The sequence below is a fragment of the Lepidochelys kempii genome, chromosome 5 (assembly GCF_965140285.1).
Source record: "Lepidochelys kempii isolate rLepKem1 chromosome 5, rLepKem1.hap1, whole genome shotgun sequence".
NCBI lineage: Eukaryota > Metazoa > Chordata > Testudines > Cheloniidae > Lepidochelys > Lepidochelys kempii.
The window spans coordinates 102,163,002-102,284,897 of NC_136384.1; the positions used below are offsets into that span (position 1 = coordinate 102,163,002).

General features: G+C 42.9%; 2 protein-coding genes across 6 annotated transcripts; one reads left to right on the forward strand and one right to left on the reverse strand.

Moving 5' to 3' along the window:
- The first annotated feature begins 62,352 nt into the window (after window positions 1-62,352).
- On the forward strand, window positions 62,353-68,619 carry KCNV2 (potassium voltage-gated channel modifier subfamily V member 2). Its single transcript, XM_073346253.2, has 2 exons — window positions 62,353-64,123; window positions 68,180-68,619. Exons 1-2 carry the CDS (start codon window positions 62,573-62,575, stop codon window positions 68,462-68,464), a joined length of 1,836 nt encoding a protein of 611 aa, XP_073202354.2. The 5' UTR covers window positions 62,353-62,572; the 3' UTR covers window positions 68,465-68,619.
- A 12,241-nt stretch (window positions 68,620-80,860) lies between these two features.
- Window positions 80,861-120,712, reverse strand: PUM3 (pumilio RNA binding family member 3). Of its 5 annotated transcripts, none has more exons than XM_073345230.1 (18): window positions 120,578-120,711; window positions 119,013-119,104; window positions 116,377-116,559; window positions 112,425-112,560; window positions 111,762-111,837; window positions 110,681-110,774; window positions 110,341-110,407; window positions 108,834-109,008; window positions 106,992-107,095; window positions 106,235-106,313; window positions 103,333-103,431; window positions 101,704-101,757; window positions 96,974-97,054; window positions 92,308-92,450; window positions 90,879-91,101; window positions 88,905-88,992; window positions 86,523-86,613; window positions 80,861-81,128 (listed from the first exon to the last, which is right to left on the reverse strand). In XM_073345230.1, exons 2-18 carry the CDS (start codon window positions 119,092-119,094, stop codon window positions 80,999-81,001), a joined length of 1,905 nt encoding a protein of 634 aa, XP_073201331.1. In that variant the 5' UTR covers window positions 119,095-119,104; window positions 120,578-120,711; the 3' UTR covers window positions 80,861-80,998. The 5 variants fall into 5 exon arrangements, with proteins under 5 accessions (XP_073201331.1, XP_073201332.1, XP_073201333.1 ...); XM_073345231.2 differs by lacking the exon at window positions 120,578-120,711 and adding an exon at window positions 120,247-120,554; XM_073345232.2 differs by lacking the exon at window positions 120,578-120,711 and adding an exon at window positions 120,000-120,183.
- Window positions 120,713-121,896: the final 1,184 nt, after the last annotated feature.

Consider the following 121,896-nt stretch of genomic DNA (forward strand, 5'->3'; position numbering starts at 1 on the left):
CTGGGCTCCCACCCTCTTCATGAGTGCGCAATACAGTGCCAGCAGTTCCGCATCCTTCCATCTCAGTTGACACAAAGTGACCTGGAGCTAGATGGGAAGGGGAGGTCCTGTATGTTATTTACAGCTTTAAAATGTGCATAGTGAAACTTGTAATGCAGAATAAATCTGGTTTCCATAAAATCTATTAAAATCTGAGGAGAGGCCGCCACAGAATTGTTAACTCATTTCTCACCAAGCTTTTGCATTGTAACATAGAGATTCCTCTCAGTATTGAGTGTTATTTTATGAGCTGCAATACTTTTGGAGGAAAGAAATATTAAGGATGGAGTGGCAGTCTGGATTTTCTCAGTTTAAACCTGTCATTTAAGATTATTTTGGGTTTCTAGACTCGAAAATGGGAAGGAGCAATAGATTGCTCTGATGGTTAAAGGAGGGTGGGTCCTGTGATTTGTGTTCTATGCCTGATTCTGCCACAGAACTTCCATGTAATCTTAGGCAAATCACTTAACTTTGCCATGCCTCAGTTTCCACATCTGTAAATTGAAGATAATTGAGCATTGTAAGCATTAATTAGAGTTTGTAAAGCACTTTGAGCTCTTCAGGTGGAATATACGATCCTTAGATATATAGATAACTGTATAGATACATGTGGATATATGATCTGTTCTCCTTATATAGTACAGTATAGTATAGTGTGTTTGCATATGCATGTGCCTGTATACACACTGTGCAGTACTATATATATAGTATTAACAAATGACGTTTTGCTCTCATTGAATGGTCTCAGGGGAAAGGGTTAAATGAGTTCTTTTAGCATTTAGCTCTGCTCCTCCCCAGCAGTAGTGTATTTGATGTGCACCATCTGGACATTTTCTTCTCTATTAATCATACATGTTTAAACTATGTGCTTTCTGGAAAGCTGTATGGCAAAAAACAAAACTCTGTACTTTGTAGTTACATTATAACTTCTAAAATTACTTTTTTTGCCTCTTGGCTCCTCAGAAATGGCATTTCACCACTCTGAGACAAACTAAGTGGTGAACTGGAGAAAACTGAAATTTACAAGAATTCTGGTGAATGAGGACTTCTGGTGCCCAATGCTCTCTGGTAATCTAAAAACATCTGTACAAAAAGTTGCATATATTTCCTTAAACATAATTATGCTTCTGTGGTTCTACCTCAATACTTTATAGCTTACAAATAGCTACAGTCTACTGCTTTATTACCTCATACTATAGCAGTTTATTTTTAAGAGAATCTTTTGATTACAGAAAAACAAAATCTTCTTGTATGGAATATGTTACTGGGTTTGTGTCTGAAAGAAATATTTTTGCATATGTAATTTTTAATCTGCCTTCTACTTTTAAACTCAAATGAAAATCTTTTCCCAATGAGTGAATATTAGTATTCTCTGTATATTTAAAGTGCCATAAAAAGCATAGGATTATGCTTTTTAAATTAGTTTTTAATCATCATTTTCAAAGTGTAGGACCTGTGTAGAGTGGCCAGTCATTAATTAAAATGGGGAAGTCTCTTGATTCTGGCTGCTGACTTTAGGCTTCTAGCCTTGTAAATAAAACTTCAGGACCAAAGTTCTTAAGTATGTGCTTAAGTCCACTGCTATTCAGTAAACTACTTTAGCACATGCTTAAGTCCCATTGACTTGGGTGCTTTGCTGAATCAGGGCCATTGTCAATAGTTTCAAGGAATGAGTTGTTAAATATGTTCAGGATAAGTAGGAGGCTCAAAAATAACACAGACTTTCCTTGTGTTGTCTGAAAGTCACTCATACATACCCACTTGATTTATTATAGATTGACCTCTTACAGCTTCAGAGCAGTTCCCAAGAATGGCATAAAACAGTAAAGCTGCTGATCTCTGGGTATTCATATTCTATTCTGCGGGGCTATCTGAGAGAGGAAAATTTAAAACAGCAAAGCAATACAGCCCTTGGAAAACATTAACAATCCTTCCAAAATATAAAGATGCACATAGTATTCCTGGGGTCATGACTCTAACTGATCACCTTGCAAAAACATCTTGTCCTTAAGGAATAGAGATGGAGAGTCCAAGTCTGGCAACAGAGAGAAGGAATTTTGCAAAAGTGTAGGGGATGATGGAAAAAGGAAATGTGTGATGGGCTAATCAGCTCATTCGCCAGCTAGTGAAATCAAATGATTATGGTTTGCATTACTGAACCATTTTTCTTATTAACAAAGGGCATTGGCACTGAAGCTGGATGAACTGTACCCACCTCACCATCTGTTGCTATATTAAAAGTGGCAAGTAGAATAAAATCTGCTGTCAGAAAACTGATTGATGGTACAGTATTTAAAAACCAGCAGCAATTTGCTAGACCCTTGCTAATGCTGCACTATTGAATACTGTACATGCCTGGCTTCCTGATTCAAGTAAGCTGTAACTTTCACTTTGCCAGTCAGGGGCCAAATCTAGCATTAAGTTACTCAGACAATTAGAGTTCCATTAAGGTGAAGCAGGATTTGGGCACTAATTGTTAATCTTTAAGACAAGCACAATGGAATGGTTTCCTTTTAAATTTGTTTGCTCTTGTGTTTGCATTGCCTTCATGGCTCTTTCATATTTAATTTCCTGAATGTCACTTCACCTCTCAACAGGCCTCTTAGATCATTAACAACAGTGAACATTCTGGGATAATTAATGATTTATGAAACAGAAGGCAACCTCCTATTGGAGGTTAGGTCAAGCATGAATTGCTTAAAATAGCCCAAAATTGCTGAAACTAGTAAACAACCATGGACTTTCTCGTTGTTTTGATAATATTTTTGGTTAAATCATATTCTGGAAATGGAAGGTTTACAATTAGCTGCCCCTTTGCAGACAATGAGCCAGGTCCTGGCTTATGTCTATCCCCTTTGCTCTGCTCCAGTTGTGCAAAAGAGATATAAATCTACTCTCACAGGGCAGCTGAGAAGTCCCACAGAATTGGAGGCATATGTAGAGGATTGTGTGGCTAGGGATAGCATTTGGCCAAAGCACGGCTGTACTTTGGCAATCCCTGGCCAACATAATGGCCCTTTGGGGCATCACCAGTTTAGATAGAGCTGCTCTGATTTATGCTGAAGGATGAACTGGCCCCAGGAATCAGTGGAGCACAAAGGTCATGTTTGCTTTGTCCCTTTCCCCACAGTTGAGTCACATGCCAAGCACAGCCTGGCTAGACCCAAGGATCAAAGCCACTATGTTCATTCTCTCTGTACTGGGGCTGCGCATTCTCATTCTCATCAGGAATCCAGATAACTCAGTGGGTTTTGTTTGGTTGTTTTTAAATATGGAGACCCCCTTTTGCAGCCAAAATACAGAACTGGGGACCTGATTCTCCACTGTTTTGCATTTTGAGCAGTCATTTAATAAAGAGAGTGGAAAATGTGGGTAAAACACTACCAAACCAGAATTCACCTGTTGCATTTGCTTTGTACAGGAGTAAGTGACAATAAATGGTGCACAAGGCAAGATGGAATCAGGTCCAAAAAGGGGGAAGTGTATCCTAACAGGGTGTATAAAGACCTGAGGGTGCCTGATATACAATGTCACAATTGCTCCAAAGCCATCCATATTCCAATCTAGTAAGTAAATAATTATTTCAAGGGGAAATATTTTTTGAAAAACTAATACTGAAAATTACTGCAAAGCATAGCCTCCAATAATTGAGAGAAATAAAGAGGCACATTTCTAGTTTTCTCGTGTATACAATCTTTGCAGAATTGTGCCTAGACAGAACAGAGTGAGGAGCACCTCCTGTAGGGGCGGTCAGAAAATGGTATTTTCAAGGTATATTTGGGGGGGAGGAAGCAATATAAAAAAATTTCCTGCACATTTTCATGAAAAAACCCACATTTTTCATTTTTTAAAAAGGAGCAATCTGAATATTTGTTGCTGTTCAAAAACTGAAATATTTTTTGGTTTTTAGTAAAAATTTTGTGTCTTTGTTTTGAACAAACAAACACTTACTGAAAACATACATTTTTGGTTTTTGAAACATTGAAAAATTTTAGGGTTTTTTTAAATGAAAAATGTTAGGTTTGGGTTTTTCTTGGAAAACCTGGAAAATGTTGAAGTAAGCAAAATTTTTCCAGGAAAAATTTCATATGGTAGAAAAAAGGACTTTTTTGTTTAAAAAAGTTTCAATGGATAATTTTTTATCAGACCTACCTAGGAAAAATCTAAAGGGGCTGGGGAGGTCACAGCACATGGTCTGCCTGAAAAACATTTAATTAATAATTTCAAAATATTCAATTTTCAGTCATCTTAGAAGGCACATTTTAAAATGTAGATACCAAACTACACAAGTATGTGTGTGTTGCTTTGATTTTTATGTAGCCTACCAAATTCACGGCCATGAAAAACGTGTCACAGACTGTGAAATCTGGTCTCCCACTGTGAAATCTGGTCTTTTGTGTGCTTTTACTCTATACTATACAGATTTCACAGGGGAGACCAGCGTTTCTCCAACTGGAGGTCCTGACCCAAGAGAGAGTTGCACAGGGGGTCCCAAGGTTATTTTAGGAGGGTTGTGGTATTGTCACCCTCACTTCTGCACTGCCTTCAGAGCTGGGCAGACGGAGAGCAGCGACTGTTGGCCAGGTGCCCAGCTCTGAAGGCAGTGCCCTGCCAGCAGCAGCACAGAAGTAAGGGTGGCAAAACTATACCATGCCCTCCTTACTTCTACGCTGCTACTGATGGCAGTTCTGCCTTCAGAGCGGGGCTCCCAGCCAGCAGCCGCTGCTCTCCAGCTGCCCAGCTCTGAAGGCAACACCAGCAGCAACGCAGAAGTAAGGGTAGCAGTACTGCATTCCCCGCCCCACAATAACCTTATAACTCCTTTTTGGGTCAGGCTCCCTTCAATTACAACACTGTGAAATTTGATTTAAATAGCTGAAATCTTGAAAATTAACATTTTTAAAATCCTATGACCATGAAATTGGCCAAAATGGACCGAGAATTTGGTAGGGCCCTAAGCATAAGTAAGGTCACAATTCAAAACCCTAAAATGCACACATTTGCCATGATAAAAAGGCAGGAGTCTCATGTCTTATCTCTCCCAACACCTAATAGCAACTTAATCTGTCCCCATTTCAAGCTCCCATCCCACTTTTGAGAAGAGAACTAACCTGAACTCACTCCTGACTGGAGTCAATGGAGAGAGACAAAAAATAAAAACCACTAGCCACATGGTATCATTTTTTAAAGTAATGGAATACAGGGAAATTCACATTCCCCATGGCTTCATGACTGAGCTAGGTACTTAATTGTGATGTTTAAAGACCAGTATCCATATTTCCAGCACTGCTACCACCTCAGAGAAAAATCAGCTTCAAAATTCATGGATAGACAGATGTATTTTTGACAAAAGTCTTGCAAAATTGTTAGGAAAATGTCTCAGCCCAGAGACAAAACCTACTCACCACATATGGCCAAGATAACAAAAAAACTACTTCCCTCACTCATCCTCAAAAAATTACTTGCCTTGCACGAATAGGTGGGTAGAATGTCACACACTTGACTTGATTCTGAGAGAAAAATAGTAAGAAACTGTACATCTGGGTATGGCATTCCAAGTTGCAATCCAGACCAGTGAGGGGCTGTGTCACCCCTGCCCTGCAACACTGAATGCCTCGCAGTGCTTTGCTGTTGTAGCTCCCACATCCTGCCAGCATCCAGGTCACACCCTGAGTATCTGTGTATGGCCACAGTTCTGGTTCAGCAACTCTGATGCCAGCACTCCATCAGCAAACACCAGCTACACGCTGGCTCCCACCAGCCTTGATTATTACTTTCAGGGTGACTCCAAAATGCCCCCAGTCCTGAATCCCCCCACCCCCAAATGTGTGTTCTGTACTGTCCAGCCCTTTCCTGGACAGGTCAGATATTTTTAGGTCCATTGTCCTTGTAAGGCAACAATATATAACAGCTTGCCACCTTAAATGTAGTTCCTACACAGTTCACAACACTGGATTAATTTTGATCTAAGAACAACAAAAGTGTATTTAACTACAAAGAGAGAGATTTTAAGTGAGTACAAGTATTAAGGTATTAAAATCAGAAATGGTTACAAGAAAAATTAAGATAAAACGCTTCCTAGTACTAAACGTAACAAACTAGACTTGGTTTAAAGTGAAGTTCTTACCATAGGTTCCCAGTATCATTGCTGACCAAGTTTCAGGCCAGAATCTGCACCCAAAGTCCATAGGCTGTTTCCTTTGTCATCTTAGGTGATAAAAAAGAGATGGTCAGGGAGCGATAACTTGGGGTGTTTTTGCCCCTTATTTTTATAGTTCAGTTACCCTTTGAAATGCATTTTCCTGAGAGTGACTCCTAGATAAAGTTCTTCCCGGCTGAGAGCAAGGATACATGTAGTCTGAGAGGAACAAGGTGGTATGCTGTTGCTTTTCACCTGTGTTTGCTGAAATGTCTTTGTCTTCTTTCTTCGCTCCCTCTCACTGTCTGAGGACTCTTTTATAGCTTATATGCAAAATGAGGTAAACACACTTTCCTTTGTTTAAGACAGGCTTGCTTGACCAGTTCCACCTAAGTGGAGCTATGTGAGTTTGAGCATGTGCCTTTAACGTCATGCATGGGAGATTTCATAAATTTACACACAGTCTTATTACATGCATTTCACCATGATTCTATTGACCTATGAGTCATTAATTTTCAAATGATGCCTCACAAGGCATATTCTGTAGAAAGATTATTACAATAGTATGTAGGGTGTAAATACAGAGGTGCATTCCTTCACAATGGGGCATATGTGTTTGTTACAACATATATGAGACTAAGTCAATCATATATCTCTTTGGGGCAGGAACTGTCATTTCTTGTATGTTTGTATAGTGTTTGGAACAATGGGGACACAACTTTGTTGAAGCTTCTAGGTGCTATCTCAATATGCCTGCTTAACAACAACAGGAACAATCATTGTATAATAATAAATTAAGTCCAAGGGGACACATTTTACATAGGTTGAATCTCCAGGACACACAGAATTGCTTGAGTCGTGCCCTTGCTAATTAAGTGAATTATTAAAAATGTGAGAGACAAGGTGGGTGAGGTAATATCTTTGTGTAAGCTTGAAAGCTTGTCTCTCTCACCAACAGAAGTTGGTCCAATAAAAGATATTATCTCACCCACCTTGTCTCTAAAACATCCTGGGACCAACACTGCTACAACATCACCTTACACTTATTAAAATGTGTCAGTTAAATTCTCAAAAAAAAAGTTTGGCATTTTGTTTAATTATGAGGTATTGAGTTGAATGTTCTGTGTGGGATACAATGCAACTTTGTACAACAGGGAACTTTTTATGATACAGTAAAGGTCTGGAGCACGTACTTACTGTGTAACAATTTAATCTGCTTGATTTGATAGGTTTTGTAACAATGCAGTGAGAATAGGAGACTATTGAAGCTTTAAAGTCATGCTCTGTGAGATTGAATATGCCTCCGATAGGAGGGAAATTTCCATCTGCCTTTAAGAAAAAAAGGTGTGGTCTGGTTTAATGAGTTTCACAATCTATTAGTAGCATACTGTGTTTCATTGACATTCTGCTGCATAGGGGATCCTGTGCTTGAGTTTCTGGTAATAAAATCCTCTTATAAAGAATTCAGAACAGTCAAATGGTGCCATTGCAAAATTCAACCTTCCTTTGAATTATTAGTATGACAGGGTATATCTTCAAGTCTTTAAATATCTGCCGAAAGTTATCCACCTTTATCACATTTTTTTAAAGATAAACTGACCCCACTAGAAGAAACTTTTTGTGTTCATATGCTCCTTCTGGCATAGCTGACGTGGAGGAGTGTTGGCTGAAAAAAGTAGGAAACAAACCAAACCTGCCATCTTCATTTCAGCTCCACAGAATATGCAACACACACACACGAATACACGCACACACACACAGACCCTCAAATTTTGTGAAATAAAAAAGCATAATGGTAAAAAAACACCTTATTTTTTATCTGGCTAAATGGTATTATAAACAACTAGTGGAGAAAAATAATAAAAATAATAACAACTTACTAGCAGTAACCTAGAAGCTGTCACACTTGCAAAGTAGTATTAAGGCTTTTATCTTCCGCAGGCTGCAGCCACGAGAGTTTGAAATGACGATGCACGTACACTTTGAAGATGAAAATACTGTTCCTTGTATTCAGCCATTAGAGGGCAACAAAATAACACACAATAAAGTAACCCTTGGCGTTCATCCAAAAGAGGACAGTGCTATTCACAGAAAAAGGAAAGTCCAAAAACTAGTTCCATGATGATTGTATCCTTTCTGGTTTTCCTCCACCTTTTGCCTAGGAAATACCTAGAAAATTAAATGCAAAATACTATGTTAATGCAATGCTAAGACTAGAGGATCAGGCACTCAAAAAATCAGGACATATGAACATAAAAACAGTCATACTGATTCAGACCAGTGGTCCATCTAGCCCAAAATTCTGTCTTCTGACAATGGCCAGTACCAGGTGCATCAGAAGGAATGAACAGAACAGGCATCCCCTCTTGTCCACTCTCAGTTTCTAGCAATCAGCAGCTAGGGACACTTAGAGCATGGGGTTACATCACTGATCATCCTGGCTAATAGCCATTGATGGACCTATCTTCCATTACATTATCTAGTTATTTTTTGAACCCTGATGTAGTTTTGGCCTTCACAACGTCCGCTGGCAATGAGTTCCAGAGGTTGACTGTCAGTTCCGTGAAGAAGCACTTCCTTTTGTTTGTTTTAAACCTGCTGCCTATTAATTGCATTGGGTGACCCCTGGTTCTTGTATTATGTGAAGGAGTAAACAACTCTTCCTTAGTCACTTTCTCCACACCAGTCACGATTTTATAGACCTCTATCATCTCCCCTCTTGGTCATCTCTTTTCCAATCTGAAAAGTCCCAGTCTTATTAATCTCTCCTCATCACAAATGTTAATGCTACTTCCAAAATGTTAATGTCTCTCCTTTGTACATCCTGTATATGTCATAGTATATAGTAATAACAAATATTTACATTTAACAAAGAAATGGGGAATAAAAAATAAATGCAATGTGACTGATGTTAATGTTACTAGAGTTAATGTTACTAGAGTAACCATACTTGTGTTTTTCTTGATCTTGGAACCTTTATATTGCACCTTTACACGGCATTAACGTCCTTGTTGTCACTTACGAGAAACAGAAAGGCAGGGAAAAGAAAATCTGGAAGTAATCGCCTTGCACAGTTTACAAGCTCCATTACCTTTGCTACCAAACTCCTAAATTCTTTGATCTTTGCCTATTCCACTTGTGCACCTTACAGACTTACATGCAGTGCTTCTAAGTTCCTTTCTCCACAAATGTCCACCTTGCACAATTTTCAAGTTCACTGGTTTGGCCCACAGAGCTGGTAAGTTCTCTGAAACAAGCGTGCACCTGACCAACTATGCACAAATGCTCAGTGTATCTGTGCTTTAAAGCCAACAGTTTCAAACTAGGCTGCCTACAGTTAAGCTCCATATTTGGACACTGAAATTCAGGTGGCCTGATTTTCAAAAGTGGTGACCACCTGCCACATCCATTGACTTCAACTGAATTTGTGGTTGCACTACATTTCTGAAAGTCACTTTTATTTAGAAGTTAACTATGGGAGCCAAGTTGACAAACTCTGGCTCTGGTGCCCACTTGGTGGAAATATTCTACTGCACATGATTCATTTTTCAGATATTACCCGATGACCCAGGCAAGTTTCAAATGTCAGCTTCTTCGTCCTTTTTAAATAGAATTTTACTTATGGTATTTGTTTCACCCTTCCTAAACTCATATATGGCAGAAGAGGTTTTGCTCAAATTGTTTAGAAATAGTCACCTTCTGGCAGCCACCAAAACCGGAAAATCTCAACCCAAAAAGGTGAATGTTTTGAAATATTTTCACAATAACGTAAGGTGAGGGGCTGTAATGGAATCTCTTTTGCAACCTTAGTTAGAGTCTAACATGTGCTACCAAGTGCTTCTATTTACTAGATGGAAAGAAACACAACAATAATATATTTTCATATAATTTTAGTTAAACTATGGAACTCGTTACCATGGAATGTCACTGAGGCCAAAAACTTAGCAGGATTCAAGGAAGGATTGGAAGTTTATATGAACAACAAGGTTCTCCAAAGTTATAATAGTTGATGCTAAATAAAGTTTTGGAAAGGACATAAAATCTCACCCAACAAGTTGCTAACTATTAGGAGTTTGGATGAGACTTTCATGGGGGACAGATTATCTCTTATCATACTGTTGGGTTTCATGCACCTTCCTCATCATCATCTGTTGCTGGCCCCTGACAGAGGTAAAATAGTGGACTAGATGGACTATGGGTGTAATCCATGGCTGTTCCTATGTTGTCCTCTTATGGTTTTGAAAGACGGACTGCAATATTTCAATTGTTTTGATGTAACAAATGGAGGTTGTATAGCAGGTTTGGAGAACTCTAGCCCAACCCTGGAACACATAGGGATTCTTGTAATGAATAAGAAATTGAAAAGTATCTCAAGAATTGATGAGCTGGAAAATACTGGTGTACAGTCTACGAAACATCTGAGACTGATTAATATTTTTGAATGAGTGATACAGGAAGATATTATTTGCTTCCCTGGCTGCTTGGATTAGATCCTGTGATAATGAGTGGCACCACATTGTTTTTTACGTGAAGCCTGCCAAAAATGAAAACTTCTACAACACCAATGCCACTGACAGCCTCGTGACCTGTGAATTACTGTCTACTACACAGGCGCCGACTTTCCAAAGTGCCAGGGGGTGCTCGACCCCCAACTCTGCCCCAGGCCCCGCCCCCACTCCACCCCTTCTCCAAGGCCCCACCAATGCCCTGCCTCTTCCCACCCCACCTCTTTCTGTCCAGTTCCACCCCTTTCCCCCGAGCACATTGTGTCCTCGCTCCTCCCTCCCAGCCTCCTGCATGCCACGGAACGGCTATTAGTGGCAGGCGGGAGGCGCTGGGAGGAAGGGAGAGGCACTGATCTGTGGGGCATGCTGGCAGGCGGGAGGCACTGGGGAGGTGGGGGAAAGTAATGCGGGGCTGCTGGTGGATACTCAGCACCCACCATTTTTTTCCTGTTGGGTGCTCCAGCTCTGGCACCTATGGTCTACTAGAAATAAGAAATTGTCACCTATCAGGGATAAGCCAGGTTACAGATACCAGACTTCATCACATTTTCTTGGTCTCAATGAAGTCTTGGTTAGGTACAGAACGATATTTTCAGAAAATTTGTACTCTTAATTTGAATGCTTGTCTCTCTTGTAAGCAATGAGGCTTGGGTTTAATTGGGCTGAGTGGTCATTTTTAAGTATAGGGAGATTCCAGAAGAGGAAGAGATTGTTGGAATGGAGGGTGCTAATTTTATTTTGGTTTATCTTCACATGGAATTAAACCATAGAACTTATCTTGAGCTTTCAATTTAAGATTTTAAGATTTCATATCATGATTGTATTGTGCAACTGAATGTCTTTGTGATTACAATCTTGCAAATAGCACTGAAACCACCACAAGGATACTTATTTTTCCCTGATAATGGTATTCTGTTTGCTTTCCCGACTAGACTGTGACTTGAACTACATGCCTGCAGAAGGAGGTAAGAATTTGCCTTATGCCTTTGTGTGAGTTACCAAGATCTTGGCTCTGGGAAGGCAGAAGAAGGCAGGTGTCACATGCCTGTTTACTCCCTATATGGAGCAGGGGAGAAGGGAGGACCCAGGGAATAGGTAAAGCCTTGGCTCAATCCTCTACTCACTGGCCACCAGCAGTGTACCCTGCAACAAATTTCTACCACACCAGGAGCAAGGAGAAATACTGTAAGGGTAGAAATTGTGACTTAGGGGTGTATTTCTGAGTCACTGTGCCTCCTGGTGCCACAACCACAAGCTCAAGATTGTGTCTAATCTTTAAAGGCTCAAACTCACCCATACTAATTAGATATGCTGACTGCACTGAGCAACTATCTATCATGCCAGATTGTTAGGTTTTTGGCTTAAACTTCCTTTGGAGGGGTGTTCTTGCCAGACTGTGTTCCAACAAGCATTTTTTACCCCATGGACTCTGTACCTCCTAAGGAATATTTTGCCCTATTAATATAATTTGGATATACTCAAATAAATAGTGTGTTATCTCTCTGACTGAAATAAACATTTCTTTTGGTTTTTATGCTTCAGTATGAATCCCTCACATCTGGTTTCAATACCAAAAGGACCTCACTAATATCTCAGGAGGATGTTAAACAGCAGCTAGTAAAGTTAGTCATTTTTAAATCAGCAGGCCCAAATAACTTGCATCCAAGAGTTTTAAAAGACCTGGCTTGTAAGCTTGCTGGACCATTAAAATTGATTTTCAATAAATTTTGGAACAGTGGGGAATTCTAGAAGACTAGATGAAAGCTAATGTTCTGCCATTCTTTAAAAGGGTAAATTGGATGGCCCGGGATAATTACAGGCCTGTCAGTCTGACATCAATCCCAGGCAACATAATGAAGCAGCTGATAGTGGACTCAATTAATAAACATTTAAAGGAGGGTAAAATAATTTATGCAAATAAATATGGGTTTATGTAAAATAGATCCCTTCAAACTAACTTTTTTGATGAGATTATACGTTTGGTTGACAAAGGAAAAAGTGTTGATGTAATATACTTAGACTTCTGTAAGGCATTTGACTTGGTACTGCATGATATTTCGATTAAAAAAATAGAAAGACATAAAATGAACATGGCACACATTAAATGGATTAAAAGCCGGTTAACTGATAGGTCTCGAAATGTAATTGTAAACCGGGAATCATCATTGAATCGGTGTGTTTCTAGTCGGGTCCCACAGAGATCAGTTCTTGGCCCCTACGCTATTTAAAATTTTTATTATTGACCTGGAAGTAAACATAAAATCATCACTGATAAAGTTTGCAGATGATACAATAATTGGGGGAGTGGTAAATAATACCAGGTCACCGATACAGAGCAATCTAGTTCACTTGGTAGCTAGATGCAAACAAACAATATGTGCTTTAATATGTAAATGTATGCATCTAGGAACAAAGAATGTAAGCCATACTTACAGGATGAGGGAATCTGTCCTGGGAAGCAGTGACTCTGAAAAAGATTTCGGGGTTATGGTGGATAATCAGCTGAACATGACATCCCAGTGTGATGCTGTGGCCAAAAGGGCTAATTCGGTTCTAGGGGATGCATACAAAGGAGAATGTTGAGAAGCAATAGGGAGGTTATTTTACCTCTATATTTGGCACTGGTGCAACAACTGCTGGAATGCTGGGTCCACGTCTGGTGTTCACAGTTTAAGAAGGATGTTGATAAATTGGAGAGGGTTCAGAGAGGAGCCATGAGAACGACGAAAGGATTAGAAAACACACCTTATGGTGATAGACTCAAGAAGCTCAATCTGTTTAGATTAAGAAAGAGAAGGTTAACGGGTGACTTGACTAGTTTATAAGTATCTACATGGGGAACACATATTTAATAATGGGCTCTTCAAGCAGCCAAATGTATAACATGATCCAATGGCTGAAAGCTGAAGCTAGATAAATTCCAACTGGAAATAAGGTGTAAATTTTTAACTGTGAGAGAAATTAACCAGTGGAACAATTTACCAAGGGTCATGGTGGATTCTTCATCAGTGACAATTTTTAAATCAAGATTGGATGTTTTTCTAAAAGATCTGCCCTTGGAATTGTTTTGGGAAGTTTTAGGACCTGTGTTATACAGGAAGTCAGACTAGATGATCACAATGGTCCCTTCTGGCTTTAGAATCTATACTTTCTACTGTATTTTATTTATAGACTATGCTTTCAAGGCAGTAAGTGATTGTTTTATCTACACAGAGTAGGAATATTGCCTCCCACATTTGTAGATTTTATCTAATTGCTAGTTCTGCAATGGCACAATTCTCTTGAGAGTGTGTTTTGATCATACTCCCTGAGACAGGATTATGTAACTTGACTCTGGTTTTACTTGCTTTCAAGATTCATTTCTAGTCTTGTTACGATTGATAACTAAGATTATGTTGTATTCCACCAAGCTGATTGTAAGACTAGCAACTCCAGGCAAAATCCTGCTCTAATACATCAAAATGAGTGAGAAGAGCATAGTAGTAATGGCTACGCACACCTTTAGTTAAACCAACACAATTCTGCACATGGACAAGCCCTTCACCAGGCTCTGCTTTACTCTCAGACATGTACTTCACTCTGTTCCTCCAAGGGTTTGATAAACTCCCTGCACCTGTTACACCTTCAGTGATGAGATTCAATTTTGAAGGAAAATTTTATTTGTTCTTTGAATTCTGACCTGTCTTGGAAGCTTCCTGCAGGCCAACTGCTCCTTGTTCCCAGCCACATGACAGCTTCCCAACACAACACCACATACTTCTCTCAGCTCTGCAAGGGCCTCCTGCAGGTCCCCTCATCCTATCTGTAATGGGGCAGCTTTCATCTCTTGCAGTATAGAATGTAGCTGGCTATTTACCAGAATTTCCCCCCACCGCCCCATTTCCTCACTGCATGTCCATTTCCTGCACTACACTAAAAGTCACATGGGCAAAACAGACAGAGCCGGCAACAGGAAAGGAGTAGAGGGAATGCTTTGACTTGTATGAGAACTTCCTCACATGACTGCAGCCCAACCTCTCCAGGGCCAGGATTCTTCCTCCACCAATAGTAACCCTTTCTTTTCATCGTCAGGCTGGGACAGATTTTCATTGGTAATGTTGAAGTGGAAGTCTCATACACATTACTGGTCCCACAAGCTATCCATTCTTCCAGTGTAATTATTTCCAAATTATGAATACTGCTGGCTGTGTAAAATGATCAGAGAAGCGATTAACAAATCATCACACAAACATTCTTATAAAGACATGCAAGCAAGGGGGAAGGGAGATACTGGCTGTGTTAGAGCTAGCTTCAGCAGTGTGACTTTTTAATAACACGCATCCCCCATGACTAACTTAACACAGCTGGAGGAATTTCAGATGAATTTGTAACATCCACCAAAGCCTTTTTCGTAAGTTGGCCAGGAGAGTAACGGAGGCAAAACATAACTTTGGGTGCCAGCAGGGAAGGAGCCTCAGAATTCTGGGCTGGTCCAAGAGCAAATTTCTCTGCATACTGAATGGCCTCCGTTCCCTTGAAGGATTAGTATATGAACAATGCCCAGATATTACAGGGTGATGAGGGCCAAAATAAATGCTATTGATCCACTCCCGAGTCTGAGATGAAACACTGGGCCATACCCTCAGCTACAGAAGAGCAGATCTCAGCACAGCTGAGGGGGTGGATGATCCAAAGACGCCTTTTGCATTTTGCAGCTGTAGGGCAACTCTCCACTGGGCATGAATTAGAGCAGACTTTGCACATGCTGCTAGCAGGTGCTAGGACTAGCCTGGGGTTCACCTGCGACCATCACCATCCCCTTAGCCATGCCCCATGCCAACAGCTGAGGGGGATGGGAAGGTTTAAGAGCTACTGTAGTGTCTTCACAGCACCCAGAGACACCCTTTCAGAGGAAATCCTCCTGGAGCTGGCTAAGCCAGGTTTAAGGCTGTTCCACACACCACTGCTAAGGCAAATCAGGCAAGGATCTGGCCCCCCTGGAGCGACTGTGAGAGTGCAGAGTGCATGATTTAACATCCTGCTTTGTCTTTCGATTAGAACAAAGGGATATTGCAGGCAATGCATATGCAAGTGATATGTTGGTGGCCATGTGGCATTGTCCTGCCTGGCAGGTAATCTAGTGGAGAAAAAATGTAGCAAATGTGATAAATTACTGGGGGCTGGGCCCCGGGCAATTTTAAAAATATTTATTTCTTTATGAAAATGATTGTGCCTGGTGAAATTACTAGGAATACTGAACCTCTGATTACCCTCTGGTTTTTAAATTCACTTTTGTCTATAAGTTCTGAGTTATTTTGCAGACTTTTATTGTTATTAATTATCTCTGTAATGAGCACATAATGTCCCTCCATTGTCATCTCCTGTCAGGAAACACTTTTCTCTCTCAGGCAACCCCTTCTCCATATTCTCTCATTTTTAGCTTGACTGATATAAGAGTTGCTTTCAGGGAATCCAATCTTTAATTAAGCAACTCATTATCAGACACTGTCTATAGGCTATACTTATAATTTAGGGAGATTGTATTCAACTTTTTTTTTAAAGTGGATTTAGTGCGGGTGAAAGTTGATGACCTGGTAACCCCAAAAACAGAAGTCCTTTATATACCCACATGCCCTTATGCTTCATCCCGTTAGCAATACGGTTGTTTCGTCTCCATGACCATTCAGCCTTTGTCAACTCTACTGACAGTGCCAACTAGTGCCTTTTTAAATATAGAGACCAGCTCTCTAGAACACAGACTGAGGCACCAACTAATTTCATATAGATCACCAAACAGCCAGCAAATAGTAATGACTTTGTTCATCACCTGGCAGAAGGTACTGAATTCCTCTTAACTATTCAGTTTCCTATAGGTTTTAATCCTACAGAGATCCACAAGTGGAAGTTGCCCCCAAATTTATTGATTCATCTCTGGTTAGAGAAATATTAATTTTAAGAAAACTCTGTACAGTACCTATCCCTGTGGGCCCTGATCCAGAATGAGTAATAATTATAATGCTTTTGCAGCCCTTCAAATATTGTTTTACGCATGCATCAGCTGCAAAGTCTTTTAAGATGTTAATACTGATAACTTTACTCCAAAGAATATGAAAATATAGATGGAAATGAGCTAAAATGCTAAATAGACTTGCAAAATTCACAGACATGCATATTATGGTGTGAGGGGCTGTGCCTTTAATGGAACGACAGAGAGTCTGAACAAGGCACTGTGAAGTCATTGTTATGCTGAGCCAGTTGGAACCGGACCTAAAATAAAGAGATCTCTTGCAAGCGCCTTAGCCACTGAGTGATCACTGAACACCACAAACATACTTTCCCAGAGGTAGCCCACATGACCCACCTCCAGAAGGTTATAATAGTACCTTTAATTCAGCATGAGACAAATACAATGACAGGTGTGAACATTGTTTATCCTCAGATAATCCTGCAACCTAGTCTTACAGGTCTACAGTTAACCATCAATCAGTTTAAAGGCCATAGTCTGTGGCTGCCAAGGAAAATAAACAAATATTTATACTGCCCTGGTATTTCTTTATTTTATAAGGTGCTCTGCCAGATACAGTATACTTGTATAACTATTAATGTCAATAGCTAATCACTGTAGTGGTCAAAAAATCTACTTGATTTTCATGTAGAGTTATATATTAAAAACTTTATTATTGTATATTTTATAAACTTATAACAATGAATACAAAGCTGTGCACCATGAAAAGTCTGTTCATTCCCAGAAAGTTCAGAGACACATGTTGCAAAGTCCATATACAGTATATGATGCTGTCACTTTAAAATTAGGAATGGGAGTACCATTCTGGTGGTTTTGTGACATCTTGGGTGTGGATGTTATTTGGTTCAGTGACATTGCATTATCTTGTGTGATGGGCTGCAGTACAGTTAGAAGAATGTGCTCAAGAGAATAATCGTATCTGAAAGGAGTCCATGTTTTCAAGCAGGTCAGTAGCCAGCCAAACAAGGGTGTGTGCTTGCATTGTGGGGTGGGGGATGCATTTGTGCATGGACATGCAAGTGTAGAGTCTGGAACTATATAGGGAATAAAGCTTTTGCTCCCTAATATACTCCCCAAATATACATCCCACTATGAGGTATCAGGAGGAGAGAAGAATCTGTTTCCTTTGGATTCTGGCTAGTGGAGGAGAAGCTGATGGTAGAGTTTCCCTTTTCACCTGGAGTGGATGGAGAACGAGAAGTGAAAGCTCTCTTTCCTTCTCTGCCCCTCTAGTGTTCTCTCATCAGACACAAGTTAAGTAGGTCCACATTGGGCCTCAAAAGGGAGACCTCAAAGGAAAAATGTACATTCCTGAAAGAAAGTGCTGATGGCAGTTCAGTGGGGTGCCATCCCCGTGTTATGGGTCAGCATTCATCCAGTATACCACATACAGTGAGAAGAAGCGCTGCGTGTAGCTGAAAAACTCCTGTGGTTGAACTCCTGTTCATTAAAGATCCTGTGAAACTTTTCACATGAGTAGGAATATCTGTCTCAGCCAATTCAGGGTCAGTAATTACAATCAACCTAAATAAATCCCATTGTTTCTTTAATCGGTTCTGGTGTTCTTCTTCACATCCTGGCATTGAAAGCGTTGCTGGATCCCATGAGGTGGCCACATGCTACTGTTTAGGGAATGTTTATAGTTTATAATTCTATGAAGCAATAAACAATAACTATGTATATATGACAGGCTGCTAATGTTATACCCATATTAGTGGGGAATTTACATACAAGTATGGCATAGTTATTATTAATTGTTATTAATATTGTGATATAGTTCAAAGGCTCTAATAAAAATCAAGGCTTCATTGTACTAAATGATACAGAGATATAGCAAGGTGTGGTCCATGTCCTGAAGGATTTTCAGACTGCTGAGTTTATATATATAATAGACTGAATATCTGGACAAGACAGACAAACAGCTTACCTGGGAAATGCCAAATGTATACGTCTTGTTAGTGGTGATGATTGATACAATTAGATGTAGATAGAAAAAGGCATAACTCGCCAATCAGAACATGGTTTTGGATGGTCTTTCCCCAATCTCATTTTACATTAAAGATTTTTAAACAGCCTATATTGAGGATTTTTTATTTCTGAACAGTGTCAATAATTATATTTCAGGTTTCCGTGACTGCATATTCTCCCAATCCTGCTAAGAGACTATCTACAACTTTTTGGAATGTGGCAAGTGCATTTCACAGCCTGAAACGGAGCACATTAAATTCATACAGCCCTACATGGGTGATGAAGGCTGACCTTTCCTTGGTGGATTCATCTAGCGGTACTTGCCAGTACCCCTTGGTTAAGTCTAAGGTAGAGATGAACTGGGCACACCCCAGTTTCTCCAATAGTTCATCTGTGTGTGGCATTGGATAGCTGTCTGGCCGAGTACAGCATTTAGCTTACAGTAGTCCATGCGAAAGCGTATCTTCCCATCTGGTTTGGGAACTAGAACCACTGAAGATGCCCAGGCACTGTCAGAGGGGTGGATTATACCCACCTGTAGCATATCCTGGATCTCCCGTTCTATTGCAGTTTTAGCTTGAGGAGACACCCGGTAAGGTTGGACTCTAATTGGGTGAGCATTACCTGTGTCAATGGAGTGGTATGCCCATTCGGTCCATTCTGGGGTGGCTGAGAACATCGGCGCGAAGCTAGTGCACAGCTCCTTGATCTGCTGGCACTGCATATGTCCGAGGGTCATTGAGAGGTTCACCTCTTTCACACCACCATTACTTTTTCCTTCATAGTAGACACCTTCAGGCTACCTTTGAGTATGTTTTTTCAATCAATTGTGCACCCATTTTATAATAATTTAATCTAGGCTAGGGGTCGGCAACCTTTTAGAAGTGGTGTGCCGAGTCTTCATTTATTCACTTTAATTTAAGGTTTTGCGTGCCAATAATACATTTTAACGTTTTTTAGAAGGTCTCGCTCTATAATCTATATATTTGTAACTAAACTATTGTCGTATGTAAACAAGGTTTTCAAAATGTTTAAGAAGGTTCATTTAAAATTAAATTAAAATGCAGAGCTTATGCCGCCGGCCCGCTCAGCCCATTGCCGGCCTGGGGTTCCGTTCACCTAGGCTGGCAGCGGGCTGAGTGGGGCCTGCAGCTGGCAAGGGGCCTGCAGCCAAAACCCCAGACCAGCAGTGGGCTGAGAGGGGCCGGTGGCCGGGACCCCAGACTGGCAGTAGGCTGAGTGGCTCAGCCCGCTGCCACTCAGCCTGCTGTCAGTCTGGGGCTCCGTCCGCCGGCTCCTGCCAGCCAGGGTTCCGGCTGCCAGCCCCGCTCAGCCCACTGCTGGTCTGGGGTCCCGGCCCTGTCCACACAGAGAAGGTACCTACCTTCTCCCTGGTTCTAGCCATTCTCTTCCTCTCTCTGCACTGAGCTGAGGGTGGGAGTGCACTGAGAACAGGGCTGGGGGTGAAGGAGCAGGCTGGGGGTCAGGGTGTAGGGTTTGGCCAGGAGCTAGAATGAGGGAGGGGGCTCAAGGTTGGGGCAGGAGGTTTGAGTGTGGAGCGCTTACCTGGGCAGCTCCCATTTGGTGCAAGGGGTGCAGTTGGGAATGTGGGGGGGGGGTGTGCAGGAGCTCCCATTTGGTGCTTAGGGTGGGAGTGGGGATGTGGTGGGGGCAAGAGTCAGGGAATGGGGTGTGCGGGGGGCTGGGTATGTGTGTGGGGTGCAGGAGTCAGGGCAGGCAGCTGGGGGTGTGTGAGGAGGGTTCAGGGGTCAGGGCAGAGGGCTTGTGTGGGGGGGGGTGCAGGGGTCAGGGCAGAGGGCTGGGGGTGTGGGCTGGGGTTGTGGGGGTGCTCCCAGCCCCCTGGCCTGAGCGGCTCACAGCAGGGGGCTGGAGGGGATATACCCTGATTCCACCCCCTTCCCCGAGGCCCCCAGATCAGAGAGTGCCCTGCAGCTCAATTTTTACCTCTCCCGCTCGCTCGTAGCAAGGGCTGTCAGCTGATCGGCGGCAGGGAGGGAGAGAAGGAGGGGCAGGAACCCAGCACGCTGGGGGAAGAGGCGGGGGGAGGCAGGGAGGGAGAGAAGGAGGGGCAGGAACCCAGCATGCTGGGGGAAGAGGCGGGGGGAGGGGGAAGCTTGCCTGCCCTGCAAGGAGAGAGCGGTGGGTGGGGGGCAGAAAAGAGCAGGCCGGGCCAGGCAGGATTTTTAGTGGCACGCTGCTCTCTGCCCGGGTCCAACAGACAGCAGGGTGCCATTAAAAATTGGCTCACGTGCCGTGTTTGGCACGCGTGCCATAGGTTGCCGACCCCTGATCTAGACCATATTTCTCATTTGCTTATGAGACTGTCGTCTGGGATTGTGTCAAAAGCCTTACTGAAATCAAGATATATCATGTCTACTACTTCCGCCCTATATACTAGACCAATAACCCTGTCAAAGAAGGAAATTAGGTTGGTCTGGCATGATTTGTTCTTGACAAATCCATGCTAGGCTATTCCTTATCATCCTATTGTCCTCTCGGTACTTGCAGATTTATTATTTAATAATTTATTCCAGTATCTTTCCAGGTAATGAAGTTAGGTTGACTAATTTATAACTCCCCAGGTCCTCTTTTCCCCCTTTTTAAAGACAAGTACTGTGTTTGCTCTTCTCCAGTTCTCTGGGACCTCACCTATCCTCCATGAGTTCTTGAAGATAATCAATAATGTTTCCAAGATTGCTTCAGCTAGTGCCTTAAGTATCCTGAATTTCCATCAGGCCCTGCTGACTTGAATATATCTAACTTATCTAATTATTCTTTAACCTGTTCTTTCCCTATTTTGGCTTGTGTTCCTTCCTCCTTGTTAATATTAATTATGTTAAGCATTCAGCCACAATTAATTCTTTTAAGGAAGACTGAAGCAAAATAGGCATTAAACAGCTTAGCCTTCTTCATGTCGTCAGTTATTTGCTCTCCTTTCCTGCAAAGTAAAGGACCTACATTTTCCTTCATCTTTTGCTTGCTCCTAATGTATTTGAAGAATGTCTTCTTATTGCCTTTTATGTCCCTTGCTAGGTATAACTCATTTTGTGCCTTAACCTTTCTGATTTTGTTCCTGCACGCATGTGCTATTCATTTGTACTCCTCCTTAACAATTCATCCATGTTTCCACTTTTTGTAGGATTCCTTTTTGATTTTCAGATTATTAAAGAGCTCCTGATGGAGCCATATTGGCCTCTAACTATTTGTCCTATCTTTCCTTCTCAGTGGGATAGTTTTCAGTTGTGCCTTCCATATTGTCTCCTTGAGAAAATGCCAGCTCTCCTGAACTCCTTTATCCTTTAGATTTTCCTCCCATGGGACCTTACCTATCAGCAGTAGAGTGCTGTGACAGTTTTAGTAAGGCATGCCTTAAGTGGTCCAAAATGGCATCCTCTATGTGGCATGACCTTTCACATATGGTGCGCACAGCTGGTAAGGCACACAGGATATGCAGTGCATTCTTTGCATACATAGCCAGATGCCACTGCCTATTAGTTCTCTGAGTTTGTTAAAGTCTGCTTTTTTAAAGGCCATTTTCCTTATTCTGCTTCCCCTTAGAATCAGGAAATCTATCATTTCATGATCACTTTCACTCAAATTGCCTTCCACCTTCAGATTTTGCAACCAACTCCTCCCTGTTCATCAGAATCAAAGCTAAAATGGCTGTCCCCCTGGTTACTTCCACTATTTTCTGAAACAAAGTGTTGTATCCAATACATTCCAAGAACATCCAACAGATGACTGGATAGTTAAAGTCCCACATTACTACCAAGCTTTGTGTTTTAGATATTTCTGTTATTTGTTCTAGAAATGCCTCATCCACCTCCTCTCCCTGGTTTGGCTCTCTGTAGTAGACCCTCACTATGACATTACTGCTATTTCCCTCCTCCCTGTCCACTCTTAAATAGCTGATTACGTGCTCTCAGCCACCTGGAAGCAGTCATGACTCACTGAGGGAGAAGCAATCGATTTACATAGTTTGTATGAGTTTCTGTAGCAGTGTGGGGGTCTAAATTGACTGGATCATAGCCTCAGTTGGTGTAAACCAGTGCAACTCCATTAGAGTTAATCAGCTATGCTGATCTACTCCAGCTGGGGAAGCTGGCTAGGTGGGTATAGTGGAGTTTGGATAACATTAATTAGATCAGTGATTCTAATTCCATTGTACATTGTATGCTTACCACACGACAGGACTTACAGATAACAGACTTGCACTGTTTGCAGTAGTTTAGCCATTTTGTAAAGAAAAAGGTGTCCAGGTGTGCAGTGGTCTTTCATTTCTGAAGCTCTAGGTTTAAAGTTTGATACAGGAACTGAACTGAGTTTAGCAATCTCCCTTTTTGAACCTTCACTGCATCCCCAGGAGAACTGAGGTACCTGCATATCTGAGAGCCTTCTATAGCACTAATTAAATACAAGTATGATTTTGTTTCATAGAGCCTAAGGTAGTTGAGGCTAAAAGGTCCGTGGGGTTATCCAGCCTGACCCGTTACAGTCTGTTGGAATAATCATGCTTTTCCATCTTTTTTATGACCTTCATTATTTGTCTTGACAGTGCCCAGAACAGACCCACCTCCCTTCTCAGTTCTGCAAATGATTTGGAAACATTTTTCTGAAAAATTACTAACTTTGCAGAGTGTCATCCAGATAACTGCAGTTAGACAATGGGATGACTGCTGAGAAAATTATTCTTTTCCTTCTTATTTTCTGAATCCTCTCTGCATGAAAATAACCAAAATCAGACTGATGTTCACATTAGCAATCTGAACCTTTGCACAGAGTGATACTGTTCGCACCACTGACTCCCAATCGTATCAGATACAGCAAATCCAGTGCAATTCTGATCACGCCTTCCTGTGATATAATACACATCTTGCATCTTTGTACTTGTAATAGGATAACATACTCAAAACTTCAATATTTTTCCAGGTGAGAAGGTTTAAAGGATCGAACTCTCCCACTCCTGCCCTCCCATGCATTACCCATGATTGTTTAAGCCTAATTCTGAGGCTGGATTTGCCCCTTTAGGCATAATCCTAAACCAATAAGGTGTCCTGGGTGTTACTGAGGGCATAATTTGACCTGCAGAACCTTTATTACAGGTGATGATGTGCAAGAGGGGGAGAAACTGGTGATGATATGCAAGGGGGAGAAAACTGGTATTGCAGAGGACTAGACTAGATGACCTCCCTTCCAGTTCTATGATTCTACGATTCTATGAAAAGCAGCTTGGCTTTCAGATCCGAGGATGAGTTTGCAAGGCTGACAGTTTAGAAAACACCTTTTTACTGAGCAGCTTTGCTCTAATAATCACTGAGTGAAAACAAATATGGAGGCCATGATGCTTTCTTTACAGTCGAACCACAGGTTTGGTGTGTGGATCCAAAGGTCACACTCATATCCCACTTTTATAATGAGCTGAAACAAAGCCATGAATCTGAATGCCCCTTAACACTGAGGAGGTTTAAAGCCAGACTGAGATCTGTATCTTGCAGCTGAGGCTGATGCCTTTTAAAAAAATTAAATAATGGCAAGAATGGCAAATGTTTGATGAGTAAATGACAAAAATTAAATACTCAAACCCATTGATCACGTACTTTTACCCACTTTCTTTCCTTCCCATTTGTTTTGAATGTGGGAAGTAATTAAGTAGTAAGAACAGGAATATAAATGGCTTGTAAAAATGCAAGCCTGATCACTACAGTATGTTAATTGCTAGTTCTTTCCTTGGATATTTTCCTCCTATGAACAAACTAAAATTGAACTTAGAACTATGGGAAGTTTTTATTTGGATTAGCCCACACACACACTTCATGTACTTCTCTGGAACACATCTCCACACTTCATTTCATCTCATGAGCTCCAGCATGCTTAGAACTCTTTCCTTCACGTGGTATAACACGCTCCCTCCTTTCCACCTTCCAGTCCCTTCTTAAAACACACTTCTTCCTAAAAGCCAGCAAACTCTTGTCCTTAGGCCAGAGAAGTGTTAGCACAACACTGAACAAATCTGAGCAAATATCACAGCACAGCTAACAAGTCTTGTGCTAACTCTACCATTCTCTCACTTTGGTCCCTCTTGTGCCCCATCCACTATCCTTTGTCTATTCGTTGTCACTTGAGGTTGCAAGCTTTTCTTTCCTTTTCTTTTCTCAGTGCCTATCCAGAGCTCTGGGTACTTTTCAGGCCAGGGAGCTTGTTGTCACACTTCTCTATTAAGCACCGTAAGCCAGATTTTCAAAAGTATCTAGGCACCCAAAGATGCCTAAGGAGGCACCTAAGGAACTTTCAAAAGTGCATTAGCAAGTTAGGTGCCTCACACCCATTGAAATCAATGGCTCTTAAGTGCCTAACCTCCTTAGGTGCTTTTCAAAATCCCACTAGATGCCTCTCTGCGGCTTTAAGTGCCTAAACACTTTTGAAAATCTGATCCCTTCCTAGCAAACAATTTTCCCTATACAAATTCACTAATTAATTTGGATTACGAACCCCCTTACTTTCTGTGTGGAATTCATCCCCTGAGCAGAGAGCCGGCACAAGTCCTATGCACCAGTCAAACTCCATTTAAACCCTACTCTGAGGCTATAAGTAGAACTTTACGTGGTTCATAGGCCTTGTGGTGCTCTCTAAGGAGGCCTGAATTTCACTCTCTGTGAATAATCTCACTGAGACGCATGTGCTGTTATTTTTGAAGTTTCTACAGATGAATGCTTACGGTATCTTCAGTGATTGACTTTATGCTACATGTCTTAGTTAAATAAAATAGTATTTTTAAAGCCTGAAATACAGGGGGGACTGTGATGCTGGCAGGCCAGATGCCAGCTCTTACCCAGGCTGCAGACATTAGCTAAGAACTGACACCCTCATAGCGGGAGACCAGACCAGGTTCCCTATATGTTAGTTTTGTTCAAAACAGGTATTTGTCTTATAAGAATGTATATAGTGTTTAGGCGCTTTGAAATGTTTGTAAGTTGCTGCATGCATTAATCACATGTGTAATGTCTGTATTCCATGCTATAAGGAAATATGTAAGTTTTGCCTTATAACTTTGAAAATATTTGCCCTGACCTTGTGAGCTCAGGCACGAGAATCATTCCTTCCTTTCTCCTTCCCACTTTCCCACCACCCATCCAGAAGGACTATCAAAATCAGATGAGCCATCAAGAATCATTGCAATACAAAGGCTGGTTAATTGCCCTGTGATGTGGTGTTTGTCCCACACAAGTGCAGAAAGTGTTAACCTCAGCAGGGGGCAGTGAAGCTGAGACCTCTGAGCAGCCCAGAGAGACTGCATGAGGTGCAGCCAATAGGAGAGTGGCTGCAACAACCATCCAATCAGGGCCCAGCAGGCTTACATAAAAGGACCTGCAGGGAAGCACTAAGGCCAGTTGCTGCTGGGAGCCCAAGGGGTGAGGACTGTGTCCTTGGTAGGCTGAAAGAAAGCTAGCACCATGGACAGGTCAATTGCTGGCAGGGAGGGGGAGCAAGAGAGAGCTCCTATTGGGCTGCAGCGATTGAGCAGCTGAGTGCCCTGAGGCAAGGGCAAAGAAGGTGCTGGGGACATAAGGAAGTGGCCCAGGAAATCACAACAGCAGTGAGAGGAACTAGACACACAGGAGGCTGCTATCCATAGGGTTCCTGGGCTGGGCCCAGCCTCACTTGCCACTGGGAAAGTGGTATGATTATTGGACTGAGACACTAACCCCTGGAAGGCCGGAACACAGATGGTGATGCAGCCAGAGGGTTGAGTCATGAAGAGGATGCTGCGGTACCTGAGGCTGCGAGAGGGGCTGCAGGCAGACAACAGGGACAGGGCAATGGCGTGGAAACCATGGATGGAAGGGTGTTGGCCTCAAGCTAATCCCCAGCGTAACCAAGAGGAGTCACCGGACCAGCAGTGAGTGACACACCCCGTGACATTGTGGTGGAGAACGCAGGCATACGATCACCCCTGACACAAGGGGGACAGTGAAAAACACTGGAGATGAGTGCCCCAATAGCACTCCAACAGGCGGTAGCAAGACTTAGAGGGACTGTGGAAAAAACTACAAAAGGCAGGGAAAGAGACCATGGAGCTGCAATACGGGGAAGTATGTTTTGCTGAGGGCTCATAAACCTTCCCAGGCTGGACTCCAGAGTTGGTGCCCCTGTGGAAAGAGGCTGACAAGCAGCAAGGGTGGCTCCAGGCCCTGCTGCTGCAGGCACTCAAAATCCAACAGAGACAGTGGGAGTCACAGGAGTACCTACAGGCCTATTTGGCACAGCTAACTGAGCAGCAGCTGTATATATTCAAGCTCCCACAGGAAGAGGCCACTAGAAGCAGCAGAGAGCAAGAGGGCCTGCAAGGTACCAGGGCCAGGAGGCTGTCAGCCGGAATAGGACTGTTACACCTGTGGGCAACAGCAACCCTTGAGGAGGGAGTGCCCCAACCAGGATGGGGGACAGAAGCCTCACCCAGAGAATGGGAAGAAGAGAGAGCCCAAGAGAGTCCAACCTGTGAAGAGAACAGGGAAGGGATGATTATGTTGGGCCCATAGGCAACAGGGGCATCTGCAGAGAGAATGCCAATGCATGAGTTATGGTGTCAAGGCTAGCCCAGGGGAAGGGGCTGAGCAAGAGAAGGACAATGGGAGGCCCATGGCCAAGACAAAGCAAAGAGTTTGCTTTTGGTGCCTTGGGGAGGGCCATATAAAAAGGCATTGCCCCCTTAGAAGAAGGCAAGATAAAAAAGGGGAAGACGGACCCTAATGAAAGAGAAAACAAGGAAAGTGTGTCTGCCCTGTTTTCTGACAGTCTGCCCTGGGGCAGGTACTCAGTCATGAGCCACTCTAGATAGTGTGACAGGGACCATTTCCGAAGGATCCAGGACTGTCTTTTGTTTTCCAGTTTCTCCAGCAGTTCTTCTTCTCTTGCCATTCCAGCAACATCTCTTCTGTACTTTGGTGAACGAGGTGTTAAGTAGTTAGGTTATGTGCTGCAACAGGGAGACAGAACCATATGGTGTCTCATAACAGAATGCTCCTTTGAGAATATTTCATCTTGGATGTTGATTCTATAGAACCTGCTGTAATTGACATGGCACTCTGACTTTGCAAGACACTGTGATTCATTTTTCTGGACTGTTGAGTGGCTTAAGTTCTACATATATGCAGATGTTATATTTAACCATACACATGTTTTTGTGCATCTTGGGAGCAATTGATGCAGTTGGTGAAAGGTGCCATAACTGTGGTAAATTGTGCACATAGGACAAGGTACAGAACAAAACAGCAAGTTAAGGAACTGGTACAAAGTGGTGGGTTGGATTTTAGTGAAGCGTAAAGAGGTTTTTTAACTTGTAAAATCATACTATGAATGCTACTGGCTGAAATGTGCATCTTTGAAGCACACCGACTGTGTAAGACAAAGGGGGCGTCATTCCGGTCTCCTTTTCATATAGTACTGCTTTTGTCTTTAGATGATAAATTTTGGTTATTTGAGCTCTTGATTTTGAAGAATGGCGCGCAGGTGTAGTCAATCGGTTGTGCATTTGAGACAATATTATGCCTCGTACTTTTTGAGCTATGACATTTCCAGTATTTCACTGGGAATTCGAATACACAGCTATCTCATATGTAGCCGTATTTATACTCACTACTTAGCACATTGCTCACAGACAGGGAAAATGTGAGGTCTCTCTCCTTAAACATCTCACAATATTCATTCAGGCAAGAAGTGAGACTATTCCTGGTCTCCTCAACACACTAAATATTACACTCATCCCACTGTGCACAGCGTATAACTCCAGGTTGATTAATTACCTAAAGTACTTCAGCTCTCAGAAACACAGTAATCCATTAATATAATTTAACTTTACAGCCAACACTGCAAATTAAAATACAGAAACAAATCCATTTTTTTCAGTTCATTAGATAGGGCATAATCTATCCTGTGAGCAGGCCTGATAGCTGGAACTTCCCTTCAGGGTGTTACTTGTGAAAACTGACAAGTGTAACATTTCCATCCAGCACAGTGCTGAGTTTCCATCAGCAAATCCCAAACCTGTACACACTTCCAAATTGCTTAGAGGAAGATTCCCTTTTCTGTGGATCTCATTAGGAACCCTTTCCCCCATAAAACATATCTGGGCTATGACATTACAGGCTCTCCACTGAGAATCCTCAGAAAGCCCTCAGGCATGGCTTGTCGGCAGGAGGCCAGGTACAATTAGATTAAAAATAAAAATTCCAGTGTTTTGCCAGCTAGATGGATGTGCTGTGCTGGTGCTCACTAGAGTGTAGGGAGAAAGGGGAACTCTTTGCTGAACTGACACTTTATGCCATAGAAAGCCACTATCTATCTTTTTCTGCACCCAGTCACCCTGGTATCTTGTCCCAACAAAAACCTCTCTTTATGTATTGTCTACATATATAGGGCCATCTTTCACCTCCAGGGCCAGATCATGCTTGCATTGCCCATCCAAATACAGTAGTCCCGATGGCTTCAACTGGGCTACCTCTCTGACTTAAATGAGCAGGATTTGGCCCATAATAATGATACACAAAGAATCAAATCCTGAGGGTCTTTCCTTTTATTTTTTTCCCTCAGGCAAAATCCCATGGGAGTTTTGCCCAAGTGAAAATAAAGTAATCTAGTTTGTAATTATTTATCTTCCCTGTTATGCAAACTAGCCTCAATTCTGATTTTTAAAAAAGGAATGTAAATATATTGGTCCACAGTGTCAACTGATGTAAACTGTTGTACCTCCACTGAAGTCCATGCTATTTTTGTAACATATAATAGCATAATGGTTCTCACTAGTTTAAATGAGAGGAGACTCAAGCCTGGAAAGTACTAAGTACTGTTGTTGCGATGAGGGAGACGTGTTAGAAAAGAATACGTATCTTCAATTATGCTTTTATAAATTAGACTGCAGTCAAGTAAACAGTATACATTTTAAGCTTCTGCAGTTACCAATAAACTATCACATCTCTCAAGGAATCATTACCATTTAGTCTGTAAGTGTTCATGCCTTCGTGGGATGGATATTTATTTGCTCTTACTGCACTTTCTGAAAAGGTAGCTGTGAAAAAAGGAAATGGAAGTAAATTGCTCTGGCAATGTCAGTTTAACTTAGGAATTTATTTAAGATCAAAACTTAGCTTTTACAAAAGCATAGTTTTAAAAAAATCTAAGGTCAATAGAATCGTTTCTTTTAATTAAATTCCAATAATTATGATTTATTTGAAATAAACAAATGTTTGTCTGTAGTGTTGGTGTGATGGAATTGGAGCTGTTCTGTGACAATTTCTGAATACTTTTGTTGGCCTGTTATTGGTGTCTTTACTATAAGAACATATTGGTTTAGTTCAATATGAGCCTGTCCAGAAAAACAGGCAGGGGAAAAAGAATGGTTCAAGATAAGTCACCTCTCAGCAAACGTGTAAGGGTTGTTAGTTCTGGCATTGTCTCCTATTAGCTTTGGCTGGAGACAGAAAAAAAATATCAGTCTACAAAACTGGTTTAGACCAGGAACAGAAAAGGCCAAAAACCACAGAAGAACAAAGAACGATAGCCACTTTTAAATTGGAACATCCTCAAGAGAGCCTTTCAGGGAGAACCAGAAGGAGATTCAGGAAACTGTTAGGGATGTCTGGAGAAGCAAGTCCTGCCCAGGGCACCATCAAAGGATGGTAAGGCTTTAGGTAAGACAGATGTGTGTGAATGGTTTGTTCTTTAAAGATTTTTTTTTCTAATTACTTTGTTCCTGCTGATAAAATATAAAGCTGGTTTTTATTTTTTTAAGTAGGCAGTCTGATCACTGGATACCACTGGCCACAGGCTCCCTAAGGGAAAAGCCACAGAAGCCTGCACTCAGACCTGCAGGGTAAGTACAACTGATGCACAGGGTACTGTAGCCCAGGGCCCAGTCTAAGGGTATGTCTACACTACGAAATTAGGTCGAATTTATAGAAGTCGGTTTTTTAGAAATTGTTTTTATATAGTTGATTGTGTGTGTCCCCACACAAAATGCTCTAAGTGCATTAAATGCATTAACTCGGCGGAGTGCTTCCACAGTACCGAGGCTAGCGTTGACTTCCGGAGTGTTGCACTGTGGGTAGCTATCCCACAGTTCTCGCAGTCTCCGCTGCCCATTGGAATTCTGGGTTGAGATCCCAATGCCTGATGGGGCAAAAAACATTGTCACGGGTGGTTCTGGGTACATGTCGTCAGGCCCTCCCTCTGTGAAAGCAAGGGCAGACAATTGTTTCACGCCTTTTTTCCTGAGTTACCTGTGCAGATGCCATACCACCGCAAGCATAGAGCCCGCTCAGCTCACTGTCACCATATGTCTCCTGGGTGCTGGCAGATGCGGTACTGCATTGCTACACAGCAGCAGCAACCCATTGCCTTGTGGCGGCAGACGGTGCAATAGGCCTGAAAACCATCGTCATTGTGTCCAAGGTGCTCCTGGCCGCCTCGGTAAGGTCGGTCAGGAGCGCCTGGGCAGACATGAGCGCAGGTACTAAATTAGGAGTGACTCAACCAGGTTATTCTCTTTAGTCCTGCAGGCAGTCCTATTGCACCATCTTTTGGTGAGCAGGCAGGAGATGAGGATGGCTAGCAGTCCTATTGCACCATCTGCTGCCAGCCAAAGATCTAAAAGATAGATGGAATGGATCAAAACAAGAAATAGACCAGATTTGTTTTGTATTCATTTGCTCCCCTCTCCCTCCGTGAAATCAACGGCTGACAATTGTTTTGGCGTGGTCTGTCAGGGGCATCTTGAAAACTTTAATGGAGATTCAATCCTGTCTGAAATACCAGAGGAAGGGATAGCTTAGGGGGTTGAGCATTGGCCTGCTAAACCCAGGGTTTTGAGTTCAATCCTTGAGAGAGCCATTCTGTGTGACAGTTGTTTTTGTTTCTCCTTGATGTAAAGCCACCCCGTTTGTTAATTTTAATTCCCTGTAAGCCAACCCTGTAAGCCATGTTGTCAGTTGCCCCTCCCTCTGTCAGGGCAACAGCAGACAATCCTTCCGCACCTTTTTTCTGTGCAGACACCATACCACGGCAAGCATGGAGCCTGCTCAGATCACTTTGGCAATTAGGAGCACATTAAACACATTGCACATTATCCAGCAGTATATAGAATCATAGAATATCAGGGTTGGAAGGGACCTCAGGAGGTCATCTAGTCCAACCCCCTGCTCAAAGCAGGACCAATCCCCAATTAAATCATCCCAGCCAGCCCTTTGTCAAGCCTGACCTTAAAAACTTCTAAGGAAGGAGATTCTACCACCTCCCTAGGTAACGCATTCCAGTGTTTCACCACCCTCCTAGTGAAAGTTTTTCCTAACATCCAACCTAAACCTCCCCCACTGAAACTTGAGACCATTACTCCTTGTCCTGTCCTCTTCTACCACTGAGAATAGTCTAGAACCATCCTCTCTGGAACCACCTCTCAGTTAGTTGAAAGCAGCTATCAAATCCCCCCTCATTCTTCTCTTCTGCAGACTAAACAATCCCAGTTCCCTCAGCTTCTCCTCATAAGTCATGTGTTCCAGACCCCTAATCATTTTTGTTACCCTTCGCTGGACTCTCTCCAATTTATCCACATCCTTCTTGTAGTGTGGGGCCCAAAACTGGACACAGTACTCCAGATGAGGCCTCACCAATCTTGAATAGAGAGGGACGATCATGTCCCTCGATCTGCTTGCTATGCCCCTACTTATACATCCCAAAATGCCATTGGCCTTCTTGGCAACAAGGGCACACTGCTGACTCATATCCAGCTTCTCATCTACTGTCACCCCTAGGTCCTTTTCCGCAGAACTGCTGCCTAGCCATATGCAGCACCAGAACCTGGCAAAGCGAAACCAGACAAGTAGGCAATGTCAGCGTGGTGACGAGAGTGATGAGGACATGGACACAGACTTCTCTCCAAGCACAGGCCCTGGCAATGTGGGCATCATGGTGCTAATTGGGCAGGTTCATGTGGTGGAACACCAATTTTGGGCCCAGGAAACAAGCCCAGACTGGTGGGACCGCATAGTGTTGCAGGTCTGGGATGATTCCCAGGGCTGCAAAACTTTTGCATGCATAAGGGCACTTTCATGGAACTTTGTGACTTGCTTTCCCCTGCCCTGAAGCGCAAGAATACCAAGATGAGAGCAGCCCTCACAGTTGAGAAGCAAGTGACAATAGCCCTGTGGAAGCTTGTAACACCAGACAGCTACCGGTCAGTCGGGAATCAATTTGGAGTGGGCCAATGCAATCAAAGATCTGCTGATATCAAGGGTAGTGACCCTGGGAAATGTGCAGGTCCTAGTAGATGGCTTTGCTGCAATGGGATTCCCTAACTGTGGTGGGGCCATAGACGGAACCCATATCCCTATCTTGGCACCAGAGCATCAAGCCGGCAAGTACATAAACCACAAGGGGTACTTTTCAATAGTGCTGCAAGCACTGGTGGATCACAAGGGACGTTTCACCAACATCAATGTGGGATGGCCGGGAAAGGTATGATGCTCGCATCTTCAGGAACTCTGGTCTGTTTCAAAAGCTGCAGGAAGGGACTTTATTCCCAGACCAGAAAATAACCGTTGGGGATGTTGAAATGCCTATATGTATCCTTGGGGACCCAGCCTACCCCTTAATGCTATGGCTCATGAAGCCGTACACAGGCAGCCTGGACAGTAGTCAGGAGCTGTTCAACTACAGGCTGAGCAAGTGCAGAATGGTGGTAGAATGTGCATTTGGACATCTAAAAGCACGCTGGTGCAGTTTACTGACTCAGTTAGACCTCAGTGAAACCAATATTCCCACTGTTATTACTGCTTGCTGTGCGCTCCACAGTATCTGTGAGAGTAAGGGGGAGACGTTTATGACAGGGTGGGAGATTGAGGCAAATTGCCTGGCCGCTGGTTACGCGCAGCCAGACACCAGGGCAGTTAGAAGAGCACAGGACAGTGTGGTGCACATCAGAGAAGCTTTGAAAACCAGTTTCATGACTGGACAGGCTACAGTGTGAAAGTTCTGTTTGTTTCTCCTTGATGAAACCCCCCGCCCCTTGGTTCACTCTACTTCCCTGTAAGCTAACCACCCTCCCCTCCTCCCTTCGATCACCGCTTGCAGAGGCAATAAAGTCATTGTTGCTTCACATTCATGCATTCTTTGTTAATTCATCACACAAATAAGGGGATAACTGCCAAGGTAGCCCAGGAGGGGTAGTGGAGGAGGGAAGAACAAGGCCATATGGCACTTTAAAAGTTTAAAACTTATTGAATGCCAACCTTCTGTTTTTTGGGCAGTCCTCTGGGGTGGAGTGGCTGGGTGGCCGGAGGCCGCCCCACCAGGTTCTTGGGCGTCTGGGTGAGGAGGCTATGGAACTTGGGGAGGAGGGTGGTTGGTTATACAGGGGCTGTAGTGGCAGTCTGTGCTCCAGCTGCCTTTTCTGCAGCTCAACCATATGCTGGAGCATATTAGTTTGATCCTCCAGCAGCCTCAGCATTGAATCCTGTCTCCTCTCATCATGCTGCTGCCACCTTTCAGCTTCAGACCTCTCTTCAACCTGCCACCTCTTCTCCTGGTCATTTTGTGCTTTCCTGCACTCTGACATTGCCTGCCTCCGCACATTCGTCTGTGCTCTGTCAGTGTGGGCAGATAGCATGAGCTCAGAGAACATTTCATCGCTAGTGCATTTTTTTCGCCTTCTAATCTTCACTAGCCTCTGGGAAGGAGAAGATGTTGTGATCTTTGAAACACATGCAACTGATGGAGGAAAAAAAAAGAGACAGTGGTATTTAAAGACACATTTTCTAGAACAATGGGTACACTCTTTCACGGTAAACTTTGCAGTTAACATTACATACATAGCACATGTGCTTTCATTCCAAGGTCGCATTTTGCCTCCCCACACCGTGTGGCTAGCCCCTCCCCATGGCTAACAGCGGGGAACATTTCTGTTCAGCCACAGACAAACAGCCCAGCAGGAACGGGTACCTCTGAATGTCTCCATAAGAAAAGCACCCTAGTGACCATGAATGATATCCCTCTCCTGAGGATAATACAAAGAGATAAAGAACAGATGTTGTTTGAATGCCAGCAAACATACACTGCAATGCTTTGCTCTACAATGATTCCCCAGTACGTGCTACTGGCCTGGAGTGGTAAAGTGTCCTATCATGGTGGACGGAATAAGGCTGCCATCCCCAGAAACCTTTTGCAAAGGCTTTGGGAGTACAGCCAGGAGAGCCGCGAATGCCAGGGCAAATTAATCATTAAACATGCTTGCTTTTAAACCATGTATACTATTTTAAAAGGTACACTCACCAAAGGTCCCTCCTCCACCTGCCGGGTCCGGGAGGCAGCCTTGGGTGGGTTTGGGGGGTACTGGCTCCAGGTCCAGTATGAGAAACAGTTCCTGGCTGTCAGGAAAACTGGTTTCTCCACTTTCTTGCTGTGAGCTATCTACCTCGTCATCATCATCTTCCTCATCCCCAAAACCTGGTTCCGTGTTGCCTCCATCTCCATTGAAGGAGTCAAACAACACGGTTGGGGTAGTGGTGGCTGAACCCCCTAAGATGGCATGCAGCTCATCATAGAAGCGGCATGTTTGGGGGTCTGACCTGGAGCGGCCATTTGCCTCTCTGATTTTCTGGTAGGCTTGCCTCAGCTCCTTAAGTTTCACGCGGCACTGCTTCGGGTCCCTGTTATGGCCTCTGTCCTTCATGCCCTGGGAGATTTTGACAAATTTTAAGGTCAGGCTTGACAAAGCCCTGGCTGGGATGATTTAATTGGGGATGGGTCCTGCTTTTGAGCAGGGGGTTGGACTAGACGACCTACTGAGGTCCCTTCCAACCCTGATATTCTATGATTCTATTAAATGTTTTGGCATTTCGAAAACTGGAACGGAGTTCTAATAGCACGGATTCCTCTCTCCATACAGCGATCAGATCCCGTACCTCCCGTTCGGTCCATGCTGGAGCTCTTTTGCGATTCTGGGACTCCATCATGCTCACCTCTGCTGATGAGCTCTGCATGGTCACCTCTGCTGATGAGCTCTGCACTTACCTGCAGCTTGCCATGCTGGCCAAACAGAAAATTGAAATTCAAAAGTTCGCAGGCCTTTTCCTGTCTACCTGGCCAGTGCATCTGAGTTGAGAGCGCTGTCCAGAGAGGTCACAGTGGAGCACTCTGGGATAGCTCCCGGAGGCCAATACTGTCTAATTGCGTCCACAGTACCCCAAATTCGACCTGGCAAAGCTGATTTCAGCACTAATCCCCTTGTTGGGGGTGGAGTAAGGAAATCAATTTTAAGAGCCCTTTAAGTCGAAAAAAAGGGCTTCGTTGTGTGGACGGGTGCAGGGTTAAATCGATTTAAAGCTGCTAAATTCGACCTCAACTCCTAGTGTAGACCAGGGCTAAGAGTGAGAACATTGTGAAATTCCATGCCGCGAGAGGTAAAAGCACAGGACCTGACATCTGAAGGAGTGCACTCAGAGGGACCAGAAAGGGGACAGAGGTGCACACTTTGCAACATAGACATTGCAGAACTTTGCTACAGCTGGGCAGTCTGAAAATTATACTGACTAGGGACAAAAGTGAAAATGACTGATCTATTTTCGTGGTGCAAGTTGAAAGAATGGAGAAAGTTTAAAAAAAAAAAAAAACAACAGCAACCCAGCATTAGTAGTGAAAGGAAAATTCTGCAGTTTGAAAACAAGTCTTACAATGAAAACCATGTATGGACTCTGGCCCCTGCACTGAGAATCATGTGAGCTCAGATGTTAATTGAGAGCTGTTCATTAGTGACCTTTTACTGTATAAAACTCAGAAGGATAGGTTGAATAAGCCTATGTATGTTTAAAAGGTTCCCAGATTTTGGTCATAAAGAACATGCAGAGGATACCAGAGATAAATTCTCTATTTCTGGGAATGGGATAGTAGAAATTTGGATCAGATTGTTATAGTATATCATTGTTTCTTGAATTGTTCCCTTCTCTTTAAAACCCACCTCTGCTGCGTTTGTCTACAAAACACTCAATGTTTAGGCAGCTGGTGAGCTCTGACTGCTGCTTATCTCAGTGATCACAATTATTTCATTGTCACCTTCTGCTTCGCCCATCTGTTTGTCATATCTACCTGTCTCAAACATAGATAATATCTTTTGGGCTGGAGCCTAATTATATTATTTTATACTATCCCGCAGCCTCCTTTGACACAGATGGATTTCAATTCTTCTTCCCGTTGCTCCATATTCAACAATTCTTTAATTCTTCAAAGTCTGCTTTCCTGTAACCTAATACTCCTGTATTTTGTAAACATATTTCTGACTATACTGAATACAAGGAGTTCACAGTCACTGGTTCCAAGTTTCCCTATTCTTCGTAACCTGTTGGTCTCTATCAGGAAGGAAGTGGATCATTGAAGGTTTCTTTTATGGCTTTGCTCTCTACTTTTGGGATTATAAAGTTGCCTTTTGCAACTGAAGCTCCATGAGATGAAACTTAAAGAAGAGAATGACCTGGAGTCTCTGGCTCCCATTCAGTGCTCTAAGAGGAGAATAACCATGTCTGTCCAGCACCCCTGATCGACCTCACTGAGGTCTGCCAGGAGCACCCAGGAGACGTACAATGGCTATCGGTCCTACTGCACCATCTGCTGTGAAGGCAAGGAGCTGCTGCTGTGTAGTAATGCAGTACCGCGTCTGCCAGCAGCACCCAGGAGATGTACGGTGATGGTGAGCTGAGCAGGCTCCATGCATGCCATGGTATGGCGTCTGCAAGGGTAACCCAGGAAAAAATGTGTGAAACGCTTGTCTGCCATTTCTTTCAGGGAGAGAGGGAGGGAGGGAGGCCTGACGACATGTATCCAAAACCACCGCGACAATGTTTTTGCCCCATCTGGCATTAGGAGCTTAACCCGGTATTCCAATGGGCAGCGGAGACTGCGGGAACTGTAGGATAGCTACCCACAGTGCACTGCTCTGTAAGTCGATGCTAGCCATGGTAGTGAGGACGCACTCCGCTGACTTAATGCTCTTAGTGTGGACATACGCAATCGACTGTATAAAATTGGTTTCTAAAAATCGACTTCTATAAAAGCGACCTAATTTCGTAGTGTAGACATACCCAGTAAAAGTTTTGTTGTTCAGGGGTGTGAAAAAAACACCACCCCCCATGCCCCCAAATGACAAAAGTTTTACCAACGAAAAGCACCAGTGTGAACAGCGCTTTGTCAGTGGGAGAGCTCTCTCCCGCCAATAAAGAATGGCTACACTGCACAACTTCTAGCAGCACAGATGTAACGGCACAGCTGTGTCGCTAAAAGGTGCGTAGTGTAGACCTAGCCTTCAGCCTGGTCTATGCTGGGGTGGGGGGGATCGATCTAAGATACGCAACTTCAGCTACGAGAATAGCGTAGCTGAAGTTGACGTATCTTAGATCGACTTAAAAATCACTTACTTTGCATCCTCGTGGTGCAGGATCGACGGCCGCCACTCCCCCGTCGACTCCACTTCCACCTCTCACTGTGGTGGAGGTCTGGAGTCGATGGCAGAGCGATCGGGGATCGATTTATCACGTCTACACTAGACGCAATAAATTGATCCCCGATAGATTGACCACTACCCGCCGATCCAGCGGGTAGTGTAGACATGGCCTATGCATCACCTCTAATTTTCCAGCAGTACAGGTTTGCATTTCAAAGTTCTAGCCTATCTAACATGGAGTGGCTCTAATTACCATCTACATACTTTTCTGACATGTCTCTAAAAGTTGAATCTGAGTCAATTAGCCTGCAAGCTGCTGAACCCTTTCTGGCCATGTGTCACAGACTGGTAAGGTCTTCAAGGCAGGGAATGTTTATAAATATGTTCTGTAAAGTGCTGAATATACCATGATCTCTACAAATAAATAATAATTATATTTTTTCTTCCCTTTCTATCTCCTGATGCAGATTGCATGGTGACATTCTAGTTAGGAGAATAATTTCACTGTTTCAGTTATGCCTAATTGATTATACAGTCCTCCTTATCATTTATTAGCACTGTTAGTATGCCTGGCTTGTTTTCCCCCAGATCCCTCTTATATTTGTGAATAATTTGCACATGTTGGTACCTTACTGCTGCTGTTATTCTTCATTTGCTGTTTCAGAACAACTCCATCCTCTGTTTCATTTTCTGTGTGGGCAGTACATGCCAGATCATTTGAGTTAAGCAAAAGATTTCCCCCTCCTCCCTTCCTACCTAGTTTTAAGACCACCTAATATGCCCTACCAGTTTTGAACCCTGAAGGATAGCACCCCATCTGCTTAAGTGGAGACTGTCTAGTCCTAGCAATCATGTCCCATCACAAAATGCATTCCAGTGCTGTGTGAATCCATAACCCTCATCTTTGCACCATCTGAACATCCGTCAGTTGCTCTCTAGTGTCAGTTTTCTCTTCTCTTCACTCTGTACTTGGCACCAGAAGGTTCTCTGAGAAGATCATCTGGGCTTGTCTTGTCTTTACTTCTCTCCCAGGCTCCTGAAGTAATTCTTGATTATATTGATGTATATTAAATCAACTTTCTCTGATACCATTTATTCCCCCTAGAACTACAAGCAGTGGCAGATTTCCAGCATGTTTAGGGTATCTGGAACCCTGATTTTGACATCCTTTATCCCAGTGTCCAGGAAGCAACATATCCTGTGCCAATATTGTATCTAGCAGCTTTGTATTCTACTAAGAATTCTCACATGACCCTCGTTTTGCAGACAGCTGGTATACTTTCTTGATTTTATTCTGATTTCAACATATTTGAATAAAATATTTAAAAGAAGCCAAAGGCAAGGAAATGCATAATGAAGGATGAAAACTCCATGTTAATTCTTATCCTCCCTGTTGCTATTTGCCTGGCTCCTGATATTTAACACTGTGTGTTTAAGTTGATGCAGTTCCTCGGTCAGGTGAAAAGAAGGAATACTTGCCTTTAAGGCACCAGGCCAGCTCCTCACCAGGTATAAATTGTCTCAGCTCTTTTGAAGCAAATGAGTCTCTGACAATTTGCACCCGCTGAGGATCTAGCCCACCTACTTTTGAAGAGCATAAACACCACAGCGGAGGGGTGATAAATCCCCCTGCATATCCCAGTGGGGGAAGTCCTGGCAGTATGGCTACAGTATGAACCCTGCCTAGGGAGCAGAGGAAGTGGAGCAAACTCCACCTCAGTGGTGGTAGAATTCAGAGGAAACTCCTGTAGGGGACATTCAAAAAGTTCTCCTCCCCCTCAGCGCTTCTGCCTGAAAATCAGTGATCTAGCCCATAATTACTCTCTGAAGTACCAGCAGCATGTTCCTACAGAATACTTGGTAACTACTGTCTGCCAAGTAAATCTGAGAATAACTACCTGGCCATGTGGAGGTTTGAGATAGCCTGGCAACTCTGGTATGATATAAAGCATCATGCAATTAACCAGTCATTAAGTCTTCATCAGAAATTAGCATTCAGTGTTAATAAATCAGGCTTCGGGTCTGTTTCCAAAAAAGTGGTGACTACTGTATTTTCTAAAAGGAATCATTTTCAGTATGATTTTTCTAAATGGTATTTTATGATGGTGGTAATGAGGTTAAATAGGCAGTTGGCTTTCCCTCCTCTTCCAGTGACCTTCTGTAGATCACGCAGCTGCAGCTCGGTCTGCCTTTCTTTCCTGCTGACTATCCTGAGGGTGCTGCAGCTTTTTCCAAATGACACAGAAAATGGAAGTTTAACAGAGGGTATATTAATGCTTCTCCTTTCCTTCAGAGACAGCACAGGCAAAAGGTCTTTTCTGTCTCTCACTCTCAAAACAATGTAAGGAAACAATTTCTGAGAGCAGTAGAGGGAACAGAAGTTGAACTCTTGGATAATTACAATACCTTGAGAATGCAGAGGAGTACAGAATTAGAAATTGAACTTTCAGCCGAGAAACAATGGTCTAGACTGTAAATCAAACAAGCAGTACATAGTGCTCAGTGGGTGTGGGAGACTATCGGACAATGCAAATAACCTTTTAAAACCACTCACCTATAAACTCATGAAATGCATGATGAGAGTTCAGGCTATTAAAGTGACTGACAAATGGCACATGGTTATGGTATGGATAACAATTCTGAGAATGTGAGGGAGACAGAGAACCACACACACAAACTATGACAGGAGTCCAGTTTGCAAAACCCTTTTCTGCCCATACAGACTGATGTATGCCTCAGTATACAGCTCTATCACCTGAAGTGCTTTGCTGTGCCATTCTATTTGCTCTCAGAAAATCCTCCCTGCAATTTAAAATCAGAGCTTATTACTGACTGAAGCATCTTCATCAGGAGTGAAATCTCTTCTTCCGCAGCACAAATTCTTTAATACCATTCATTTTCTCTGAAAAGTCCCCTGAGTAGCTTGTTTATTTTTAAACAGCTTTTTTTGTGTAAAGAAGTGCAAATAATTTTGCAGCCAAATATTTCAATTTGTATGCTAAAACTGAACAGAGTGAACCTCACACTGACAGCATATTAAATTCTCATAATGAATCTGAGCGATAAGTCCTTTAGTGTGCTGTATATAGAGTATATTTCATTCTATAGACGGACAAGCCACAGTTGAAATAGGCTCAGATCATTGGTTATACCTGAAGGGGCAAACCTTGGTTGCCACTGCACATACGCATATGCAAGGTAGAGCACGTGGAGTGAGAGATTCAAGACCGCATAAGACAAGAGCACTTATGTGCAGAATAGGTAGCCAATTACCAACTCTGGAAACAAGTGGCATAAAAGCAGTTATGTTGCAGCTGATGTGTGACCCGTAGAATGGCACAAAGTGGTGTTGTTTGTGCAAATGAATAATCCACATGCATGAAAAAAACCAGCTGCACAAACCCCCCATGTGAGCCTAGAAAACCCACATAAGTCTGCAGCACCAGAGTGCTCCATCTCTGAAGTGGAGTCAAAGGAGTCCACAAATGGGCTGAGGTGAAAGCAAACATATCCATGACATCCTTCATAATAAGGAAGCTAGGTTCTGCTTCCAGTGGGACTGAGGCAGGATCCCTGGGATGCGTGTCTTGCAGTTACAAGGGTTCTGGACACAAGAAAATTCAACAGCAAAGCAGCAGACCATGGGGCAGAACACAAGGGTGAATGATGCCAACTAATTGCTAGGTGAAGTGCCTCACTCAGCAGGAAAATCAAGGACTCAGGACTGGGAAGAAAAAGAGTCCATCCCTACCAGCTGAGAGGAAGGGCTTATCTAGGGGCATGACTAGGATGGAAGTGTCTGTCAAGGTAGGCAAGACTTGGAGGAAAAGTCTGTCAGCAGGTTCCCTAATGTTAGTAGATCTAGACCCTGTTGAGGCTTTATCCACTCCTAGAGGGTTCTGCTGCAGACCACATGCTTTACCTTTTTCTTGTTACTATCCAACTTCCATGATGACTGCCTCTTATATTGAGTATTGGTGCCTCTAGTCTCAGGCTAAAGCAGGATGGAATAAATCATGATGAACACAATGAGAACAGGCATTCTGAGCCCATGGATTGTCTATTCAACCCAAAGCAGGTAGGTGTGGACCTTGTGGTTCTACCATCTTGTCCAACATGACACCATCATTTCATCACAATGAGTCCACAGCCTGCTGATCACATGCACTGTCCCATCTGTGGTGTTTTCTGTGCAGAGATGGGGGTGTGGGTTGGATCCTGGCAATATGGCTCAACAATGTGCCTGGGATTTATGGCACCTGTCCTCAGAATTACAGCCACTACGCAAGTGGCCATGAACAGGAAAAGCAGTTCCTGCTGTCAGATGTGATTATGCGGGGCTATTGGCCGGCAAACAGAGAGTAGCAGTATGAGAAATGTGGTGAATGGATTCATGAGATTCTTTCAAATTGGGTTTACAGCAGTGAGGTGGCCAGGTACCAAAGCTCCAGCACATCATGTTGCCACACATATTTTACCAGGAAAATCATGATCAGTAAGTTATGAGTTTTCAAATGATCCCTCTCAAGGCATACTTTGTGCAAAATTTAGTATAGTCTTGTAAAAGGGATGAACATCAGAGTACAGACTGTCACAGCTGCTTACTGCTGCATTATCACATACATGTGCCCTGTTTGTTCTGGCATGTGTTCAATATGTACTATATATTTCCATGTTGGTTTTCTGCTCGCATTGGTTGTCTGCATAACTGATACTCATGAATACATGGCATGTGAGCATCTTAGTAGTCACTATGGACCAGATTTGTCCCTGGTGTAAATCCACTGAAATCATTGGAACTATGCCAGGAGTTGACATGGCCCTTTCTGTAGTATTGGTCATCCCATTTTGACTTATTCTGCTGGTTTGCATTATCATGCATGTCTTACTCTCTGTACTGCTGTCTCGCTGGGGTCCAGATGTGTGTGGTTTGCAGGGACATGAATTCATGTTGTCATTTTCTGGCTACATGAATACTTTTTGGCCTGTATTGTTTTGGTATTCATGAGCAATTGCAGCAGGCCTGTCTGGTCTTTGCCAGTGTCAGGCTTTGATATGTCTCTCCTACTACGGTGTGTGTGCATTACATTGCTAGTGGGATGCAACCCTGCCTGCCTGATTGTCTTGCATAGCTATTCCATGGCTGTGTAGTGCAGAGAGTGTCTTGCTGGGGTACTAGAGGAAGGACAGCAAGGGTATGCATATTACCTTCATTGTGGCAGCTCCTGTACAAGGATGGCCAGAAGGAGACCCAGTTTAGGGTAGATAATCCCAGTTTATGGAGTGGCTATTATGATGTTACTATCTGATTATTTCTCTGTACAGAAGCAGCCATCCTCACCCAAGTATATGTAAAGCTACAATGGTTGTTTTTGTAGCCTCTATGGTACTGATAGTTTCTTTCCCTTTCTGGCCTTCCATAAAAGTACCTATTCACCCTCCATGTTTATGCAGCCCAGTTCTTTCAGGGGAGTGAGTCAGAATTTGAGGGCCTTTCCCACAGCCACCTCTGCACCTCTTAGGGGATTTCTACGCTGGGAGTGTGCTTCCCTGTGTGAGTAGACACACACACGCTAGCTCTGCTCATTTTCACTCGCTAAAAATATCGGTGTAGCTGGGGTAACACAGGCAGCCACCCAAGTACATACCTGGGGGTCTGGGCAGGTTTGTACTTGGGCAGTTAGCCCAAGTAACTGTCCCTGGTAACCCAGCCACATGGCTATTGTTACGGTACTAGATGAAGCAGAGCTAACATGTGACTGTCTACCTGCACAGGGAAGCATGCTCCCTGCTGCTGTGTTGACATACCCTTAGTGGGGGTCACCATGGCTTTGCCATAGCCAGAATGTAGCCCTCAGACAGGATGCTGTGTGGATCAACATTCAACGGCACATGTATCAATCAATGATCCGACTCCCCATAGGTTTGATCTCTTCCCATCCCCAGTTATTCATAACCCCGTTGTTTGCCAAAGAATTGTTTTATTCTGTTGAACTTTGATGCTTTCTGCACAATTATATTCTGATATCCTTCTAATATTTCAAGCATCCTGTTTTGGTCAGAGTTCTCTGCTCTCTAGGCAGCATCATATGCTTTGTGTGAGCCAGGCCTAATTCAGAATAAACAGCCAACGCTTGTAACATACTTCACATTACTCACTTTTCCAATGACCAGCTCACACTTTCTATTTTAAAGATAATGTCTTACCTACAAATGCTTTTCGGATGACATCACTGAGGGAATGACTGACTCCGTATGTCCATCGCTGGGCTCTTTTAAGTGCATCTGGGGGCCACTTCTGATTAAAATTGTATAGTGTGGGTTTATTTTATTAAAATATGTGCAACTTCTATAGATCAGGACAGGTTGGCTGGAGGCAGGGAAGAGGCACTACAGAGCCAGCTGGCTGAGAAGTGAGGGAGAAAGAAACGGATAAGGACAAGGATGGATTGGCTGGACGGGGTTGTGTGCTGGAGCAGAAAAAGGAAGCAGCAGACAACAATGATGCCCCCAAGTGAAGGAAAACATAAAGCACCTGGGGAGAGGTGGGACTTAGGCGGAAGTTCCCAGGGACTGGAAGAGGCAAGAAGCCCCAGAGGAAATCTCCAGGTGGGTGTCGTGTGAAGGAGTCAGGAGTGAGCACTTGTGACAGTCTCTATTTGGAGGCAGCAGCAGCTGGAGCATGCATGGAAGAGGAGGAAGCTGCCACAGAGGAAACCCCAAGTCAGCAGCAGCATAAAGAGCTGGGAGCAGAGAAAGTCTTCAGCTGAGGGCAGCAGGGAGCTACAGGAGACTGACCCTTCCCCAACCCAGAGCTTCAAACATCCCCTTGCCCACTGTGGCTTGTTTTCATGCCTTACATAGCTGGACACAGGGGAGGTTCTCAGTGCTGAGTAGATCTAAGTCTTGGCATGGCGCTAGTTGAGGACTTTTTTTTCTTTTTTTTTTTGACAATCACTCCTTATAATGGATTGGTGTGTGGAGGAGGAGAAGCAAACAGCAAGCATGAGCAGAATGCTAATGGTGCTCCTCCTTGCGAGGGCCCCTCCCCACACACAACCCTCTGTCTAAGTCCTGCTCCCTAGTGAGTGTTTACAGCTCATGTAGAATTTCTGTTGTCCAAATTCTCACTGGAGCCTAATGGTGAAATCCAGACCTATTGAAGTCAATGGTAAAACTCCCATTGGCTTCAATGGAGCCAGGTTTTCACCTGAGCTCTCCAAGCCCATTACTCTGTATTGAGACTGAGTGAAAGAACTTACACCGAATCTTTGTATGTTTCATTTCACTGTATCATGTTCATCAGCATTACCTAGGGTGATTTTCCAAAGAATTCCCCACTCACTAAGCCTGAGAGATTGTTCATCTAGTAACTGAAAATTAAGCTTAAAGACCCATTTCTTGCCCTCACATATACTAGTAAAAATCTAACTGAAGTCAATAGAAAATGCATCCATACCTGAGGGCAAACTTGGGGCCCTAGCTGTTTTGATAATTATTCCCTTTTCTTGGAACTTACATCCTTGACAGATTTAATTTTTTTAATTACGTACCACATTCAGGGGGAGGGATAGCTCAGTGGTTTGAGCATTGGCCTGCTAAACCCAGGGTTGTGAGCTCAATCCTTCAGGGAGCCATTTAGGGATCTGGGGCAAAAATTGGGGATTGATCCTGCTTTGAGCAGGGGGTTGGACTAGATGACCTCCTGAGGTCCCTTCCAACCCTGATATTCTATGATTCAGTCTTAAAAGTGTGATTCTATGCTGAACAGTGATTTTGTGAAAACGGCTTTGTGCCTTGTTCAGTTTACAAGTAAAAATGTTTTTTCTAACTGCCAACCTCGCAGAGTCACCCTGGGATCTGAGAACCAAGCTGGGTTCTTTCTGGTTTGTGTATCACCAGAAAACAAAGGTCCTGCAGACCAAATGCTGCTCCCCATTACACCTGTGCTGCCCTTCAGTGTCACTCTGCAAGTGTAACTGAGCACATAATTTGAAGCCCATAGGGTTGAACAAAGGCTCATGTTAATGGAAGTTGAGTTAACTTTAGTTGAACCACAATTAATTGACTGCAATGCAGGGATTGCAGGGTCAGGGTGTAATTCTATGGTCAGTGTTGGGTAGGACATCAGACTTGATTATCTTAGCAGTCCTTCCTGGCCTTGACATCTATGAACAATTCCTTCCAATTCACTTTCATAGAGCTGTGCTGGTTGTGCAGGGCCAGGGGCAGTAAAAGGTAGTAAAATCGTACTTTCTTTCAACCAAGTAAGCAGATCTGGCTCGGGATACACACACAGAGCAGATCTGCTCAGTAAGAAAATGCCACTTTTTTACAGTCACTTTTCAAGGAGGAGTAGGTGCACTTTATGGCTTGCTTGCTCAGCTTTGTCTTCCCATGGCCTTTGTCCATTTTAATGCTATTTTCAGGAAGTCTGTTATAAATGTATCATCTGATTGATCAGTCAACATTTTCTCAAGGGATGCTGGCCACTGCCTGATTACCTAAGCCTACTTTCTTCTTCCTCCAGCCCATAAAAAAAAATCTGCACACACATAATTACCATACATAATTGAAAACCTGCTACTGCTATGACCATAAGCAATAAAACCTGTACTGGTCAATGCCAAGTGCTTGGTGGCCATTAATTAACCCAGAAACCTCAGGAAGCGCCAACAGCTTTGGGCTGATGAGCGCTTGAGGGGGGTAGCGGAAACTTTGATGGAGGAAATCCCATCAAAAAGCGGTTGAGCAAACTCAGTGTTTTTGCCAATGACATCCACACAGGACAGATTGGGCCCTTCAGCTGTGGCTGATAACCAATCTAGGTGTGGAACCCTGAAAGGCAGGCAGATGGAAGCTCTCCTCTGCACTGGCAACGCCTGCAGTGTAGCTGGTTCCAAATGTATCGACTCCCGTCCTTCCTTTGGTCCAAACCAGTGAAGTCAAGAGGGAGATTCTGACACATGGGCAAAGCAGTGCCTCCTTATCAACTGCCCAGGCTATTGCAGCCACATCACATGGCGAGGACACTCCATCCTTGCTGGCAACATGGACACAACATGGAAGGTGGCAGTTACAGGTTATAAGCTCTCACTTGATTGGCGTAGAGGAGGGCGCAAAGGGTCAACGGTGGGAGGAATCATTGCGTTCCATTGGTCAGCCACAGCTTTCCACAAAGATGGGCAGCCCCCAGACAGTTAGGTACTGACCTGCCATGGTCTGTCCGCCTAATGAGGTGTATGGGGCTAGACCAAAAGTTGAAAGGCAGATGGGAACCTTGCACCTGGCAAAAATAGGAAACCAAGAAAAGAGTCCGTAGGAAGCAAGCAGCTCCCAACCAAGATACATACATTTTCAGTAACTGCCAAATATCATGAAAATCTCGGATTGGACTATTCTGTCACATGAGACATTGCAAACCATCTACATCATAGGCTGCAATTCCTACCATCTCTCACAGACCAAAGGATGCCAATTTTCTGATTTGTGAACATCAGGCTTTTATCTTTTTCTTTTTTCCCCATTCCTTTTACTTTCTTTTTACCACTAGGAAATGTCGGCTTGTAATAAAAGCTGACGGTGGACAGATGCTCAAATTATTGACTAAAGTGGCTAACAAGAAAGGAAAATTTGTTTTACGTGTTAGTTTATTTCCTCAGAGACAACAAGCCCACTGTCCGTCTTATCTACAGAGGCTTGGTGCTCATCACCTTAATACCTGAGCAACTCCCAAGTGCAAGAATCACAACAACAGCATCTCTCTCAATCTCTCCGGTCAACAGGAAGCAAGTTTAAGGGTGTGTATTTTCTTCCAATTGTACATAAAAACATGTGTGCACTGGTGTATGTAAGAGTAAAGCTCATGAGAAAAGCAGAGACAAGGAGGTGTGTTATACATTTAGTCCTGGAAGAGGAGAGGTGAGTGGTAATTCTTCCTCTTTCTAGTAGGCATTTCCATGGTCTTGGTCCAGCCCCTGAAAAGAGTGTGTATCCCTCAAGTCACCCTCTAGTAGTCAACTGATGTATTGTTCCGGTGGAATGTAGCTACCTGGTGAATAGATTTCTCAAGTAGCTAGATCTGAGCCCTCTTACAGCTTTGCAAATCAAGACACAGATCTTGAATGGGGAGCTACAGCCAAGTGGCAGCCTAGGGTAATGATTTCCTGTTAGCCTTCAGACTGCTGTGTTTTGTACAAGCTGGAGCTTTTCCAGGACAGAGGGTTTAATTCCTAGATATAAAGATGTAAGCAGTGTCAGGATGAGCTCCACCCTGACATCTGGTGGTGAGGTGTGGCAAGTTGTGGAAAAGAACTTCAGGGGCCGATCTCATTTGCATAGGCACACCCACCACGCCTAGAATGAGACCATAGCTGCCCAAATGGTCACTTTGGCTGCTGTGGGATCCCCAGTGTCTCTGTTATTGGGGCAGGAAGAATAAATTGCTATTACCCTGATTATGGGAACTGTGCTTGAAACTGTACGTGGCCTTTTGTTATGATGGAGGGATTCACCATCAACTAAGTAGCACTCGCTAGGCAAGGGTCATGGGTTCCAAAACTGTGTGAATGGAGAGAGGCTGGGGACAAGTATTAATACTTGGTGGCATGGGCCCCTTGGTGAGGGCCTTACATGCTGATTGCACTTCCTCCTCTCTCCACTGTGGAATATCAGAGCTAATTTTGATTTCATTAGAAGTCTAGTTATAGGCTGCTGAGCTCACTTTGGGCTGACAGTGCACCAGCACTGGGGCTCCCCTACTATAAGCTGAATTCACCTAAGAGCTGAAATCACTGAGTGTTGTGTTAAGTAGTGGGGGAGCCTGAAGATATATTGTGGAGCAATTTGCGGGACGGCTGGTGAAGCAGTTCGACGCGGAGCAGTGTGTGGATGGCAGGAGCTGCTTGTGGGCCGTGGAGCTGAGTGAAGGAGTTCGTGGGGCGGCTGGCGGAGCGGAGCGCAGCTGAGTGAAGGAGTTCGTGGGGCGGCTGGCGGAGCGCAGCTGAGCGAAGGAGTTCGTGGGGCGGCTGGCGGAGCGGAGCGCCGCTATGGAGCTATGGGGCGGTCAGCTTCAGATCACGTAAGGTGCCTCTTACCCCTGTCCCATTTCCACCCAGATTGGGAGGTAAAGCTCCGCCGATAAACTTTCGAACTCTGGGGCTGCCCTGACCAGGGACAGAGACTTTTGGGGCATTGGACTTTTGGGACTTTGGGTGATTTGGGGTTGCTGGACTCAAGAACCAAAGGGAAAAGGGCATGCCCCAATTTGCCTGGGGTGGGGTTGTTTTTGCTCATGGGTTGTGTTATGAATCCTGTTGGTGGTGTTTCCCCAACATAATGCCACATTGTTTCTCTCTGTTATTAAAAGGCTTTTGCTACACTCAGACTATGTGCTTGCGAGAGGGGAAGTATCGCCTCTTGGAGGCGCCCAGCGGGGGTGGTATATATTTGTCCCAGGTCACTGGGTGGGGGCTCGAGCCGGTTTGCATTGTGTTATTGGAATGGAACCCCTAGATATTGAACCCGGCCCTTGTTGCTGCCAACTCTGACGGGCAGAAGGGTTACATTTTTGGGGGCTCGTCCGGGATCGCCTGGGTCAGTACCCCTCGCAAGCACCTGTTGAGTGATCCACTACATTGGGAAACAATTTATATTTTTTTTTGTTTGTGCTTATATTTTGAGGAAATTACTGTTTGTATAATGGCTAATATGTCAGGTTTGTTGGGCCCTGGCTCAGCAGCTTCTAGCTCGGAGGCTGCAGCCTCGGCTGATGATTGGACAAAAGCTCTGGGGCAAATATTGGAAAAGGTTGCGCTGCCCCATGCTGAGTCAGACTCTTGTCGTAAGTTAAGATTATTTGCTGGGGAGGAGGAGTTTGAACCCTGGTTAGAGCATACCACTGAAATGCTGCAAGAGTGGGCCGTACCAGATGCAGAAAAGCGAAGATGCCTTATAGAGAGCCTTGGCGGCCCAGCATTAGATGTGATTCGCACCCTGAAGCTCATTGACCCTGGGGTCAGTGTGAAGGACTGCCTAGAGGCCCTTGAACACAACTTTGGGAGCGTAGAGGGCCCTGAAGACAGCTACTCTAAGTTCCTTAATTCCCGACAACAAAAGGGCGAGAAGGCTTCAGCCTACATACAGAGACTGGAGAGACTGCTTCAGAGAGCTGTCATGAGGGGAGCAGTGACTGCTGAGCAGATGGATCAGACCAGACTGGCTCAAATTGTAAGAGGAACTCAGTATCAGAACCCGATTCTACTTCATCTCCGGCTAAGAGAACGACGGGAACATCCCCCAAGTTACTCCCAGCTGATAAAAGAGGTCCGAGAGGAGGAAGAAAGGCAGGCTGCCAGTGAGTTTTGGGAAGCCCAAACATCGGAGCCAGCCAGCACAACACCACTGCAAATGGCCAGTGTACTGATGGTGAGCACCAGAGAGGAACTTGCCCAACAAATGCAGGTCCTGACGGAACGGATAGCTGAGCTGCAAAGTACCGTTGACCGAGTTAAGACTTCTAGGAATAAGAAGCCTCAAACTGTGGCGATTGAGAAGCCCGCACTTAGAGCCACCATCCCCCCCAGGCGAAGGGGGAAAGGTCAATTCTTCTGCTACCGATGTGGTCAGGATGGACACAGTGCTGCCAAGTGCCGTAATGAAGAAAACCCCTCCTTAGTGTATGGAAAGCTGAGGATCAGTTGGGAGAGATCCGGTAGCTGCCAGAGGGTCTGGGGACGGGGACCCCCCAGGTCTGCAGGATTTGAAGATTCCCCCAGAAAAGACTGTCCAGCTGGGATCCCTGCAGGACTGATAGGGCCTCGAGCAGAGGTCATGGTGAGGATCGAAGGGGTGGAGTGTAAAGCAGTGCTTGACACTGGATCTCAAGTGACTATTATATTTCAGTCATTCTACCAACAGATGCTTAGGCACCTGCCTATACAGCCACTGACTGGCCTTGGCCTATGTGGCCTCAGCATGGATGAATACCCCTATCAAGGGTATGTCATAGTGCACCTGGAATTCCCAGAGGAGGTTGCTGGGGTAAGAGAAGAGGTAGACACAGCTGCCTTAATATGCCCTGACCCTAAAGGGACTTCTGATGTGTCTGTGCTGATAGGGACCAACTCCAGTCTCTTCAAGGTACTCGCGGATTACTGCAGAAGGCGGGCTGGGAACCAGTACCTGAATACCCTGATGATCCATACGCTTTGTGCTGAAGCCTATAGGAAAATTGAGAGCGCTAAAAGGGACACATCTGAGCTACCGCTTGGGGCACTGAAGTACGCGGGCACAACCCCCTTAGTAGTGCCTGCAAGGACGGAGCAAGAAGTGCTTGTCATGAGTACCTGTCTGAAAGGCAGTAAAGGGACGTTAGCAATGATAGAGCAGCCGATGGGAGGAGAGCTCCCTGAAGGAGTGCTGGTCCCCAGTGGAGTCATAACCCTACCTGCTGAAGCCCAGGAAAGGGTGACTATATTGATTGCTAATGAAACGAGTCGTGATATTTTTGTGAAGCAAGGACAAAAGATAGCAGACCTCTTTGAGCCTGAGTCGATTGTAAAACCCCAGTATGAAACTCCAGTTTCGGCAATAGACCCAGCAAAGTTTGACTTTGGAGATTCACCAGTGTCCGAGGACTGGAAAGATCGCCTGAGGAAGAAACTTTGTGAAAGATCCAAGGTGTTCTCACTGCATGAGTGGGATGTGGGATGTGCAAAAGGAGTAGAGCACAATATCAGACTACATGACTCTCGACCTTTCAGGGAGAGATCTAGGAAGATTGCTCTCTCTGAGATGGAAGATGTGCGACATCATCTTCAGGAGCTGGCTGCGAATGGCATCATTACAGAGTCCCGCAGCCCATACGCCTCACCCATTGTGGTAGTCCGCAAAAAGAATGGGAAAATCCGGATGTGTATTGACTACCGCACCCTAAACAGCCGTACTGTGGTCGACCAGTACACTATGCCTCGAGTGCAAGACGCCTTAGACTGTTTGCTGGGAAGCCAGTGGTTCTCTGTGTTGGATCTTCGAAGTGGATACTACCAGATCCCTCTGGGAGAAGAAGATAAGGAGAAGACAGCCTTCATCTGCCCATTAGGGTTTTATCAGTTCGAACGCATGCCCCAAGGGATTTCTGGAGCACCTGCCACCTTTCAACGTCTCATGGAGAAAGTTGTGGGAGACATGAATTTACTGCAAGTGTTAGTTTATTTGGATGACCTGATTGTGTTTGGAAGAACCTTAGAGGAGCATGAAGAAAGACTTCTTAAAGTGCTTGATAGGTTGGAGGATTATGGTCTGAAGCTTTCAATTGACAAATGCCAGTTCTGCAGAACCTCAGTGAAGTATGTGGGTCACATTGTGTCCCAAGAAGGTGTGAGTACTGATCCTGATAAAATAGAAGCACTCACTACATGGCCACGTCCAAGTACCTACAGAGAACTCAAGACCTTCCTTGGATTTAGTGGCTACTACCGCAGATTTGTGAAAAACTATGCTACGATTGTAAAGCCTCTGAATGATCTTACCAGGGGACATCAGTTCAGCAAGAACAAATCTAAGTCCAAGAATAAGGGGAGGTCCCCAAAGCCTCCTGTGCAGAGACACAATGGCCCCTTTGCACCATTTGGGCCACGGTGGGATGAGAGATGTGAAAGGGCTTTTCAAGAAATCATTACTTGCCTAACTCATGCTCCAGTCCTAGTTTTTGCTGACCCAAGCAAACCATTTATCCTGCATACTGATGCCAGTTTGGAGGGTCTGGGAGCAGTCCTGTACCAGGAAGTGGAAGGCAAATGTAAACCTGTAGCCTTTGCCAGCCGAGGATTGTCTGATAGTGAAACTCGCTATCCCACCCACAAGCTGGAGTTTTTGGCCTTGAAATGGGCCATCACTGAGAAATTTCGAGACTACTTGTATGGTGCTCAGTTCCAGGTGTGGACAGATAACAATCCACTGACTTATGTGTTAACAAGTGCTAAGCTGGATGCTACAGGGCAGAGATGGGTGGCCGCCTTGGCTAGCTATGAGTTCAGCATTCAGTACCGATCAGGGAGAAGCAATGTAGATGCAGATGCATTGTCCAGGCGTCCGCAGGCTCCAGAAGTTGCTGTGATACCCACAGATGGAGTGAGAGCTATTTGCAGTGTGAGTCGCCGAGAGCCAGAGGCCCGTGAAGACTTTCAGGGATGTGTTGCAGAAGCTTTGGGCCTGCCCCCTGAATGCATGCCTTCTGCTTCGGTGAACTATATTGCATTAGACCAATCTCCTTTGCCCATGCTCAATGCGGCTGACTGGCAAGAAGCCCAGCGGCAAGATATTGACATTCGTGATACACTACTTGCCAAAAGGGAGGGGCGAAGCCCAACTGCGGTTGTCCCACCTAACCCGGAGGGTAAACTACTATTGAGAGAATGGACCAAACTAAAACTGATTCAGGGAGTGCTACACCGAATGACCACTGACCCTTTACAAAAACAACGAGCACAACTAGTACTGCCAAAAAAGTACAGAGCCCTGGCCATGAGGGCCCTGCATGATGACTTTGGGCATTTAGGGATGGAGAGGACCCTGGAACTTATTCGTAGTAGGTTCTATTGGCCCCGAATGGCTGAAGATGTTCGCAGGAAATGTGAGACTTGCGCTCGATGTGTTCAAAGGAAAACTCTGCCCACGAGGGCTGCATATCTCAAGAACATCACCAGCAACAAACCTTTGGAGTTGGTATGCATTGATTTCTTGTCTGTAGAGGTAGACAAGAGGAATGTTGGAAACATTCTAGTAGTGACTGACCATTTTACACGGTATGCACAAGCATATCCCACACGTGATCAGAGGGCCACCACCGTTGCTCGAGTATTGTGGGACAAATATTTCTCAGTCTATGGATTCCCGGCTCGGATACACTCTGATCAGGGGCGGGATTTTGAGAGTCACCTTCTGAAGGAGGTGCTGAAGATAGCAGGAATTAAAAAGTCTAGGACAACGCCTTATCACCCCCAAGGTGATCCTCAGCCAGAGAGGTTCAATCGAACCCTATTAGATATGTTGGGAACTTTGCGACCAGAGCAGAAGGCAACCTGGAGCCAGCATGTCGCATTTCTGGTGCATGCCTACAATGCCACAAAGAACGATGCTACGGGAGTCACCCCATATCTCTTGATGTTTGGGCGAGAACCAAGATTACCCATAGACTTGTGCTTTGGTGTATCAGAGGATGGAGATAGCTATGAAACTCATCAGCAATATGTATCCCGACTAAGAGAAAAGCTGCGGGATGCTTATCGCTTAGCTACCGCTGCGGCTCGGAAGAACGCAGACCGCAACAAACATCGATATGATGCTAGAGTGCGTTCGCAGGAGCTCCAGCCGGGGGACAGAGTCCTGCTGCGAAATTTGGGTATTGCTGGCAAACACAAGATAGCTGACAGATGGAAGGCAATACCTTACCTGGTGATGGAAAAGCTGGGAGATCTGCCGGTCTACAAGATCAAACCTGAAGACGGTCCAGGGCAAATAAAGACGGTGCATAGAAACCTTTTGCTCCCTGTGGGGGAATTGGTAAGCACCCCTTGTGAGATGGGCCACGGCAGGGCCGCCGGGCAGAACAGAGGTGCTAGACCAAAGCCGCCATCCAACACAGACAGTGGGCCCCCTGCAGCTAACTTACCCCTATTCTGCACATCTGAGAGTGAGTCTGAGGAGGAAGACACAACCCTGGTGTATCCTGGGATGGAGACAAGATTTCAGTCTCGATCAGCTGAACCAAACGAGAGTTCTCCCTTTTCCGCCCTAAACCCATTGGCGGAACTATTTAGGCCCCTTTCTGATACCCCGGTGCTGCTGATGAGACCCCCCTGTGATGACAAACACAGGTTATTGGACAATGGGGACAGACAGGTAGAGGATGTCCTGGGCACCTTGGACCCTCCAGCGTTAGAACTAGGAGTGCAGGGGCCTACGCCAGTAGCCGAGGGACCCTCCAGGGAAGCCTCTCCATCCGTCACTCAAGAGGATGTTCCCCTTACTTCGGCAACAGAGATTCTCAATAGACGAGACAGGGTGATAAGACCAGTGAAACGGTTAACTTATGATGCACCTGGGGTGACTAGTGAGGAGCCAATACATTTAGCACACAGGCTTGTGGAAGCTAAAGTGGGCTTCCTGAGGCCCTTTGGAGGAAACCAATGAGTTGGTATAAAGGGAGTGTGATTTGTCGGGACGACAAAGTCTCGGCTGGGGGGAGGATGTAAGCAGTGTCAGGATGAGCTCCACCCTGACATCTGGTGGTGAGGTGTGGCAAGTTGTGGAAAAGAACTTCAGGGGCCGATCTCATTTGCATAGGCACACCCACCACGCCTAGAATGAGACCATAGCTGCCCAAATGGTCACTTTGGCTGCTGTGGGATCCCCAGTGTCTCTGTTATTGGGGCAGGAAGAATAAATTGCTATTACCCTGATTATGGGAACTGTGCTTGGAACTGTACGTGGCCTTTTGTTATGATGGAGGGATTCACCATCAACTAAGTAGCACTCGCTAGGCAAGGGTCATGGGTTCCAAAACTGTGTGAATGGAGAGAGGCTGGGGACAAGTATTAATACTTGGTGGCATGGGCCCCTTGGTGAGGGCCTTACATGCTGATTGCACTTCCTCCTCTCTCCACTGTGGAATATCAGAGCTAATTTTGATTTCATTAGAAGTCTAGTTATAGGCTGCTGAGCTCACTTTGGGCTGACAGTGCACCAGCACTGGGGCTCCCCTACTATAAGCTGAATTCACCTAAGAGCTGAAATCACTGAGTGTTGTGTTAAGTAGTGGGGGAGCCTGAAGATATATTGTGGAGCAATTTGCGGGACGGCTGGTGAAGCAGTTCGACGCGGAGCAGTGTGTGGATGGCAGGAGCTGCTTGTGGGCCGTGGAGCTGAGTGAAGGAGTTCGTGGGGCGGCTGGCGGAGCGGAGCGCAGCTGAGTGAAGGAGTTCGTGGGGCGGCTGGCGGAGCGCAGCTGAGCGAAGGAGTTCGTGGGGCGGCTGGCGGAGCGGAGCGCCGCTATGGAGCTATGGGGCGGTCAGCTTCAGATCACGTAAGGTGCCTCTTACCCCTGTCCCATTTCCACCCAGATTGGGAGGTAAAGCTCCGCCGATAAACTTTCGAACTCTGGGGCTGCCCTGACCAGGGACAGAGACTTTTGGGGCATTGGACTTTTGGGACTTTGGGTGATTTGGGGTTGCTGGACTCAAGAACCAAAGGGAAAAGGGCATGCCCCAATTTGCCTGGGGTGGGGTTGTTTTTGCTCATGGGTTGTGTTATGAATCCTGTTGGTGGTGTTTCCCCAACATAATGCCACATTGTTTCTCTCTGTTATTAAAAGGCTTTTGCTACACTCAGACTATGTGCTTGCGAGAGGGGAAGTATCGCCTCTTGGAGGCGCCCAGCGGGGGTGGTATATATTTGTCCCAGGTCACTGGGTGGGGGCTCGAGCCGGTTTGCATTGTGTTATTGGAATGGAACCCCTAGATATTGAACCCGGCCCTTGTTGCTGCCAACTCTGACGGGCAGAAGGGTTACAAAGATAAATAGTCAAGACTGGGAATTACAAATATTTGTCACTGTGGCCAGATCTGTGTCTGATAGTATTGGGCACAGTCTTCTGGCCAACCACAGATTGGAATGGGCATTTTTTGCTATCATATCTATTTGGGTATCCAACTGCAGTATGGAGTCTAAGAGGCTTCCGGAACCCCCAAGCCATGGATTGTGTTAACAATCTGAGGGCAGATATCTTTAATGAATGGTCTTGTGATGGAGAATGAAAACATTTTAAGCATGTGTTTTCCCCTCCCTTTCCCAATCAGCCTCACTATAGTCTGGGTTCAGTTTCAGCCAGCTGCTGTCTGCCCGGCTCCTAATCACAGTTAGGCCATTAGAAAGCTGTGTGTTGGTGCTGTTTATGATTATGGTAAAGGAGGCATAGAGCTGGTGTCATGATCTTTGATTCTGCCTGTCAGCCTGTCTTGTCTCACCCCCGCCTTAACAGATTAATAGAGATATTGAATAAGAAGATGGAGAGTACACTACAGAGCCTTCCAGGAGCTCATTTGTAAGGGTCCTGGAGATGGAGGAGCAGATGCCCATAATAACCCTTTGGGTTCAGTCTGAGAGGAAAGACCTGAGCCATTTCCATTCACCCCTACAGACTGTTAGAGCTGGAACAGGGGAGTTTGGTGATCAACACACTGAGTGTCACAGAGAAGAATGGCAGGATAAGTATGGATGTGCTTTCTTTCTCCGTGGATGAAAGGAGGTCATTCATCAGGGCAACAAGTACTGTCTCTGTATTGTGCCCTGGCATGAAGTCTGATTAGGAAGGCTGTAGGATTTTGGCAGCAGAAAGGTGGCATTGTAGGATATTTTTAGCTAGTTTCTCAGCTGGCTTAGAAAAAATAAGCCTGGAAACTGGGCATTAATTTGCAAGGTTGCTGGTGTCAAGTGATGGAGTACTGCATGTTTTAAAGTGGTAGGTGGATTTACTTCTACAAAGAAGGTGTTGACAGTCCCTGTTAATAGATGCCTTACTCTCTCTTTTAGCAGCTAGGAAGAATCCAACAGCAAAATGCTTTCATACAAATCCAAAAATTAGTAGCTAACAATCCAGTCCTGATATTGTGATGTAAAGGAAATTGTAATCATTCAGTGCAATGCACATGATGCAGATTGGAAGCAGTGTTATTATAAAATACCCGTCCTGTAGCATTTGCCTGTAGGGGACCATCTCCAACAACACAAAACTACATGCTGGAATAGAGAAGGAATGCCTGGTCATTGTTTTTGCATGCCCTGAATTGCATAAACTTCTGGGATGTGATCATATACATGGACACAGATTCTGAAAGTTTGCAATCTATCTTCAAATAGTCTTTCTTATCAGTCCCAAAATCTACAAAGAATGTTAAAGAAAGTTCAAAACTATTGCTGGAATGTACAATACAAAATAACATCTTTGATGTTCATTGCAGACTTTCTTTCTAGAGCTGCAATGCCATAAAAGTGAATGACCCTTGACTATGAAACATCCAGTGTGCACCAAAAGAAGGAACTTGATTCCAGTTAACCAACCTGAATTCCTTTGTGTGACAGATCAGCAGCTTCTGTAGATAGACATACTTAGACAAACACCTAGACCCATAGAGCCAGATCCTCAGCTGGTGTAAATCGGTGTAGCTTCATTGATGCCAGCTGAGGATCTGGCCCATACTACTTTTATATGGAGCTCTTATAAAAGCCTAGAGCAAGGATCATTGCTCCTGCCATCACTGCTTCTTGTAAGAATGGTTTCAAATTATTTCAAAGAGGACATTGTGTTTCTTGTCCTGAGCTTCATTGGCTGCTTCAGGAGACTCAACAGGCCTGGATGCACACTCGGTTTACATAGAGTGACCATATTTCCCCAAAATGACTTTCAGCAGAAAGAGTTGTGCGGGGCAAGACTTTATTGTCTCTGTGGCAGATGAGAAGTAGGTTCCCTTTGCTTCCATCACAGCAGTGGCAGAGGTTCAGAGAAATTCTGTTCCTGAATCTGCCTGTCACACAGAATTTTTCTCCAGTACTTCTCAGGTTTTCTTCCTTCTAGCTTTTTCTGTCTCAGGTCATCCATGAATGACACCAGAGCTGTAAGGCTCCCACGGGATAACATCTAGGGTGCCACCTATGAGGTACAAAAAACAGGATATCTGAGATGATCCTGATCCCATTAAACTGGACAGCTAGCAGTGTGTACTGAGCACCTGTACAGAGTTGTACAGGTACACCTGTACCTCCAAAAGGGGATGATCTTGGAAACACCTGGACAGAGGGCAACCTTAATAACATCACAGGTGTGCTACGATGAGTGGAAGTGGAGAAAGAGGGTCAGGTTTCGGGAGGCACATGATTTAGTGCATTACCTGTGGCTGAGGAACGCAAGTTCTGACCATGCTACCGCTCAGCAGGTAACATTAGCCTATGTGCATGTTTAGTAAAGATCTCTTTCCTACCGTTCTGCCTGCCTCTTATGTCCCTTATTGCTAATGAAACAATGGGAACCATTGCCTTTTCCCAGTGTTCGCTAGAGCATTTTATCTCAGAGCTGTAAGATACTAATGATGCAAGTTAATATCTAGAAACTTTGAACAACAGAAGATTTAATTTAAGATAATTAACTTTAATAAGTCCCTTTCCCTTACTTTTCAGTCTGTCTTTCTAGGTTGTGAGTCTGTCAGAACAGGGATCACGCTTTACTTAATTTTTTGCACAGTATTTTATTTTAGCACACTGAACGCTACTTTAAACAAATAGTAATAATTAATTATGCCAACATTGTCTGAATTTGCATGCCTAGAATTAGGTACTGAAATCTGTATGTGTATTCTATATTGACACCTACATAAAACCAACCTAATTTTTCAGTGGCTCTGAATGCTCCCATTTAAGTCCCAGTGGAGTTACAGCACTGTAAAACCAGAATAAGTGTATTTATTAATATATTTCGTTTTATACGGAGTGTAATAAAAGAGCACCCATCCAAAGCTCTGAATCCCTGCGATATCTTTGGGAACCATCCTCTTGAAAAGATTTTAAAAAGTAGCATGATTAGCACTGACACAAAAATACACATTTTTAACACTAACATCAAGTCTGTCCTCTGTGGAGCAGGGTCTTGGAAATCCACAACAGCAATTGATAAGAAGGTCGACTCATCCCACAGTAAATGCCTGTGAAAGATTTTCAGAGTCTATTGGAAAGAGTTTATTATAACATTAGAAATTCTAAGTAGAGTACATCACCTTAAAGTATCAAACATGGCAAGAAGAAGACGATGGACATATTTAGGACACGCTTTAAGGATATCACCAACGTGACTTCTATGTCAACTGACAACATGGACACCAGCTGGAAAGACAAAAAAGAGGGTGACCAAGAGAAACATTATGGAGGTCAATACAGAAAGAAGCTAAATCCATCAACATGACACTTGGAAGCCTGAACAGACTAGCACAAGACCACAATAAATGTCAGAAACTGCTGGATGCCTATGCACCTGCAGGTATAGGAGGATAAAGAGAAAAGAAAGAGAGCCGAAGTTCTGGTCCTCCTTGAGAATTTCTTTAAAATACATTAAAATAAATAGACCTGTCTGGTCCCCCTCACTAACCAAATACACAGCACCAACATTAATATAACTGTAATTAATTGACCCTGCACACAATCCCTGAAGTCCACTGCCATTGCTACCCTGTCCTGACATCCAGCTCCTCACCAGCCAGGAAGAAAAGGACACCCCTCAAGACAAACGTAGGGATGAAATGAGTTCCAAAGGTCCAAGGCCTTACCAGAGAGATCCCTGCCAGCCACGGAGCGTGGATAAAAATCAATTCTTTTTTCATTTAAAAAGGCCCAGATTTTGTTGTTTAAATTAAATACACGATTAAAAAAAAACTATTTAAAATGAACTTTGACATTGACAACATATAATGAGTTTAGGCCTTAACATAACATATTAGTCATTTAAATTAAATACAAAAAATAATATTAAGCAGTACATGTTTGCTGCCAAATTTTAAAGAAAGTGAAATCGCTGAACTGGTGGAAATCACTGGTGTGACTGAAAGCTTCTGTATTCACACACTCTGCACCCCATTGTAATAATCTTTATACAAAATATGGCTGGTAAGTTATCATTTGAAAACTAATTCCTTGCTGGCAGTAATATCATGGTGAGATGTATGTAGCAACATTATAAGTAAAGTTATAAACATAAGCTGAAATCTTGACTGAAGAGTGTTTACAACACAAGTCTGGGGAAAAGATAAACTTGTTTCTCAAAAAAAGAAAAGGAGTACTTGTGGCACCTTAGAGACTAACCAATTTATTTGAGCATGAGCTTTCGTGAGCTCACGAAAGCTCATGCTCAAATAAATTGGTTAGTCTCTAAGGTGCCACAAGTACTCCTTTTCTTTTTGCGAATACAGACTAACACGGCTGTTACTCTGAAACTTGTTTCTCAAAGATAAAGGACAAGCTGACGCCTTTAGCCAGGTGTCAGCAAATGCATTTCTGAGGGGGGACTGAACTATAAAAGCAAGCAGCAAAAACAGCACAAGTTCTCTCTCTCTATCCATCATGCCCTCCTTCACCCAAGAAGATAAAAGAAACAGCCTTTGGGAGCAGATCCTGAGAATTTGGTCAGCAGCATTACTGGGAACATGTGGTAGGGGACTTCACCTTGAACCAAGGCTAGTTTGTTAAGTTTTATATTTGGAAGCATGTTATCTTTATTTCTCTTGTAACTATTTATAGTTAACAGGCCTTAAGGGGCCATTCTGGCATCCAGGGATTCAGAGTATTGGGACACACCCTTAACCCCCTGCATTACAGCAGCTCTATACCACCTGAGGATTCCACAAAGCAGGGAGTGTCCTCATTGGGCCAAGTAATGTGGCATTAAGGCTCGTTAGCATGGCTGGAGCTATGTGAAGTTGCTGGATCAGGGCCAAGGATCTGTCCTATGATCCATTTCAATGGGTTCAGAATAATGAAGAGGAGAGTTTCGTCCTGAATGGTACCCAGCCTAATTTTACACTTAAACGTTACTGGTACGGGGAACATTAAATGGCCTTGTACCCCTTTTGCTTCTCTATGATGTGTAAAAAAGCTTGAACGTTGGGAGAAAGGGGCAGAACTGGTGGAGAAGGGAAATCTTTTTTTCTGCCTTTTAGCTTATCTTAGAAATATCAGGAGTGCCAAATCCGAGCTTCTCTGGTTTTGTTGGAGCAGTCCTTAGAGGGCCTGTATGCACAGTGAGTTTTCTCAGCCCTTCACTGAATAGGTGGTATGTTGATTCTCCAACCGCATTTTTGTTTTGCCAAGGGAAAGTGGGACTAAATATACTCACCCACCTTTTGCAAAGAGCTTTAAGAGCGATGGGTGACCATCACTAAAGAAGGTCAATGTATAATAATGATGAATTATTTTTATGATGATTATGGAACATTCAAACAATCTGCAGCTGTGTCTGGTGAAAGGCATTGATACTGTTCCCTATTTCCCCCTCACCCTCTTTTTTCAGGTTCAGAGAATCCTGAGCGCATACAAACTGGGGGTGGGAAATGCCCTTTTTTATTAGCAATAAAACTCTGTCTTTTTCTCCTGATTATCCACAGATTTATGAATCCATAATCATTCACGTCACAGACTGAGGGAGCCGGGGCTGAAACAGGATAATAGCCTTTAAATCCCCTTCTCTGAGCACTCAGATCTTCCCTGTCAGCAAGATTAAAGCGGTCAACAGCAGTCCCCGTGTGTCTGTGTCCCTGCCTGAGCTTTAACAACAACTGGAGGTGGTGGCTGGACGGGAGAGAAATGTGAAACTGCCGCTGTGTTTGATGCTCCAGAGGGAAAGAAAGAAGCACTGTTTGTCTCAGTGGTGGTGGCAGTGGGGACTGGTGTTAGTCCCTCAGTCAGGTGGAGGCAAAGGAAGGAGAGGAGGAGGAGAGAGAAGCATCATGTTGAAGTTTAACCAAAGGAGACCATTCCCATTCTCAGACTGTAAAGGAAGGGAAGGAGCTGCAACAAATATTGTTCCCCCAGAAACCAATGCGGGAGAGGAGAAAGAAAGAATGCGCTCACAGACGAAGAGTGTGGTTTCTGCTACTACTCCATGGGCCTCTCAGTCTGTGCTGCCTGTGGGAACTGAGGGGAACTACCACTATTATGTGGAGGAGGAGGAGGAAGAAGAAGAGGAGGAAGATGAAAGGCAGCTGCAAAATCCGTCTCAGGAGAGAAGCAGGTTCTCGTCACCATTTCCCAGCCCCCCTGCCTTCTTCTCCAGAACAGCAGTGTCTGCTTCTTCCATGCTGAACATAAATGTAGGTGGCAAAAGTTACCGCCTCACCTACCAGGCAGTGGCCATCTACCCTAAGACCCGTCTGGGCCGCTTGGCCACGTCCACCGATCGCCATTGCCAGCTGGGTCTGTGCGATGACTATGCGGTTCAGGGGGATGAGTACTTCTTTGATCGGGACCCCGCTGTCTTCCAGCTGGTCTACAACTTCTACGCCTCTGGGGTGCTGCAGGTGCGCGACGAGCTGTGCCCACTCAGCTTCCTGGAGGAGCTGAGCTACTGGGGGGTGCGGCTCAAATATACACCGCGCTGCTGCCGCATCTGCTTCGAGGAGCGGCGTGACGAGCTGAGCGAGCAGCTGAAGGTGCAGCGGGAACTGCGTGCCCAGGCGGAGTCCCAGGAGAGCGAGCAGCTCTTCCACCACATGCGCTACTATGGCCCCCAGCGTTGGCGCCTCTGGAACCTAATGGAGAAGCCCTTCTCCTCTGTCAGCGCCAAGGCTATGGGGGTGGCCTCCAGCCTTTTTGTGCTCGTCTCTGTGGTGGCACTGGCTCTCAACACTGTGGAGGAGATGCAGCAGGTGGACAGGAAAAGCGGAGAGAGTCGCCCTATGCTGGAGCACGTCGAGACGCTGTGCATCGCCTTCTTCACCCTGGAGTATCTGCTGCGGCTGGTCTCCACCCCAGACCTGCGCCGCTTCGCGAGCAGCCCCCTCAATGCCGTGGATCTCATCGCCATCCTCCCCCTTTACTTCCAGCTGCTGCTGGAGTGCTTTGCAGACGATGACCAGCCCCGAGGCCGGGGCTCTCAGCACAAGCATGACATTGAGAAGGTGGGACGGGTGAGCAAAGTAGGGCAAGTGCTGCGCATCATGCGCCTGATGCGGATCTTCCGCATCCTCAAGCTGGCCCGCCACTCCACAGGCCTGCGCGCCTTCGGCTTTACCCTGCGCCAGTGCTACCAGCAGGTGGGCTGCCTCTTGCTCTTCATTGCCATGGGCATCTTCGCCTTCTCCGCCATGGTCTACTCTGTGGAGCACGACGTCTCCAGCACCAGCTTCACCAGCATCCCCCATGCGTGGTGGTGGGCTGCTGTAAGTAAATGCATTGCACTTTGCCGGGTAGCCATTGCTCCCTCCCCTGCGAGACTGGCTGCCTGTCTTGAAAACAGCAGGGCCATCCCAGATTTGTGAACATCTGTTCCGAATTCTGAGCTTTGCTTTTGCAGGACATGAGCTCTCGCACACACACACTCACCTCTGCTGCAAGCTTACATCGGTTACTGCATCAGGGTATAATCAGTGAAGCAGAGCTGGAAGTCGGTGGCTATTTGTGACTATGCCACACACATCCGCTTCCACTGCTGCTCATTAAAGAAAGGGGGGGAGGATTTGTATGTGGGTGGGGGAAGTGTAGCATTTCTTTCTAGTGTCAGCATTGCAGAGAAGTATACTGCTAGTAGTTTGGGATAAATGTATTGTACAGAGTTCCTCCCCCCACCCTTTTGGGGGGAGTTTGTAAAAGGCTGCACTGACCCAGCATGACAAAAAAGGTTGTTCTGATTACATCTCTCAACATTTAAATCCTCCAACTTTATGGAAGTTGAAGTAGCTGCAGATGCCTGGCCCTGTAAAATATTTTGTAAGGGGCAGTTGTCCAACAGTAGGTGGCATCTCCACAACACACTCAAAATGGCATTTGGTTGTAATTTATACAATACCAGTGGCAGACAAAAATAGATCAGGTGGGGTCTGAATGGCTCAAGGGATTAGTAATGGGATACAGAGCCATTTGCATCTAGGTCACTAGTTTCAATCTAGTATAGGTCAGTAGTGACAGGAAGTTGATGACATGACATGTCGTGGCTGTTTAGGAGGAACGAGTAGGTGGTCTCAGGCTAGTTCCTAGTGGGCAGAGGTTCATATTGCAAAATCACCAGTGGCATGGTTGCTGGTGGTCTTAGCTGAGAGGCCAGAGACTGGGCTGACATGGAACCTGAGGAACCTTTTCATCTTTAGTGTTTACACTTGTGGATGAGGTTTGAGACACAGGGGCAAATCTGCACAGGGAATCTTTCACAGCCATTGTCTGTGCTGTACTTGTGACGAAACAGAGGACTTCAGTCTGTTGCACAGCATTTCCCAAAATGGGGGACGCACTCTCTTTGGCTGAGCCAGGGCCCATTTGTACAGATTTTCCCCATGCTGCCCTACTATCATGGCAGGGCTGAAGGCTGGCCCACCACTGACTTTACTCCGAGGTGCTGACTGAGTACCCCTAAAAGCCAAGCTAGGAGAGCCTATGCATTAGCAGTGTCCCACAGAACCTTTCTTCTCAGCCACAGCATTAAACATGCAGGGACTCATAGTTTGGGGGTTGGGGAGGAAGAGATTGTTCCTTTGCGAAGTGGTCTGCAGAATGAAAGAGCAGGAAGGCCACAGGTCTATTGTTATTCTGTGATAGCTGTGGCAGGACAGCATGGTGCATGCTAGATTGTCAAACTAGAGTGAGAAACAGACACGCATGGTAATATAGCTAGTACTGAAAGAACAAAGGACTCAAATCTCAGTTGCAGCCAGTATCGTCTGGGAGGAGCATTTGTGGGGAGAAGGGATGCAAAGGCTCTGCTTGCAGTTCCCTGATTCTAGGACCAGTCCTAGCCCCAAAAACAACAAGGAGTCCAGTGGCACCTTAAAGACTAACAGATTTCTTTGGGTATAAGCTTTTGTGGGTAAAACCCACTTCTTCAGATGCATAGTTAGGGCTACTCCTTTTTACAGCAGCTGACTCTGGTCTATAAGGAGCCATGGGTCAACTCAGAATAGCCAAACCGCAAGTCTGCTGGCCACATCCCTGACAGACACCCCAGACTGTGGGCTACAGCTGTGCACTTCTTTTCTGGCTCTCTGCCAGCTCTGGAAGCTCTAGCTTGGGAGGCCAAGCTCCTTTCCAGTCCTTTTGCATCACTCCAGCTACCAGCAGAAAAATCTAGTCGCATTATTTTTTAACTTCATGTGCTGCGTGCCCCTGAGCCTGGCTACTGGGGTGCCCAGCACATATTGGAAAAGTTACTGGAATGCAACATTTTGCCTTTGCAGGTTCCCGTTTAATCAACAGATATAGTACACCCAGAGGTTATAAATTTCATGCTGAACACTCCAGTGGAATATTAGGACAGTAAACCAAGACCCATGGGTGCCATTTTTCTGCATATATCCAGTTGCATACATCCAATCATTCATAGAGTCGGGAAGCAGTAAAAATACATACAGCCCAATCCTGCAAACACTTATTGATGCGAATAGTCTTTATTCATCCAAGTATTCCTGTTAGACTTAATGGGATTCTGTTAAAAAAGGTTTGTACATAAGAGCAAGGGTTTGCAGGTCTGTCTTTAATGTGCAAATAGTAATTACATGGCATGGCTCTCTTTTACCCCCATGCATTATAGGAAAAAATTAAGAGATTCAAATAAGTTAAATAGTGGATAGCTTTGTCAGTCACACACACAAATGATTATATCCTCAAAATTCTCATGTGTAATACAAGAGTGAATGTAAGAGGACTAAACCCTTAGCACAGGATAATAATCTTGTAGGGGCTATGGTAGATATATATCTTGCTTTCAACTCAGTATTTGAAGATATTGAGCCTTTATGATCATTCAATGCCAGTGACTTCAGTGCTATTAAACCAAATGCCTAATGCCTTTTATGGTACAGGTGCAGCCCCATGTAATCTACTGTTTCATTCATCTGAAATAACATTCTGTCTAAAAGGTGAGAAGCTGGCACACTGCCTGCCATAATGTTCAAAAATTAATTCAGTGCTCTAATCACAAGAGCACTGGGCTGGGACTACACCTTCCTGTGTTTTAGCCATTTCTGCTAGCATGTTTCTTATTATTATTATACACAGACACAGGATTATGAACTAAATGAAAACAAAGTTCACAAACATCAAAATGTATGTAGTAGACGTAGACTGGTAATTCCCTCTTGGTATCTATGCTAGACCAAATGTTATTGGGGCAGTTCTAACTGTTGAAGTATTTCATGTCAATGTAAAAGCCAGCATAATACATTCCCCATCAGTGTATGGCAGAGCAGGAAAAAAAATGCTCCTGGATGAAGAAGGGCATTCATTAAAGTCTCAGAAGAGCTATGGATAACGAGATGGCAAGATTCACACTTTCACATAATATGGTGATGTCTAAAGAATTATTTCCTGAACTTTAAAAATGATTTCACTGAAACAGCTATGGTTGTCACTGAGATCTGGTGTCAAAAGTCCCAGGGCAATCCTATGCACTCAGCCACCATCCCCTCTGTGCCTGGAACATGGCAGAATTTGAGCAGGAAGAATAATCACTCACTTACTGACATACACTTCAAACAAAACAAACTTTTAAGCAGCTGAAAAGGCTCTTTGTTATTTAGACACTTCCTTAGTCTCCTTATTTTAAAAAAAAATCCGTATTAAAATGAGCTGATGAACCGTTCTTCCCAGATGCAAGTGTTTTAAAATGTATTTCACTGCTAGCGGACACACCTCAAGTCTGGGACCTGCTCTTCACCACATTCACCACTTTATGCACCTGACAGGTAAAGGTAAAATTCACTTCACACATACTTCACCCTCAAAGCCCAAGTTATTGGGCTGAAGTGAATGGGGGTTGGAGGGGGAGGGGTGAAGACCAGTCCGTTCCTTAAAAACAGGGTAAGGGCACAAGGCTGTCATGCAGCTTCAACCCAGCCTCTACTGCAGCTAGTTGCACAGAGTGGTAGGTCACTGGATGGGTCTGGTCATAAATCTGTGTCCATGCCCCTGGACCTAACACACACTACCATCTATGCAGACCGGCTTGTGGTTGGCTCAGGGATGCTGTCTGCAGCACACAGTGGAATCCAGACGTCTTCCTAATTACAACAGTGGGGTTAATTATTTAAGGATAGTTTTTATACTTTGGGATGGTAGCCTGTGGGGGAACAATGTAGAGTCAGTGTGTAATAATTCAGGCTTTTAGTATACAAGTGTTCAAGATATCTTAACTGTGCTGAAAAATCCGTATTCCCCAGCTGGCTAGATTAAAGAAAGGTGTGTGTGCACTCCTCTGTTTGGCTAATAGATTACTATTGATTTGCCTATAGGTCAGCATCTCTACAGTGGGCTATGGTGACATGTGTCCAGAAACTCACCTCGGATGCCTGTTTGCTTTCCTCTGCATTGCTTTTGGAATAATTCTGAATGGAATGCCCATCTCCATCCTCTACAATAAATTCTCAGACTATTACAGCAAACTGAAGGCCTATGAGTATACAGCTGTAAGGAAGGAAAGAGGCAAGATTGACTTTATACGACGAGCCAGGAAGAAAATGTCTGAGTGCTGTGAAGAAGGCCCAACCCATTATTTACCAAGGCCTAGATACAATTAATACTCCAGGAAAGATAAAAGGACAGAGGAGCAGAAGGGGAAAGCAGAGGAAACACTATTACAATGGATCACCCAAGTCAAATAAAGATAAAGCAACAGCTCTAAAAGGAATAAGAAAATACTGAAGGCAAATCTCAAACTTTAGTCTTTTTAAAAAATTACAGTTCTATTTTACTAGTTTCTTCTCAGCGTCTTTTTGCTGGTGCTCATTCTTACAGCAGCAATGAGCCTGGTTTATATGTGCGATGCCAGCGTCGATGGCGCTCGATGAATTAGCCAGCCAGAGACTTTGAGTTGTATAGCTGAAGCAGGGCTGTAACGCCATGCCTGATACACATCCTACAATAATGACCCACCATGGCCAAATAAAAAGAAACCGAGTCTGTTCCCATGCAGTGGCTGCTACTCAGCAATAGGCAGGATGACTCTTACCTCAAAAATTAAACAGATGTAGAAGGGGGGGAAATATATTGCTTTGCAGTGCAGAAATAGGTTATGTATTAGGTTTTTAAACATGGTGCGGACACAGATAGTATGGACCCGCTATAGCTACATCGGTTGCTTTCACATATAAACATCTTTCTTAGGTTTTTGGACCTTATTTGTCCTATACCACATACTTCATGGTTCGATTTGCCAATATTATTTTTAATGCAGCCTTGCAGAATTGTACTTGCTTCCTGGCCCAGAGCGAGTAACTTTAGGAGTGAGAAAAATGTTGATTTTATTCTTTTTTGTTTTTTCCATTAATATCTGCCCTAATGGCAAAGAACTGGTTAGTAAGTTTGGCTAAACATTTGTGATAGATTTCCAAGCCCATTTTAATGCAAAAAAATCTGTTTAAGAATACAGATGTAAACTAAATGTACTTTATATGAGCAACCGTGTTTAATGTTAATATCGTCTATTAGTGTGTTAAGAACTATATGGGTTAGTTGTGGTTCAGATCTAAGTTAAAATACAGTTCTGAAAACATAAGAGTGGGCATACTGGGTCAGACCAAAGGTCCATTTAGCCCAGTATCCTGGCTTCTGACAGTAGCCAATGCCAGGTGCTTCAGCGGGAATGAACAGAACAGGTAATCAGCAAGTGATCCATCCCCTGTCACCCATTCCCAGCTTCTGGCAAACAAAGGCAAAGGGCACCATCCCTGCCCATCAAAAGGGAAAGGACATGGTTAGCTAATAGGGCATTTTCTTCCCCAGGATCTTAGCAATAGATCTTCCAGTAGTTTTGAAACTATACTTATAAGAAAAGAAGCATTTGAATTTGTTTCAACATTGATAAAATCATAATAAATGAGGATATGAGTATACATTGATCCGCTTGATAGAATTATGTACATACTGAGGATCTAATTCTCTCTCTCTGTCTCTCACACACACCCCCAACCACTTTCAGTAGTATTGTATTCCATGAGAACATCATTTTAAATCAATGGGCTTATTTGCATAACAAGGTCTACCTAACGCCCTATTAGTAAGAATAGCCCCTTGCACACACACACCCCCGCCGCCCTGCCTCGGGGGCAGAGGGAGGTGGCCTCTTGAGAGCTAGGGGGGCTGGGACTTGAAGGCACGGGGAGGGAGCCCCTGGGAGCTAAGTGGACATGCAGGGGTTCTAAGGGGACAGGGAGCCCCCCCACACCCCAGGAACTTGAGGGATTGGGACCTGGGAGTACAGGGAAGAACCCCCAAGGAGCTAGATGGCCATGGAGTGCTAAGGGGACAGGGAGGGACCCCTCTGGGCCCTTGAGGGACTGGGAGCTGGCCGCTGGGGAAGAGCGGGAACCTGGAGGCACAGGGAGAGATCCCCTGGGGACTGTGGGGGGCTGGCCCCCGAGGGCACATGGAGGGGGTCCCTGGGAGCTGAGCAGTGGGGGCCTGGAGGCACAGGGAAGGCCCATCGCAGAGCTGGTAGGGGGTTGGAGGCACAGGGAGACTGCCCTGACCACTAGGCTCAAAGCTGTGAGGGCTCACCCTACTCCTCCTCCCCATGTCCCCCCCCGCCCCCCGGCCATTTTGTGTAAGCTCAGCCATGGGGCCAATTCGGTAGGTGAGCGCTGAACCCACGCACTGGCTCAGGCCCCACAGGTCAAGCCCTGTAGCCCCACGGCCAGCCGCTTTATCTCCGTGAACTGTTCCCGCAGGTGCAGGTTCACATTTTGCAGCTGCCCTGGGCTCTGGCAGTTAGCGTCAGGCAGGCAGCTGTGATGAACCGCGGCATGGATCCTCCACATGCCCGGGGCAGAGGGGCAGGGACACGGGCCAGAGCCTGCTTGGCCCCCCCGCCCAAGGTAGGTCGAGGGGCCACTACGGCTCCCCACAGCTACCCGACCGGGCTGCAGGGAGGAGGGATGCGTCGGAGCCTGAATCCGGCCCCTGGTGCAGAGCCCCTGTCGAGCTGTGGAAATCCACATGTGCAAATATCTGCAGATAATTTTTGCGGATCGGATGTGGATACACATTTGCGTATCCATGCAGGGCTCTACTTCCAGGCTAATTAGGCAGGCACTTAAAGCCTTGTGTGAATCTAGCTCTAGGTGCATTCATTTAAAAGGTCTTCATTATTCTTACCTCCTCTTCCACTCACAAAGGCTTCCATGTGTGTACTCAGTGTACTAAGCTTACTAAAATGAAAGTCACGTACTGTATGTCAAGGATCTTAAAACCATCCAGTGCAGCCTTGGGTGTTTGGACACCATGAGGACAACAGTAGTTGGATAATTGAAGGAATCTTCCATGCTTGTAGTAAACATCAGAGGAAATACGAGGAGGGGCAGACCATAAGACCTTAGCTAGAAGTCCTTGTTTTGTGTAACAGAGAATTTGGGATAGTTAAGATGGTGGGTTTTTTCATGGCATTGTGAAATTAAAATTCTGTCCTGTTAATGTGCCATGTTTGAGTTTGTTGCATTGTAAGCTATTACAGATACTAATGAGCCCTTGAGGGACGCTAAAAATACATTATTTCCATGTGTTTCAATGCAGGGTTAGCGAAGATCTTCACTCCAGTATTCAAGGGAGCAGCCAGTGTTCAAGATGGACTGGTCTCATCCATTAGAACAATTAATTATTGTTCCCCCCACCTTATTTTAACCCTACAGGATTAAAAGGAAAAGCAGACCTCCAACGTTTCAGCCCCCAACATTAAAAGAAAGCCGCACTGGAAAGAGCTTTTGCACAGATGCTTGTCTGAAAAGATCATCACTCTGTAGGTGCAATTAAGCATATAAGTTTATTTTTCTAATGTAGAAATATAGCTGTTGAAGGGGCAACCAAAGAATAATAATTTAATGGGGATCTGCTACTAGTCCCGTGCCTCCAAAGCAAGTAGTAATTTTTTATCTTAAACTAGGCAGTTTTAGGTTTAAGAATCATAAAGAGAGTTATCTAAAAAAGTTCAAATTTTTAAAAAATGAAGGGACTTTATTAAAACCCAAGATAATGTTTTGGTTACTGAGTTTGTCCTATTTTTATGTAACCTATATTATATTTGTGCCCTGCTTATCTGTTACTTACATAACCTTTATTAACTTTCTTATTTACTAGTAGAGAAATTGGACAATATACAACAGTCATTTAGGACTTTAGCTTGGATTGGTAAATGAAAGGTCAAAGGCACAGAGGTTGTTGGTTTTTTAATGTATTTTGGAACACATAATTTAAAGTAATTTAATAAAAATAGTCTGAGTAACCTAAAAATAATCCAGGTGACTTTAGACAGGGGATTAGCAAACACCTCATTATAAAGCTACTGACAGTTGATGTTCAATTCCACTCCATAAAGCGATTTTGGAAGAATGGCAGTGTGAGGTTCCATATTTACTGTCTCAGTAAATTCCACATCTAGTTTGCTCAGTTTACAAGCAAAAGAATTTTTCCCTCCCTTAACTGCTGCCTATGCAAACCCAGGCTGTGATCTGAAAGTCAAGTTCTGTTCTGTCCTTCCTACCCATTGTTACCAGTAATAATGATTCTGCATAGTAAGTTTTCTCCTCATTGTGTAACCCGATTGCCTTAATTGATTTTGGTAGGTGAAACTGGCTGGAATATGTCTACTGCTAATTGACCCATGGCCACTGGGAGCTGCGGACAGCCAATGTAAACAAACTGTTGGATTACCCTGACAGGCCACAGGTGTCCACCACTGCTTTAAGGCAACAGCATGTGCTGGAAGCAGGTTAAAACCAGAACTAAGAGCACTGCACGGGTAACACCAGATTTTACCTGGGTTCTACCCCACTACTGTCCATACAGAAAACTCTATGATCTGGGTTTGGAGATGCTTTAAGACCGGGGTTCTCACAACAAAATTTTTGGTGGCCTCAAAGTGTGGCTACCAACTCTTGCTGGTGGCCACTATGACAATTTTTCCTAAAATACTTAATTAACTTTAGAAAAAATATATAAATATGAACATATACATGTCCAAATCATTGTAACCTATGTAGGGTTGTTTTTTGGTTTTTTTTGCAGACAACAATAAAAATCATGTACTGTTGTCTCTGTTCTTTACTAGACCTAAACAGAATAGATATGGTGCTTTGCATGTTCTTGTCTTATTGTTTCTTTTGGTTGCATTTTTGTTTTAGCCTTGCTAGCTAGTAAGTCTACTTCTGTAAAAAATGGTATTTTTATGTTTGTTAATATCACTTTTCACAGCAGCAGACTTGTTAGCTAGCTGGGAGGCAGTGAAACATGATATTAACAAACATACAGATATCACTTTTCACAGCAGACTTACTCAGCCCTGGCAAGCTGAGGGACAAATTAAGGGCTTGTCTACACTACGCACTGGATCAGCGGGCAGTGATCGATCCATCAGGAGTCGATTTATCGCATCTACGTGATAAATTGGCCGCTGAGCACTCTCCTGTTGACTCCGGTACTCCTCCAGAACGGGGTGCGTAAGCGGAGTCGACGGGAGAGCGTCTGCTGTTGACTTACCGCAGTGAAGACACCGTAGTAAGTAGATATAAGTACATTGACTTCAGCTACCTTACACACATAGCTGAAGTTGTGTATCTTAGATCGACCCTGCGCAGTAGTGTAGACAAGTCCTAAGTCTTGAATGAGGAGGTAGGGAGGGAGGCAGCGGGGGCCATGGTGATGGGGTGGATGGGTCAGGGGATGGAGCGCACCAGGCCCTGCAGCTGGGGGCCTGAGTCTGTGGACAGAGATGAATTTCCCCATTCTTTTTACTTGCATAAGACAATGTCGATGCCTAAAAACTTCCCAAAAAGTCACTGCACAAAACAGAGCTGATTCCAGGCACTGGCCCAGGGAACTCAGGGATTTGTTTAATATTCAGCCTGCATGTTTCAAAAAGGTCAGTGAATGTTTTTACAATTTCACTGCCATTTTTTTTCCTTTTAGGCCAGGGCCCACATGTTCCAAGTTTAAAAGGAAGTGTAGATAAAATAAGAAAGTGCCAAAACCCAATTAACAAAAGAAAGAAAAACAAAAACCATCACCACAGCTGACCAGTGAATCTGATGGCACAAGCTAAAGTTACTTTAATGGTAAGTTGAACGTATTAAGCTTTCGACCAGCTTCACTAATCTTCATCTTTTTGCTGATAGGATTAACAGGCAGCGAACAATGCACATTCTCAAAATCACAAACATGTGTTTCTCTGCTTTAAAACAAGATATGGCCGGAGCCAAATGGCAAGCTCGGGAGCTGTAATGGAATGGTGGATCAGAAAGCCAAAATGAGCTGGCTTTCTGAGTAAATTCTTATTTTGCTGCATGGGGGGCTATATGAATTAGTAACTCTCCATGCACTGGAAGCAATACAAAATCCTTTATGACAGAGCTGATTTAATGTAAATCTCTTATCTGGTCTCCCAAGAGCCCAGGATGCAAAATGCAGTGCTTTTAGCACCCATTGCTCAGACAAATTACGCCTCTCTGAACACTTTCAATGGCTCTCTCTTGTCTTCTGCATCAAGTTCAGCCTTCTCATCCTCCTCTTCAGAATTCTGCCCCTGGCTACATCTCTGCTCTCTTGTCCCCTTTGCTACACCAACACATTCTACCACATCACTCCCTTGCTTCTGTGCTGTCTTTCATGCTGCTTTCTAGGCCTGAAATGACATCCCTGACCCAAAGTGCCAGGTGCCGACTCCTCTCCTCATTCAAACCCCTCCTTCAAGTTCACCTCATTCACAAAGCCCACCAATGCTGTGTCAATAACAATGCTGACAATCACCCTAAAAATATGGCCCTCTAAACTAGAACCATCCCCTAGTCCAGTGGTTTTCAAACTTCTTTTCTGTGGACCCAACTGAAGAAAATTGTTGATGCCCAACAGAGCTGGGGATGAGGGGTTTGGAGTGTGGGAGGGGCTCAAGGCTGGGGTAGGGTGGGGCCAGGAATGAGGGGTTCAGGGTGTAGGAGGGGGCTCTGGGCTGGGGATGATGGGATTGGGGTGCAGGAAGGGTTTTGGGTTTGGAAGGGGTCAGGGCTGGGGCAGGGGATTGGGGTATAGACGTATCTCCAGCAGCTCCCAGTCAGTGGTGCAGCCGGGGTTCAGAGGAAGGCTTCCCACCTGTCCTGGCACCGCGGACCGCGCTGCGCCCCAGAAGGAGCCAGCAGCAAGTTCGGCTCTCGCCCACAGACACCACCCCCTCCCCTCCCAGTTCCCATTGGCCGGTTTCTCGGGGCAGGGGCAGCGTGCGGATCCCTGTGGCCCCCATGCCTAGTGCGGTGTTGAAACAGGTAGGTCCTATCCTGCCTTAGCTGGGCAGCACCGCCGACGGGACTTTTAACGTCCCGGTTGGCGGTGCTGACTGGGAGCAACCCAGTGCCTGACATGCGGCGACCCAGTACTGGGTCATGACCTGAAGTTTGAAAAACACTGCGCTAGGCCCCTCTGCACATTTTGGGTATGATTTATGGTTTTGTCTGTTTATGCTCTCAAGCTGTTTCATATTAGGGACTACACTTAAGATACCGCTCAAGCTGCATGGACCTTGCCTATACTGGGAAAAACACCATGTTAAAATTAGGGTGAGTTAATCGCGTGAATAAACTGCGATTATCGCCAACCCTAATATAAAACTAAATATTTTCCCCATCATACTGTTTAAATCTGAATGTATAGTACTATAGTAAATGAAACAATGAATTCACACTACTCTTTCGGGTAACGTTGATCAGTAATTCGGTTCTTGAACCACTGAGGTCTGAGTATCACTGACCTAGAAGGAAAATCATTTTTCCTCTGGCTAGGTGTTTTAACACAAATAAGAGCTCTAAATTCCTGAAATATTCTTGTAACAAGCCATTTTCTTCTCTATTAGAAAAACAATAGTTAACAGTACACGCTAAGTACTGGCAATATTGTAAGTTACATTATCTAACGTATGTAACAAGAGTGGTTCACCGGGTACAATATTTCAGAGAGGGAAGAACAAGGAAATACTATCAAGGTCTTTTAATCACCATGTCTATCAATCTCCATCTCCCCACACAAAGGAGGTCCCACAGCAGACGAGGAAATGAACGACATGGTGTCTGTTAGTTTCACCAGGGATCAGGAAAAATTATCTCCCCTCCTCTGCCCCCCAGTGTCAAATCCTTTTTCTTTATAAGTAATTTATGATTTACATATTGCATATGAATAATTCCTTAACCCTCAAAAAAAGTCCCTTTCATAATAGATGTGAAAAATCTTCCTCCCCATCTCAGACAATCAGTTTTCAAAGATGTTGTGTGACACTAACAGTAGTTTGACTTGTTTCTTATGTGAAAACAGTAGAAATTTTAACATAAGCGTAACAACAATTTATTGCAGTGCCAAGAGGCCCCTTTATGTTAACTGCTGCAAACACATGGTAAGAGACAGTCCTTGCTCCAAAGAGCTTGCACTCCAACTTTCCTTGGTAGCTGCCAGTAGATGTTCTAATAAAAACCAAACACTTGAAAACAAAAACGAACTTCAAGCCAAGTGGTCATATTTGCACAGGATACAAAAGGAGGAATAACCTAATAGGAATTCAGGAGAAAGAATTGAGTGAAAGTGTCTCTAGATAGAGAAACAAGACATGAGAAATATATAATCAAATTATGAATCAAACAACAGCAATCAGTTCTAGAGGCATTAGGATAATTTTGAGGTAGGAGGAGAGGAAGATATGGGGCTGTTCAGTCAGAGGTACTAGTATGTGGAATTGAAGAAAGTAAAGACCTACCAGGATAATATAAGCAAATATTCGTATACAACTTTGCAATTCAGTCTACCACTGGTTATCTTTAGTGGTACCTTATTTTCTCTAACGCCTGTAAGTTCTCTGGACAGAGAAATATTCATATATGCCAGACATTTTTCTTTGATTGTGAGGCAGTTGAGGAAAGTAGCTAATGATCTATTATTCCATCATTGCTATCATTACTCACTCAGTCACAAATGCTGCTACGTTTCTGTCAGGTTCGTTATTTAGGGCAGTAATTTTGGAAACACTTCTCTACAGTTTAAATTCATTATCTGATGCTAATCAAAACTGTTCCACTGTCACAAGAGAAAATCCAGTTAAAGAAATGGATGAGTTGCAACAGTCCTTCAATAGCTGATCCTGGAATGGATACGTGTACGAACATTTGATGTCACTGCCAACTAGGTCTAATTGGGATTAACCTTTAAAGTGTTTACTACTATTTATAAGATTAAGTGGGATCAGAAAGAAGCATAGTCAGCACAGTATGGCCACATCAGTAGATATGATCTGAGATAATGGTGGAATCCATTTGCTTTAATTATGACATGCAAGTGTGCACTTCCAGGTTTAATTAACCTAATATTCTATTCATCTATTTATTGGTTAGGACTTTTGGTTTCACAACACAACAGAGTTCTTTATACAGTAACTCCTCCCTTAACGTCGTCCCAGTTAATGTTTCGTTGTTATGTTGCTGACCAATTAGAGAATTTGCTCATTTAAAGTTGCGCAATGCTCCCTTACAACATTGTTTGGTAGCCGCCTGCTTTGTCCACGGCTTGGGGAAAGAGCAACCTGTTGGAGGTAGCTGGTGGGTCCTTGGAACCAGGGTGGACCAGCAGCCCCCCATCACCTCCCCTAAATTCTGCGTGCAGCAGCCACCCAGCAGGCTATCAATTGCCGGGCAGTTCAGCTGTCCCTCCCCGCATTGCCCTGTGCTGCTCCTGGGAGCCTCCTGTTTGCTGTGCAGTGGAGGGGCAGAGAAGGGGTGCTAATATCAGGGTTTCCTCCTCCCCCTGCTCCTTTATCCATCTCCACAGAGCGGAGGAAGGGGGATGGACACAACAGGGCTCAGGACAAAGGGAGCTTGCTGGCAGCAGCTGCTGTCTCAACTTGCTGATCTCTCTCTGCCATGCTGTCTCCCCTCCCTCCATTCCTGCTGCCTTGTAGAATGTGAGGCTACACTAACAATGTGTTAACGCTTGAGGGCTCAGCCGAGTGCTAGTTCATCATTTAGCAGTAAGGCATTCCCTAAGAAATATCCCACCCTCTGACTTCACCACCTCAACCAAGCTTCAGAATAATTTCCCTGGCACCTAACCCCCCCATTTACATTAATTCTTATGGGGGAAATTGGATTCGCTTAACATCATTTTGCTTAAAGTAGCATTTTTCAGGAACATAATTACAACGTTATGCGAGGAGTTACTGTATAGCGTGTTATTCTGTGGATAGCTGGAAAGCAAGAGAGATTTGCTTCTCATGAAGATTACACAATGTGTTTCATTTGTTTTAGGATATATGTGTATTAAACATAAAACTAGAAATTAATGCAGATAATAGAACCTGGGCACAACACAGCAACACTGAATGGTTTTTGTTCCCTTAATTTTTTGCATGCTGATGCCAGAATTGTTAAATTTTCATGTGTAAGGCCAGGCACCGGAACCCACATTTAGACACCCTAAATAGGTAGCCTGATTTTCATAGATGAGCCCTGAAGCTCCTATTGAAAAGTTTAGTCTGAAAAAGAACATGTGCAACTCTACATATTTGCACATTAAATTGATGCTCAAAAGCAACCCAGCACCCTAAAAGAAGTTTTCCATTTTAATAAGGTACAAGTTATTCTTTTACTAGCGAAATAATCTTTGTCTAGATCAGGGGTGGGCAAACGTTTTGGCTCGAGGGCCACATCTGGGAATAGAAATTGTATGGTGGGCCATTAATGCTCACAAAATTGGGGCTAGGGTGCGGGAAGGGATGACGGCTCTGGTTGGGGGTGTGGGCTCCAGGGAGGGGCCAGAAATGAGGAGTTCAGGGTGCGGGAGGGGACTCTGGGCTAGGGCAGGGGAGTAGTGTGTGGGGGTTCAGGCTCTGTCTCGGGGTGCGGGCTCCAGGGTGGGGCTGGGGATGAGGAGTTTGGGGTGTGGGAGGCTCTGGGCTGGGACTGAGGGGTTCAGAGGGCAGGAAGGGGATCAGGACTGGGGCAGGGGGTTGGGGTGCAGGAAAGGGTCCAGGCTCCGGCGGGGGTGAAGGCTCTGGGGTGAGGCTGGGGTTAGGGTGCGGGAGGGTGCTCTGAGCTGGGATTGAGGGGTTCAGAGGGTGGGAAGGGGATCAGGGCTGGGGCAGGAGGTTGGGGCACAGGGAGAGGCTCAGGGGTGCAAGCTCTGGGTGGCGCTTATCTCAAACAGCTCCTGGAAGCAGTGGCTATGTCCCCACCCTGGCTCCTATGCGGAACCGTGGCCAGGCAGTTCTGCGTGCTGCCCTGTCCGCAGGCACTGCCCCTGCAGGTCCCATTGGCCGCAGTTCCCGGCCAATTGGAGCTGTGGGGGCAGCACGCAGAGCAGAGCCCCCTGGATTCCCCTACACAAAGGAGCTGGAGCGGGGCCATGCAGCTGCTTCTGGGGGCAGCGTGGAGTGGCCCCCGACCCTGCTCCCTGGCTAGAACGCTGGAGTGGGGAAGCCCCAGACCCCGCTCCCCAGCGGGAGCTCGAGGGCTGGCTTAAAATGTCTAGACCGTCGGTTGTAGTTTGCCCACCCCTGGTTTAGATATAAACCTTTTAGAAAAACCTAATTTGTCATGTATTTCAATTCAGTAACAGCTAAACAATTTACAATCAAAGTTATATTATTCATTATCTTAAACCAAAGGAAGTTGTATTTTACCAGAAAACAATGGTTAAATATTTGCTGTTATAAATATGGCAAATTTTTAATATACATCCCTTCAAGATTGCCAAAAGTTTCAAGCCACTTCAAGGTTTCATCCTTCAAGTGATAATTTCTGAACTTGCACTATTAACTCATACTTTTTATATAAATACTTGCAGATACTATGTTACATTTCCTGAGTTATAAGTTCATGTAATTAAAAGCTGCAATACTGCACAAGTACAGGAGGTAAAAATACTGTCACAATGCAAACCTTAACCCTGAGTTTCCTGATTTTGGGGAGATTAAAACCTCAACAGTATTGCACTAACTATGGGCCCAGTGCTGCTCTCAGGAAAGTAAAATTCCATTAATTTACTAAGAGCAGGGATGGGCTCAAATACTAGGGCTTGGATCCTGCATGCTTTTCTCTCAATGACTTCACTGGGACTTCTCACGAGAGCAAGTGCTCAAATACTAGCCAAGGATATATCCTATAAGGAAGTGAATTAATCCTGTGCCAGATGTGATTACGCTGTGTTTTATGTCATATTTCTACATTCTGCTGGGCCAAGAGATTATATGCATGTTGTGGTTGGCGTCACTGTACTGTTCTATTTTCTCAAGGCTAGTTAAAATGTATCAGCCAACAGTAATTGTAAGTACATTAAATTCGTTCATTAAATTCACTTTTGTTTCCACTAAAAGGAGGAGACAAACAGGAAATTCCATTTGCTGAAGACCTCAAATGTTAAGCTAAAAAAGCCTATGCTTAGTGGAGGAGTGAAGAAAAAGCATTTTGCCGGTAAGAAATCTGCATAACCCATTACAGATAACTACTGACCTCTTTCAGATCTATTTGAAAAGCCAAAGCAATTTTTGAGAGCTACTATCAGGATCTCTCAAACTTTGCATGTCACATCCATCTCTGTTCAACAGGACAGGGAGGGATTTTTTTTGGTTTGTTTTTTTAAAACAAGGCCAGCCAGATGGAGAAGATCATTATTAAGAACGGATGGATTTGTTCAGTAAATAAGAATATCTCCAGAAGATGTGTTTCAGTTTATACTGTAATTAGGTGATCACTTTTAAAAGAAGTATATATAACTATTAGCAGTATAAATAGGTTTTATACAAGATAATGGGAAAAACAAGCAGAGATTTAAATTTTGAGCTAGATGTTCAGATGCCTTGATAAACTGTTATTAGTCTGCGAGAGCTTAAAATCCCTGATTATGGATTCAGTGTCATTCAGGTTCTGAAACTAGAGACAACTGGATTTATGAGCAGAACAGCCAAATCATTTTAGAAACAGTTTAATTTACAAATACACTTTTACAAAGGATATTACAAAAATAATCAAACATTGTGCAAAACCTCCACTGACTTGTATTTGGTTACAATGATAGGAAACTGGTCTTTCTGAACCTCATTTAAATTAGGAAGTTAACATTTCTAGCAGAGCCTCTATTCCTTTTACATTTTTATTGCATTTCAATTTCGGAATGAGGCTTTTTAGTCCTCCTTTCACTTTATTTGCCACTTCTTGATCTGTGCTTCGGAGAAGGCTACAAGAAAGGGGGAGAAAACATTATATTTCAAAAGGTCAACTTTTAAGTCAAACGAAAATACTGTCAGACAGTATAAATAAAATCATTAACTATTTAAAAAGAGACCTGCTTCAGGCCAGGTACTGATTTTCTCTCTCTCACACAGAGACACACAAAAAGATATGGAAGCAATTCCACCAGACAGTACCCAGCAAATGATGGCATAGCTCTATAGTGGATCTCGTAGTCTCTACTTGACACTCTGGGCTTTCTACACTCCAGAACCATAGAATAAAAATAAACCATGTAAAGTTCTGTTACCCTGGAAAGCCAGTTTCCTCGCTTAAAAGTAGTATTATTTCAGCAGTGAAAAGGATGTATAACTAATAGGAATGGGATGAAATTAAGAAAAAAAATTAGGATGATCATCAGGAAAAAAGCTTCCCAGCAGTGAGGTTAGTCTACACAGAACATTTTCACCTAGGTAAGCAGCAGTAGGATGCCCTGTTGCTTAGGACTTTACACTATGAGGAACAAACATCCATTGGCTAGGTGATGGACAACAGATCTTTAACATCTCCAACTTCTACGGTTTTTACCATGAACTTGCGATTAGCCAACTATAACCTCTTATTAATTTGCTAGGTTCTTAACAAGGATAAATAGACCAAGCATGGAATGTGAAAAGAGGCATTAATATAGTTTGTTTATATACAAATCGGTCTCCTCCCTATGACCTAAAATCCCACCGAGGCTGATGGTACAAGAGCCAGGAAGCCACGCCACATCCAATAAAGAGCAGTTCTATTTTCAGCTACTTTATTCCGAGATGTAATTCTTTGACTATGGACTTATAAGTCCTACTGGGAATTTCTGTTAAGCTTTTAGTTATAACTAGAAGTTCTCTTACAATCTAAGGGGGAACTTTGTTTCTTTTAAAAAAAAGAACCCAACACAGATAAAGGTCATATTCATATTGCCTATCCACAAGCAACACAAACTAGTAAGGAGCACGAGAAGCAGGATACTGAAAAAAACATGCCAAGTATGTAGAAAATTAACATTCTAGAAGGTAAAAAGCAAGAAGAAACTGGTATGGTTTACCATTTGGAACAGAGCATATTACAGTGTAATCCACTCTGGACTGCTTTTTATAAATTTCTGATGAAAAGTTTTATTTATTAACTGCTCACATGAGCTGAGTTTTGTATAGCAGTTTGCAAGCTTTTTGAATTAACAAACTGAACAGAATTTCAGATCCCCATATTCTTTAAAGAGAATAATTGCTGAATATTTGCAATTATGTATTCTAAAGGGGCAAAATATATGTTGTCCTCTTTGACTCATAAGACCTCTTACTTGCATAAAAAGCCTTATGTATTTTGCCGATACAATATACAGGAATTCTAAAAGCTATGCCTGTTATTCTTGACACACATTTTTTCATGATCTCTCAATACTGGATATAATCCTTATGTCCAGGTTATCAGGCATTCAAATACCATGGCAATGGTTGAAGTATAAGAACTTAAAGAGAATAGTATCATTCATGTAGTGGTTCCATATAATTTTAATTCTGAGCAAGTTGCCAATAGGAAATTGCACTGTGCTATGTGCACAAGTGAACTGGATTCTGATCTTACATTAGCTGAACACTCGTGTAACTCCACTTAGATGTCAATAGAACTACGCCTAATTTACACCAGTCTGCGATCAGAACCAGGAGACCTTTGATTCTCCAATATAAAATCCAGTTCATCAAGGGTGACAAAAATATCAGAAGTATTCAGCACATGCTATGGTGATTAACAGACTGCACATTTGCGACACAAAATAGGGCAGCAATTTAAGCTTCTATAAATACCAAAGCCAAGACCTTCAAGTGAATTGGATTGGTAAAGCAGAGATTTAGATAGGCATATGAATAGATGCTTCTATAAACTAACAAAAAATGAACAAAAATCAAATTCTGCAGGCAGAAAGTGCACTTTTAAAACAGGAACAAACAAAAGACAGATAAAATCCTACAGCCATTTGGGCTCCTTACTGGCAAAAGGAGAAACTGACAGAAATATCAGGGGCACCTTTTATATATACATCTTTGTTTTGTTTTTTGTATTTCAACAACATTTTAAATATTTTATGTAAAAAAATATTGTAGTCATTACCCGTATCTGATTAAAGTACTTTTTGAGCTCAACACTGCTGTATAATTTACGCAGCATCTTTAGACTAAAAGCATGCAATTAAGCATGGATAAGATTAATTATTACACATTATGGAAGTTAAATGAGTGCCACACAAAATGAAGGAAAAAAGCAGCTCGTCAAGTTGCTCTGAGCATCTTACAATAACAAAAAAATAATGCATGAAAAGCTGATAAAAACCTGAAAGCTGTAATTTATTAATTAGCAAATAAATAAATAAATCTGAAGCCCTTGAAAGAATTCCTATCTACAAAGATGAATTTGTGATGAAAGCCTGGAAATTCTAGTACAAGAGGAAACGACATACTTATAAACCAGTGTGTATGTGTATCTCCCTCTCCTTTGGGGAGGGGTTAGATTTTAGTATTGGTGAAAGACGTTGGACTGACAATCTTGGAAAACAATTCCTCTCTGAAGCCACAGAGCATCAGTAATCCACACTTCCCAAACAACCTCCCTCAATCGTGACCCAAATTACCAGCTCCAGGGGTAGGCAAGGTCTCCATTCACATTCTGTCCTTGGTCTCTCCACTGAGATTACTACCAAGTGTGTCACAGTCAGCACTAACTGTTGTGAGGTTTGAGGGGTGGATGCTTGTCTACTAGGAAATTAACTGAATCTACAAACTGTTAGGGTACCAATCAATGTTTCAGTCACTAATGACCTGAACTTGTGACATAGCAATTAAAAGGTCCCATATTCATTACAAATCCTGTGATTTATCCAGTTTCTCTTAATACTAGTGACCAGGCTTGGTAATTTTCTGGGAGAATTCAGAGAAGGAAATGTGGCAGTCTACAAATTATTAAACCAAAGTGAATTATGTATATTTTGATGGAACATATGTACAGTCATATGATTTTAGACACAGCACCTGTAAAAGGTACAGATATATTTTTTTAAATCAAAAAGTCAATGTGACTACCATACAGTGGTAACTGAATCATCATTAAGACTACGATTTTGTTGCAGAAGTCACGGAATCCATGACTTCAGCCCTGGAGGCTGGGAGCTGCAGGGTCCCACTTCCTCCTGCAGCGGCAGGGAGCTGTGAGGTATCCCTGTCGCTTGAGGAAGCGAGCCCCCAACCTCTGAGCTGCCATGGGCAGCAGGGGCACCCCTGCAGCTCCCTGGCTGCTGTGTGGCTAGGGGCACCCTGGAGCTCTGAGTCCCCACTGGAAGTGGGGGCTCTGAAGATCCCAGCCACCCAGCCCCTTCCCATTTTATCATGGATATTTTTAGTAAAAGTCAGGGACAGGTCACAGGCTTCCATGAATTTTTCTTTATTGCCTGTGACCTGTCTGTGACTTTTACTAAAAATATCCATGAGAAAATCTTAGCCTTAATCATTAAAACGTGAAGGGTGAAGATAGACAATTTCTTGAATACTCTAATATGTAGGATGAAAATAATTCAATAAAGGGTACATATATAAAGAATACTGCCAATGGCACCAGGGATGAGTTAATCTTTTAAACAAATCTCAAAGCCCTAAGTTAAGGACAAATGTTAAGTAACAACATACTGTCAATGTACGAATCATTCTACACAAATCCTACTGAATATCTGTGTGCAGGATTAGAGAATTTAAAGGAATTAAATGTGCTCATCAAACATTAGGGGTCTGTTTATAAAAGCTAAGGAAAAAAGATGTGAAAACTCTTTGTAAGTCAAACAATTCTATCACAATGCAGAGTTTACTAAATTAGTTTGAATGCAAATAGTATGTTTCACGACCAATTCCCATCAACAGCAACCCTACTGAAGTTTGCAAAACAGAATTAAAACTGGTTTCAGAGTAGCAGCCGTGTTAGTCTGTATTCGCAGAAAGAAAAGGAGTACTTGTGGCACCTTAGAGTAAGGTGCCACTAAGGTGCCACAAGTACTCCTTTTCTTTTTGAGAATTAAAACTGAACTTGGATCACAATAATCACATTTTCATCACTTAAATGGTTTCTAATTATTTACAGAATCAGTCTGAGCATCAGACTATCCTTACCCTACAGCAATAGGAATTAGAGTTGGAAAGCAAAGAGACAGATTCAACTAAATGATTTTTTTTTTTTTTAAATTTACAAAGGATATTTTGTCTACTTCAAGTTGCTAGCTGTGTTTGACTCAGTTCTGTCAGATACTTATGAAAAGCTAATTAGGTAATTTTGTTATCTCTGCTCAACTGAGAGTTTTGAAACCTCACAGGTTAGATGTTTAGGGTTTTCTAAGCCACCCATTTCCAGATTTCCCTGATGTGACACTGAAAGTTTCTATTACAAAGTGAAACTGACACCTATTTACTAAATGCCAACAAATGTATTAATAAGCAAAGTAGGATGGTCTAATCCTGGGGAGGTGAGGAAGACAGTGGGCTTTGTGGCTCATGACTTTATTACAGAGAACAGGTTGGCACATAATACACTTTTGCATGGCTTACTCTAAGAACCACCACCCCTCCAGCCCAGGAAGAACAACACAAACATAACTCCAATACCACAGGAAAGGCCTTGAGAGACAGCCTGTACAGCAGACAAACTGAACAACATTTTACAGAAGATGCCCGAATACCTGTTTGCTACCTTTGAATACAGGCACATCCAAGAACAGAACATATTTAGTATATACTGGCATATTGTTTCAGGATTTTCATACACTTGGTAGGGACACTGGTGGGCACAGTGTTAGAAATAAGTAAGTTTTTCAATCTCTAGAAGGCTTTTCCAGCACAGAGCTATTTCATAGCAGTACCAAAGCTTGAGCTCAGGGAGCTAATAGGTTTGGTCTGTGCTTGCATGTGCCAAGTGTTATTCTCTACAGCAGTGGTGGGCAACCTGCAGGCTGCACGTGACCTGTTAGGGTTATTGGTGGGCCGCGAGACAGCATTTACATTGACCGTCAGCAGAGACATGCTGGCCGCTGCTTCCCGCAGTTCCCATTGGTTGGGAACGGTGAACTGCGGCCACACCTGTGGACAGTCAACGTAAACACTGTCTCGCAGCCCGCCAGCAGATTACCCTGATGGGCCGTGTGCAGCCCGCGGGATGCAGGTTGCCCACCACTGCTCTACAGCATGCTTGTAAACACCACAATTAAAAGCAAGTACGTTAAGTGTGTGAAAACTGACTTATTTTGGCTGAAAACTTGAATGGCATTCTCTGTATAAGAGTTAAAACAATGGGACCAAATTAGAAACACACGTGTCCTACATACCAACAAAGAACCATGGCACCTCGATTTACTTCTGCCCAGGACTTCATATTCTTAATGCTGACACATTCCACCAATGTTCTTGCAAAACATCCTATTAGATGGGAAAAAAAGAGCGAGGTGAAATTACTCAACGTGGCCTACTCAAAAGTCCTCTGTAACAGCGATTTAATCAAACATTTTAATCCAATCTATATTTAGAAGCTATTGCTTACTGTCAAAATAATTGACTATTCAATACAGTCAATACCTTTGCAAACGTGAGACTAATTCTAAGCAATGCTTAGAATTAATTAGACAATAGCAACACTGAATTGTATGAAAACTCACTGGTATAAAGACAGACACACATTTGTTTCTTTCTACTATTTAATTGTTTAACAGAGTACCAAAAGCTATTCATGTTTAAAAAGCATGTTTCTACACTAAAAAGGAACTTGGTAAAGGGTGCCTTGCTACTGAAAAGATCTGCTTCCTGCGTGCATTCAATCATCGTCACTTACTTTCAAGACCAAAACAAGATCAAGTTTTGCACCTGTTATCCCTGCTGTCAGCATGGCTAAGAGTAAGAAGGTTCTATCCCTTCTCATGCATTGCCAACAGAATTATTTTAAATTTATTCCCATTACGGGCCTTCAGCTGCCTCTGTTCAATGCCACTGGAGCAACAGAGTTTACACTTGTGTCTCTGAGGGCACAACTGGTCTTGCAGAACCATTGATACTGGTGATGTGTAAGAAGGGAAGAGCGCAGTGTGACTTTCAGATCCCAGGCTGAGTTTGCACGAGTGGCCTTTAGAAAAACATTTAAATTGTAAAATTATCATCAAATTTGATCTTGAAACTGAGAAACTATAAACACCGAATTCCATTTTAAAGTCACTTTACAGAGTAGAACTGCACGTTAGGGACTGATCAACTACCAGTTGTCTAAATTAGGCTGGTAGATAAAAGATATTCAGACAAAATTCCCCCCTTTAACATTTGAATGATGGAACTGACAAAAAGTTCTAATTCAATACTAATAAGGAATTAAAACGGTGCCAACCCAAACTCTGACAGAGAACAGTAGATATCAGAACTATAGCGAGACCAAAGAAAAAAAAAAAGATAGGTTAAACATAGACCAATATAATTAATGCACCAAAAAAAGCCTAGTAACATCTACTCCATAATCATCTGAACTCCTATCTCAGCTTTTATATCAGCATTAGAAGCAGGCATCTGGTAAAAAATGTGAAACCATACCAATAGGGATTTCTATGTATTGCCTTTGAAAGAAAAGTGTAGCAGGGGTTCAACACAGTTGCATGGAAATTGTCGCAAATTAAAGACAATTAAACACTGCAAAAAAAATCAGAGCTGCCTGTAGGACAATTGTTTCACAGCAACTTTTGAAATGTTTTAGTTCTGCACTGGTTTCCAGATTGGAAACCTGAGAGCTTCTGTGCACATTTTTTCCTCTCTCTCAATCCTTCCGTAGGAAAATGTAGTCAAAAACCAATATATTTCCATCTGTTCCATGAAGTAACATCTCAAAAATATTTCAACCAGCTCTAATAAAAAAAATACACACACTACATAATCTGTTTCCCAATCTGTTGCATTCGAGATACCTAATGGTGCTTAGTAAAAGCTCTCAGTAAAAAAACCATACAAGTTTTGCATAAAAAGATTATTTTACTAGGATGGTAGAAAGACATCTTAGGCCAGGTTGAAAAAATCCACAAGGTACTAGACTTTGTTGCTCTGTAGCAAAAAGTTGAATTAATTTTTTTTTTAAGATTACATTCTGGAGGATAACATCTGTGCCATAAAATAGCAGAGATGTGCTATATTTGAGGTGAAATTTTATAATGCAAGTGGTAACCCAGCAGCAGTAACAAATACACTCTAGTAATTACAGGTCTGCTTAGCTGGTGACCACAATATTCATAAACTGGAATAAAACATCACATTTTCTAATTAGAAAGATGCCATCTTCAATCTTGTCTATGTTTTAAATAGCTTTAACATGCTAACAGATAGCTTTAACATGCTAACATTTATTAAGTAAAATGGCAAAGGAATAGACTACACTCTTGATACCAGCAAAGCACATTTGGGATCTTCTGTTTCTAAAAAACCAGGTCAACCTCCTCTGGTGGAAAAAGTGAGCTTAGCTTCCATCACTTCACTCATACAGCATCTCACAACTGCACAGACACAAAATACTTTTTATGTACATCTAAAGTACATTTAAACCATTTATTGCCTCTTTGCCACCTTTTACATATTCTGATACATCTAAAAATTTACACAACAATCTTTTGTTTGAACCTACACAATGAGTTTAATTATGCTGAAAACTGACATATGGTCTATTAAAGATGAATTTCCCAGCCTACCTTCTCTTCCATTATCTCTCATTTTTTCATCTTGCCCTATTAACCATTTCAGAACCAGATGGCCTGCTGGATGCTCTGCAATGTGAAGCTTTAAACAAATCAATGATTAACTGTTAGACTCAGGAGTCTTTCACACATGTATTGGTGCGCTTATGCTTGAAACGCAAAGTACACTGTCAGATGATTTTATAAAAAAAAATTCCAACTTGCTCCCCCCCACCCGCAACACATCATATTGTGCCATTTCACCACTATTAGCGATGAGCAAATATCAAAACAGATGAGAATGTAAGTGTTTGGATGCTTATTCAAACATTAACTTATAGAGGTGCAACCCATTCCCCATTCCAGACTGTCAGTGCACAGACTACATCCTCTGCTCCTCACTAGCCAACCCTTTCCCTTGGCCTGCAAACACACCTTCAGCTTCCCAGTAACACATAAGTGTAGTTTCCTGGTCTAGCTGCCTCTATGCACGTCTGTGGCTCTTCCAAATTTTCACCAGCTGACACGCACTGAAAAATGGCTTATATGGAAATCCAGAGCTTGTTGGAATATATAAGAGGTCCACGTGGAAGTCTAGCACAGATTGGTCATAAAATGGTGGAAGTGGGGTTTATGTGCAAAGAGAAGAAGATCAGAGATATGAGCTGTGAGAGAAATCACAACTAGAAAAGGTAAGTCAGTGAGGTGCTTTGATGGCAGTCTGGATATCATAGGGCAAGGAACACTGGTGGTCCTGAACTTTTATAAGTTGGTTTTAGTTCAGCTTGGAACAGACAAGAAGTTTAAAACAGCTCTTATTTTATAAAGAACTATATTTGACTTCCATCCCTAATCATTAAACCAACTTCCTGTCTCCCTCTCCAACAGAATCTTGAAAGTGATCTAGTATCTCACAGCTCATATTAAAAAGATCAGACATGTTCAGCTAGAAGGGACATCAAGAGGGTCACCTAGTCCAGCTCCCTGTGCTGAGCCATTCAATATGTGCACAAAAACACTGGAGTAGAGGGGTGGTTTTCGCTGTGGTACCATGAATACATGCAGCTTTACCTCTCAAAACTGGAAAATGCATTATCTTTGCTTTCCCAAAAATCAGGCCAACTTGGGGAATTGGGTGAGAGCAATTTGGCTGAAAGTTCATTCAAGCAAGGCAGAGGGAATGAGGACTGTAAATGCTTGCCCAATCACACAGTATGCTGAGGATGCTATTTGCATTGTGACGGAAGGGTCTATCGAGAGAGTTGTGCATTGTGACTGAGGGGTTTATCAATAAAGCTTGTAATCTTGGGATACTTCTAGATTCCCAGCTCTTCCTGAAGTCCCCCATGGTTGTCGAAACCACACATGCATGTCTGAAGACACAGTCTGACTTTAGCTTACTGATGAAGTTAGCAATATTACAATAAACTGCTATAGGAATCCAACCTTCTTTCCTTGTCAGAAAGTTAAAAAGTTGGATCTTGGTGCCCCTTCCCTGTGTGCAGGTGTGTGCTTATTTAGTAGCTCACACCCACTGAACTCCCTTCACAAAGATAATATCTTCATTGTGAGCAGAAATTCTTTATAGTCTCATTTAACTGCTACCACTACAACTCGAGAGATTCTGTATAATATACATTTCTGCCACTCACAAAAAATGTAAATCCACTGTCAGAGAAAGACTTTTTTACATACTAGTCTGGCAGATTCAAGACTACAAAGAACTAAGTACCCGATTCAGAGAGGCAAATGAAATGCTTAGCTAAGCCATCATTATTTCAAATGCAGTTACAATATATAAATACACAAGACATGGCCAGAAAATGCAACAGAAAGTGCGGATTCACATTAACAGGGAATGTTTCAGAGTGCAGCCAGTAAAGCATGTGTTAGGTAACTGTAGTAAATCTTATTTATTTAAATGATACAATGGAAACAAATTCACAGCAATATCTCGACTGCTTGCCCTGTGTTAGATGCATTACCTACCTGCCCATCTTTGCCACCTGGAACCAGCTCCTCTGCTGCCAAACTAGCAATTGCATTCATGGCAGGCTGGACATCACCAAGAGCAGATCCTAAAACATCAGCCACCAAGACGCACGTAGCTTTGTCCATCACCATTTCTTGGGCATGTTCTTGCAGATAACCTAACAAGGCTGGGGAAATGGCTTCTAAAAGTTCACAACGGCGCACATCTGAATCTTTTTTACTGGTGAAATAGTAATACACAATATGTTGGTCCGATTATTGCAGAAAACTTGTTTTGTATAAAGGATCAAGTAAAAATAAATTCAATCCATGTTTGCTATTTAGACAGATGATGTCCTCATTAAAAGGTCAAATTAAAAAAAAAAACAACAGTCCCTTTTCTGTATTCCACAGCAAATCAAGTTTAATATGATCTTTGGATAACCATCAGAGGTTTTAAAAATAACCAGAACGAGAAAAGTGTCCAATCAGGTGACACAGTAGTCTAACTTTCAAGGTGATTGCCAATGTGCCATACACACTAATTCCACCCTTTCATTTTAATTCTTATTTGTCCTGCCATTGTCATCACCTCAAAGCTTTAACAGAGACTGTGTAAGGAAAACTGTTCACAAAGCATTGTGAAATAGCCATCTCTGCAGTATTTAATAAACATCAGCATCAGTTAAACTAGCAGAATGGCAAAATAAATATCCTTCAAAATCCCACAGTGTATCTTGGGCCTGCCAGACTGGTTTATTATGGTCTCAAATAAGGCAACACATAAAGAAGGGCTGCTGATGCACAAAGGAGAAATACAGATAAGTGACCAATGCATTAATTATTTAAGAAAAACTAAGTTCAGCTTTTTAAAAAATTATCTAAATTAGACTGTGTGGGGGGGCTGAATTAGAACTAAAATCTTCCATTTTTACTGCTAGATTTCAAGTTTACTCTTGTACAACTTAGAACACCAATGATGGATGTCCCAAAAAAAAAAAAAAAAAGCTTTAAATCTGTTCTGAGACGTCAACTAGTTTAGCAAAGGATAAAAATTGTCCTCTCCTTGGTACAGCTGAAATACTACTGCAACCCAAATACAGTCACTATGCACATATATTAGGTATATATCTAGGCAGAAATCACATCACAACTGTTACGATTTCTGTCAGATAGCGGACACATTTATTTGCTTTCGGTGGTTTGGTTTGTATGTGGGTTTGTAGAGTGAGAAGAAATAAAATGTTATACAAACTGCAAAATATTAACTCAGCAAAATTAATGACATTATTTGGAAACCAATTGTGGTAACTGATCTTCATAAAGAAACTGTCACGGTCTTTAAAACAAAAAAACAAAAACAATGACTAAGTGTCCTGTTCAAAAAGCTGGAGTTGGCAAAACGTGTATGGATTGTTTCAGCCTGCCAGTTATGCATTTTAGTTACCTGTAAGCATTTCCATCTCCCTGTTGCAGAATTTTGACAATCTCTGGTAAGAAATGTGCAGGATCCCTTGGACTTAGCAAGTACAACAGGACCTTCCTTCCATATTTGTTGTTTACAATATTGGGCAAAGAACCACTTATCTCCTGTAAATATACACAAACATCAATAACACACTCCTGGAAGAATACTTTTCAGCAACAAACCTGGTCTGAGTACTTTCAGACTGAAAGCTGGGGAAAGAGAGGTCATAATTTATAGTTACATGATACAATTCAAAACCCAGTGTATAACGTCTAGGTGGAGTTTGTCAATGTATAGTGCTGAATGAGATCAAGTTTTGATATTTGATTTTTGTTTGTAAAATGCTCTGATATCCTTGGATGGAAGATAAAATAGAAGTAAAAATTATTATTTGCATTACCATAGTGTTCAGACTTCCTGAAATCAGGGCCCCATTGTGCGAGGTGCTGTACAAAAATGTAGTAAGAGACAGACTTCTCCCCAAAGAAGTTACAATCCCAACAGACAAAAGGTGGAAGGGAACACATTATCACAGCACCCAGTTATAGCCAACACCACGAGTCATCAGGTGTGATTATCAACCAATTGTTCATCCGTGCAGCAGCCAGCATGCAAAGGACAGTTGAGGATGGGGAAGAAGACAAAGAAGTTATCCTGAATTCAGCTAGGCAGAGAACATCCATCAGCAATAATTAATTGTAAGTAACAAAGTAAGCCACATTTCTGCTAGGAGAATAACCATTATCACTTGTAGTTTACTGAAGCATTAGTAACAAATACAGAGGGCATTTCCTAGGGATTAATGGCTGGCTAGGAAAAATCATTACATAAACAAGAATGCTGGTGCACAACGCACATGTGTCCCTAGAGGCGTGTCGAAAAAACTCATTGATAGGCCACGATTTTTTGTTTTATTGAAGAGTGCCTATATATTCAAAAAGAAGTATCTATTACCAGCACTACGTTTTCTGTGTGTTCATGTTCTGTTCTTCCTGCTTTGTGTGTACACATTTTGTTTTAAGTTGGCAATATGATTTTGCCTTCCAATTGCAGGACATTGCAGAAGAATTAATACCCTGTACGTTAGCCAAAGAGTTTTCAAAGACTGTTACAGCAGACTTAAGGAAAATATTAATGCACATTTCAGTTATATTTTCTGAAACAAAAGGGATGGTGTTACAGAGCTCTGGGCAATTTCAGTATATTTTATGTCCATACTGTTTGTAAGTAACCCTTCTGCTTTTCAAAATCTCTTAAAATCCCTGGTTTCCAGCAAGGAAATGCTTCAACAACAGCTGGTAAAAGATGAAGTGAACAATTGAACCAGTACCTCTTCACCCTTTGTCTCCCAAAACACATGCTAATAAAGGTTATGTTCTGTGCGGGGGGGTGGGAGGGCTGGGCAGAAGACAGCAAGACTGTTATTACCTAAAATATGAAGAAAATGCACAAAAGCAGGTAAAATTTTGTTTTGTGGAAAAATGTGCACATTTTACACACACTGCTTTAGGATATCCAAAGTATTAATCTGGCACTGGCTTCTGGATTAGTTATTGCACTTCTCATTTCTGTAGTCTTCACATTTCAGGCCTTGGCCAGAGTGTATTCTCTGTGCAATAAAACATGTATTCTCTTCTCACTAGGGGTTAGGACTGAGGCTTGAACATTACTGCATGAATGTCACTTACACTGTACATCAGAATCAACCAGCCAACAAAGACAAACAGAGTACTTCAAAACTCAACGTAGTAGTCATCTGAAATGGCTAATTTAGTAACAAAGGTATCTTGATGGTCATATTGACTTAACATAATAAAGACAATATATTCATCTTGAGTCTGAAATCAATATACATTACATAAGTTTTCAAGACCATAACTACTTCTTTGTTCACTGAAACAAAAGCATAACCCTAGTTATTTTTAATAAATTCTGTATTAGAGAATTTTGTGGCTTTTTGTTATAGGACCATAGAAAAATACTCAAGAAAAATTTAAGAAACACAGTTGTGTAATGTCTCGTTGCCAACACCTTCCATATTGCAATCTTTAAGAGACTAGATACAGACTTTGCGTCTATTACCACCATGAATGAGAGCTTTTTTACTCAAATCTTAAGTCCAGACATGTGGCTAGCCCAATTTACAGTTCCAACCATCAGGGCCGAAAGAAGCAGAGATGTTTTTTGGATCTAGGATTAGGGCTCGGTGTAGCCAAAAGAGTTGACTGGAATAAAGGCTTTCCTTTTGCCCTTTAGAAAAAGTAACTTTCCCTTAGTTCCCTAACAGCCAGCAAGCCACATAGGGATTCAAATTTTGTAACACTACAAAAGCAGAGACTAGTTCTGTCAAACACCATAGCATTGTGACTTCCCAGTAATAAAGATTTATTTTCTTAGCATCCCAAGGAGTGGTTTGTTTTTTTTTGAACATTCTTTTCACTGTAGAGGCTTGTTAGATTCATTTCTATATGAGATCTAATTCATCTCTAGAAGGCTGAGATACATTTGCGACAGATATGGCAATTTCCTGAAATATTCCTGGAAGGCCTTACTGTATGATGTATCATTGTGGGCTGGGATCATATGCAACTTCTCTAGGCAGCAGTTCTGAACCAGGGGCCTGGTTTCAGGTCTGCCAAGCAGGGCCAGCATTAGATGCACTGGGACCCAGGCAAGAAAGATGAAGCCCCACCACCCAGGGCTGAAGCTGAAGTCTGAGCAACTTAGCTTTGTGGGGCCTCCGGCAATTGCCCTGCTTGCTATCCCTAACACCAGCCCTGGCTTTTATATGTAGAAAAAAGTTGTTGTGGCACAGGTGGGCCATGGAGTTTTTATAGCATGTTGGCGGGCGGGGGGCAGAGGGAAGATGAGGGACTCAGAGAAAAAGATTGAGAACTCCTGCTCTAGGGGGTAGATATGACAAATGAGACACCTGGGAGCTCAAAAGACTATACTGAAAATTTGCAAGAAAAAGTATGGACTTTGGGGACAATAAGTTTTAAGTTGATTTCCTGTGGAATTCTTAGGGAGAAGTTAAAGCAAATTCCCAACTTGAGTTATGCAAAAACCCAGCCTTTTGAAGCTATGCACTGAGAAGAGGATCATTGTCAGCTGATTATCTATTACAGAAGGCCAAGATCAGTAAAGAAACAGCTGATCTGCCAGCCTCTGTTCTGGAGCTAAGAGAGATGAACTTCTATTCAAAGGGGAAAAGCCAGTTGTGGGTTTTGAAGAACTGAAACTGACCAGAGGCCAAGGCTGGAGTTTGGGGTAAGTTCTGGTAAGTTTTTTCACATGCGTGTAGGTTCGTTTATTGTTTTAATATGTTTTCTCTGTAATGCTTCTACCTTAGGAATAGATGTACTTGCTTAGAAGAAGCTGTGTGGTAACGTATACTTGTGGGCAATACACTGGTCAGGGCCCCCAGAGAGAAAGCAAACCACAGGCGTTGGCTTTTTTAGGCAGTCTGGCTAGCTGGGGATATCATAATGTAAGGCAGGGAGCTGTGCAGCGTCCAGTCAGGAGGAGTACAACAAGCATCACCACCCAAGAGAGGTGATAACTGGGAGTTGAAACCATAAAGTTGGTTGCCCTTAGTGGGCCATGGAGCAGAAATACAGGTGCACTTGCCCTGAAAAACTGTAATATTCTTTAGCCAATTTTAAGTTTGACTTTTACATGTCAAACCACATTGCCTACTCTCTGGTACATAGTGCCATCTCTCTAATAACCATTCGTCTTCATTTTTAATCAGAAGAGCTGATTTTTAGACCTTACTGATAATCCGATGTTCCTATTTCCTTCTTTTCTTACTCTGTTCAGCTAGTTTGACCTACTATGTCGATACTTCAAGCTCTCGGGCATTATCTCAGATTAATGTTTTGTTCACCTGAACCAAAAATCTTTGAATTTTCTTGTTCAAAATAAACTACACCTTTCCCAGGTATTGGGCCAGGTTTCTTCAACTTCTCTTAGCAGTTTAATACAAATCTCTATCACTTTGAGAAATCCCAGAACTTAATGTTATTTTTCAATTTGCACTACATTTCTACCAAAGACAAATCTTCATTACAATACAATGTTGCACAGTAAGAATGTTGCACTACATTACACGTAGTGCTCTCGGTGTAATCCTTAGATGGGTCAAATGAAATATTTTTTCGACAAAGTCTTCTAGCACTGAAGAAACTTAGTTGAACTAGCGAGAGCTCTCAAAGTCATCTATTACTTGCAGTCTATTTTGAAGAATTTCAGTTGAAAAAGTCCAGAATTTTGTAAAGTCAATAAATGAAATGAAGTTCAATATACTTTAAATTTCTAGTACAACTAGTCCCTAGCTAAGTCAGCAGAAGTACAAAGTAGGGTTTCCAGCCGATTTTAGATCTAGTTTGAAGACTGTAGTAAAGGGGATATAAATTACATAAACATTCAAAAGTGTAGTCCTTCACCAAGGTCTCCTCATGCAAAGAAAAATCATAATAGTTGCTCTATGCATTGAAATAAAGATAGAGAAAACTGAAGACAAACAACGTTTGAAAACCTGGCTAGGAAAGTAATATATTAGTATCCTAAGTATGAATGACCTCTTTTGTTAATTGCACTGGTAACATTTAATAGAATATGTTAGGAAAATTCAACTACTTACAGATATGATTAGCTGTTTCATGAGCTTGGTATCATCAATGCAATCAAATGCTGCCAGCAAGACCAAGTGAGAGAATTCACCCTGTAAGGGCAGGGCATCAAGAAGGTTTAGAGATATGCAATGCTGCCCCACATACAATATCATTTCCTAAATGTTAGCTGTGATGAAAACTTGTCCAAATTGCAAAAAAACTACACTGAGATCTGATGAATGATTTCCTCTAATGACTGGCTGAAGTAGTCCTATGACATAAAATTATTTTCTGGAGGCAACATTTATAATAAAAGCATCTTGTTTAAAACAAAAGTGATAAAAATCAGAGCTGTCTCTATACACTGATGAATTTCCCTGTCTAGACAGCTGTGCAGCATGCTGCACTCTCAATAACTCTCAACTGGATTCTATGAATACCCATCCATTTGAGGCCGAAGATTTGCTTTACAGAATAAAAAATAAAATTTCATTTCTCCAGTAGATTTACCTTACAGTCAACATCTCTCACCAGATTTCTGGGAGCAAATCTCAGTGAAATCCAAACCTACAGGATAAGGGCAAGACCCAACTCCCATAGATGTCAATGAGATACTTTCCACCAACTTCCTTAAGAGCACAACCAGTAGGTCTTGACACAGTTCTTAACTATTAGCTACATGTTGCCTCTCTCAAAGTGATTCATATATGTATATACTATAGACTTTTTCATCTAACAAAACAGGAGCTTCTATACTGAAACAGACCAACAAGTCACATCCATTAGTGGCCAAAGCTGGATGCTTCAAATAAAAGTTATTATTCTAATAATTCTCCAAACTGAATATGATACTGTGGAAGAAGGCAGATGGAGAAGGAAAGATTTCTTCATGATTCCAGATGGCAGCTAGCTTTTTCTCTGAAGCATGTGTCATAATAGCTAGTGAAAAGGAGCAGCAAACAGGGGAGTTCTGTGAAGGAGTTCTCCAGGTGAAGCAGGTGTGACTACATGACTCTTTGGGTAAGTTTGCTTGCTGTGTGCCTGCTTGAAAGAAGCTTATATTGTGGTCTGTTTGGGGGACCATGTGCAGAGCCTAGTGGTCTGGTAGACAAGGCTGAGAGTATTTTAATGAGACTTTGATCCCTAATCCTTTAGAATCCGTTAACTAGCAGGCAGGGCTACTTGGGGAGAACAGGGGTTTAAAAAGCCAGTCCTATGTGACCAGCAGAGCTAGTGAACAGCAGCAGCAAACCTGGGAGTTTTGCGAGGGAGTGTGAAAGCCAGATACACCTAACATTCTCTAAACGTAGGCCACACACACACACGCGTGCGCGCCAAAAAAACCCTAAACCCAGAAAACAAGCTGATGGCTCTCAGAGACCAAGTATGGACTCTTGATGCCAGAGTGGCTGAACTGGAGGATATGAAGGAGACAGACAGGTGTGTAGATGAGACTTTCCGGGACACAGCAGAGTGGTCCCACCCCCAGTCTGATAGCCTCTGTGCTGTTGAGGAAGGAAATTTTACAGAGGACAATATCAAACTGGAGCAGAAGGAAATGATCCTGTAGTTGGAATCCTCCCTCTTTCCAGATGATGTCATGGTATCCTCTCACAGTGAAGATCTCTCTCTTGGGCAGGAAACCCCACTTATTAGAAAGAGATAGGTAATAGTAATGGGGGATTCGATTGTTGGAAATATAGATAGTTGGGTTTGTGATGACTGGGAGACCTGCATGGTGAATTGCCTGCTGGATGTGACAGTTACAGATCTCGAGATATCTGGACAGACTTATGTTTGGTGCCAGGGAGGAGCCGGTGGCCATGGTACATGTAGGTACCAATGACATAGGGAAATGTAGGAGAGAGGTCCTGAAGGCCAAATTTATGCTGCTAGGTAACAGATTAATGTCCAGGATCTCCATGGAAGCAGTCTCTGCAATGCTTCCAGTTCGACACGCAGAACTGCAGGGTCTCAATGCATGGATGAGACATTTAGGGGTGTCAATAGGGGGCAGGGGCCAGGCCATGCCTGGCTGTTTGGGGAGGCACAGCCTCCCCAACCAACCCTCCGTACAATTTCAGAAACCCGATGTGGCCCTCAGGCCAAAAAATTTGCCCACCCCTGAGCTACATGAATTCTTTGCATTGGTCTTCACTGAAGAGGATGTGAGGGAGATTCCCACATCTAAGCCATTCTTTTTAGGTGACAAATCTGAGGAACTGTCCCAGATTGAGGTGTCATTAAAGGAGATTTTGTAACAAACTGATAAATTAAACAGTAATACGTCACCAGAACCAGATGGTATTCACACAAGAGTTCTGAAGGAACTCAATGAAATTACAGAACTATTAACTGTGTATGTAACCTATCACTTAAATCAGCTTCCATACCAGATGACTGGAGGATAGCTAATGTGATACCAATTTTTAAAAAAGGATCCAGCGTCAATCCCGGCAATTACAGGCCAATAAGCCTACCTTCAGTACCAGGTAAACTGGTAGAAACTATACTGGAGAATAGAATTATTAGACACAGATGAACATGATAGGGGAAGAGTCAACACAGCTTTTGTAAATGGAAATCATGCGCCAACAATCTAATAGAATTATTTGAGGGGGTCAACAAATGTGTGTGTAAGTGTGATCCAGTGGACATAGTATACTTGGACTTTTGACAAGCTCCCCTCACCAAAGGCTCTTAAGCAAAATAAGCAGTCATGGGAAAAAAGGGAGGGTCCTCTCTTGGATCAGTAACTGGTTAAAAGATAGGAAACAAAAGGCAGGAATAAATGGTCAATTTTCAAAATGGAGAGACATGAACAACTGTGTAACCCAGATGCATCTGATGAAGTGAGCTGTAGCTCACGAAAGCTTATGCTCAAATAAATTTGTTAGTCTCTAAGGTGCCACAAGTACTCCTTTTCTTTTTGTGTAACCCAGGGATCTGTACTAGGACTAGTGCTGTTTAATGTTCATAAATAATCTGGGAAAAGGGGTAAACAGCAAGGTGATAACATTTGTAGATGGTACTAAATTACTCAAGATTGTTACTCTTTTGCTTTGAACTTGAGTAAGGGATCTCACAAAACTGGGTGACTGGGCAACAAAATGGCAGATGAAATTCAATGTTGATAAATGCAGTGATGCACATTGGAAAACATAATCCCAACTATATATACAAAATGGTGGGGTCTAAATTAGCAGTTGCCACTCAAGAAAGATCTTGGAGTCATTGTGGATAGTTCTCTGAAAATCTCTGTTCAATGTGCAGCGGCAGTCAAAAAAAACAACTGACAATGTTAGCAACCATTAGGAAAGGGATAGATAATAAGACGGTAAATATAATGCCACTAAATAAATAAATCCATGGTACACCCACACCTGCAATACTGAGTGTAGTTCTGGTCACTTCATCTAAAAAAAAAAAAACATTAGAAATGGAAAAAGTACAGAGAAGGGCAACAAAAATGATTAAGGATATGGAACAGCTTCCATATGAGGAGAGAAACACTGGAACTGTTCAGCTTGGAAAAGAGATGACTAATGGTGGATATGATAAAAGTCTATAAAAATCATGAATGGTATGGAGAAAGTAAATAAGGAAGTGTTAATTACCCCTTCACATAACACAAGAACTGGGGTCATCCAACGAAATTAAGCGACAGCTGGTTTAAAAGAAACAAAAGTAAGTACTTCACACAATGCAGAGTCAACCTGTGGAACTTGTTGCCACGGGATATTGCGAAGGCCAAAACTATAAATGGGTTCAATTAAGAATCAGATAAGTTCATGGATGATAGGTCCAACTATGGCTACGAGCCAAGATGATCAGGGATTCAACCCCATGCTCTGGGTGTCCCTAAACTCTGACTGCAAGATGATGAGACTGGACGGGAAGGGATGGATCATGTGATAATTGCTCTGTTTTGCTTGTTCCCTCTGAAGCATCTGGCAGTGGCCATTATCGGAAGACAGGATACTGGACTAAATGCATAATTATTCTATTCCTTAAAGAAGAGGCAACCAAGATTCCCTGCAATATGAGATTTTACCACTGTGGCTTTGGTATATTTCCCTACTTCCTTCTTAATACAGTTTATCTTATTTGCCCTTTAGAATGCTACTGTGGAAACAGACATCTTCAATGATTTATCCACAATACCTAGATCTGTTTCCTGAGACGTTACAGTCCAATTCCATCAATGTGCCCGATTAAGCAAATAGACACTTCTGTTTGAAGTTTTTTTAAATCTTTCACCGTTGTGACACCTACAATTACTAGAACATAAAGAGACTGAGAAAAATGATCTTTCCCCCCATTTCTTTACTTTGTAACAGTACAATGTGTAAAATAGTATCAATGTGAGCGTCCCATTTTGTTTCTTTGAGTATTTCACACAGTAACAAGAGAAAAATATTTTGAAAAAAAATTAGAAAGATAATAGATGTGCAGCACCTGCACAAGGCGCAGGAAATACAGAATACTGGGTACTAGTAAGATATTTTACTAGCACAAAATACAACCCCAGCTAGTGTGCTTTTTATTCTTGCAAGGCTCTTTCTACAAAAATGTATATTAACATTTGATACAGTTAAGGATCAGTATTATAAGTCTAAGTTTACTATCAAGACTGCAGTTTCACAGTTTGTTCTAACTTCAGAGTAAATTCAAATTGATATTTTGTAAACTGGGAATGATGTGACAGTTATGAAAATGCTTCAGTGACTACTTCAACATAAGGTTTATAAACACTCACGGTAGCTATTTTTTCAACATACGTCTTCATGGTTTTCATAATTATTTTTCTGTCCTATCCAAAAGAAGAGGGAGAAACATTAGTAAGCCTTTGTCAATAATTTAATAATTAAGTTGCTATCTGCAGCTTCTTTATACGAGTTTAATTTCAGATCATTTCTTAAAAAGAAGAAATTACTATTATAAGCATTACTTTTGCAACTGAGACTGTGAAATGTTAGACCCAAATTCTATGGAAAGACTCAGCACAGTAGAGAAACCCTGGGGTTTTCTGCAAGATTGGGCTGGCTTAGGGGAGAACTAAGAAAGAGCAGCTGTTATCAAATTACATAAAGGTAAAGGCTGCTTGCCTAATGGACATCCCCTAGCTCCTGATTTCCTGCTGTGTACAGGAGAAGGTCAGTCTGCCAATCCCCCCATTCCTAGATAGTCAGTTCACTGTGGCACAACTCCTACATAAAACCAGAGGGAACTCTTATCCCACATACCTCAACTCCCCCTCTAGGGCAGACATCTGCTCAGCAAGGCTCCTAAACTATGCATCAGCAGGGGCTCTGTTCTAAAGAGGCTTCACTAGGAGCATATCTTCCAAAAGACTTCCTCTCCGGCCTTCATTTTTGGCCCTTCAGCCACTGCTCTGTCCCTTTTTACCATTCTACTTAAGGGCCATGCCCTAGCAAGGTAGGTAGACTTAAATTACAAGTTCATTTAAAAAAAAATGTATGTAACTTTATTTCTTTTCACTTAAGGTATGTCTACATAGCAGCTGGGAGCATGCTTTCCAGCACAGATAGTGCACTAAAATAGCAGTGTAGCTTCTATGGTACAAGCTAGCTGCCCAAGTACAAGCCCACTCAACCACCCAGTACATACTTAGATGGTTAGCCTGAGATGCTGCTGCGGCTACATTGAGTGAGTGCACTAAAAAGACCAAACAGAGCTAGTATATGTCCATTTACTTGTGCTGAAAAGCACACTCCCTGCTGCTGTGTAGACATAGGTTCCATGTAAATTTCTGAAAGCACTCCTTACATCCCTAACACTTAAAGCAGAGCGAGTAAATGTTATCCCTTACATAGCTTGACATATCATCAACTCTTGAAGGAGAAACCCTAAACACCAGTCTTGGCAAGTAGAGAAGCCTTTCAGTTTATTTATAATTTTAAGCTTTTGAAGTTTTTACATTCTGAAGTTAATCATGTTCTACATTATGAGCTTCTTTACCATTCTTTCCCCACCTCCAAATTTCCTCCAGCTACAGGAAATCTAAGGGATAGATACTGAGGGAACTGTAACATATTCAAAAAGTTAAAAGCACTATCTGGCGGCCTCCATAAAAATTATTATTTTTTTTTAAAAAGGAGTTTTTCCTTGTAAAAAATTGTGTGTGGCCATTTCCACCCTCAAATACAAAGATTACATTTGCTAATAGGTCAGGGACATGTTTGGCCCATTTTCATGCATACTCTAACAAAGTAATCTACACAGGGTAATTGCATTAGTGTAAAGATCACGGGAAAAAGCAATACACAGCAGCCTCGGACACAAACAAAATCAAAGTTTCCAACGACAGCAGAGCCAATTAATAACCTATGGCATAGGGGCGTGTAGGCTAAAATGCATACTGTACCTTGGGTGTACCATGCCATAAAGCATGCATGGCTACACGGGCTCCATCATGTGTATGTGCCAGGTAGATTACTGCTTCTCTGATTGCTTCAATCATTTCCTGAGGAAGAAAAAATAATTAGGGGATTTGTTTTTTGAGAAGAGTCTTAGAGAAGAGATACATATTTTGCCTGTAACCCTGTGAAGACTATCACTGTGCCTGGAGCCACACTCTTGCGTTGCGCTAGCCTATATAATTGGCATCAAAAGGATCCTAAAGACGTAGAAATTTCTTTGACCTAGTCTACATGTAAAAGTAAAGTCGACCTAGCTACAGCGCTCAAGGCTGTGAAAAATTTTGAGCCCTGTGCAACACAGTTCATTTGAACTAACCCCACCGCAGATGAAAGTAGGCTGACAGAAGAATTCTCCCATCAACCTAGTTACTATTTCTTGGAGATGGCTTACCTACCTCAATGGAAAAATAATTTCATCAACATAGGAAGCATCTGCATGACAGTGGCATTGCTGAAGCGCAGTAGCTGTGTTGATGCAGCATAGACATATGCTTAGACTTCCCCTCTCAAAACTGTAATCACAAGCACGGTGACTGGAAAGGAGTTAATGTGTTAGAACCTCTGTAGGTTCTTAAGTCAAGAGTCTGAACATCTTGGTATAGGATGTGAAAAATTTCAAAGGAAGGATGGGCAGGAGGGTAAGCAGCCATTTACATAGTATGGCCCTGCTCCTGCACCAATAAAGTCTTTGCTGTAGACTCCAGAGTGTAGAATCAAGACCTATTGTCACTTTTAGAGAACCACCACTGCAAGTAAGTTACCTTTGGACCAATTATTAAAGAATCACTGTGTTAGGATATAGATATTCAGGCCTGTCTGTAAAGGCCTATACTCTAAGAATTTAGGTGTATTCTTATCACTTGGCTAGTGATAGAGGTATAAAAGAAAGAATCAAAATCACTGTCTGCTGGTGTAAGGGCCTTCTCTTACTGTGACAGTCTGAGGCCCTGTTCTTAGGCTAAGGCCTTTGGCTAAGCAGCAGAGGCAGCCATAAGCTGGGAAGCGAACGGTCACATCCTCACATTCCAAACTAGTCACATTGAAATAAGGTGCTATTGGGCTGTTAGGCACTATCAGGACAGGATTGTATTCCTATCACCTCCAGAGAAAGGGAAGTGCCTAGAAAATGTAAAAGGAAACTTAGTTTGATAGCATCCTGTCTGGCAAGAACTCACTTATCAATAGCTGGGATGTGAAATCGTCACTTCTGTATTGTCTTGTCATTATAGTTCCCACTTTGCTGTTGTTTGTCTGTATAATCTCTGTCTGGTTCTGTGATTGTTCCTGTCTGCTGTATAATTAATTTTGCTAGGCGTAAACTAATTAAGGTGGTGGGATATAATTGGTTACATAATCATGTTACAATATGTTAGGATTGGTTAGTTAAATTTCAGGAAAATGATTGGTTAAGGTATAGCTAAGCAGAACTCAAGTTTTACTATATAATCTGTAGTCAATGAGGAAGTGATGGGGGTGTGGGTGGGGGTGGGCATGTGGGTGTGTGAGATGGGAACAGGGAATGGGGGTGTGGGTGGGGGTGGGCATGTGGGTGTGTGAGATGGGAACAGGGAATGGGGGTAAGAAAATTGGAATCATGTTTTGCTAAAGGGGGAAATGGGAACAGGGAATGGGAGTAAGGAAGTTGGAATCATGTTTGGCTAAGGGTAGGAATGGGAACAGGGACACAGGTGTAAGGCTCTGTGGTGTCAGAGCTGGGAAGGAGGATACTAAGGAAGGAAACTGGAATCATGCTTGCTGGAAGTTCACCCCAATAAACATCGAATTGTTTGCACCTTTGGACTTCGGGTATTGTTGCTCTCTGTTCATGCGAGAAGGACCAGGGAAGTAAATGGGTGAAGGAATAAGCCCCCTAACACACTGCACACTTTCAAAAAGACATTCATTTCAGTTATTATGGGAACTGCTTTTTTAGTTATTGCAAAATTTATTGTGAAATCTCATTAAAAATATTTGTTGTACACAATGGGACAAAATATTGTTTTATTGTGAGAATGCATAGTAACCATGAAATTACTAGACACACATAGTGGCTAAGATAATATCTTTTAATGGACCAACTTCTGCGGGTGAAAGACACAAGCTTCTCAGCTACACTGAGCTCTTCTTCAGGTAGAAGAGCTCAGTGTAGATCGAAAGCTTGTTTCTTTCACCCGCAGAAGTTGGTCCATTAAAAGATATTACCTCCCCCACCTTGTCTCTATAATATCCTGGGATCACCACAGCTACAAACATCAAATTACTATGCATTACTGACATATTTCTCCATCTCCTAGCATCTTCATAGGTAGAAAGAAACTTCCAGTCAAGATGACAACGCTCATGTACATTAAGGGACTTCAACCTAACTAAGTATACGCGTAATAATGAAGAACAAGAGTATTTCTTGTTGCTATAAAAATTCCTAAATAGTATATTTTTGTAATTATTACTCAAATAAATTATTTGAATGTTTGTTTTAAAGATAACCTGCAGCAAAATAAAAATAAGGATATCCTATCAATAAGATCCTTGTTTAAGGTTGTCACCTAAAACAAGATAAAGAGGCTTATCACCATAATTTTAATGTTTAATAACTTTTTGGTATTTGTTTCAGATCTCCAAAGCACAGAATCAAGAGTCAGGCCAGTGTTTCAGAAGGAAGGAATTAGTGAATTGGTACTTCAGGAAACCTAAACACAACACACAAAAAACCCAGCAAAAACACGTATGTGCTGAGTATCCCACCTAGTTCACTATCTGGGGCATTTAACAAAACTCTAGTTACTTAATAAAAATTACTGCAAGAAATTAAAACATTTATACTTAAGTCACTTTAGAAATACTTACAGATCTTTGTTTTGGGAGAGCATGGATGAAAAAGTCCAAAAATACTTTATGTACCAGTGAGTGCTTTATCACAGCCTCCCTGTGTATCAAGAGGAGTGGGGGGGGAAAGACAAGAAAGTCACACACCCTTTCAAAACACACAATTTCATTTCCTCTGGTCTAACTGTAGCTAGCAGTTATCTGTCTTATGATGCAGAAAATATTAGGATGCTCTTTCAGTTCAGGAAGTCAGTCAGAGCGAGGAAGAGAAGTTGCCTCATTAGGGCTGCTGGTTGTATCAGCTAAGTGTCATAGACAAAGTATTCTTAGAGGCAACAACAAAAACAGTTCTTCTGAAGTGTGGAGGAGTCAATCAAGAACTGCACTTTTGCACACCTTGAGAGATGTTTTTTCAAGAGACCATTGGGTCAGTCTGCCTGATTCTCCTTTATAAAGAAATACTAAGCTGCTTAATTCTGTAGGTTGTTTCCTTTTTTAAAAAGGCTGTAGTATAAAATATACCTGGAATTTTCAGAGTTTTTAATGAGAACTGCATGAATTGTCTTCTGATAGCCTAGTATGTGAGAAATATGTCATACACTGATTTAGAATTCCTCGTGGGTGGAATTACAGTCAGTCACTATGGCTGCAGTAGTAAATGTGGCTGAACAGGAAAGCAAACAGTATTTTTTGCACTGTGACCACAATATCCCCCCCTCCCCACACAATTTGCTCTGATTGTCATGTCTTGTCTTCAGAAAGTTATTTGCATCCTTACTTTTGTGCCACTGGGGTAAGAATCTGTTTCATTTCATCCATAATGGCCTCTTGCTTTTCAGGATGAGCCTCTAATACTTTGTCCAGTGTAGGGTGAACTGGGGACTGAAATGAAAACAACCCACACCAGGTTTAAATTACTGCTGCTTTTCAGGTTCTAAAGAAAAGTTTTCTTCATCATCCATTCACAATTTGAGAAGGAAAAACACCTCACAGTATATGCAACAACCTTCATATCTTAATTTAGTTTTGTGTGGGTTTAAACAAAATTAAGTTACACCATTTTAAAGATGCCTAAAACAGTTATAATTTAAAAACTAAACAAAAGCAAACAAACTGATCTACACTTCTACACTAACAACATATAATCCCAGATATTCATAACACTGTCAGGCATTACATGCGGAAATAAGAGACTCAGCCAAAGGCAACATGCTAAGTACATATATTGATGTGCCTTTCTCCCTTTAAGATTTCAAAGCATCAGTGCTAGGCATGGCAACACATCAGTTGAATTATAAATTACTATCCAACAGAACAGAAAGAGGAAACCTCCTGGAATTTTCCTATCCAAGACTATGCTGGTCCATCAAATATGAGAGACTTGACAGCCCATCAATTCACACTGGTAACTATTCCAAGGGAAGCTGCTCTTAGCAGAGCCAGCTGATAAGACAGATATTCCACTGACCAGCATCTCATTAAAAGGAAGGGGAAAAAAGAGTTGGAAGTCTTTATTAAGGAATATGCTACAAATCATCATGAAACCAAAGCTTTGAAGAACTCACATCTTGCAATATTAGGATTCTTGGCTTCAGAAGAAAGTGAAATGATTTTCCAGGTCAGTTGTTAAATCTGGTATCTGTACAGAGAATGGACTCCCACACCCTTAAGTCTGGAAACATTAGAATTCCTAATAAACCTTTTTATCCTGTGACACTTCATCCAGTGCTCCTTCTCTAACATGTACATTTGTTACTTTTGTTTCCACATTAGGATAAAGAGAGTAATTACTGCAATTTGAAAACATAAGGGCAAAAATACTGAATTTCAAACTAAGAACACACTCACAAATGTTGCACAGGCAATTGTGGGGGGGGGGGGGGGGGGAGACGGAAGAGACAAAAAAAATGTATACTGCATGTTTAATTTATATCTTTAGGGTTCGTTTTATTCCCAGCTAACATTATGCATTCATAGCCAGGGGAAATTTTGCACATCTCTGATGATGCAGCAAAAGATTTTAGTAAAACAAATAAAAAGATGATTTGTCAAGGGAAAATAAATCCTATTGGCTCAGAAGACAAGTTGTTCTTAAAATTTAAATGTATCTGAATCAGAGTAGTAAATGCAAGTGGTAATTTTTCTTTATATTCAATATATTTGTGTCAGGAAGCAAAATCTCTCTCAAATGTTATTTTCTAAATGCTTGGCTAGTTTATGGTTGACTTTTTCCACTCCAGGTTAATTTACAGACTTCACATTGAACAATTAAAAGGTTACTTTTGTCACTTACATAATAGATTTGGTGTTGAATAGGATGATGGGGAAGACAGTTAAGTCAACGAGGGATGAGATTTTCAAAGGAGCCTGAGGGATTTGGGTGCCCAATTTATTTATGCTCCTTTGAAAAACCCCAGCCTAAGTTAAATGAAAGCAAAAACCCACTAATACATAATGGAAATGTGCTGTTAAACATGAATCTGAAACATGAAAAAACAAGTTTACAGGGGGGCCGTACTTCAGGACACAAATTAACTTAAGGATAGCAGATAAGGGAATGACACAGCAACATCATGAATAAAATATCATAGACAGAAGCGGAGGAAGGACCAAACGTTACCTTATAAACTTGGAACGTGTTCCCATAGAGCTCTTCTGCTAGCATGATCCTTTGCTCCAGGATGGCTTTATCATTGTATGCATATTCTACCACGGCAGATGCTTCAGAATGGCGGAGCATTTTTTTTACCTCACCTTTAAAGCTTTTAATTATTTCTGCAACTTGTGGTTTTGTTCTGTACCATGTGTAAAGATGGACACCGAGAGAGACAGGAGATTAGGGAAAAGGGATGGTATTAAATATATACATTTCCAAAAATAAAGCTGAGTGATTAAGTAGTAACACAGTAATACAACAAAGGCAGGCATCTACACCTGGGACCTTAACCAAACACCTACTATGAAAATACAATTAGAAACTGAACAAAAAGCTCATGTCTATGGTGTTAACAGTAGCTCTGCCACTGAGTCTCCCTGAGCTTCTCACTAGCATCCACAGATACCAAGGGAGCCCATCGTCAGTTAATACTACTTCAAACGTCATTAACTGCAACTTAAAGTCTCTGCTTGGAAGTGTGTGCACAGAATAGATATGTTGACTTGGCGTGCTAACCATCTAAGTCATCTGGTGCCTATAGGTGGCTGTGTCTTGGATTCATCTAGGCACTCTCATCCAACCTTGTGTTTCTCTGTCAGCTCTGCAATAGCGTAGAAGCAGAGAGGGAAGGGTGTGGAGTACATGGGCCATGCCTACACTAAAGGTGTCATAGCTAGTCAGCATAACCTTGTGTGCAAATGCAGACTACAGAGATAGAAGGTGGTTTTCTGTCACTGTAGGAAACCTGCCCGAGTGATGATAGCTAAAGCAATGGAAGCATTCTTCCGTCAACTTAGCTGCATCTACATCAGAAGTTAGGTCACCAGAGCTACATGGCTCAAGGCATGGATTTTTCACACCCATCAGCCCTGTAGCTATGTCAACTTAAGTTTTAAGTCTAGACCAGGCCACAGCTAAGCTCCATAAACCTAGCTGATCTAGCTGAAGGGCACAGAAGAAAAAAATGGTCATTGACAATCTGTCCACCAGAGCAAGACAAGGACAGACAGAAAGCTCCTTGTTCCACAGTAGAGGTGCATGTTTATTTTAGGAGACTTCGGATAAACTTGGCGGCGGGGGCAGGAGAGGGGGAGACAAGACATTTTTCTGCACTACTGTAACCTTGACAAAGGGAAGGGTGTATCTTTGTAGGACTATATTATACACAAAAAAAGGGAAGGCTTTGAGTGTGGTTCCCCCCACCCTTTTTCACTTGTAGTCTTTTTTTTTTATTTGCTGTCCAGAATTTCTGAGAAAAGAGAGCCTACCCGGTGACAAGGGGACTGTATTATGGACAGCAGGTAGTTCGCAATCCTCATTCCCAAATACACTACCAAGATAATTTCACATGGAGGAGACAGCCTGGGCCAAACTACACAGATTAATAATAAAGAAGTACATTCACATTCCAAAATTAACAATATATGCAAGAAAAAAAAAAAGAAGAACTGGTTTACTTCTTCATACCCACCCATACATAAGAAACTTCTTTACAATATTTCTGGAATATTTGGATTTGCTCAATTCTAGTAGGCTATCTGGGGAGGAAAAGAAAAAGAGCAGTTTTTATCACCCCTTGAAATCGCATGTTTGTTTACTTTCCTACAAAACAAAACTAAAAGCCATTGCTCAGTGACCTATTGCACCCAAGCAGGAATTAATTTATGAGAAAGTGACACCTAAAGAGAAAAAAGTAACTCAAACGTGTGTACCAACAGAGTTTTGGGAGGAAAGAAGTACATTAAGGAGAGCTACATTATACAAAACAGTGCCAACTTCCAAAGCAAATACAATATAAAAGGGAAAAATACCTTTTAATTCTTCAAACGTTTCTTGCCTTTGCTTGTCATTGCCATACCGAATGAAACACTGGATAACTCGAGTTGAGTCATGTGCAAATGCCATCTGTAACAAACATTTTTATTATCCCAGCTTTTTGCATGACATTACGTGGAAAAAGTTTATTTTAAACACATTTACTCTGTTAAGAGTATAGTTTTATGCAGCACATAAGGATACTCTGGGAAACAGATGCTATATAAATAAAATACATTATAAAGAAACAAATTTTAAAGTAAGTGTAGTTTTACTGGTTTTCATTGCTCCAGTATTTCTTTACCAAACATAGAATACAGTCAATACTGGCTACTGCAGGCAATGGAATGTTTTGTGATCATTTGTAAATAAGTACCAAAAATACTGAATATTTTATTGACTGGAATAGCCCCATGAGATGCACAGCCTGTTTTCTTGAGACTCTCACAGGGACAGCAGTCACGCAGTCTCACCCTAGCACATGACAATATGATCAGAATGCTCAATCTAACACAGCAGGCAGCACCAAGCAGCCACAATTTCAATTCACTTTAAAACCCAACAGTTGACTATGCTTCACTACACTACACAGCAAACATACACACCTAAAGAGTGACGTTAAAAATAATGAGACTTTAGTATTGAAAATGTAATGGTAGAAATGTGCACCAGGGCATTAACTTTGTGTAGGTTTTTTAAAAGAATCAATCGCAAAAAATCCACTAAAAGTACAACTCTTACTGAAACTGCAAGTTAACCAAATTTAACCTACATCCAATGGGAATTTTACAGATTAGAATGCTGGTGGGCTAACAAGTCCCCTTTTAAATCAGCTGATCAGCAAAGTTTTCCTGGCACTATTATCCTAAAAGACTGGGAGCACAATTTCTTCATTCACTGAAACCTTGTTCTATATCTGGATATTTTCAATGTCCCCTGGAACTTCTGGATAAACAGGGTTGTACTGTATGGTTCACAAGGTCATTTAGTGCAACACACTTATTCACTATTCATAAAAAGGGGTTTATCAACTTGCCCACTTTGATTTTTAATTACGTTTGTTACTGTATTTCTTACAGTTTTAATTTTCCCCTGGAGCAATTTATGTAGTTCATTTATTAGCTTCTCTCGCTTCTTCTTGTCACAGTTTTTCCTACAAACAAAAACAGACAAGTAGGAGACTCTTAGATCAGAAAGCAGCTTTTTGGAAATACAAAAATAACTGGAAGTCATGAGCTAGAAAGCAGGGCGGCCAAATTTTTTTTTTTTTTTAAAATGAGCTCCTGCAAGTCCACGTTTAGGTACCCATTTATGTAAGTTCTGGCCAGAAGCATAAGTATATTTCACTCACTCAGGATAAGGGCAGATTATAAAATTTCAAAGAGCCTCAACCAGTGAGACAAAGGTCCTAAGCATTTTACAGGATCAGGCCTCAAATTATCTTAATCTAAATGATCTCCCCTGAATTTATGCCCACTTATTATTATTGTACATTTTTACCAAGATCAACCCAGATGCCTCAAGACTATTTCTACCGTCAGTCATCAAAATGTAACTTGAGACCTCCAGAGAATTCTAATTCAAGCTAATTAAATTATAATCTATTCATGGAATTTACATGGGAGAAATACAAGCATACCCATTCATGAAGGTACCAAGACAGAATGAGCAACGCTTCACCACTGCATGAGTACTAATTAAAAAGAACTGTATGAAAGAAAACATAAGAGCCATTATTACCTTCTCACACTTTCCCATATCTGTTTTGATTTGATGATTACATCATAATTTGTTTTGTCATTAAGTTGTCTGCTCTGCTTTAATTCCTTCTTTTTCCTTTTTAAATCATTCCATTTAGGCTTCTTAGGTACAGACCCTGATGATAAAAACAAAACATTGTTTATAACGAAGTAATAGTCAACAGATTGGGAGGCAGATCCTCAACTGGTGTCCAATGAAATCAACAGAGCTATGACAACTGAAATGATCTGAAGATCCACCCCTGACTGCCTAGCTAGCTAATCTGAAAGGGTTAATACATACTGAACACTTTGGGTGGGATTCTCAAGGGGATTTGGATATACAACTAAAGAGTGCAGTTAGGCAAGACCAATATTTGGGTGTCAGTGGCGTTCACAAAACCCCTGCTCAGCTGCTGTAGAAGCCTATGTTTTCACTGATAAAATCATGCCTAATTCCAGGTGGGATGGGGATTCACAACCTCCACCTATAGGTACTGATCCAATAAACGTGCTTAGAGGCTGCTTTAAAGCACATCTGTCTGACTGGGCTCTACACAAAATGAAGGATGTAGTGATGGTGGTCAGTATTTATTAGAGCAGGGACTGGTACCTTGTCTCCCACCTCCCAGGTATAGTCCGCAGCTCTCTGAATATCAAAGCATTCATACAAAGTGGAATGTCTTCAGTAGAACAGGTTGAGAGAGTTCCACTACAGAATACCCCAAAACTCATTTATTAGGGAACTCACCTAGGAGGTGGGAGACCTGGGTTTAAGTCCCTACTCCAACTCATCCAGTTGGCAAGTGGAGATGGTCTCCCACATGCTGGGCAAGCGTTCTAGCCGCTAGGCTATTGGGCTCTTCTTGAGCCCTGGCTGACGTGCCTACTCCAGGTGAGAGTTCACTGCTGTGAATCATGAGTGGAGAGAGGTGCCATCCCTTGGCCTGGATTTAAGCGCCTAACTCCTTTTGAGGAGCAGGGCTTAGACCATACCCCGTCCTCTGCATTTCCTATTGGCTAGCTTGGTGACTCCACCATCAGCATGCTGACTTTTGTGAATCCCTCTTTTTATGCACCTAACTTTCCCCATGCATTGTATAAGGAATCTGGCTACCTAATTTTGGGTTGTGAATTCTGCAAGGAGGCAGGTAGTCTAATAGTTAGGCACTGTAATGCTCAGTTGTAGCTCCCTTCGTGAACTGCATCCTTGGTGACTTGCTAGGACTGGCAGCTTCTGCCTGGGAAATATCAGATATTGGAAGAGCAAGACAACTGCCAGATTATTCTGAAAGCTTTGACAAAGGATAGAGGTAAGTTAAAGTCTTAATAGGATGAATTCTGACCCAGAATGCACCTACAGACCCTCTAGTAACTTTACATCAGAATATGGCTCAACATATCCCCCCTTCTCTCCTCACTCCCTATCCCCCAAAAAGTGGGAGAATTGAATTTTTTTTTTACGAATATAACTTAAATCACAAATTTTTTGTGATATCTTAGATAACAAGGACTATATGCCCACAAAAATTAAACTTGGTGGGGTTCTTGCCTTTCACATTCTTGAGATAAACTATCAGAATTCAAAAATGTTGTGCTAGAAAAGAATACATTCCCAATTGCAAACACTACATCTGCCTCTGATCAATACCATTGGCACCCTCCTTTTATGATGGAATGTAGATAAAAAATAAACATTAAAAAGAGGAAAAACGTGAAACTAAAGGCCACAATCAGTTTCTGAACTACTGCCCTCTAATAAATGACAACTGTTCTTATACACAGATTTTGTCTTAAAATTTGTTCCTATTAACATGTTAATGTCTTTTACTGGAATCTGTTCAAGAGGTTTTCAAGTACGTAAAGCACTAGAGGGGAACAAAAAAAGATTCTCGACAGATGAGTTCATTTATAGATTTAAGTATACCAGCTCTAACAATTACTCACTGCAACTTTATATGTAAAGCCTTCTTGCATGTTTAATCCTTTCAGTCAGTGGGATTCATTAGGAGCTTTTACTATACAGTGGCTAAAGACTGCTGCACAGCAAGATTATTACTTTAAAAGGATTCTTCATATGAGATGTCATAAATGAACTTTAAGGTACAGAAAAAGTTGACTAATGTTTGCTTTTAGCTTTAATCATCTCGTAGCAAAATTAATCACTATATACAATACAGATTCCCCGAAGTGAAGAGTCAGGGGGCAAGGCATGCTAACTAGCACTGTGCAATTGAAGCCAAACAGAATGGATGAATTAAAAATTCATCTCTCAAGAATAAATTGTTTAACAGTTTAGCACTACACACTTCATTTTTCTCCAATATACCAACCCTTCCCTTTTTTAAAGGATTGTAATTTATGCAAGGTATTTTAGAATCAGTTTATTTTTTAAAAAATGAAGTGAGCAAATAAGAGAAAAGTTAACAGAAAACCGGTCAGTCTCTTGACATAGTTGGTGACAACTGAAGTTTTGCTTGAAATCTGAATGACTCCAGAGCAAGACTGAAGGCTTACAGTTGTTTTAAGATAAAATCCATTAAAAAAACAACATAACTCTGATTTAATTCGTCCACTACCTCTATTTCTGTACAGTTTTCAAAAAATACAAGTATTCCCCAAACTAAATCAAAGTTAAAACAGTGAAAAAACTTACAAAACAGAACTTTAATGTTATCGTATGAGCTTCCAGTTTCCCTCAATTATTAAGCCACACTTAATTTGTGACAGCCCTTTACATGCAGAACTGTACGTCTGCTGGGAAGCAGCAATCAAATGACAGCTCTCATTAAGAGACACCAGAACCAGAGAGTTATGAAACTATTAAAATAGTGACAAACTAAATATTTACTAAAAAGTGTCTGTATATGCACATACACAGAAAAATAAATTTATAAAAATGGAGAAACATCCAGTATATAACACAGATTTAACTGGTGAATAAATGCTACAGGCCTATAGACCAACAGTATAAATGGAGAATAAAAACCTTTGTTCTTCCAGTTTTGGCTACCATTGTTAGAAGCATGATAAAAGATAAAAACTCATGATTTTTACATTCTGATACCAACACCAGTGGTTAGTCAGCAGCTGGTGCTCTTGTACCAAAGGGGGAGTGGGGGGGTGTCTTTCCTCAAAAGGAGACCATCTCCAAATGGCCCCACTATTCATACTGTCTTTATTAGACCTGTGTAAAAATAATCAGTAAGGTTGAAAGGCAGATGACAGAAAGAGTCACAGCTTTAATTTAGTCATGTAATACTTGAAGTTCTCTTTGTCACTACAAACTATTATGCATCAGTTTATGCCACCATATCAAGAAATTAGCCAATAGGTTTAGTTTACTGGTGGACTACCTACGTTAAACTGGAATTTTCACTGCTACAGACTGTGGGTCATGTGACTTGTCTAGTCATCAGTTTAAATTGGCGGAAATAACAGTTTCCATTGGAAGTCCAATAGAGTGCTATGGAGAAGCATTTTTTTTTTATAGTTAGAGTTTTATTAGTATTAGAAATACCATGGAAGTTGGTGATAATATAGGAGGGTATTGAAAAGAGCAGTAAGACAATCCTCTTCTCCCTCTATATTTTCAGTGCAAGCAGCTTGGTTCCACATATATTTATGATCATGGCTATCTCAAAATTTCTACTATGGGGGTTCTCAGTACAACAGGTGCACAGGCATGACCTAGTTACTTATGCCTATGGTGATTACAACAGAGAATAGTCAACTCGTACAGTTAAAAAGTTTATTATACAATCTCACACAATTCAAGGCAATTATAGCATAGCCCTGATCCCTCTTAAATCTATTAACATATTTTAAAATATATATTGTTGAAAGAAAATAAGCTTCCATTTTATTTTAAGTAAGTATACTTTACAGAGGATATATCTCTTCTGAGAAAAAAGTAAAAAAACAAAACAAAACAAAAAACACAATATACTCACCACCCTCATTATCCTCCTGGAGTTTTCTCTTCCTACTGAACTTTTCTGGTTGCTGCTTACTCTTGAATTGTTTCACACTAGTCTTACCAAGTTTTTTGTTTCCTTTCTCAGACTTCTTGGATCTGAATTTAGGCTTTCCTTCTTCACCTCTTTTAGTATAAAACTTTTTTGGTGGACCAGAATCTATGCACAACAAAAAGAGAATTAGAACGGATATTATTTACAAGTTTCATTCACTATTAAAAGTTTTAATAATTATTTTTTAACAATTAGATTACATATGATACACCAAAATCCATGCATGTTGATACAGAATAAAAATTATTCAGATTCTGAAAAGCCCCAAGCATTCTTACATCTATAACAAAATTTTATATTCCTCCCACCTAGCCTTTTCATCATAGCCTTATGATCCCTCTCCTAGTTTTGCCCTAAATCTTCCATATAGATGTAATGCAATACCAACGGTGAAGAGAGGATAATTCTAAAGGAACAAAGGCTGCCTTATTTGTAGTAAGAGTTTCACTGCCTCCGACATCTAAGGCCCCAGTCCTGCAAACACTATTTGAAGAACAAAAGTAGTCTAATTGGTATAATGTGAATGGATGCACATTAGTTTCTCTCTGGCTTGTATCTGGTGGCTCTAGATACAAGACATGGTAATTGCTCACTCTTGGATGCTTAGAAAACTTCCACCAATGAAAGCAGCCAGGCATAAATGGCATAAAATGGCTAAATGTTTTGTGTGATGGTTGCAAAGCAAATTGTGGTCAACCAGCACACCTTCTCAACCAGGAGTGGGCAAAGTACGGCCTGCCAGCTGGAAGCAACCACCACCACGTTCCTGGGGGAGTGGGGGCAGAGAGCTCCGTGCGCTGCACTTGCCTGTGGGTACTCCCCCAAAGCTCCCATTGGCTGGGAACAGGGAACTGCGGCCAATGGGATTTTCGGGGGAGGTACCCACAGGCAAGTGCAGTGCACAAAGCTCTCTGCCCCTGCTCCCCCAGGGACGTGGTGCTGGCCGCTTCCTGGAGTGGCATGGGGCTGGGGCTGGGGCCAGGGCAGGCAAGGAGCCTGCCCTGGCCCTGGTGCGCGCTGCTGCCACCCCAGAGCTGCTCCAGGTAAGTGGTGCTGGGCCGGAACCTGCCCCCCTCCTGCCCCCCGCACCCCAACTCCCTGCTGCACCCCACACCCTTCCTGCTTCCCAACCTCCTGCCCTGAGCCCCCACTACATCTCGCACCCCAACTCCCTGCCCTGAGCCCCCAGCCTGCACCCCAACTCCCTGCCCTGAGCCCCCAGCTCCCTCCCACATCTGCACCCCTCCCCCCTGTCCTGAGCCCCTCCCACACTCTGCACCACTGCCCTAAGCCCCCACCTCACTGTGCACCCCCTCCTGCACCCCAACCCCCTTCCTTGAACTCCCTTATACACCCCACACCCCTCCTCTGCCCCAACGCCTTGCCCTGAGCCCCTTCCTGCACACCGCACTCCCTCTCTCACCCCAACCCCTTGCCCCAGCCCTACATTCACAGCCCTGTAAGCAATTTCCGCACCCAGATGTGGCCCTTGGGCCAAAAAGTTTGTCCACTCCTATTCTAAAGGGCCAGTTTGACACCAAGGACAGCAAAATACAGGAATACAACATGTATACATTTTAACAGAACAATTCCTCCTCTTTTCTGTTTATTAAAAGCCCCTAGAAAACACTTAAAATATCTGTGGTATTCAGGTAAGTGACAGCATAAATTGCCAGTAAGTAGGCACTTAGAACACTGCAAGAAAGTACAGCGATCTTACATACAACTCATCCTCTCAGCTGCACAATTAGGTTGTTTTGCTCCTTTTTTGTTTTTTTTTTAAACCGAGGCTATGCCTACACTGCGTACCTGTGCCGCTGTAAGGTCTCCTGTGTAGCCACTTTTTGCTGGCAAGAGAGAGCTCTCCTGCCAGGAAAATAAAACCACCCCCCAACAAGTGGCGGTAGCCAACAAAGAGCTGTCCACTCCAGCACTTTTCATCAGTAAAACTTTTGTCGGTCAGAGGGGTGGGGGTGTGTGTGTTTTTTTCAGATGTATGCTTCCTGAACCTAATAAAGGACTCTGTTCTTGCTAATACTAAATTATTCATGTTATTTTCACAGTAAAACAGCTTTATATAATTAATCTGCCACCTGGTGAGAATACTGAATATTTTCCCCCTCACATTTAATACAAATAGGCAATGCACAAATGTGAAAGTGAAGAGACAAGCACTAGCTTGAGCTATAGTTCCCTGAAGTACCTCAATCCTATCTTATTGCAATTTTCTTATTCCAGTTGTGAGAGATTCTCTTAAGCAGAGAATGCAAAGTGACCATATTCTTCAGCATAGTTGGCAATTTGGAAGAACTTGGACTAAAAATGAGAACATTTTCGATTTTAACCCAATATAGTATTTTAGATCAGATTTTCAAAGCTGAAGGGTTTGCACCCTTAACTCACTTGCACCATCTCAGCTCATTTTCCAATATTATAGTTAAGGTATTGTTCATAAGATTAACCCACTTATACAAATGAATTTGAGTTTGTTGTACCTGTTGCATTCTCCACCCTTCAGTAAGAACAGTTTTATGAAATATTATTCTTTGCAGACTTACCATTGTCTTTTTTAAATTTATGTTTTCTTTGTGGTGCTTTTCCATTTTTCCCCATAAATTTCTTTTTACCTTTGGCTTCCATAGCAGCGACACTGAAATATAGAAAGAGAGGCACAACTTGTTGGAGACCATGAATGGATGCATCTGTTTTAGTTCAAGAGCATTATGACACCTCTAACTTAAAAAAAAAATCCTTTGTCATAAGCTATATGATAGAACTGACAAAAGAAAACAAATACTAAAAGATTGTGGCACTAATTCATAATTTTGTATCTCTAACTTTAAATTTATAATGAGAAAAGTATGTTTCCCATTTCTCTTGTAATCATTTGTGCATCTGATTACCAAACCAGGTTAACCAGGATTACAACTGCTTGACTAAGTATCCCATAATGTTCATATTCAATGCCATTCTCCCTCCTGCCAAAAATTCTCCATTTTTAACAGAAATGATAAAATGCTGTCACTAACTGAGAATTTTTGAATATTTTTGTATAACATCAGGCTGAACACGAAATGAATGCTATGTTTTATCACTGGGAAGTTCTGTTCTTCCGTTTTTTAGGGAAACATTATCTATTTTCACTCCTAAAGATCCAGAACCTGCTATTAGATGCAGAATGGGGGCAGAAGTAAAAGCAAATTGTATATGAAACCTTGTTTACTAAATGTTTATTATTTGTACGGTGCCCAAGAGTACAGTAGGTACCTGAAGGTCTCTGCCCTGAAGAGCACAGAATTAAGTTAAGACTAACAAATTAGGATAAATGCAAATAAGGAAGTGAGAATAGAACAAGGACACATAAATAAAGCCTCTTTATCCTGCAATCATTAATGTGTGCACTGAACTTTAAGCATGTGAGTAAGGTTAAGCACACAAGTGTTTGCAGGACTGGAGCCTAAAAAAGTACGACACACTTAGAATCATAGTAAGTACTTATTCTAAGCTCAAAAATAATACAGCCTCCCTCCCCCATCGAATCCAACCTCTGAATCTGTCCAAACTAATCCTGTTGGGGCTGCTGCACAAAGCCCCGAGGAAGGGTGTGAAGGAGGAGAAGGCAGAGCCCTGCTGGACAGGTGCAGGAGGCCGTGCCCCGTACGTAGGGGGCGGCCCCGAAGAAGCCAGGCACGAACGGCGCCGAGCGGGGTATGAAGGCGCGGCGCGGGTGACAGACTCCAGCGCCTAAGGGCTTTGCGAGCGCGGAGGCAGAGCGTGAGGTCTGGGCTGTACCTGCCAGCCCCAGTTCACCCCCGCCCCGAGCTCGCTTCTGCGGGCCCGGGCGAGGCGCAGGAGTTCAGCGCCCACCGCACAGGCCCGCGGCGCGGCCTCACCCGCCAGACGGGCCAGGCGCAGCGCGTGGAGGAGTTTCTCAGCGGGCCCTGTCCCCTCACCCGCCCCCGCGAGGCGGGCACCCAGGGAGCCCCCACGGGCGACCCCAAGATCCCTCTAGCGCGGTAGGGCAGGGCCGGGCCGGGCCTAGCAGGGAGGTGGCCGGGGAGACCCTCCCGCGACCCCCGCAACGGGCGGCTCCCCCCCGCCGCCGCCGCCGGCCCCCGCTCACCCAGACACGCGCGCGGCGCCGGCAGACTCCGCACGCAGCCCTGCTTCCCGGCTAGCGTGCTTGGGGGCGGGCGGGCGTCGCCGGAGCGTTCCCCATTGGCGAGCCCAGCGGAAGCAGCGCGACAGCGTCGGAGCGGGCTGCCGTAAAGCAGCAGCAAGGGCTGAGGCCACCACAGCCGGGGGGGGGGGCTGCGGGGCGTCCGCGCCAGGGCGGCGAGGCGAGGCCCGGCCCGGCCCGGCCCGGCCCGCCGCGCCGCGCTCCCGTGGGCCATAGGCGGGGTGCGAGTTCCCGGCCGGCCAGGGGCACGTTCTCAACGGGGGGCTCTTGGCTCCCTGTTCAGAAACGCGCCTCTTGAGGACACGCTGGGGCGGGGCTGCTGCTGCCTCCCCCCCCCCCCCCCCCGGGATAAAGTAGTAAAACAACCCAAGTGCGGGGAGCCTGTCTCCCAGCTTCCCACCTGCGCAGAGACACAGTCTCTGGCTTGGTTTTGTGCCCGTGGTTAGTGCCCGTCTGGTTCCACTCACTGCATCCTCGCTCCCATCCCAGGTGTCGCTTTGGGCCTGCCCGGGAGCTGACCTGAGGCTGGGTCTCTTTGCCCTGGATGGTTCGAAGAACCCTTTGAACATCGCCATTAAACCACAGAGTATTTTCCTGTTGCAAGGTGTGCGGTGTTGCAGTGGGCCTGTGATGGGCAGTGCTGGCCTACATGCAAAACCTAAGGAGTTTAATTTCCTCACATTTGACTTTAGGTTCTTTTTGTCTAGGTTTCTCTTTAAAAATAAATCTCCTCTAAAAGATCACTGTTTGAAAGTGCTCAGGTCTGGTGCAGCTCCTCCCATGATAGTGCTGAAGTTAATTATAGTGTAGTGGGTCACCTCAGGTTTTGAACCAGCTGTTGCGTGATACTTAAAGTGAGGGTGGGCTTTTCCCCTTGGAGTGTTCCAAAACTAGCACTTCCAGGAGCAATATTCAAGTTAGTGAAAAGCTGCTTCTTTAAAACGTGTCCCATATATAATATGTGGGAAGATAAAGTTACTCATGCAGTTTTAGATTTTAGCTACCTCTTTGATTTCCCTGAACCTTGTATACTTAGTATCTTTTGACTGATCAGGAGGCCACTGCTAAAGTATATCTGTATTATTATGATGCAGGGATTTGTATTTATAGGTTTTGAGCTATAAAGCCATCAATGGGCCTATAAAGTCCGTGCATCTCTAAGCCCACCCCCTACCCCCTTTGTGCCATTCTGCCACAGTTACAATAAGTGGCCCCCTTGTTTTAAAAGAAAGAGTTGCTAGCAGGGCATTCTCCTGAACTTT

What these genes read in the sequence shown, in the direction of transcription:
- KCNV2 (XM_073346253.2), top strand. Translation starts at nt 62,573, where the DNA reads ATGCTCCAGAGGGAAAGAAAGAAGCACTGTTTGTCTCAGTGGTGGTGG. An exon ending in ATGCGTGGTGGTGGGCTGCT is followed by an intron (nt 64,124 to 68,179) that starts GTAAGTAAATGC and finishes ATTTGCCTATAG; the next exon opens with GTCAGCATCTCTACAGTGGG.
- PUM3 (XM_073345230.1), bottom strand. Translation starts at nt 119,094, where the DNA reads ATGGAAGCCAAAGGTAAAAAGAAATTTATGGGGAAAAATGGAAAAGCA. An exon ending in ATATGGGAAAGTGTGAGAAG is followed by an intron (nt 111,838 to 112,424) that starts GTAATAATGGCT and finishes TTTTGTTTGTAG; the next exon opens with GAAAAACTGTGACAAGAAGA. An exon ending in TGAAACAGCTAATCATATCT is followed by an intron (nt 92,451 to 96,973) that starts GTAAGTAGTTGA and finishes GTATATTTACAG; the next exon opens with GAGATAAGTGGTTCTTTGCC.